Source organism: Arvicola amphibius, chromosome 2 (assembly GCF_903992535.2).
Source record: "Arvicola amphibius chromosome 2, mArvAmp1.2, whole genome shotgun sequence".
NCBI lineage: Eukaryota > Metazoa > Chordata > Mammalia > Rodentia > Cricetidae > Arvicola > Arvicola amphibius.
Genome location: NC_052048.2, coordinates 75,553,476 through 75,697,654, shown reverse-complemented (window position 1 = coordinate 75,697,654; position 144,179 = coordinate 75,553,476). Strand labels below are relative to the sequence as shown.

General features: G+C 45.2%; 1 protein-coding gene, 1 long non-coding RNA gene and 1 pseudogene across 3 annotated transcripts in view; all 3 read left to right on the top strand.

Annotated features, from left to right (window-relative positions):
• LOC119808238 overlaps positions 1-210 on the top strand; it is a 12,457-nt gene extending 12,247 nt beyond the window's left edge. Inside the window, exon 3 of the long non-coding RNA XR_005284406.1 lies at positions 1-210. This exon is cut by the window's left edge and continues 132 nt beyond it. This is a non-coding gene — a long non-coding RNA (uncharacterized LOC119808238).
• A 46,412-nt stretch (positions 211-46,622) lies between these two features.
• On the top strand, positions 46,623-103,957 carry St3gal5 (ST3 beta-galactoside alpha-2,3-sialyltransferase 5). 2 transcript variants are annotated; one of them, XM_038320230.2, is made up of 7 exons: positions 46,623-46,782; positions 78,543-78,666; positions 82,253-82,364; positions 94,188-94,531; positions 98,601-98,787; positions 100,403-100,561; positions 102,680-103,957. In XM_038320230.2, the coding sequence occupies exons 1-7, from the start codon at positions 46,704-46,706 to the stop codon at positions 102,926-102,928; spliced, it is 1,254 nt and encodes a 417-aa protein (XP_038176158.1). In that variant the 5' UTR covers positions 46,623-46,703; the 3' UTR covers positions 102,929-103,957. The 2 variants fall into 2 exon arrangements, with proteins under 2 accessions (XP_038176158.1, XP_038176159.1); XM_038320231.2 differs by lacking the exon at positions 46,623-46,782 and adding an exon at positions 46,812-46,995.
• A 32,010-nt stretch (positions 103,958-135,967) lies between these two features.
• On the top strand, positions 135,968-136,351 carry LOC121677107 (annotated as a pseudogene).
• The last annotated feature ends 7,828 nt before the right edge of the window (positions 136,352-144,179 follow it).

The following is a 144,179-nucleotide window of genomic DNA, read 5'->3' as shown; positions in this document are numbered from 1 at the left end:
TCCTCCACAAGAGCAACCATCTTAGCCTTGAAGCTGTTTCTCCAGCCCATTCCTTTCCCACCCTGAGGATAAAGATACAAGACAGGGGCCAACAGCATTGCTCAGTGAGTAGAGATATTTGCTGCCAACCTGGTTTGCTCCCAAGGATGCACTTGGTGGAAGGAAAAGAACAGACTGCTATGGGCTTTTCTTTGACCTCCACAGGGACACACAAACAAAATAAAATAATAAAATGCAAAACTAAATAAATAAAATATAACTTGCATGAGCCCTGGCCTCCCTGAAGCCTGCTCAGCATCTCCCAGCGGTGCTCGGAGCGTGTGCCTCTAGGACGGATTGCAGGCATAGCTCTCCCCTCTCACTCAGTGGCATGTCCTAATGGTATACTATGGAGAGCCTCAGACTCGCCGAGAGCTTTTCCTTATCTGAGCTCACATGGTCCAGAGTGACTGTCGTCATCTGCTCCCCACACCCACTGGAGTGGTGAGTGGATCCTATAGAGAGACAGCTGCCTCGCTGGGAGTCCCAGCTGCTTCCCTGTGGTAAGACAGGACACTGATCATGGTGGTCTTCTCAAGGAATGACCAGCATGGCTTCAGGACTTCTCTGAAGCTGTTTCCCCATTTCCTACCTGGTCTCTAAAATCCTAGACCCGATTACTTCTTTTCTGTTCTTTTTCTGTTCTGGATGAGGTGGTTTGTCTCTTTCCTCTGGCCTCTGCATGGACCATTCCTTTTCCTCGTTCACATCCCCTCCTCTCTCAAACAACTGTTTTACGGCTTTAGTTCTCAGCTTCCACCTCAGGCCTTCCAGGAAGTGTTTGTGTTTGGGTCTCAAGCAGCTTAGGTTGGCCTTAAACTTGCTTTGCAGCCAGAGGATGGCCTTGAACAGTTTCCTCCTGCGCCACCTCTCACGGATTGGGATGGCAGTCATGCATCCCCTCTATAATGCTGCCATGTTCTGTGTGGCTGGTGCACGGCATGCTCATCCTCTGTTCTGAGGATTGTGCTGATGCTGCTACTGCTGCATCCCAAGCAGTCAGCGCATCATCCATTCAACGCTGCAGGAGGAAGGAGAAGGGCCACTCTGCACTGTTAGCTCACCCTTTCCATCACCACCTTTACTGTGTAATTAACTCCAGTTGCTAGTATCCCGGGAAGGCCCAACAGCAGAGTAGGTGTCCTCCAAGGGGCTTGAGAAGGCAGAGCTTTGTATTTTCTGTTTTTCTTAACAAGTTGGTGTGTTCTGGTGGTGTACATGTTTATTTTCCCAACGACTTTCCTGGCTGGAGATGATAGTCTTGGTGAAATGACACAGAGCCGGAACAGGCTTGATGAAAGGGAAGACAGCTTTGCCACCAGTTGCTGAAAATAGCATCTTTGGCTGGAAATAGCAAATTACTCATGGTGAGATAAGGAGACCGTAGGTTCGCCGCTCTTCCTCTAAAAGTGGCATTTCCCTTTGATCCAAGGTGTAGGAAACATTCTAGGCTGTGTAAGAATATAGTCTGGTACCCATTCTATTCGTGTTCTAAACAATAGTGTGAATAGTGTTTGTGTGTTATTTATGTGTGTGTGGTGATGTAGTGGGGAGTGTATCTGTGATATATGCCACTATGTAGCATGGGGCTGTGTGTGTATAAGTGTGTTTGTTATGAAGGCATTGAGATGGGTATAATGAACAAGACAGAAGAGAAAAGAGTAGAGGGATCCTGCTTGGCCAACTCTTCAACTCTTTGGATGTGGTCATGAACAGCCGACTTTATGGCACCAGCAGTTAGTGGGACCAAGGAGCATCACAGAGGAAGCCAGAGCTGCCAGCCACACTTCCACCAGGCTTAGGTGGCTTCCTGCTTCGCATCATGAGATGGAAGCGTATCCTAAAATTTTATAAACATACAATCTTTATAAAACGGAAGGGTTTGCTGGAAATTTGGCTCAGTGGTTGAGAGCATTTTTTGCTCTGCCAGAGGACCAGCATCGCACTGGTGGCTCACAACTCCATATGACTCCAGTCCCGGGGGGATCCAGCCTCTGTGAGCACTGACACACGTCAGAAACCCATCCCGCCATCACACATAGTTAAAAATCATAAAAATTAAAAGCTTGAAAGACAGAATTTTGACATAAAAGAGAAGGACTCCCCAGCCTCCTTTGAAGCCTCTGAACTGCTTTTGTTTGCTCTGTGCCAAATTAATTTATCCAGCTGAGGATGTTGGGGAAAACCCATGACTTGGGTCAGTCCCAGGCCACATCAAACAAAGCAATCCATGCAGACCAGAGGAACTCCTCACATTTCCTGGCAGAGACAACAGCACAGATTAGGATAGGCAGCTTCCTAACACACACCCTGCTCCAGGGGCCCCTGTCTCAGGATAGACCGGGAGAGCAACAGAGCCTTGTTGGGTGTCACACACCACTGCTCTCTGTGGCCGTTGAGTATTGGCATGACCCCAGAAGGTTGAGTGGTCAGTACTGGTTAATGGAAAGGCAGAATCGCATCCTTGAATTTCTCAGCCCCATTCACATCTGCTAACGGGAGGCCCGTGGTTTTCTTCAGTTCCCTGGTGCCTTTAAATCTCCTGTTTTGCCATTTTCTAACCAGTACATCACAATGTCTTCAGACCTGGGTGTATCCAAGGGTGGCCTTGAACTCCTTATCTTTCTTCCAAGTACTGAGATTATAGATACATGCTACCACATTTAGCTAAAAGTTTTTTTCTTATATTAAAGATAGTTTTCACTATCTTTTATTACTTACGTGTATGCGTGTCTGTCTATCTGTGAAAGTGCAGAGACCTGCTTCAGCCCTAAAGGCTCCTAAAACACCATTTACATTCACTCACCCACGGAGCCATCTCCCGGGTTACACTTTATACACAGTGAAATGCTCAGATCGACTTGACAGATGACAAATCCTTGCACTATACAACCCTGCTCCATGAAGACATAAACTTTTCTGCAAACAACGTAAAAGGTACACGGCTAGGGATGTGGGTAAATGGTAGTGCTGTGAAATTAGTATGCCGCCCCAGTGTGACGTCACTCTGCACACTTAGAGGTAAAGGGCTTTACGCGTCCTTGTCTGGTCCTGCTTCATGCCCAAGGCAGAGCTAGCCTCGGACAGAAGATTTTACTAACTTAAACAGCCATACCTGAGGCTTCTGCATTCCACACACACGGTCATCTTTAAATCTCTTTGGGTCCCTGCCCCAGGTTACACTTGGAAATGTGTTACAAACGGAAGCAGGAGACTGCAAGGCTCGCCACTTGAGCAGATGGGACATTTACACAGACAAGATTTTGCCGGTGTTATTTCCTATGTTCTCCAGTGTTGTTCTTTCCAAACAGCTGTCACCCAGGGTCATCCTGCCCCCTGCAGAATTATGCTTTTCTCACAAGGAGTGCAGGGGGCTTAATGTCAGACCAGGACTCTATGGTAGCTCTGACCCCATACATTCCCACTTGCACTGCCATTAGAGGCATGTCTTTAGTTGTGGGAACAGGCCTAATGACTGGTTGTAAGGGATGGAGCTTAATGGTTAGTCAGTCCTGGTGAACATTTACATCCAAGCATGGTGTGATGACTGTTCTTGACTGTCCGTTTGACTATATCTGGAATAAAATATAATCCAGAAATGCAGGGCACAGCTGGGAAGGATTATTTTTGCTTGGCTTGAAGTGGCTGAATCCACTTCAAGTTGGACCTCTGAGGTAGGAAGACACACATCTTTGGTCCAGATTTTGAGGATGAAGACACATGCCTTTGATCGGGATCTTGAGGCTGGAAAATCCACCTCTACTCTGGACTACACCTTCTGCGAGAAGCCTATGTAAGGACTTGGAAAAAGGAAACTTTGGCTCCTTGCCTGCTTGCCCTCACCTTGCTAGCACATCCATTCCTCCACTGGAGTTGGAGTCTACTTCTTTAAAATTCCAGAAGATACTGAAGATAAACTGAGCCACCCAGCCTTGGGGACCGAATTTTGGACTTTCTGTTCACAGCCAGTCATTGTAGGATTAGCTAGAATGCAGCTGTAAATCATTCCAATAAATGTCTCTCTCCCCCTCTCCCTCTCCCTCTCCCTCTCCCCCCCCCTCCCCCCCCCCCCCCCCCCCCTCCCTCTCCCACCCCCTCCCCTCCCCTCCCCCTCCCCTCCCTCTCCTCCTCTCCCGCTCCCTCTCCCTCTCCCTCTCCCTCTCCCTCTCTCTCCTTCCCCCCTCTGTGTTCATTCTGTTACTCTAGAGAACCCTGACTAATGCAGGAGGAGTCGGCTCTGAATGGTGCTCACTCTGCTCATGTCTACAGGTTCTAACTCATCATTGGTCTGTGTCTGTGACCTGGGCTCAAAGGACATCCGAGCAACTGCAGTGACAGCTTAGGAAAAAGTTTCCAGGACATATTGTAGAAGCCAGGGGAACATTCCAATCATGTCAGCGCCTCTGCTGGGCTTCCATCTCTTCTCCCTGCCCCAGGCCCTTGGGTCAGAGGAAATAGAGCAGACATGGGGCTCAGGTGTGCTCCAAAGGACAAAGGGACTCAGGTCCCGGGGCTGTGCTGCTGACGTTCAGTCCAGTCTGCCAGTGGGAACACTGGGACTCGGACATATTAAAAGGCTTCTTAGAATTCTGTGGGTAACACACAGAGTGAACCAGGTCCTGTGTGCTCTCTGTGCAGGGCTAAGCTCCGGAAATGGGCGTGAGAGGGAAAAGTGACAAAGACCTATCCCTTTGTCCCCACTGTCTAAAAACATGACCCTCAGCATCAGAAAGCAAATAAATCCCAAGTCCTCTGACACCTCTTCTGTCATCTCCTGTTCTCTCTGTTGCTCTTTTCCTCTGATCTAAAACATATCTCCTGGTGGGAGGAGAAAAGCTCCCTCAACTTCCTAGGCATAGAAAACTCGGAACGTTAAAAGACCCACCCACCCCCACTCCGACAATCACTGTGTGAGGAGACTGGCCAGCTGAGCTGCTTGTGAGTTGTGCAGAGAGCTCTGGAATGCAGGCTTCTGGGACCTTCATCCATGCTAGGTGGACTTTGGGGTGATAACGCTGCCTTTGAGTCACCCACACTCCTACAAGGAGGATCGTAGAAAAGGCGGTCTTGGGCAGTGAATCAGGTGAATCTATTTCCAGACATAAGCCAGTTTACAGACCCAGAACCCTTGAATGAAGGGACTTCAGGTTCCCCTGAGGAAGGACTTGATAAAATACCTCAGACTTTAACTGTTCATCTTTCTCCAATTCTTCACCCAGAGGGACCTACAGCCTTTCACAAGGGTAACTGTACCCTGGGGGAAAGGAAACAGTCAGACTTTCTGGGGTCTATTAGACACTGGTTTTGAATTTACACTGATTCTGGGAGACCCCAAGAAACAATGTGGCCCTCCAGTTAGAGTAAGGGCTTATGGGGGTCAGGTGATTAATGGAGTTGTAGCTGATTCACAGTAGGTTCAGAGGGTCCCCAAACTCATCCTGTGGTCTTTCTCCAGTTCCAGAATGTATAATTGGCATAGATACTTAGAAGATGGGGAAAATTCTCACACTGGTTCCCTGACCCATGGGGCGAAGGCTACTCTGGTTAGAAAGGCTAAATGGAAGTCTTTAGAGTTTCCTTTGCCAAGGAAATTAGTGAATCAAAAACAGTATCACATTTCTGGAGGAATTTCAGAAACTAGAGCCACCATCAAGGACTTGAAAGGTGCAGGGGTGGTGGTTCCCACCACATCTCCCTTTAACCCTCCTGTCTGCCAGTGCAGAAGACAGATGGGTCGTGGAGAATGAGAGTTGACTCAGGGAGGCAATGACCCCAACTGCAGCTGCTACACTTAGCAAATTAACACATCTCCTGGGACAGGACTGCAATGACTGGTTTAGCAAGTGCCTTTTTTTCTTGGTACCTATACATAAGGACCCTCAGAAGCAATTTGCTTTCGGTTGTCAAGGCCAGTTTTATACCTTTACAGTTTTACCCCGAGGATATATTAACTCTTCAGCCCTGTGTCATAACTCGGAAGCGATCTTGATTGTCTGACTGTTCCACAAAATATCCCATTGGTTCACTGTATTGACAAGATTATGCTGATTGGACCAAGTGAGTAGGAGGTAGCAACCACTTTTGAACTCATTGGTAACACACAGGGGCATCAGAGGATGCTAAATAAATCCAACCAAACTTCAAGGGCCTCCTACCTCAGTGAAATTCTTAGGAGTCCAGTGGTGTGGGGCATGCATGGATATTCTTTCCAAGGTGAAGGATAAGTTGTATCTGGCCCTTCCCACCACCAAGAAATCAACACAATGTTTTGGGGGGGGCCCATTTAGAGTCTGGAGAGAGCACATTCGCCACTTGGGTGTGTTACTCCATCCCATATACCACATAACTCAGAAAGCTGCTAGTTTTGTGTGGGGCCTGGAATAAGAGAAGACTCTTCAACAGGTCCAGGCTGCTCTATCCTCTGGACCATATGACCCAGCATACCTGATGGCACTTGAGGTATCAATGGCAGATAGGGATGGTGTTTGGAGTCGTTGGCAGGCCCCTATAGGTGAATCACAGAGGAAAATACAGGGATTTGGGGGCAAGGCTCTACCATCATCTGTAGACAACTATTCTCCCTTTGAGAGACAGCTCTTGACCTGCTATTGAACCTCAGTGGAAACTGAGCTTTGACAATGGACCACCAAGTTACCAAGCCTGAGCTGCCCATCACGAGCTGGGTGTTATCTGACCCAAAAAGTCTAAAAGTAGGTTGTGCACAGCAGCAATCTATTGGAATCAAATGGAAGTGGTATATACACATCAGGCACAAGCAGGTTCTGAAGTTGTTCCATTGCCAATGATTTCTACTCATATTACAAAGCTGTCTGCTGCCGAACATGCACCTATAGCCTCATGGGGACTTCCCTATAATCAGTTGACTGGGGAAGAGAAGACTAGGGCCTGGTTTCCTGATGGCTTTGCACATTTTGCAGGCACCACCCAGAAGGGGACAGCTGTAGCATCAGAACCCCTTTCTGGGATAACCCTGAAAGATACTGATGAAGGGAAATCTTTACAGTGGGCAGAACTTTGGGTAGTAAATATGATCACACGGTTGTTTTGGAAGGAGAAATGGCCAGATGTATGATTGTTTACTGATTCGTGGGCTGTAATCAATGGATTAACTGATGGTCAGAGACTTGAAAAGAGCATGATTGGAAAGTGGATGAGAAAGACATTTGGGGAAGAAGTCTGTGGATAGATTTCTCCAAATGAATGAAGGATACGAAAATATCGTGTCCCATGTTCAGCAAAAGGTGAGGAGTTCAACAATCAAGTAGACAGTATGGCCTATTTTATGGACAGTCAGCCTCTTTCCCCAGCCATTTTGTCTTTGCCTGTTACCCCTTATACAAAAAGTCTGGAAAGTAATACCTGGCATCCATCCTTGGAAGCCCCCACCTGCCACAGGAGTTGCCTTGGTCCAGACTCTACCTCCAGGAAAGCCCACCAAGTGCTGACCCTTCCCTAGGGAGAGTCAGGACCACTCTCACAGGCTATTTAGGCTTCGTCCCCCAAAAGAAACATGTGGTCTTTGGAGGTTGTGTGGTCCCCACCTTTTTTTCTTTCGCTTTCCCTCACCAAGCTCCACCCAGGAGCACTACAGTAAATGTGGGCATCTTTTATTCAGTCTAATTTGGTCTGACTGTAATTATTTGTGTTGGCGGAGAGGCTCAGCTTAAGAATATACCTAACGTGTTTGGGTAACTCCTCCAGGAAAGGAGTCAAGACCTGCTGAGGTTCTTGCTGAGAGTGGAGGAAATACTGAATGGGTTGCAGAGGAAGGTAGTCATAGAAGACAGCTAAGGCCACAGGATCAGCTGCAGAAATGAGGGTTAGAGCTGACATGAGTGCTTCTGCTGTATTTTGCTAAGAGTGAGTTTGTACAGATATTTGCGCTTTCCTTCCTCAATTTCTTTATCATATTGTAGTATGGTGCTAAGCAGGCCTGTTTTTCATCCTGCCCGATCTCACATGGTTAGCTTTACACCCGAAATAATTACATGGAAACTGTATTCATTTAAATACTACCTGGCCCATTAGTTTCAGCCTCTTACTGGCTAACTCTCTCTTGCTTTAACCCATATTTACTAATCTGTGTAGCACCACAAGGTGGTGGCTTATCGGGAAAGATTCAGCATGTCTGACCTGGTGGCTGGCTTCATGGCATCTGTCTCCGAGAGGAGAGGCATGGCATCTGCCCGAGGCGTCTGCCTGAGCCATCTGCCCCACTTCCTTCTTCCTGTTCTGTCTACTCCACCCACCTAAATCCTGACCTATCAAAAAGCCAAGGCAATTTCTTTATTAACCAATGAGAGTCCTCCATCATTTCCCCTTTTTCTGTTTAAACAAAAAAGAAAGGCTTTAACTTTAACATAGTAAAATTTCATATAACAAAACAGTTATCAAGTAAGAATTACAGTTACAATATTTATATCTATTTTATCTTTTATCATAACAAAGGAAAACAACTATATCTATCTATTCTTCAACTCTGTCAAAGATTCCAGAAGGATATAATATTACCTAAGTAAATGAGAAGTAAGCAACTTACAAAACTCTAGAAATCACAGAGACATCTCGCTGCCTGGACAGTCACCCAAAGTTCCTCTGTACCGTTGGGGCATCCATCTTCGGCCTACAGGCCCATAGTATCCAGAGACATTTCCATGAAGCAGGAAGTTTCAAAGGCAGTTCAGTCAGTATCTGCTGTGTCCTGCAGAATGTCTCGCAGACTCTTTCATGAATCAGGAACCCTGAAAGATCATCTCACCTTTAGGCAAGTTCAGCAGTCCTCTTTCTGTGGGTTCTTGTGTCCAGTTTATGCAACAGTCCAGGCAAGAGCAGTTTCTTGCCCAAATGGCTACCAAACTCCATAAGGAGCCTCTTCGATGCCCATCCTCCTCTTGAAGTAGCTGGTGCTGCCAGGAGCAGATGTGTCTCATTGTCATGAAAAGCCTTAAGTTATTAAAACATTAAATGTCATATTTTGCAGTCTTTGAAAGATATGAAGAATGTCTATCTAACTGAAATATATCTCTATATATCTAGAAAATCTAACATGACTACAAGCTTGACTATTATTGATGACTATCCATTAACAACCTATATTTCCTAATTATACATTAAATTTTTAAATGAACTACACAATCACAATACCTTAATCAAGAGCAGAAATACATATACATATAATAAAATTGACCTTAAATTTAAATCACTAAAGCAAAATCCATATCAATGCAAATTATTCATATTTATATCATATCCCCCTTTAAATGTAAAAGAACACTTATAAACAGTATTTGGGAATATGGGCGAAGTTATTTCTCTCCAAACTGCTTTGTGCTGAATGGGGGTGCTGTTATTCAGGTCTTTCATGGTGTAACCTGTGTGCTAGGTTCCTCTCAGTCATCAGTTGAGCAAAGTAATTTTTTGAGGGTATTCACAGCAACCTTTCAGAAGGGCGTGGTCTATCATACCATATTGGGATAGAAGCAATCCACAGGGTCTCATCCTCTGTGAAAACAAAAGAAGAATCTCTTTTCCAAAGTATCATATCCTTAGATCCAAATTCTGAAGTCAAGGTATTTTCAAAATATCTATGTTGGATTAGTTCGGCAGCATTTATAAACAAATATCTTTTAGCAGCTGTTGCTTCTTCCTCAGCATTCGAACAATTCAAAGAGAGCATTATAGCATACGTATCAAGATTCTCTGTGTATTTTCCATCTTTGTGCAGCTTTATTTTAACCTCTATTTCATTTATTTTTACTTTTTGAGACAGGTTCTTTGTATATTTTTGTCCTGGAATAACTCTGTAGACTAGGCTGTCCTTGAACTCACAGAGATCCACTTGCCTCTACTTCCCGAGTGCTGGGATTAAAGGTGTATGCTACCACACCTTGAACTCACAGAGATCTGTCTGTCTCTGCCTCTCAGGCATTCGGATTAAAGGTGTGTGCTACCACACCTTGAAGTCACAGAGGTCAATCCACCTCTACCCCTTGAAGTCACAGAGGTTAACCTACCTCTGCCTCTCAAGTGTTGGGATTAAAGGTATGTACTACCACACCCAACTACTCCTTTTTTCTTTTTCACTTTTAAGAACTTTAACCTTTAGCCTACATATATTTTCAACACACTGGAAACCATTTAGAGGTTTTCTTTGTCTTTGAATCTCTCTTTACTGTATATCTCTCTTTTTCTGACCACACGAGTCTTTAATTTACCAAGCAATATTGGTAGGACTAAAGCTGTGGCTTTGGCGGCTGGATCCAGCCCATTCCTTAGCTTTCCAGCCTCATGGCAGAGGTACTGGCTGTAGCCATGTTTATTGCCACAACTCTATGGCGGTTCAATGTCCCTGCCAGCAAGCAAGCTGCAACAGTGTTAAACAGCAATTAAAAGCTCCATAGTTAGGATTGCCTGCTTGAAAGAGTCAGAGTTTGCCCTGGCAGGATGGCCCAGAAGGCTGGCATTTTAAAACAGAGCAGCTTTTTTCCTGCTACGGCTGAAAACCGAAAAGCACAAGGTCAACTTTTTATCAACACTATGTAAATGTTTCATGGCACGACCTCTTAAAAGAGCTGCAAGATTTGCAGCTAAAGCTGAGTCAGGAAGCCTCTCTTAGATGAGAGTGCTTGCTTGCCTCTAGCAAACAGAACAGACAGGAGAAATTACTGCTACCAAGAAAACATGATTTACTCTATTCTTTCCCAAGCTTTCTCAAGCTTTCTGTGGATTCAGTTATCCACGTGGGTGCCATTCTGTAGTAAGGAGCTGTGGGCCATGTTCCCACCCCCTGCCCCGGCTCCAAGCCGCCTGGCTAGCTTATGCCCCAAAATAACAACACACAAACTGTATTCATTTAAATACTGCCTGGCCCATTAGTTTCAGCCTCTTACTGGCTAAGTCTCTCTTGCTTTAACCCATATTTACTAATCTGTGTAGCACCACAAGGTGGTCGCTTACTGGGAAAGATTCAGCATGTCTGACCTGGTGGCTGGCTTCATGGCATCTGTCTCCGAGAGGAGAGGCATGGCATCTGCCCGAGGCGTCTGCCTGAGCCATCTGCCTCATTTCCTTCTTCCTGTTCTGTCTACTCCACCCACCTAAATCCTGACCTATCAAAAAGCCAAGGCAGTTTCTTTATTAACCAATGAGAGTCCTCCATCATCATATGATGATGTAACATCAATTAAGAAAATATCAGTGGTTGTCATATTTAAATTTAGGGTACTAAAAGAATGTTCCTCAAGGGATGTTTCCATCTGTCTTTAATATATAATGCCTTTGCAATTGTACAAGAGATAATTATATTGTGTTAGACACAGTTATGACTTGGTTAAATATGTAATGCATTTACAATTGTCCTTAAGATGGTAATATCATGTTTAGGAATTATTATGACCTGGTAATTGTTTTCATTTGGAAATTAATCATGACTTAAGGAGATATAGTCACGTGCCAAGTTGACAAGGGATGGACTTGTGATGGTTATTCTTGGTTGTCAACTTTATTACATCTGGAGTGAACTACAATCCAGAAATTGAGGGCACATCTATGAGAGGTTATTTTTGCCTAGTTTGATGTGGGTAAATCCACTTCTAGTCCAGACCTTTGAGGTGGAAAACACATGACTTTCTGGATCTTGAGGAGGGAAGACATACCTTTTGCTGGAAGTATAAATAAAGACTGGGAAGAAGGAGCATTTCCTTCTTCTTTGCTGCTTTCCCTCATTTGCTAGCACATTCATTCCTCCTCTGGCACTGGCGTCTACTTCTTTGGGATTCCAGCATATGCTGAAGACCAGCTGAGACATTCCATCTTGTGGACTGAGCAACTACTGGGTTTTTGGACTTTCTGTTCACAACCAGCCATTATTGGATTAGCTGGACTGCAGCCTATAAGTCATTCCAATAAATAAACCCCATATATATACACACACACGTGTGTGTGTGTGTGTGTGAGAGAGAGAGAGAGAGAGAGAGAAAGAGAGAGAGAGAGAGAGAGAGAAAGAGAGAGAGAGAGAGAGAGAGAGAGAGAGAGAGAGAGAGAGAGAGAGAGAGAGAGAGAGAGAGAGAGAGAGAGAGAGAGAGAGATTGGTGTTGCTGTAAACCTTAGGCAAAGCTTCTTTCCGCAATGGCCAGCAGTAACACAGAGACCCTAAAATGTCAAAGTGCTGAGAATAAGGAACTGTTGTATACTGTGCTTATCCCTAAATGGAACATCTATATAAACCCCTAAATCTCTAAGGCTCAGGTAACATCACAGAAGGAGGGGAGGAAAGAATGAAAAAGCCAAAGGATGGGGAGTGGTTCTGATTTCTAAACATGATATGGTCATCACAGTCATGACCTCAGGCCGGCCTGCAGATGATCAAGCCAACCAGAGCAGCCAACATTTCAACAAGCAGCGTTAATTAGACTCAGTGAATGATGAGAAAAAGACAGAGGGTATTGAAGGGGAAGAGAACAAGTTGGGAGTGTCCAGGGGAGTGAGAGGGGGGAGTTGGGAGTAGATATCACCAAGATACATTTTCTACATGTATGAAACTGTCAAAAAAAAATAAGTAATTTACTATTCTTTTTTATTTTTTGAGATTGGGTCTTTATACATAGCCCTAGATGTCCTAGAGCTAACTGCATAGACCAGACTGGCCTGGAACTCATAAAGATCCTCCTGCTTCAATACCCGAGGGCTGGGATTAAAAGTGTTCATCACCATGCCTGGCTGGATGGTTTACTTTTTAAAGAAGAAACCTGTGGCTCCTTTTTTGGGTCACCTTCCTGAAAAGGTATAAGAATCCAGTTTGAACCCCTAAGCTACATGAACACCACCTGAAAGCCCCCTGTTTGGGAAGGGGTGGCTGTAGTACCGCAGACGTGACGTCATGCGAGGATAACCAGTTGCCCAGTCATTTTTATAATTGGCGCTAACTTTGGACTGTAGCCAAAAAGAAGTTTAGGTTTCCAAGTGAATTTTTCTCGGCTTAATCCTCGTCCATTTGCCTGGATCTAGAAGCACCTGGGAAGCAGGTTTCTGGGTGTACCTGTGAGAGTTGTTTACAGAGATTAATTGAGGGAAATCCGCTCTGAATGTCAGTAGCACCATTTCGTGGATATGGGGCAGACTGAATAGTATTGTTTCACAATGAATTGCATAATATTTTTGCCACGGCAATGAACGAAGCCACTAGCACAGAAGTATGCCAAGGCAAATGGCTTTAGTGAGGTACACTGAAGGTTATTTATTTCAAAAACCTTGACCAAAACCTTTCAGCAATTTGCCTGAAGCTCGAGCAATTCCCATTTAGCAGGCAACTTACTGAGAATGTACACTATGAACAGGTCACCCTTTGGGGAAGCCAAGCTATTCACCGAATTCTGAATTTTTATTGTTGTAAAAGCAGTTTTGCTTTGTGTTGGGGTGTGTGCATGCACGTGTGCATGCAGGTGCACGTGTACACCAGACGAAAGCACATCTTCTTCAGCTACTCCCCTTCTTATCTTCTGAGTTCTCACTGCTTGGATGGAGCTCACCAACTTTGCCATCCTAGCTGGCTGGGCAGCAAGTTCCAGGGATATGCCTGTCTCTGCCTCTCTGGTGCTAGAATTATAGCTGTGTACCAGGTCTGCTTTTTAAATTATTATCATTATTATTTTATGTGTTTGAATGCTGTCTCTGCACGTATGTGTGTGCATCATGTGAATGCAATGTCGAGGCAGGGGCTGAAAGGGGGCACGAGAGTCCATGGAGTCGGAGTTAGAGAAGGTCTGATGGAGGAGAGTTATCTGTCTATGTTTCTTTCATTGGTTAATTAATAAAGAAAACTGCCTTGGCCCTTTAAGAGACAGAAAATTAGGTAGGTGGAGTAGACAGAACAGAATTCTTGTGGGAACAAGGAAGTAGAGTTGGGGAGACGCTTCATTCGCCATAGTGAGTCTCCATGCTGCTCCTCTCCGAGATGGACGCAGGTTAAGATCTCTCCTGGTAAGCCACACCTCGTGGTGCTACCCAGATTACTAAATATGGGTTAAAGGAAGATGTGAGAATTAACCAATAAGAGGCTGAAATTATGGGCCAGGCAGTGTTTTAAAAGAATACAGTTTCCGTGTAATTATTTTGGGCAAAGCTAGCCGGGTGGCGGGACACAGCCCGCCGATTCACACTACAAAGGTCGGGTTCCTGTCAGGAATTGAACCTGGATTCTCTGCAAGAGCAGCTAATGCTATTAACTACTGAGTCATCTCTCTGGTCCTCAAATTTGGGCTTTTATGTGGGTGCTGGGATGGGAAATCAGGTCCTCGTGCTTGAACTGAGACCTCTCTACCAATTTACTCATCTGCCTTTATAAACCTGGTCTTAATCCAGCAAAATAAAATCAGATTTTCAGTGTTCAAGGCTCTGATTGTCCAGAATCTCGCTGCCTCACAGAGAATCGTTAAGCTGTGATGTCGCAGAAGGTTATGTGATAAACCTTCTTGTGTTTGGGAGGGATAGAGTCGGGAAAGGGGGTCTGGCCCTTATTAAGCCTTTGGGAACTGAAGCAAAACCAAGTAAGTTCTGGTTGAACTTGAGGAGTCTTAGAAGCTGCAGGTGGCTGGCAGAACAGGAATAAGGACTGTTGATCAACGTGCCTTTGTGGGAGGCAGGACTTAGCTTATTCCTGAAGGGTGGATCATCAAGGGGGTTTAACCCAGAAGTCAGGCCAGGATGGAAATCATAGCAACAGCAAGAGGCAGTTGCTCCTGGGGACCTCAGAGCACAAATAGCTGGTTCCAGGATTACTGGTTCTGGCTTCCTTTCTGGTGCTGTGATAAAACACTCGGCAAAAGCAACTTGGGGGAGGAAAGGACTGTGCAGCTCATCCTTCGGTGTCATTGTCCATCATTGAAGGGAACCAGGGCAAGAACTCAAACAGGAATGAGAAGCCAAGACCATGGAGGACTCACCTAGTGACCATCCCTGCCCAGGGAGCTGTGCCACTCACAATGGACTGGTCCTCCCCTACCAATTGAAGATCAAGAATCCCTCTCTGTAGGCAGAGGCTGCTGTTTGTTTTCCGGCCACCCAGACCTGAAATAATCACACAGAAACTATATTAATTACAGCACTGTTTGACCAATAGCTTATGCATATTTCTAGCTAACTCTTACATCTTAAATTAACCCATTCCTACTATTTTTGTATTTTACCATGAGGCTCGTGGTTTACTGGTTCCATTTTTCTCCTTCGGCAGCTATAAGGCATCTTTCTGACTCTGTCTACTTTCTCTCTATATCTCTTCCAGCATGGCTATATTCTGCCCTGCTATAGGCTGAAGCAGCTTCTTTACTAAGCAATAGTAATAAAACATATTCATAGCGTACAGAGGGGAATCCCTTCCCATCTCCCCCAGACATATGTGATCTGGACAGTTCCTCAGTTGAAACTTCCCTATCAGGTGACTCTGGGTTGTGACCGATTGACAGTCAAAGCTGACCAGGACCCCTGGCGAGCTCGATCTTCTGTATTGCAATGCATTATTGCTCTTCATGCTCAAGCGCTCCCTGTGGGTTTTTTATATATGGACCCTTTGCTGTGTGATTTTGTAATGTTATGTATCAAAGCAAATAGAGTGTTCCTTCTGTCCTTGATATGAACCTGGCCCGCATCACGTGTCTTTGACTTACTTCTTGTGTACCTTCCATCTGCCATGAAGGGAACACACCCTAGTAGTGCTGGTCCTGGGGAAATATGGAGCTGGACAGACAGGGCCCAACCTCAAGCTGAATGTAAGCTTATCAAGCCTGTTGCTGGATTCAAAGCTTCCCAACTAACAATACCTGAGAGCAAGTGGGGGCGGGCTCATTGTTGTATACCAAAGTTACAGGTCTTTTGCTATGCAGTACTATTTGAGTATCTGCTAATGCATACATGCTCCGATGCCTAGTCTCCCTCTATGTGCTAATGTGAGCCACACATTAAAAAGGCTGAATTCCTCAGCCTTCTTTGCAGGCTGGGCAATATGAGTGAGTTCCTGTCAATGGGATGTTAGTAAATGTGTTTCTGAAAGCCACTGAGACGTTTTCCTAGAAATCAATGGTGTGCAGCTTTCACTCTGGAAAGAGGATTTGACGGCCAGAGCTCCAGCTGGCATGTTGGATCCCCAGGAAAAAGTGTTACACTAGACGAGAAGGAGCTACCAGCTGCCTTCAGCTGCCTGCAGGACTGGGTGAGGTAGAAACTCACTGTGCCCCTCTTGCATTCCCCGCTGAGTTTGCCATTGACCGGTTCCCAAGCCACTTTACACTGCACCGGAAAGATTATGGTTCTGTTCTGTATGGTCAGACTATGGGCTGTCATGGAGGAAAGGCCAGCTGTCATGGAGGAATGGCCAGCTGTCATGGAGGAAAGGCCAGCTGTCACTCACGCAGACCAAAATGGGCCCAGTACTGGTTTAAAAGTTAGCACTGGGAAGCAAAATGAAGAGTGGCTTACTTATAAAGTGTGTGGTTTCTTCTTTAAGTTTTACTTTGTGCACATGGGTGTTCATAGAGGCTGGAAAGGGTGCAGGGTCTCTTGAAGCTGGAGTTGCAGGCGTTGTGAGCCATTTGCTGGGATCTGAACTCCAGGGCTCTGACAGAGAAGTAGAAGCCGTTAACCTCTCAGCTGTCTCTCCATGGTGTTCTGAGACTGTGGCAATGGTCACATAATTCTGTGAATATACTAAAAATGATGGAATTATACAATTTGAGAGTGTTTTTACGTTGTGTGTGTTTTCTATCTCAACAAAGCTGTTATTTAAAAGCCAGATTCTGGGCTGGCCAGAGTGCTCAGTGGGTGAAGGGCTTGACTGAGCCGGAGAAACTGAGCTGAGCTCCGGGGTTCATCTGCGTCCTGACAGTGGGTGATGCCTTGTGACCAGCCACCTCAAGCTCCTGCGATCCTGATTTCCCCACTATGATGACCTGGACTGTAGAAATGTGAGAAAACAAGCCCTTTTAAAGTCCTTTTGTCAGGCACTTTTTGAGACAGATAACACAAGAAGGCGGGGCTTGTTCTAGTGCCGCCCATATCTGAGTGGGTCCTCCCCTCTGTTAAAGCGCTCTGGAAAGCCCCTCATGGTCACACTCAGAGGCTTGGTTACTTAGTTGATCTTAATTCTTATTGAGTTGGCAATCAATATTAAACCATCTCATATGTCAAAAAATAAATAAAATCAAGTGCAAATGAAAGAAATACGAAAAGATATTTGAGGGCTGATGAGACAGCTCTTGTCACCAAGACTGAAGATCTGGGCTCCATCGCTGGGACCCACATGGTAGAAGGGGAAAGACCCCCCTCAGGCAAGCTGTCTTCTGACCTCACAGGCATTCTGTGGCACCTGAGTGTTCACAAAGAGTTGTACACACACACTAAACAAATGTTAAAAACAGGCTTCTCGGGCCAGTGGGATGGCTCATAGGGTAAAGTGCCCGCTAAGTCCCATCACAGGGGAGAACACTGATTCTGTCAAATTGTCCGTTGATGTCTACAACATGTCTGCACCCACCCCAAGAAAATAAATAAATGTAACTTTTAAGAATTAAGCCCTTTCTGATGATAGCCTATAATAGGACTGCAAGCAGTTTTTGTTATTCTGGCATGAACCCCAACTCTCAAATGCCCCCTCACCAGTGGGGGGCTTTCAATGCACAGCATCACATATCTGGGGGAGGTCTTCTGTGGACCAGTGCCTTTGTTGGATACTTTGATGTGTTCTTTCCTAAACCTCCCTGCAGCCTGAAGGCTATGAAGCCCATGAAGCCCAATTTACAGGAAAAGAAACCGACCCTGGAGGGAGATGACCTACCTGCAGATTCAAAAACAGAACCAAGTAAGCCAGTGTCAGAGCCAGATCTCCTAATTTGAAGTCACACTTTCTCTCTTCTTACTCTGTGTATGTGTTTATCACCCGCATCCCCAAGGGAACTAAGTCTGCTCGAGGGCAGGAGAGGGCTCAAGAAGCCACTGAAGAGCAAAGAAAGCCAGCCTCAGCCAGCTTGCTTCAGGGCCCTTTTCTCCCTTCAGCAAAATCCATGAATCAGCCCTAAACCAAAGCACATGCATGTAGCAGGGAGCCTCACCAAAGCACATGTGTGTAACAGGGAGCCTCACCAAAGCACATGTGTGTAGCAGGGAGCCTCACCAAAGCACATGTGTGTAACAGGGAGCCTCACCAAAGCACATATGTGTAACAGGGAGCCTCGCCAAAGCACATGTGTGTAAGAGGGAGCCTCACCAAAGCACACGTGTATAGCGGGGAGCCTCACCAAAGCACATGTGTGTAATGGGGAGCCTTACAAAAGCACATGTGTGTAGTAGGGAGCCTCACCAAAGCACACGTGTGTGGCAGGGAGCCTCACAAAAGCACGTGTATGTAGCAGGGAACCTCACCTAAGAATCTATTCAGTTCCAGGAGGCAAGGTCGATTGCCCTGAGCTGGCTTTGTTTGAGCACAAAACAGAAAAAGAAACTAAGAAGCCTCATTTCCATCTTCCTCCTGCCTGGAACTTCGTTTGTACTAATTGTTTATTGAATGCCAGCCGTGTTTCAGGACTGTTACCTCCTGCAGGTAGAGACTGGGGTAGGGAAGAAGGAAAGGGGGCTGGAGAGATGGCTCCGTGGTTGAGAGCACTGGCTGCTCCTTGCTCCTCCAGAGGACTCAGGTTCAGTTCCCAGCACTTGCTTTAAGCACTATCTTTAACTCCAGTTCCAGAGGATCCCCTCCATGGGAATTAGGCACAAACACAATGCACAGACATACAAGTAGGCAAACCAATCATACCAACAATATAAATAAACATTTTAAAAGAAATGCAAGAAAGGTTTGGATTTACCTTCTCTGAGGTAACAAGAGCCACTGACAGGACAGAAACCAAGCTCTTGCGGGAGGTATCACCTGGGGACTGTGAAGTGGATCTCGGTTCACAGAAGCTCCTGGTTTATTAAAAGAAAATGAAAATTGGAGCCGGGTATGGTGGTATCTGCCTAGAAGCCCAGCACTCAGGAGGGAGAAGCAGGAGGATCAGGAGTTTGAGTTATCATCAGCTGCACAGCAAGTGGAGGCTAGCCTGGGCTACATAAAACAGCCTCAAACAAATTGCAAACAGGTTGTCACCAGGTTGAAACTCTTTTAAGTCATGAAATACTACTCACAATGCTTTCTCTTCTTTCAAAATATGTCAGGAAGCTGGTCACCAAGACTTGGTCACTTGGCCCAAGACTCTGGTATGGTTTTGGCTCCAGTGCCACCAAGGCAAGATGCTAGAGATCTTCGTCATCTGCCCACCAGAAGGAATTCATTTCTACAGTTCCCTTTAGATTGGCGGGTTCCAGGTGGAGATATGCTGGGTGTGTCTTCCTACTTCTGGGAATCTTGTCATCTTCCCAGCCCCCAGATGAGACTCCCTTCTCTTCTCCATCACAAGCAGATTCCAGTAATAAAACTGAATAAGAGTCTACTAGAATGGAGGCAGGGCCACCCACTTCTCAGGGTTGCTGGGAGCTGTGAGTAACATTGTGACTTGAGTCAGTCACAAAGCTCCCTCAGGAGACTGAATATCTTCTCTACGTTCTGAACCATGGCAGGCATTCAGTAAATGACAGCATCATCGTAACTAAGGCTCTGACTCGGAAATAAGGGAGCAGAGGGGCCATCTCAGTTTTTTCTAATATTCTGAGAATAGCAACTGAAAGGGGAAGAGTTTATTCCGGCTTACAGTTCACATGTGTAGTCCATCATGGCACACACAGCCTAACATGGTATGTGCAGTCTATCATAGTGTGTGCAGCCTATCATAGTGTGTGCAGCCTATCACGGAATGCACAGCCTATCACAATGTACACAGTCTATCATGGTGTGTACAGTCTATCATGGTGTGTGCAGCCTATCACTGACAATGTCAAGGCCGCTGCAGTCAGGAAGGAGAGAGAAAGGCACATATTGTGAGTACTCAACTTGCTTTCTCCATTTTATACAGCCCAGGATCCTCTGCCCAGGGAATGGTCCCAACCAAAATTAAGATGGGTATTCCTATACCAAGTAATATCATCAAGAAAATCCCCAGGGCACAGGCAGAGGCCCACCCCTGGGTGATCTTAGAGTTTGTGAGGTGATGGCAAACAGCAAGCAGTACAGAGGAACGCTGAGGGGTCCTCTGCTGATCATGCAAATAAACTCTGATCCCCAAACTTCTTACAATCCAATAGGATTGGCTTTAGTAACAAAATCCAAAAATAATTAGCTTAATAGATTTTTTTTCTAGATTCTAAACATTGAGTCAAACATTATACAATGTTTTCTACCCCTAATCCCATGATAACTCTATCAAGTAGATATTATCCTTTAAGACTTATTTATGTGAATGAGTGTTTTACCTGCACATATGTATATTCCCATACCCTATGTTTACTATACCCTGGGTCCTCTCAAAGAGCCACCTTATTTATTTTGTGTGAATGAGTGTTTTACCTACACATATGTATATTCCCATACCCTATGTTTACTATACCCTGGGTCCTCTCAAAGAGCCACCTTATTTATTTTGTGTGAATGAGTGGTTTACCTGCACATATGTAGGTGTACCATATCCTATGTATACCCTACCCTGGATCCTCTGAAAGAGCCACAGTGCTCTTAACCACTGAGCCATCTCTCCATCACCCTGTTATTACTATTAATACTATAGTCTCATGATTTCCCAGATTACAAGGAAAAGCTCAGTGTGATTAAGTAGCTTTTTTCAAGATCATCCCATTACTAATTGGTGGCGGTGGGATTTGAACCCATACTCGTTTGATTCCAGAGCCCAAACTGTGAATCGCCACTCTGTGATTCCATCCAGGGCTAAGCATCTGAGTTGAGGTATGGAGGGCCCAGCCTCACAGCCACAGGCTAGGCCTCAGTGACACTCCAGTAATCCGTTCAGAAAGGCCACGCCAAGTTGCTGGGGTGCTCCTTCAGTTTTTTCCATGTTTTTGTTGGTGGGTGCTGGTTTGCGTTTTAAGCAACTGACTTAAAATTTCCCTTTCTTTTTTCTTCGCAGGAGCAGTGTCAGAAGCAAGTGGAAGTGAGAAGGTGCTGGAGTGGGGCCTGGAGAGCCAAACCAAATGCACCGCATGGGAGGCCTGGAGGACACAGGCCTTCCATTGTCCGGTTTCCATTAATCCTTGGAACCGGAGCCTCCCTGGCACACAGGCAAGACAAGATTGATTTTTATGCTTAAAAACTGGCTTAAGGCTGGTGAAATGCCTCAGTGGGTCAAGGCGGGCACAGGTTCTTGCTATCAAGACTTTGATGTCTGGGACTAAAGGGTGAAAAGGTGGGATTGTACTAAATGTCTTTGGAACCTATGTGCTGTGGCATATTCATGCATGCGCACAAACACACATACTCTCTCTGTCTCAATAAATAATATCTAGTAAAATGAGTTTTAAAATCTTGGGCCTAGGAAAGAACTTTGAATTTTCTCATCTAATTAGTTTCCACAGTTTTAAAAACTGAGAAACATTATTTTTAATTGATCATACATAAGGGACAATTTTATGAGTTTTCTAATAAGATTTTCATACCTGTATGGAATGTATTTTCACGTTCGGTCCTCGATCACCTACTGCTGAGTAACTGTTTCCTCCAGAAGCATCCGTCCTTTTGGAAAGCTCTTTAAGCAGGAAGGTAAACAACTCAAAATAGCTTCAGAAGTCCTTGGAACTGACCCTCCCTCCCTGAACACACTGTAAATGTTGAGAGTCACTCTCGGACAAACCAAGCTGCAGGGAAGACTCTGGGACCAGCCTGGAAGAAGCAGAAACCTGCTGAGCTGCCTAGGAGAGGCTTGGAGCAACTGAGGCACTTGAAGGGACACACACTCTCCAGCCTGGTGAGCTGTTGCAGGCTGGCCAGGGAGCTCCAGGATCCCCGCTTTTGTCAGCTGTCACCCATGCTGGGGTGGACTTTGGTGATGCCGCTGTCTCTGAGTCATTTCTGCTTCTGTAAGTGACCACTCACCCATATGCCTCCTGTGAAGTATCCCTGATAAAACACATGGTACACCAAGTTGGACCTTGGTGGTGTCTATATTTTGGTCTGTCATGGGCTTTCTGTCTGGGATGAGTAGATGCCTGTGTTGACTTCTCGGGGAAAAATTTTGTTATGCAATACCTAGTCTTATCCCCTGACTCCTGTTCCCTTTCCTTTCCCATATACTCACCTTTCTACCTTCCTGTTGTATTTGCATATGTGATATGAAGGTAGAAAGGGAAATGTATACACAAAAAACTAAAATCTTTGTCCTATACATGATAGAAAAGTGTGATATTTATCTTTGAAGTCTGGCTTGCTTCATTTACCGTGATGAGCTCCAGGTCTATCCATTCTCCTGTAGATGCTCTAATTTTGTTCTTCCTTAACACCGAATAGAACTCCCATTATGTATGGATACCCCATTTTCTTTATTCTTTCACCTGTTTATTGACATTTTGAACTTTCTTGGAAGGAGTCTAACTCTTACGTGACAGATAAGGGAAACAAAGTCTAAACAAGAGGGTCAGATCCCTGAATTCAGCTATTTAGTGGCAGACTTAGCACCCACACTCAAGGGCAGTGCCCTGAGCCAGAGCCCCGCTGCTCGGCTCCTGCATTCCTGCTGCTTTGAAAGGCATCTTTAGGCCGATGCACTTGTGGCAGAAAGAACCCAGTGTTCTCACAGAGCGCAACAGAGCAGGAGGTGACAGTCTTACACAGACACAGGGGCATGAAATCCCTGGCTGTGCTCAGTGGGACAGGATAGGGTCACTAGTGATCTGTGGGAGATCTTAGGGTATCTTGGAAATATGTGTCAGCCCAGAATGTTTGAATAGTCAAGGGCAGAAGCAACTGATACCAAGTTAGTATTTGAGGAACTGGCAATGGAGGATGGGGTGTCAATCACTGTGCAGATTCCTGAGAGAAACAGTGTGAGAAAGGTAAGATTTCTTCAGACTCAGGCTTTCAGAAGTTTCCATCCCTGGGGGCTGGCTCTAGAATGTCTGAGCCCCAGGTGGGACAGAACATCAATTTCCTCTAGCTAAACCCTACCTTACAGCTTTTCCACTATCTCCCAACAGCACTACAAATGGGGACCAAGCCTTGAACACACGGGTGTGTAAAAATCATTTCATATTTGAGCCATTGCAGACCATGTAGGAAGTTATGGGCAGGGGCGTAAGAAACTTGTAAGGAGTAGAGGCGTGGAGCATCCCAGGCCAGCACCTGCGGGAAGTTTTCCCCTTCTCTGAACCTGAGAGGCTGAGGTGACCCTCTGCCTAGCCAGGAAGCCAGAGCAAAGGAGCCTGGATGAGGCAGGTCATGAAGGTCAGCATTTCAGGGCACTGAGTGAGGCAGAGACGGGAGGAGGGAGAATTTGTGGGGAGTTGCAGGTCTATTTCATGGCACTAAAATAGAGGACCACAGATAAGGTCATTTCTAACAATAAGAAGTTTTTTTTTAAATAAAAAGTTATTAGTTCCTAATTCCAGAGCCTGGGAAGTTTAAGATTAAGGTACTAACAACTAGTGAAGGCCTCTTGCTACATCATAACATGGTGGATAGAAAGCAAAAATGTAAGAGAAGGAAGGTAAGAAGAGAAGGAGAGGAGTTGGAGACTCAGAGATACACCAAGAGTTAGAGGGTTCAAGGCTCTCATGTGGTCATATTAAAGACCTCTATCCATTCCTGGACAGCTCGTAAAGCACCTCCCCACTCCAGAGACCTCACTGTATAACCTGGGCTAGCCTGAAGCTCCCACTGGGCAGTCAGTGGTCCTCTAGTCTCTGCCTCCCGAATGCTGAGATCACAGTCGTGTACCACCACAAAGGTCCCATCTGTCAACTCAGCTCTCATGGTAAATAAGTCTATTCTGAGTTTTTGAGAGGGCAAACTGTCCAACCATAGCAGGGGTAAGCTGGTCTGTCCAACACAGCGTTATGCAAAGAAAGCCGCAGCACCCAACAGGCCATACAGCTGGCTGTGCTTGTTTATAACATATGAGCCACTTTCTGGACCTTTGACACAGAAACTACTGTGGGAGCCAGTTCAGGAAGGAATTTGCATAAGTCACCTCATCCATACCTATGAATGCCTGGGGAGACACGGCTCACAGCATTCCCAAAGCCCTGCTTCTCTGAGATTAAGTGGAGGGGGGATGTCCTCACTGGAAAGGCGGGTGAGGTCTCAGAGGGACCCTCCATGCCAGCCCTCCTGTTGCTCTGACAGCCTTGGGGGAATGAGGCTGCCTCTCTGACTTTGACATCTGCTGAGCTGAGCTGCAACCCTAACACCAGCTACTCATAGCAGAAGCAGACTCCACAGTTTAAGGACACGGTCCCGCGAAAGACTGTGATTGTTCCTGACGTCAGCTATGATCTTGGGTGTTCCTGGACTGCTACTCAGCTGCCTCTATATTCAGGATTTCGCCTTACCCTCTTTCATTTGGTACTTCTAGAACAACTCTTAGGACTGAAAAACAAAACAAAAACCAAACAAGCAAAAACAAACACTATAGCAACAACCCACATTATAAATGTGATTTCAGTGGGTTTTCAAAAGACATTTATTTATTTATTTATTTATTTATTTATTTGTATTTATGTGTATGCCTGCGAACGGATGCCATATTTGCGTACCTTCCAAAGAGGCCAAAAGAGGGTATTGGGTTTCCCTGGAGTTGGAATTATGGGTGATTGTCAACTACCTGATAGGGGTGCTGGGAAATGAACTCAAGTCCTGTAGAAAAGCAACAAGTGTCCTTTGTATGATTTCAGTTTTATTTTTATTTACTTAATTTTAACTTTTTATTGATTCTTTGTGGCTTTCACACCATGCATCTCAATTACACTGGTCTCTCCATCCCTCACTTCTACCCTCAGCCCTGGCAGCCTCCCCCACAAATAAAATGAAGTAAAATTTAAGAAAAACAAAGAAGAGAAGAAGAGCAACAACAACTTCTCAGCATGGGAGCTGTAGTGACACAGTGTGTCACACAGTTAACTCTTTAGTCCATACATCATTACTTGCTCGTGATCATTGCAGTTAATCACTGGTCTGGTTTGAGGGCTCTGGGTCAATACTGGGTCCTCACTGGGACTCCTCTTGGCTATCTTGTGGAGATCCTGCAGTTTTGGATCTGCAGGACCAGCCTCTTCATGCGCTGTTGAAGGAGCAGCGGAGGGCTGCTTCCCGCCACCCAGATAGCTTTACCCAAAATAATTACACGGAAACTGTATTCTTTTAAACACTGCCTGGCCCATTAGCTCTAGCCTCTTATTGGCTAGCTCTCACATCTCGTTTCAACCCATATTTAGTAATCTGTGTAGCACCACGAGGTGGTCGCTTACCAGGAAGAATCTTAGCCTACATTCGGCTCGGGTCAGAGAATCATGGCGACTGCCTGAAGTGTCTGCCTCACTGCCTTCCTCCCAGCATTCTGTTCTGTTTACTCCGCCTACCTAATTTTCTGTCCTATCAAAGGGCCAAGGCAGTTTCTTTATTAACCAATGAAAGTAACACATAGACACGCCTCCATCAATGAGCTCCAGCAGATCATAGATGGGATGGATATTTAGGGTGGTCCAAATCATAGTTCTGGCTCTGGACCTCCGTGACTACAGGGTTGGTCAGTCCACCAGCTCTCCCCCATCCTCACCACCAGGGTGAGCTCTCCAGCATTGCCCTGGCTAGTTCACCCTTCGCAGCAAGCAGCAAGGGGCTAGGCCAGTTCTGTTTTCACATGCTGGGCTGGCACACCCACACCTATACTACCAGGGTCAGCCAGCTCTACTGTGTTGCCCAGGTGAGTGAGGGGCAGGACCAGCTCTCCCACTCACTCTCATACCCTCAGAGCTCACTCACCCAGGCCCTGGCCAATAGGATCAGTTCTACTGCACTGTCTAGGCAAGGTGCAGGGCCTGCTTTCCCAGTGCTGCAGCCAGTGAGTACAGGGCCACTACTTCTGCTCTCATGACCCAGGGGTGTTGCAGCCAGTGAGGGGCAGGGCCAACTCTGTGCAACCCTATGCTCTCACCATGGCCCAGGGTGCACATAGCTCACCACCTCAGCCCACTCCTCCCCACCTTCACCTCTTCAGATCTGCTACTCTCCACAGGACAGGAACCCCTCTCTCTCTCTCTCTCTCTCTCTCTCTCTCTCTCTCTCTCTCTCTCTCTCTCTCTCTCTCTCTCTCTCTCTCTCTCTCTCTCCATGCTGCCTGAAGCAAGCTGCCCCAGGCAGGCATGTGGGTCTCCTGATTTCAGTTTTATTCTAAAGAACATATCTAAAGAAAGTCAAAGAAGAGATCCTTAGAGCAGTGTTTCTCAATCAAAACGACTCCTTTTGGATTGAACAACCCTTTCACAGAGGTCACATACCTGAATATCCTGTATATCATACATTATGATTCATAGCAATAGCAAAATTACAGTATGAAATAGCAACAAAAATAATTTTATGACTAGGGGTCACCACAACATGAGAAACTTTATTCAATAGTTGCAGCATTAGGACGGTTGAGAACCCCTGCCTTAGAATGAGGACTAAGGGGGTCCCCTGTGCAGTGCTTCTGAGTTTTCCAGGTTCCACCAGGAGGTGTTACCCCACAACATATCACCTGGATCTCGTTGTCCAGAGTTTTTATTGGGGGCTTCATGATTCTGGAGTGATAGATTGGACGACATCTCTGGTTCTCTCTCCTTTTCATTGACATCACGTGACTCGAAGCCCTAATCATCTAACCACATCAGGGACCACACTAGCTTCATCCTGTAGATATGAAGGGGTCACTGTAATGTTCTTTGTACTGGTAAATTACGAATCGCTGTTAAACTGCTTGAGAAGCTATGTCTGGAAGCAGAATTCCCCTTCTAACTTCAGACCCAAGCGTGCTGGTGTCAAATGTCCTATAGAATCTCCATCTGGTAATGGGCTTCCTTCCTAACTCTGAGACAGGGAGGGGACAGCAAAGCAGCCCCAGAGTAAAAACACTATGCCCTTGAAAGCAGCTAGAAGGTAAACGGTTTCCAACAGGTGTTGCTATTGTTTATCTCGTGATATAAAAGTGCCTGCTGCATTGAGAAAGGGAAGCCGGAAGTTCAGCGCTGGGAAACTCATTCATGAGAGAAACTCCAGGCGGCTGCCTTAGCTTCTTTAGCTGGTTTCTGCTGCATGTCTGTGAGCCCCTGATTTGGTGATGTATCTATGTCTGTTGCTATTTGCTCTTTCACTAGGAAGTTTCACCCAAGGGGACACTCTGTTCTGGCCAGGGCTTTCTTTATCGGAACTCCGACTGACTGCCACAATGGGGCTTGGCCAGTCAATTTCTTCTGGGTGTCTGCACCCTTTAGTGGTGGTTCATTTCTGCTGTTGTTTGTTTTGATTAGAAAGTCTCACCAGACACCCCAAACGACTGTCTCAGTGAGGGCTTCCTAGCTGGTTTTTAAAAACTGGATGTTTTGAGCGCCTGATTTGATGCTTGCTGTCTAATGTCTGTCTCTCAGTCTAGCCACCTATCTATCTCTTCTGTTTATTCCTTTACTTTGGCTTGCTTTATGCTTAGTAAACTCACACATTCAAAACTGAAAATATGACAACCGTAGATCATTTTCAAGCCCATGCAGAACAACCACCATTAGTCACCTTGTTAGTGTAAACTTGGGAGTGATCCAGGGCCCACCATGACTACCAAAGACACTCCTACCACTTAGGGCATTCCAAGGATATAGAAGCTCTGCCCTAGGGATCCAAGACAAAAAACAGACAAAGTTTTTTTTGTTTTTTTTTTTTTTTTTAACACAACGTCCCATAGACTGGCTGAAACATTTCAGCTGGAGCAGACAAAAGACTGGTGTTGTCGTGGCTGCAGGCCTGTTTCCATGGTCTTGACCTGCTATGATCTTAGTCACTGCCCAGAATGCTTGGAGATTTACATCTAGGGTCTACCGGAAGGAGTAACATGGCTAAGCATTCATGACAGCCCTGATGCAGGGAGCTGATGGAAGGGACGGGCAGAGCACTCATGTTCTGCACCAGCTGTGCTGGGTTCAGGGGTTATACCTTTATTTTATTACATTTTTGTACTGGTGGGGGGCACATGTATGTCACGGTGAGCATGTGGAGGTCACAGGACACTGCAAGCTCGGTTCTCTCCTTCATCCTAAGGGGGTCAAACAGGGCATCAGGTTCAGCAGCAAGTGTTTTAACCCACTAAACTGTCTTTCAGCCTGGCTTCTTCCTTCCTTCCTTCTTTCCTTCCTTCCTTCCTTCCTTCCCTTCTTTCTTCTTTTTTTCTTCTTTTCTTTTTCTTTTTTTTTTTTTTTTTGCTTTTTGAGACAGGGTTTTTCTGTAGCTTTGGAGCCTGTCTTGGAACTAGCTCTTGTAGACCAGGCTGGCCTCAAACTCACAGAGATCCGCCTGCCTCTGCCTCCCGAGTGCTGGGATTAAAGGCATGTGCCACCACTGCCCAGCAAGCCTGGATTATTTCTTAGCAGAATGAAATCTTATTGTAGAGTCATGAAAGCAGTCACATTCTCTACGGATGAAGGCTTCCACATTGGAATGTGTAACATCTCGTCTATTTCAGCCCTGGTCCTAATGTATAGAACAGATGCCCTGCTTCACTCCCTCCACACAGGGAGCACGGCTCTGCTTTCCTCTTCAAAGTGCAGACGAAGAAGGGGAGGCACAGGCAGAGATGGGGGCATGTAAGTGCCTCACTAACATGGCTCAGATCAGCCCTCTGAACCCTTTTCACTAACCCTAGAAGTCCCTTCTAAGGACTGTCTCGGTGAGTGTGGGCCCCTTCTTGGACTGTCCCATCAAGCCACCCACATGCAGGATAGAGACGCAGCTGGCATGTTCTAGTTACTACCAGCCGTTAAAAGATTGGAATGCTTTATGGCGGTGTTCAGTTCTCTCTGCTCCCACTCTCTAGTGTTCTCCTGTAGGTGAACACAAATAGAGTAGTCCCACACTAGCTCAGAATTGAGTATAAATAAAGGGTTCTTTATTTAGACAGCAGATTCACAGATCACAGTCCTTTGCACAAATAGGGAACAGGAACCGAATCTGGTAGCCAAGGGAGCAAGCAAGAGTGTGTTTTTTGGTACCCAACCTGGTCCAGCTTCTCAAAGGCCATTTACTGAAGGAGTTTCCCCAACATCCTCCTCCCATACTGTTTACTAGGGTAAAACTAGAGGCCTCCTTGTTGAAAACTGAATAAGGGGCAGGGAATGTAGCTAAGTTTGTATGGTGCTTGCCTGGCGTGCAGGTGAAATCCCATGTTCAACCACCAGAGCAATGTGAACCAATCTTAACGGAGCAGGGTTGGAATCTCAACACCCAGGAGGTGAAAGCAGGAATATAAGAAGTTCGAGGTCATCCTTAAGTAGGGGTGAGACCAGCAAGAGCATAGTATTCAACCAACTACAGAGTCTTATTGATTATAAGTGTCTTCTAACTCATAGAACCATGTATGGTGGTCAATCTCAATTGTCAGCTTGATGAGACCTAGAATTATGTCAGAGCGATGGCCCTGGAAATGCCTATGGGAGATTATCTTGACAGGTTAATTGAGAAGATTCACTCATCGAGGAACCACTGTGTAGGCTGACATCATGGGCTGTATAAAAAGGATAAAGCGCCCTTTATCCTCCCTCTGCTTCCTTTGATCTGTAAAACAGCCAGCTGCCCCAGGCTGCTGCCACTCCGACTCCCCTAACATGGACTGTACCATGTGAATAAAAATGAACCCTCACTTCCTCACAGTGGTTTTCTCAGAGTATTTTATCATAGAACCACAAAAGTAACTAAGTCACAGCAAAACTGCTGAAGTCCCAAACCATGAAACTAACCTTACCTGGGACCCCTTCAGTCTTCTTATCTAATGGCAGGGGCCTCCGAGACCCTGGCCAGTTCCAAGGCCAGCATCCTTCTGATTGATAGTAGGTGGCCAAGCACTCCTGTGTTTATGGGCATAGAGGAGTTGAGTAACCAAGAAGTCAGCCTGCCTTAAGATGCTGACGATGTTCACCACAGCATAGTCAGCGTGGGAGGAGGGATACTCACCCATAATCACGGCTGATCTGCCTGTGGTCCTGCCCATGTGGTTATATCCTTGTGGTCCATATGAGACAACCAGAGTCAGTTTCTGGAAGGAACAAGGCTGGAGTCTGTTAGTGGAAACTCTTTCTCAGAATTGTAGAAGGCCAAACAATCTTCATGGACTTTATTTTTAGCAGATGTCCTTCATTGGCATAACAAAACCCGTTGTCGGCCAGTGCTCTAGTAAAATAGTAAAGTGTGTATTTATAAACATGCTCTAATGCGTCACCGCAGAGTAAAAGACTTCTGTTTCCACGGGCTGTCCTTTCATTTTCTAAATGAGTGCCGACTTTGTCTCCCTTCTTAGGGCCCGAGGACGCAGAGAGAGGTGGGAAAGGAATTAAGTAGTGGGTTCCACTTTGATTTTTTTTTTTTTTGGCTGGGCTTCTTTCTTTAGGGGATTAGAGGAGGATAGTTGGCCGCCAAGGAAGGCTTAGCCCCTCTTGCTCCCTTCTCACTTGTACCTGATATATCATCCATTGCTCCGGCAAAGGACCTGACAAGAGGCAACTTCAGAAAGGAGGCGTCTCAGTCAGTGCCTTATTGCTGGAAGAGACACCATGGCCACCGCAACTCTTAGAAAGGAAACCATTTCATTGGGGCTGGCTTACGGTTTCAGAGGTTCAGTCCATCATCATCGTGGTGGGACATGGTGGTGTGCAGACAGTGCTGGAGAAGGAACTGGGAGTCCTACATCTTGATCCACAGGCAGAATAAGGAAGAATTGTGTCACATTGGTCAGACTTGAGCTTATGAGACCTCAAAGCCCACCTGCACAGTGATTCATTTCCTCCAAAGGCCACACCTCCTAATAGTGCCTCTCCCTACAGGCCAAACATCCACACACATTCCTAGTCAAACCGCCATGGGAAGGGTTTATTTTAGCGTGTAATTTGAGGGCCTCCTGTGCAGCAGGGTGGGGAAAGGCATGGCAGCAGGAGACAGGTGACCATGCTGGATCCAGTCAGGAAGGGAGAGAGCCATGTGGGCTGCAGCTCACCTCACATTCCCCTCTTTTCCCCTTTTTATCCAGTATGGGGTCCTGCCCCGCAGAATGGTGCCACCCCAGGGGTGTGTCTCCTCAGTGATTCTAACTAGTCAAGCGGATAATGAAGGCTAATCATCATACTGTTCATCCTACCCTCCACCTCTGTAGAGGGTACTGATGTAGTCAAGGTTGTCAGGGGGCAGAACATTCAGAGTTAAAAAGTTCATAAGGGGCAGGGCAGGGAAGGGAAGCCTAAGTGAGGAAAAGGGTTCTGAGGATGATAAACTATTCTGTGTGATACTGTATGCTGGACACATGGCCTTACATGCTTGTACAACCTATAGAAGGAAACACCAAGACTGAATCCTAATGCAAATCATGGACTTGTAATTGTAAGTACAGGCTCGCAGGCGAGCATTTATGTGTCCTACTAGTTCAAAGCACTAATGGGGAAGTTAGAGGTGGGGATGGGACTATCTGGTATTTTCTGCTCAATTTTTCTGTAAATCTAAAACTTCTCCTCACTAAATCCCATTAGTTCAAAAAAATCAGTATATACTTGAGAAAGCACACTCTCTCTTGCCTCCACTGTCTGCTGGGACTCATCTCATCAAAGCCTCTCCTAACTAAAGAAAGGAAGTAAGGCCAGACTTAGCCTGAGTTCAGCTGAGAGGCAGTAGCTCTGGATCCAAGGCCACCACATGTGCTGCTTGGGTGAAACAGCACAGGGCTCAGACTGAAGAGACACAGTCTCCTTAGGGACATTGGAACTTTCTGTGTCGCAGGAATGCCAAGTATCTTTTCTTATTTTCCTAAAGGCTATAGGTGAACCTGTCTATTCTCTAAGCTTATTCCAAGCTGAGGGGCACAGTTTGGGGATTTGGGGTAAAAATCCTCTGTGAATTTGCCCTACTTCAGGACCTTGAGTGTGACAGGTGGAAGCAAACACCGCACATGAGAAGTTCAGGGAGTGACATAAGTGGAAAACCATGGAGCATGGTCACCATGGTGAACAGAAGAAGAAAGAGGTGTAGATGTAGCTAAACCTTAGCTTCCAAAATGGCAGGATTAAAGTCACACATTAGCAGCAAATCCTCAGACCTACATGGGGTCATTCAGATTTCCAAACTTTCAGCTGCCCATTTGTCTTGAGCTTTTGGTGTAGGAGGGTCTTCTGTTCATGTGTTGCTTTCACTGGGAAAGGAATAAAGAAACTGCTTTGGGCCTGATAGGGCAGAACTTAGGTAGGCGGAGAAGACAAAACTGAATGCTGGGAAGAAGGGCAGAGTGTGAGAAGCCATGGATCTTCTGCCTGAGACAGACTCTGGTTAGAATCTTGCTGGTAAGCCACAGTCACGTGGTGATACACAGATTAATATAAATGGGTTAAATTAAGATGTAAGAATTAACCAATAAAAAAACTAGAGCTAATGGGCCAAGCAGTGTTTTAATGAATACAGTTTCTGTGTGGTTATTTCGGGGGCTAAGCTAGCCGGGCGGCAGGGGTAAACAAGGGGCCTCGCTCCTTGCAACAATCTTTGTCACTTTTTTTCTGCTGCAAGAACAAGTTTGTGTGAGACTGGGCTTGTTAGAGACACAATTCTTGGCATAGCCTGGGGCCCAAGACAGATACGAGTGTAAGCTGAGTTAATACAAACAGATGGCAACCCAGTCTATACACCTCCACGTGCTCACCCACTGTATGGCTTACAGAGATGCTCTGTGGGGAAGATTTTATGGGACGACAATAGCAGTAGCACTTTGGAACCAGGAAAGCAAGCAGATGAGAAGCACCTACCTGACTAAGCAAATCATACAAACCAAACCCTCAGCCACAGGTACCTCAAGGCTAGAAGAGCGGCTTTAGAGATGGCTCAGTCAGTAAAATATTTGTTTGCCTTGCAAATGTTTGCAAGTGTGAGGACCTGAGTTCAATCCCCAGAATGCATGTAAAAAAGCCAGGTGTGGTACCATACACTTGCAATCTCAGCTCTGGGAAGGTAGCGACAGATCTCTGAAACTTGCCAGCCAGCCTAGCCTGCTTGATACATCCCAGACCAATCGAAGACAAAACAACAACAACAACAACAAGGAGACAAAGCAAGAAAACCAAGCAACAAGATGAGTGGCACCTGAGGATCAATATTGCGTTTGTCCTTTGGACACTGCACACAAGCACGAGCATACGCGAAGAGGGGAGGGAACCCCAAGAACTCTGGAACACGGCGAGCAGCTGACAGGGAGTTAAAATGGAGAAGACCAGGAAAGGGTTGCTTGAGCGGCAACTGTGGCTGTGTGGCGAGGTTACTTTGAACCCTTTGGGCCACGATGGAGGGCTGCTGGACTGGTAGTCTGCTCCTCCTTCCGCTGGATGCCTGCCTTGTCTCAACTCCGCAGAAGTCAGCAGTCTACGTCCCGAGGAGGCAGACAGTGTGGGTTTGGACAGGAAGACAATGGATCTAAGTTACAGAGAGGGATCGAAGACAGATATTGATTACCACACTCAGCAGCTTCTAGCCCTTTCTCTGCTAGGGGTGGGAACATGCTGGAAGTCTGATCCTTACTTTCCAGGCAAGAGCCCAGAAGACCTTCTCTCCCTGGGGAGACTGAGTAGCCCCAGAGAAGAAACCTAGAAATCCTGCTTCAGGAGACTGCCTCTAAGATACGATCGGGCTCTATCCTGATTCAGAGGTGACATCTGAACGTGATTTGGGGGTTTGAAAGTAATTAAGGGGTGCTGGGGCTGTGGATATGGCTCACCGGCTATGCTTTTCTCCATGTAAGGATGAGGAGTTCAGATCCTCAGCATTCACGTAAATGCTGGGTGGACTTGGCATCCCAGCCCAACTGTAAGTCTGGCGCTCAGAAGCTGCGCACAGAATTTCCGGAGCAAGCTGGGAAGCTAGTCCAGCTGCATTGGAAAGTTTTGGGTTCAGTGACCACACATATGCCCAGGCACCTGTGCCCACACACATGCAAACACACATGTACATACCACATGCATACACACAATTAGAAAATGATTAAGATAGAAGGGATAGCATGACAAATGTACAGAACCAGAAAGGTGTGGCGCCTGTTGGGTGAGCTGTGGGCAGAGTGTTGGGTCAACGATAAGGGAGGACAAATTGAGAGCAGGAGATGAGGGTGGCAAGACCAAGTGAGATCGATGGGTACCTGATCAAGATATCATACCCAAAGCCCAGTCTCCCTTCTGTTGCCCAAGTCTGCATTTGCCCGCAGAATTATTGAGTGTGGCCCTGGGTCTACTAGTTGCTGCCCTGAGGAACCAAATGGAGAAAGGCTTCTAAGGCTGGGCTCATTGGATGGGAATTAATTCAGGAACCTATCCCGAGCCTGGTGAGACTTTGGAGACGGAGGAGCCATGTTTGGAATTGAGTTCGATTTAAGGACAAATTAATTTATGAGCCAGACGCCGTGAGAGGCGATGCTGGGCTGCAACGAAGCTGATTGAGAAATTCCAATACACTGTTTACTTGGCGTCTGTATTTACAGGAGGAGACGGCAACGGGAGGCTAGGAAACAGGAATCAAGTGCTTTGGTGAGGAAATAAGAACTTGGAAGGGACTCAGAGGTGATGAAAAAACAAGAGAGAGAAAACAGCTGTAACCCATGTGAGCAGAAACAAACACCCAGATACATCAGGGGACTTCAGATGTCACGGAACATGTTGGCAGACTGCTCTCCCTTAACCAGAGGAAGGAATTCTTTCCCTCCTACTGCTGTTGAAGCCTTGAGGAAACACCCACCACCCACGGGCTGATAAGGATGGGTCCCCTGATTAGTGCTTTGTCTTTGGAAACTCCGTCTCCTCGGCTTTCTGCACAGGCTGTCTCTGGTCGGTAACACAGCCCATCCCTTTAAGGATAGAGATGGGAGCACCAGCAAAGCATCCTGGGAAGGAAAGTGAAGCAAGCTCAGGAGTTGTCATCCCCACAGTCAGCCTGGGTCCACACTGTAGGACAGGCTGGCCTTAAACTCATGGCAATCCTCCTGTCTCCCAAGTACTATAGATTACAAGCATCGGCCACCCTATCTAGTGTATCCACTAATCTTTTTTTTTTTTTTAAGAATATTGATTTTTATTTTCTGCGTATGTGTCTGAGTGTGAGTGCACCTTGTACATGCTGGTGCCTACAGAGGCCAGAAGAAGATACCAGATGTCTCAGAACACAGGTTACAGGAGGTGGTACGCTGCCACGTGTGGGCGCTAGAAACCTGACCCAAGTCCTTTGTAAGAGCAGCAAGTGCTCTTAATTACTGGGCCAACTCATGTTCCCCACGTCCTCTATTCTTATCTATGAATCAAGTCTGGTTTTTAGTGCAAACAATTTTCTAGAAAAGAAAGCAAAAGCTCACTGTTGGCTCCCAACACCTATTCATTTCACAGGGAGGACCCGAAGAAAGGTGGGGCTCTTGGATAAGGAATAATCAATCTGAGCCACGCACTGGAGTACATTAAAGACACTTGCACACATTGTTTTGATCTCATGGTATCCTCCCATGAGTCTCATTGGAGTAGTAGCTCCCTCGTATTCCCGAGGGACTCAATACCCAGGGTGGTTTGGGAAGTGACTAGGAGACACTTATTGTGGTAAATGATGCCATGGCTGGTGTCTGGAAGATGTAGCCCTTCGGAACATCTGTCCTAGAGCCTAGAAAGTAAGAATTCATGAAAGTACCTAGCTCCTGCACCAAAACAGCCTTAGCTTTCAGGACCTTGGGGAACTTAGCCATGGGGATGATAATATCGGTGATATAAAGTACCAAGTCTGGCACAGCAATCTTCTCTCTGATGTAGACAGTGCAAGCTCAAGGACTGGGGGGGGGGGGCAGTCAGTGATGTGCTTGCCCACACACACACACACACACACACACACACACACACACACACACACGGGGTGGCGGGGGCGGTAGTGCAGTGGGCTTTGGTGATACAGCTGTTTTTGAGTCACTTCTGCTCCTGTAAGTAACCTCCTTAAGGAACCCCAGAAAACTCACGCATCAGCAAATTGGACTTTGGTGAGATCTGTGCTTTGGTGTGTCATGAGCTCTTTATCTAGGGATGAGTGGATGTGTGTGCATCTCCTCAGGTAAAGTTCTGTAAACAGTGCCACTCTGTCAGCTCTGGGTGAAAGGGGAACTAATTTTGTCCCAGAGACCTGGGAGAGCGAGCTGGAGGTAGCCTCCTCCCACGATTCCTGCTCTGCTCCTGTTTGAGTTCCTGGCTGACTTCCCTCAGTGATGGGCTTATACCTAGAGGTATCAGCCAAATAAGCCCTTTCCCCCACCCCAAGCTGTAAGCATTACAGCTAGGATTGAAAGGTATCCTGGCAGCTGGAAGCCAAGGAATACCACAGTCACACCACATAGCAAATGTCACACGAGAGATTTATTGGGAGAGAAAAAACCAGGAGGGTGGCTTTCTCTGCTCGGGTGAGAAACAGCAGCTAACTGAACAGGACGCAGGGCTTCTATAGAGTTTTCTGGAAAAGGGATGGAACTTTTCAGGGTGGAGCTTTCCAGGGTGGAGATTGGTGGGATTTCATGTCCAGACACTGGGCTTTTTACTCTGTAGGGTGGGGACAGGGTCCAGCAGTTAGGGCAGTTAGAGTGCTCTGTGGGTGGAACCCAGCAGTTGGAGGTCCTCAGGGGAGGGGCCTGGTCACTCGAGTGACTGGAGAAACACAAGTTGCTTTTGATCATGCTGTAGGCAGGTTAACACACTCCCTTAACAGTTTACATGCCATCAGTGGTGGGCACAGAACTGAAGCCGCCCATGTAAGGACCTCAGCTGGAAGAGTCAGACTGCATAACGGCCTCTCTGGAAATCAATGAGAGGCTGGGGAGACCTAGGCCTGCCCTGTCCGGGACTTGGATCACGGCCCCAGCATTTGCTGTAATTAAAAAAAAACAATAATTGGTGCTGGACTAATGCTTCAGCCAGTGCTTACTATAGCAAGCCTGAGGACATGGGTTTCATCACCAGAACCCATGTGAAGAACTTAGGGGTAGTGGCACACATTTGTAATCCCAGAAATTCAGGGCAGAGACAGATCCCTGGGCCTCCCTGCCAAGCCAGCCTAGCCTACCTGGCTAGCTTTAGGCCAGTGAAAGGCCATTCTCAACAGAACTGCAAGGTGAGTGGCTGCTAAGTAACAGTATTTGAGGTTGGTCTCTGGCTTCTCCATGTACACTTGCACATACACTAACGTGTGCAGACACACCATTGAATTGGGGGTGATGGAAAATGACTGTAATCCCAGGATTTGAGAGTCAGAGACAGGAGAATTGCCATAAAATTAAGGCCAGCTTGGTCTACATGGTAAATTTCAGCCCTCCAAAGCTGTATATTGAGGAGCTGTCTCAAAAATCAACAGAAATGAAAACAAAATGACAAGAAGTTGCCGGGATGGGCATTCATCTGTGTGACAGGCTCTCTTTTAGGCCACCAGCCAGTTCCCAAGCATGACAGGGAGACTTATTATTAGTTTTGAATGCTCGGCTTCGTGTTATGTTTGTCCCAGCAGCTCTTCTGACGTAGCCTGCTCCTCTTCGTCTGTGCTTTGCCTCCTGATGTTTTACCTTCCTTTCTGTACACCTTGCTTTCCTGCCATCTCCATGGCTGCCTGGCTTCTGGCCCTGACTGTGTCCCTGTCTCCCTCCCTGTTCTCTTCTCCTCCCCCTCCTAGATTCCTCCCCCTATTTATCCCTCTTCTGCCTAGTTATTGGCCATTCAGCTTTTTATTAGATCAATCAGGTGCCTTAGGTGTGCAAGGTGAAACAAATGTAGCACATCTTTGCCTAGTTAAAGCAATATTCTACAACACATCTGGGCTAATTAGACTATCTTTCACATTCTGATTTGGGGGTTGAGGTGAGGGGTGCAGTACTAGGACCTTGTGTGTATGAGATAGTAGACAGGCACGCTACTACTGACCCCCATTCCCAACCAACCTCATCGTGTACCTTAAATTTTTTATGTCGAGATAGGAAAACACCTTTTAACACCTCAGATAGACCCACACTACAGTTTAAGAGTTGCTGAGTGTGGCAGCAGCAAGATCAGAAGCAAACTGGGCCAGAGCAGCAACCTCACGACACTGAGCCAACACAAGCTTCGTGGTCCCTGCAACCTGCCTCACCGGTCCTTGTCTGGATAGCAGGTCCCAATGGGATACAGACAAACCAATGCGGTTGGCAGGGAGGACGGCTTTATAGACTGTTTCCTAGAAGATCTGTCCATCGGTGAGGGAAGCAAGCGGATATATATAATCAGCCTGTGTTTCTGGGACTGCTGTTTTTCTCCCCTTGTCTATCCAAGTAATGTGGTCACCGAGGATGATGACATTTTCTTCTGAGCCAGAAGAGATCACATGTCTCTGTGTTTGACAGCTTGGTTGTGTTTTTTCATTTCCAACTCCTTTCCTCCACCCTCTCAGCCTCCATTCTTTTTTTCTTTTTCTTTTTTTTTTTTTTTTTTTTTTGGTTTTTTGAGACAGGGTTTCTCTGCAGCTTTTTTAGAGCCTGTCCTGAAACTAGCTCTTGTAGACCAGGCTGGCCTCGAACTCACAGAGATCCACCTGCCTCTGCCTCCCGAGTGCTGGGATTAAAGGCGTGCGCCACCACCGCCCGGCCTCAGCCTCCATTCTTGATGGAGAATTTGCCATCCACGTAGGTCTCACAGATATTCCTATGATGGACATCAGTGGAGTTCTTATTATTAAACACAGTTTGCTCAATATGGGCCTATTCACTTGACTGAATGACTCATGCTAACCTCTTCTCTGGTGCCAGGAAAATAGGCCAAGGGACCCACTCCTTGATTGTAGTTGGTATCTTGGTACTGTTTGCCTTTCCTTCTGGCTCTGGCCAACTACTGTGCCAGGAGTCATGGAGCTGTGCTCGTTATGGGTGTGTTAGCTACTAGCTCTACAAGCTTGCCCACGGGTCCTTTAGTATGCATACAGCTGTAGCATTTAGTACTCAGTACCTGGGCGTGCATGGACTTCCCCAGTATAGGTCTCAGGGGAACTGGGTGTGGGACCCGGTCCCTTCAATACTGCCCCATCCTACTCTACTCCAGTTAAGGGAAACCCAGCTTTTCTGGGGGGTGGAGAGAGGAGCAGTGTATCAGATTCTTTGGGAATTGGGCACAGGTATGAAAGAAAAAGACAACTGACTCCTATCAGCAATATTTATTAAAAGCCAGGAATGTTCTCTGTCTTGGAGAATGATCAAGAAGCATGAAGCTCCTGTCATAAAGATCTACTATCCCAGTTGAGAGAACAAGAGCATCCCCGTGGTTAACACAAACTAACCGAGCCGACCAAAGGATATTGGAGGAGGAATCAGGGACTGGGGCTGGTCTCTGTAATCGAACTTGTCATAGTGTGTCTGCACATCATCATCTTTACCAGTCTGAGGGAAGATTAGGAGACCTCAATCCTGTGACTGCCATAAAATATATTCCTCCAAAACATGTGAACTTGTATGACTGAGCCCGACTTAAGAGTGGAAGCCCTAGCCATCCCCTTGGTTTTTGTTATATGAGATCCTGGGTGGAAATCCAGTTACACCAAAGCCAGACTTAGGCTTTGAGATAGTAAGCTTGTGTTGTTTCATTTTAATGCTTATTTATTTTTATTTTACATGTATGAATGTGTTTGCCTATGTTTATATGTGCACTGAAAATAAGCAGTTCCTGCAGAGGCCGGAAGAGAGCTTCGGATCCCCTGGAGCAACTGTAAGGTTGTACGAACCGAGTCTGGGTCCTCTAGAAGAGCAGCCAGTGCTCGGCCACTAGATCTCCTCAGCCCCGGAGTTTTGTCGTTCCAATGTCAATTTGTGGTCATGTGTTATACAGCAGTAGACAAAACGCCTATCATGTTCCTGAAAACCAGATTCAACTTCACTGGTCCTGATGTAAAAGAAACTAAAAAGCCATAGAGCTGATGTTGTAAGGATTTGTTAACAGATTTGCTTATGACACACTAAACCATAACAAAGTGGAAATCAGCTAAAGGAGCACCGCCTCCAAAATATCCCAAAGATAAGTAGTATGCTCACCAGCTCTGTTGGCGGCAAGCAAAGTTCACCACACTAGGGTGGAAATGTTCACCAGGATTGACCAGCCTCTAACAGGTAGCTCAAGGGGACGGCACAGGGTCACAGCTGTCATTAAGTCCTGGTAAGTCCCTTGTGCACTTATCAGGAAAAGCATAATTCTGCCAGGTGAGCAGGATGTTCTGGCATCATCAGAAAGAACAGCATTGGTGTATTTAAGAAATCTGGCAATATCTCTGCTGTGTAAATGTCCCATCTGCCCAAGTGGCCAAGTGGTCTTCTGTCTGCATATGAATTGTTCAAAATGTAACCTGGGGCAGGGACCCAAAAGAGATTTAAAGATGACAGAGTGTGTGTAATGGAGAAGCCTTAGGCGTACATAAGTTAGTAATGTCTTCTGTCCGAGGCTGGCTCTTCCTTGGGCATTGGGCGGAACTGGTCAAGCGCTAGTGAAGATCTTTCCCTTCATGTCGACCTGTGCAGAGTGGTGTCATGCCGGGATGGCACATTAGTCTATAGCTCAAGAGTTGTCCCTGTGCTCTCAGCCCACCCCCTCAGACCTCAGTGCCATTGTGACTGGCATGTTTGTTCACTTGCTTGAAAATGTCTTTTGTTTTGTTTTGTCTTGTTTTGTTTTGTTTTGTTGTTTGTTAAAACAAGGTTTCTCTAACTACCCTGGCTGTTCTGGAGCTTGCTCTGTAGGCCAGGCAGGCTTTGAATTCCAGAGGCTGGTTTGCCTCTCTGCGTGTAGGGATTAAGCTTGGATCACCATGGTGCGCCATCTTTTGTTTTTCTTTTTTCTTCTGCATTCTCTCATTGTGAACTGGGACTCACCAAACAGGTGAGCTGGCTGAAAAATGAGCCACAGGAACCTGCTTGTCTCTCCTTCCCCAGCAGTGGGATTCCAAGCTTCCTTTTCACATGGGCGCTACTGACTCAGTTCAGCCCCTCGTGCTCCCAGGGCAACACTTCGCCAATTAAGCCAGCTTCTCAGGATGTAAGTTCAAATCTTGACTTTACTACTTCTTCAGCAGGTAAACACCAGCAGTTTCTTCCACTGTCGTAGATTCTTCGAAAGTATGGGGCTAAGAAGGCTGTATCTCAAGAGTCTTGAAGATCGGCTGAACCAAGTTCTGAGCGGACTTGCGTGTTATCTGCCACAGAACTCCAACCCCTGGGGCCCCGGGAAGGGACTGGGATGGCAGTTGGGATTAATTCACACCACAAAGGCTGCTTCAGTAAAAAGAATTTAGCCTCCGAACCCTGGATAAGGTAGAGTCAGAAGATAAGGGAATTCCTTCCACCCCCACATCACACACATCCTCAGTCTGGGCTGAGGCACCTTCTGTCCCCTGTCCCCTTTGCCTTCCTTGGGAACGGTCACACCAGCAGCAGTAGAAACTGCTTTGAAGGCACCAGCCTCTGGGGAAGCCCCGCTTCTGTCCTGGTTGTGGGAAGAGAGCCATTTGGCATGCAAAAAAGAAACAGGCCATCTGGAGAAGCCTGAGACCTCAGTGAATTGTCCCAGTGATCTCCAAGCTTTTATTTATTGTAAAAAACAACATGATAACAACATTAAATAGAATTTTTAAAAAAGAAATAAAAGATGACTCATGATTCAAGAGCCCTGACACCCACAAGTGTTTAATTTTTTTCCAGTCCCTTTTGAGTTTTGGCATGCAATCTGTGTTTGCCTTCTTTCGTTCTTTTTTCTTTTCTTGAGACAAGTGATTCAGTAGACCAGGCTGACCTTGAACTCATTGAGACCTGCCTGCCTCCGAGCCTCAAGTGCTGGGATTAAAGGCCAGGCCGTACCCTGCAGATCCTCTTCATTTACATTTAGGCTGGATACTCTGTACCTCAGGCTGGTCTGAACTCACTAATAGTCAAGATGACCTTCAGTTGTTTCTCAGGTCCTTACCTACTGAAGGCTGATGGGTATGCACCACATGTCCAATTATGTGATGCTGGGGTTGAATTCACAGTTTCCTGCAACCTAGGCAGGTACTCTAGCAACTGAGCTACATCCCCAGTGACGTCCTTTTTAAAAATGTATCATTTAATATACTCCTTAAGTCCTTTTCTAGTATTAATACGCAGTCTTCACTTTGGTCTCCTCCATTGCTTCTGTTTTTGTTTTGTGTTTTATTTTTTTCAACTGCAAATATCCCAGCCAATTTGATTCAAGCATAATTAATGATTCCTTATCCCTGGAGCATTCCTGTTCATGGCTGGAATCTTGACAAAGCTACGCCTGAAAGGGAGTTTGTTTTCTGGTCCCATCTGCACCACAGAGATCTTCTTTCTTCTCTGCTAACAATGTAACTTGAGAGTTGCCTTGTCCTATCCCTACCTAAACTGCCCTCTGAAAATGTGCCTTTGGTCAGGGGCTTCAAAAAAGAAATCCCTATGTTTGATTTGTTCCTCCTAGTAAAAGCAATGCATATATATATATAGATATAGATATAGATATAGATATATAGATATATAGATATATATCTATCTATCTATATATATATATATCAGTTAAAGAGAGTAAAAATGTTCTATGCTGGTTATGGTGGTACAGGCCCTATGATCTAGCACCCAGGGAGTTGGAGGCAGGAGCAGTGCCAAGGGTTTGAGGCACCTCTGTCCCTGCTTTCCCTTGTGTGGGGGCTGCACAGGGAGTCCCAGGCCAGTCAGGGTTACACACAGTACACACAGAGACAACATTGCTATCAGGTTGGCATGCCACTGTTTTGACCCCATTTCTGCTGCAGGTCCCTTTTCTCCCACATTCTGCTACCTTCCCAGTTCACTCCAGCATTGACTTATATCACATGACTAATGGCACAATGAAGGAATTGTAGAATGAGCTGAGGTCTCGGGCACTTGTTTAGTCAAGAACGTGCACCAATAAGCACACACAGAGTCTCACTTGGAGGGCTCGAGGGTGGTTAGTTCAGTCCACAGAGGAGCCCAAAGCCTCATGTAACTGGAAGGGATGGAGGCACGGAGGGAGGGCTTCAGGACTGAGTTAATCCAGCAACTAAAAAATGTCAGAAAGGAAATGTAGTCTTTCTAATCTTTGTACTCAGTGTTCCCACAGCATGGTTTTCTCCTCCCGGCCTCTTCTTCTAGTCCACATGGCTAGCTCTTCCACTTCTTCTGAGGCTACTCACAGCTAGCAGGAAATGAAAGCATTTCCTCTCAGTCCTTCTGGTTCCTGTGGCTTGTGATAGGAATCCTTTCTATTTCTAGAAATTACTGCAGCTGCCAGAGGGAGGGAGAAACAACCTTTTAAATATAGAATTTACCTCAGGTTTGTTGCCCAATCAGACATTAAAACTGAAGTTGTTTAAAAATATTTATTACATCAGGTTTGGTGGCACAAACTTTAAATCCAGGCCTCAGCAGATACAGGCAAGCAGAGGTCTGTGGGTTTAAGCCTGGTTTACTTCGAAGTTCCAGGCCAGCCGTGCTGGAACCCTGTATAGAAACAAGTCTAAAACAGCACTCCCTCCAAAAGCCAATGAAGCTTTACTTCATTAAAGGTGACAAACATAGGCCAGAGGTATAGCTCAGTGGCAGAGCGCTAGTCAGTCAGCATGGTGGTGGTCCAGTCAGCATGGTGGTGGTCCGGTCAGTCAGCATGGTGGTGGTCCAGTCAGTCAGCATGGTGGTGGTCCGGTCAGTCAGCATGGTGGTGGTCCAGTCAGTCAGCATGGTGGTGGTCTGGTCAGTCAGGATGGTGGTGGTCCGGTCAGTCAGCATGGTGGTGGTCCAGTCAGTCAGCATGGTGGTGGTCCGGTCAGTCAGCATGGTGGTGGTCCAGTCAGTCAGCATGGTGGTGGTCCAGTCAGTCAGCATGGTGGTGGTCCAGTCAGTCAGCATGGTGGTGGTCCAGTCAGTCAGCATGGTGGTGGTCCAGTCAGTGTAAGGCCCTGGATTTGGTCTCTAGCACTGAAAAAATAAATATGCAACTGTAGTTTGCTGTTCTTGATTTATTAGTAGTTTTTCGGTATGTTAGTCAGAGGCTGGAAGCTTCTCTCAAAGGCCAGCCAGTAAACCTTTGAGATCTAGTGAGTAGTGAGTCTAATATATTATTTGGGGGCCTTAGGGACCAGATCTTATTTATCTTTTTTTTTTTTTTTTTTTTGGTTTTTCGAGACAGGGTTTCTCTCTGTGGCTTTGGAGACTGTCCTGGAACTAGCTCTTGTAGACCAGGCTGGTCTCGAACTCACAGAGATCCGCCTGCCTCTGCCTCCCGAGTGCTGGGATTAAAGGCGTGCGCCACCACCGCCCGGCCTTATTTATCTTCATGAAGTGTGAACCAGGTGAATGCGCAGAATGCTGAAACAGATGTCCTGTGAGGCTAAGATAGGAGGCAGAGTTCACAGCTTATTCTTCGTTGCCCCCAACTTAGACCTGCCTTGCAAGTCAGGGTACTTCTGGCTCCCAGGGCAATTGTTATTGCACAGGGAGCTGTGGGGGAGAACCGAGGCAGAGATCCCAGGATGTCTGACCAGGCTGGTCTCCAGTAGCGAGGGGACTAGGTGCTCAGCATTCCAGGCAGCTGCTCGGTCTGACCAGCCTTGGCCACCCACTGGCTTTAGACAGTCCCATGTCGAACTTCCTTCCATTTTTTTTTCTTCTAGAATATTCCCAGAATGCTTAAAATCATCCAGATTTCTTTCTTTCTCCTTCCTTCCTTCCTTCTTTCTTTCTTTCTTTCTTTCTTTCTTTCTTTCTTTCTTTCTTTCTTTCTTTCTTTCTTTCTTTTGAGAGCAGAATCCACCCAGACTATTCTTTCCTGTGTTTTTATTCTTGGCATTGACTACCCAGATAGCATCCCCCACCCGGCTCTGCTCTCCACCCTGGAGAAAGAATGAAGATGTGTCCAAACCTGCTGCTCTGTTCGAGCTGCTGAAAAGGAAAAAGTGATAGGACTCTTGGCTCAGGGTCTAGGATCTTGTTCTTTAAAATGAGAGAGGTATTGTTTGGTTTGCGGGAGCTGGGAGAAAGAGGTCCTTTTCGGGTTTCTACTGCCTCACATGCCGTCGTTGTAAAACCCCGGTCCTAGCTTTCACTACAAAGCTTCAGCTTCGTCAGCTGACACACAGCCATGAAACCTATCACGGGACCAGGAAAAACCTCAGAAAGAAGTTTGATATGCAGCAACTAAGAAAACTGAGCTGGATCTTGACGTGTCCCCTCCAGACTGTCAGAATGTCCCTTTGGGGTTAAATGTTCTCGAGACTGAAGGCAAGCTGTTCCAGAGTAACAAAAACTAACCCTCGGGGCACTTCCCCCATACTTGTGCACTAACAAAGGGTCTACATCCTCAGAACTTGGCATCATTCAAATATCATTTACTTTGTGGTTTGGATCTCCTTCTTGTCGGCTTTTCTAGAGGATCATGGGAAGAACTATCCTAAAAGGGAGATCCAGTCCAGTTTTAAGCAATTTTAACGCCCCAAATTTGTGTTTTAAAAATTGTATGGTAGCTCCTTTCCAGAACAAGGTGTGGAAGGCGAGGGGATCAGTAGTTTTTAGATAAATGGATTTGAGTGCTCCAAGCCCAGGTTCTGATCTTGGTTCTGCCACTAAATGCCTTCACTGGTTTAAAAGTTACTCACCCTTACAAGGACCTCAGGACAAGCACTATGACACCAGGTACAATATAAGGCAGTCTTGGCAGGGCCCAAGACACATCCCTCTAGTACAGTGGTTTTCATCCTTCCTAAGGCTACAACTTTTTAAAACAGTTCCCTATGTTGTGGTGACCCCGACCATAAAATGACTTTTGTTGCTACTTCATAACTGTAATTTTGATACTGTTATGAATAGTAAACACCTGTGTTTTCCGATGGTCTCAGGGAACCCCTGGTTGAGAACCGCCAGTCTAGCCGGTCCTGGTGCTTGCCTCGCGGGACTCAGGGACCGAGGACCGGTAACTGTCTAAAGACCAGAGGGCAGCTGGCAAATAAAGCACGTGACGACGTCAAGCCCCTTCTTTCCCTGGCTCCGCGATTCCTAACCGGATGCTCAACCAAAAGCCCACAACCGGTCCAAAGCCACCTTTGGTTCCCAGGGCCGCCTTCCACCATCTAATCGCGAACAAGCCTGGAGAGAGATGGAGAGCACCCCAGGCGCGGGGCACCCCTGTCCCAGGCCTCCTGGCGCCCAAGCTGCGTCCCGGCTGGATGCGCCCTGCTCCCCCTTGATCCACAGGGCGGAGGGGGCTGCCCGCTCGGAGGCGGGGCCGCAGCGGGGCCCCGCGCGCTGTGATTGGCCTCACATGTCCTCGTGACGTGCAGCCTCGCCCCCTCAGCGTCCGCGCCGGGGAGCGGACTGTCCGTGGCTGAATGGGCGCGATCGCGGCGCGGGGGGCGGGCTGGGGCGCGGGGCCTGGGGCTGGCTCCTAGCCAGCGCTCCCTCCCTAGCATGCGCCCGGAGGCGACGGGCGGCGCGGAGCGGCGGCCCCAGAAGCCGCGAAGCCAAGCAGCGGCACCTGCCTGCCGAGGTACGTGGCGCAGCCCCCAGTCGGCATAGCGGACACCCGCAACCCAGGCAGCGGCGATCCGCCTTTGCCCACTCATACCCCGGGCCCTGAGACTCCTCCCCAGCCCTGCGACGCCGGACGCGTCTGCGGGGGGACGCGGGCTGAGGGTCGCGGCCCCGGGCCGCTAATATCGGCGCCCCCGCGGCCGGCACAGGTGTGGAAGCGGCGCATCCGGTAAGGACGACCCGACCCGTGTGGCAGGTCCAGCCGGGGTGGTCCTTTTCCATGAGGTTTGGCTTGGAGTGTTTTAATTCATTGCTGGAACCTTCTGAGCCAGCAGAGCCGAACTGACTCAGTGTCCTCCGTGACTGGCTTGGGGAACCCTCTGCAGGGTCACTAGTGGCTCCCGAACCTTCCCTGTGCTTGCAAGTGGGTAGATTTCTGCTGGTAGAAATTCGCTGGTGACCTTCCCCCCCCCACCCCCCCGTCTCTGCGGCCAGTCCTGCGGAGGAGACACGTTGGGGCGACCTTTTTCATTCCTTGGAAATTTTAAACAGTGGCCTGAGGAGGGGGTGCGTTCTTTGTGTACTGTTTTGTTTGTTTGTTTGTTTCCCAGAGAATATTTGGTAGGACCCCATGAATAGAAGCAAACCCCTATCCCACACCAGCTGATGACCTTGGCATCCACTGATCCTCCTGTGGGGGGGCTTGCTCTCCTGGTCTCTGTACTGGAAAGCTTAACCTGCTGGAGACTGAGGTCGCTTCCAGACCACTGGGTTTGTGGTTCTAACCATTTAAAATAAATATATCATACGAAAACTCTGTAGAATCATTAATTGACTTGAAAATGAAAATTTACCTTTCCGTCATATATATATATATATATATATATATATATATATATATATATATATTCATTTTCTTAAAAGGGTCATTTCCTCCAAAAGTGGTTGTATGTGTTATGCTTTTTCTGGAACAGATGGGTTGCGGGTTCCTGCAGCCAAGGACTGAGCTAGGTTTTAGAGTCACAAAGGAAGGAGACTCGCTCTCATCTTCTGCCCTCTGGTGTCTAGCCAAGCCTTCCCTTGGTTTATGACGGTAAATCCTCTTCTACCTGCAGATGGATGCACATGCTGGAACTGACAGTCTGTTTAACGAAAGGACCAGACAGGACAGATTTGGGTTTCATTTGTGTAATTCTATATCCTGACAGCTCAGAGCAGGGTCTAACATTTCTAGTTGCAGAGCTGGGAATCGTCTACTTCCGAGTGTTTGGACAAGAGAGGATTAATATGAACTTCCAGAGTACTGTGATCAGACTGTCTCTTGACACCCATGTCTGCTATGTGGTTGATGCCGGTTCTTTAAGGTGGAAATTTTGGTTAGTGTTGATAGTGTGTCCTTGAGACTTGAAAAGAAATGAAGGAGATGACTGGGGGGTTTGATGGCTGGTTTTTATTTGTTTGTTTGTTTGGTTGGTTGGTTGGTTGGGGTTTTGGCACTGGGTATATGTAACTCAGGTTGGCTTTGAATTCACTCTGTAGCCCAAGCTGGCTTTGAACACTGATCTCTGACCTCCATCTTCTTAGTGCTAGGATTACAGGCCTGTGCCAATATGCCTCGTTTAAACAGAGTAAGATGGGGAGAGACGAAAGGCAGAGTGCTGGGGGGCTGGCAGGAAATTCTAAAAGCACACAGATTCTAAAAATTCATTCAGTTTGACATACATTGCTAATGCCCATGTCATCAACATAGGTTAAGGGGTGAAAGGTTAGGGAAAAAGGCTACTCTACTACGCTACTTCTTTCTGCTCCCTTACTGGGCTGGCTGGAGCAGTGGAGAGGTAGCTGTCTCTTGGGACATTAATGGTGTGCTGGGTAGTTTTTAAGGTCAACTTGTTACAATCTGGAGTCATTTGGGAAAAAGAACATCAATTGAAAGAGATGCCCCCACCAGATTGTCCTATAGGCAAGCCTGTGAGGAAGCCGGCTGAGCAAGCTCTGAAGAACAAGCCAGTGAGCAGTGTCCCTCCTTGGCCTCTCCATCAGCTCCTGCCTGCAGGTTCCTGTCATGTTCCAGTTCCTGCCCTGATTTCCCTCGCCGTTGACTGTGATATGGAACTGCAAGATGAAATTAAACACTTTCTTTCCTGTTGCTGTTGGTCATGGTGTTACAGCAATAGAAATCCTAACAAAGACTTGTAGGAAGAGTTACCCTCCACACCTCTCTGGCTTCAGAGGAGGTCTGTATTCTGTGTTGCTTTTGGAACCAGGAGGATGGTCGTCATCCTCCAAGGGCGTGCTCTACACAGCTTGTCTAGCTGTGAAGGTTTCGCGTAGAAACCACGAGGCATATACATGGTAGCTGCTGAGGATAAGAAGAAAGGACTTGATCAGTGTGGGTGGCATAAGTTAGCAGAGGCATCCACTGGAGGGGTGTGACTCACGGACCCAGTGTGGGAGGAAGCCATAAATAAGGATGGTGGGCCAAGGGCTCTCCTGAAAGAGAAACCCAGCTCAAGCAGTTCCTAGAGGGAGCAAGTGGGGTGTGCGAAGGAGGAGGTAGAAAATGAACTGAAAGAGCTCATGGTCGAAACTAGTTTACTTGAACACCTGCTGTGGGACAATGGTCTGTACCCTGTCAGTTATATTTTAAATAAATGCTGATTGACCAGTAGCTAGGCAGGACGTATAGGCGGGGCAACCAGGCAGGAAGTGGAGGCGGGGCAACAAGACCAGGAGAATTCTGGGAAGAGGAAAGCTCATTTCCGCCGTCGTGACCCAGCCACAGAAGAAGCAAGATGTGATTGCCGCACCGAATAAGGTACTGAGCCACATGGCTAACACAGACAAGAATAATGGGCTAATATAAGTTGTAAGAGTTAATAAGAAGCCTGAGCCAATCAGTTTATAGTTAATGGAGACCTCTGTGTGATTTTTTTGGACTTAACAACTGCAGGAACCGGGCAGGACAGAAAACTCAGTCAACAGACACCAAACAAGATTTGCTCCTGTTTAAATAAGGTGTAGATACTTGCAGCTGGGTGTGATGTGCTGAGTTATATGAGACCCTGTCTTGATGTATATACACAGTCTTATACTTGCAAGCTTATACCTGCATACATAAAGCCAATGAGATGATTCAGTGCACCGAGTTGCCTGCTGCCCAATGATCTGAGTTAAATCTTCAGAACCTACACAGTGGAATGAGAACTCTTTTCTCTTATGATGACGTTTTAGAAACGTGTAGGTTCAGGGAAAATAGACAAACCTAAAGTGTGTCACCGAGCAAGTTTCCATACTGAACATGTGCCACCTTGAGATCAAGGATCAATTCTGATCTAACCAGGACCCATGCTTTATCTGGTCACTGGCTCTCAGCCTTAACCATGGCCTGCCTGCCTTCTCATAGTGTGTGTAAATGGAAACCTGCAGTGTGTGTCTCCTTTTGTGAGCAAAGAGGCCTCCCGTGCTGCCTGTAGTTAGAGCATGCTCATTCTCGTTGCTGGTGGTGATCACGGGGGAGTTTCATATGTCTTATCTGTGGTCAGTTCTAGTGTTTGTCTGCACTAGATAGTGCTGCTGTAACTAGTGCCTAACTTTGGTAGAATGTGCATGCATTTCTGAGAATCTGTGCTGAGCAGTAGGATCACCGGGTTATGGGTTTATTATGGGTGTATTACTCTCTTGGGGGTCCCCAGGCAAAGCTCTTTTATTCTAGTCTTAGAATTAATGGTGGGAGCTCCTGCAGCCTGAATGATGAAGGTGGCCGTTTCCAGGTGATGTACCGGAGTTGTTTTTACAGGAGGCTAAGTTTCCGCTTGGTCCTGTTTTATACGGCCTCAGGAGGAGCAAGCAGCCCTGAAGGCTCCAGGCTCTCCTCTGGTCCAAGCACAGGGCAGGCTGAGCTTAAGCTCTGAGCTACAGGATCCTCTTGATGTTAAGAGTGTCTCTAGCCTTAGTCTTCACCCGTCTTGCTGCAAACCTCCACCCACCCAACCACTACGTTTCTATTTACCTACAGGAAAGGCCTTTGTCTTACTTGAGGTTTTGAGCGATAGGAAGCATTTTTGTACTTCAGTTACATCAGAGAAAAATACCCAGGAGTAAATTTTTAGGTCATGAACCAACATTTATACTCATGAATTCTCTTTTTCCCCCCTTCAGACTTAATAATATCTGGGATTATAATAATTTAAGATTGTGTGATTGAGTTTGATCAGCTCAACAAAGAGGATTTAACAGGTCTACTTTATGAATGATATTTAAGCTTTTTGAATGTTGTGGCCACTTTTAAAATTCTTTATGTATTTACTTAGGTTTTTAGTTTTTGTTTGTTCGTTTTCAGATAAGGGTTCGTAAAACCCAGTCTGGCCTTGAATTTTGGTTCCTGCCTCGCCTTCCAAGTGCCAGGACTACAGCCATGTGCCCCGCACTTGGTTGGGCTGTTTTTTTTAAATCTGTCATTTTCATAATGGCAGGTTTATATATATTAACTGAGCAGAGACAGTTTTTCTGTTAGGCATTGAGCATGTGTCCTTCCGGCTGTCTTCTCTCCAGCCTCTGCTCCCTCATCCTCTCCCTCCTGTTCTTCACCCCTGTTATGTTCCCCCCTCTCTTTATCTAGACTCCAGCAAGCAGCAAGATCAGAAGGACAGGGTGGCTCCGGTCTTTCCTTCTCTTTGCTTGCCGTATTCTGCAGTCAAGGTCTTAGTCAGCTGGGGCTTGTGCTGGCCCAGGCCGCCACTTACCGTCCTTCTGTTCCCATGCTCTCTAGTGGGAAGAACCTGAGTCATACCTGTAATTTAAAATTTCCTAGTAGCCTACCTTTAAAAAAGTAAAAAGTAGCTGACTGGTACTAGAGAGATGGCTTAGTGGTGAGAACGCTTGCTGTCCTTACAGAGAACTGGGATTCCATCCCCACCACCCATGTCGGGTAGCTCACAGCTGCCTACAATCCTAGCTGCAGGGTATGCAAAGCCCTCTTCCAGCTTCTGTGGGTGTGTGCACATGTGGGCATATGAGCGCACATACCACATGTGCACATATACACAAAATTAAAAAGTAAAAATAAGGGGCTGGCAAGATGGCTCAGCTGGCAAAGGCCACTGCTGCCAGGTCTGACAACCTGAGTTTGATCCCCAGGACCCGTAACCAGGAAGGAGAGAACTCACAATGAAGACTCCGCATGCACTCCATGGCACGTGTGCACTCATACAGATACACACACACACACACACACACACACATACTCACAACCAAAATATAATAAAATGAAGAGTGATAATGTGCACTCATACAGATACACACACACACACACACATACTCACAACCAAAATATAATAAAATGAAGAGTGATAATAAAAATAAATCTTGAAAAATAAGAAGAAATAGGTCGGTTCAAGTTTCCGTTTCTCTTGACGATACTGACGCCTAAACTTGCATTTACCTAGTGACACAGCTCGCAGCCGTGTGTCGTACATTAATGAGTACTTTGTGGTCTGTTAGTCATACTAAGCCTTCAGTCCTGCGCCCTGCTCCCTGTACTGTAAACCATGAGACACAGTTTTCTCCCTCTGTCCTCACCTTTTGTAGAACTGTTACAATGATTCGCTGGTTTTACCATAGCCCTGTTTGGTACCGCTGCTTCTCCCATTTTGCAAAGGAGGGTATTGAGATAAAAAGACATAAGAAGCTCCAGAGTTCAGAGCTAGGACTTAGACCTAGGCCTGGAGATTGTAAATGAGGCCACTGTTCCCATATCTTTGCAGCAAATAATGTATTCCTGTTGGAGGAGGTCCCTTCTTTTGTTCCCAGCTGCTCAGCCCCGAAATAATCACACAGTAACCATATTATTTAAATCTCCACTTGGCCCATTAGCTCTAACTTCTTATTTACTAACTCTTACATCTTAATTTAACCCATCTTCATTAATCTGTGTATCGCCACATGGCTGTGGCTTACCAGGTAAAGTTTTGGTGTCTGTCTCCAGTGGGGCTACATGGCTTCTCCTTGATTCCTCCCCCTTTCTCCCAGCATTCAGTTTAGTTTTCTCCACCTAGCTCTTTATTAACCAATGGTATTCACAGCATACAGAGGGGAATACCATATCATATTCCCATCCTTCAGAAGAGATCCTGTCATAATTCATGACATTGCTTTGAGGTGGCTGAGGTAGTTCTGTTCAGGTTTCTACACCTCCAGGGGCCACATCATTGCTCCCCTGGGTCTCCACGGCAGTCTTCTATCTGGTATTGCCTCATGAGGGGATGGCCAACCTCGAGAGGTTTCTTCAACATCCAGTTCCACTTAGAAAATCCTTTTATTCTTCCAGTATAATTTCAGCAGTCAGGTAGGGCCTGCTCATTTCTGCGTTGGCTCATCGTATCGTCCCTCCTGGGCTGGACCCTTTGACACAGACTTCTCCACCAGCACCTGCTGTCCCTACACTGACATCTGCCTCCCACACCCTGCTCTAGCTCCTAATCAGACAGCGGCAGAGAAGCATTCCTTCTTCGGGAAGCCCCTTTACAGGTTCTCTGCCCCACCTCTCTAAAACTTCCTGTAACACTTCGCCCCAGTGTGCAGCACAGAACACCATGAGATGGAAGACCCTGGAGATAGATGTGCTGGTCTGTTCTCAGCCTTTGTTTTTTGTTGTTTGTATTTTTAGGTGGGATTGTAAGGCCTTCTGAAAGAAAAGGCTGTGTCTGTTGCTTCTTGCTGTATGTCCAGATACATACAGCATGTGTGACTGAAACCCACTATGTCTGTTTGGGAGTTTGCCCAAGTGCTGGCTTAAAGTTTTTGCCAAACAAGATTGGGCCCTCAACATTTTATCCTGGGTGAGGGATAAATTCCCTCCCTGAGGAACTGTTGATAATTAAAGGCTTTTGGAGAAGGGGTGTTATTTTCTTCCGTGGCATAGCTACTGATCAGTTGCCTTTGTTGGGGCAGGAAACACTATTTAAACTCAGTGGATCACACACAAAAGAGGACATGAAGCTAGAAGGGAGATTTGTTGAGAAGAAGAACGTGAGCAGGAGAAGGAGACAGGGAGGGATGGGTATAAAAATGACTAAAGTTCATTTGTATAATTTGTATAAAACTGTAAACTGTGTCTCAGCTAGAGTTTCTATTACTATGAAGAGGCACCATGACCACGGCCAACTCCTAAGGAGAAAAACATTTCATTGAGGCTGGCTTACAGTTTCAGAGGTTTTGTCCATTATCATGACAGGAAGCATGGTGGTACACAGGCAGACATAGAGAAGGAGCTGGGAATTCTATATCTGGGTCAGTAGGGAGAAAGAGAGACACTGGGCCCGACTTGAGCATTTGAAACCTTGAAGCACACCCCCCCACCACCCCCGCGCGCGTGGTGACGCACTTCCTCCAACAAGGCTACACCTCCTAATAGTGCCACTCCCTTGGGCCATTTTCATTCAGACCACCACAGTAAGAAAATTTTGTTTTGTTAAAAAAATAGTTCAAGATAAAAGGGTTCTTGCCAGGCATGGTGATGCACACCTTTAATCCCAGTACTCTGGAGACAGAGGCAGGCAGATCTCTGTGAGTTCAAGGCCAGCCTGGTCTACAAAGTGATTTCCAAGATAGCCAGGGCCATGTAGAGAGACCTGCCTCAGAAAACAAAAAAATAAAATAAAAGGGTGCACGATCAGGGTGTGAATGCGTTCTAGTCATTTCTGTCAGACTTAAATATGCGGTGCTGGCTCCAGAGATAGGAACAGCTTAGCACGATCTGTTTCATGTGGCCCACACTGCTCCTTTGGTCTTTATCTCCTGTCCCTCAGTTGCAAGGTCCTGTCAAACCCTGCACTGTGCCTGTCACTTCATTGCTGCTTCCTGATTTGGGTTTTAGCTGATGTGTTCTGCACCCGTAGGACAAACACAGTTTTTATTGGCATTGGTTAATGCCAGAGCTGCCTAGCAATCCCCCAGCACCCGTCCCCATCAGCCTGGCTCCCTGGGAGGATACCTAGAGCCCTGTTTGGTAGTGTGGTCGTGTTTTACCATCTTAAGAACCTGACTTTTAGCCGGGTGGTGGTGGCGCACGCCTTTAATCCCAGCACTCGGGAGGCAGAGGGAGGCAGAGGCAGGCGGATCTCTGTGAGTTCGAGGCCAGCCTGGTCTAGAAGAGCTAGTTCCAGGACAGGCTCTAAAAAAAAAAAGCTGCAGAGAAACCCTGTCTCGAAAAACCAAAAAAAAAAAAAAAAAAAAAAAAAACCTGACTTTTGCCATTTCTCTCTGGGATGCGGGTTGGTGGCATTATAAGGTGCCTGCCCGTTGTCTCATCTGTTTTCCAATGAATTCGAGCATGCGGGGAAGGTCCCGATAATGAACCTTTATTTGTGCTGGCCTCACAGTTGTTTTTTCGAACTCTCTGTTCTTCTGGCTTCATTTTCTCCTATGAAGTATGATTTGTTCAGCCAAAACTTATCTTTTCCTTTTATAGGGAAATCTTCCATTTAAAACTTCACTTCTGGAGTTTGCTATGTTTAGGACAGGCAGGGATTGCCACAGACTTGTTTTATCGTAGCAGATTCTTTGAGGGTAATGGTGTGGCCATGCCGGGTCCCCCAACCAAGAGCTCTCATATAATGCCCTTGTTAAGGGGACCCACAAGGAAGGAGAAGTCCTATGGATGGATTTCCTCCAGCATCCTGTTTTGCTCACTCTTCCTTTTTCTCTTTGAGAGGTGCCCCCACTTCTGCCACTAAATTGTTTTGAGAGTTAATGCAGGGTTCAGAATCTTCTTGGGTGCTCTCTTAGTTTAAGAACTTGATGGAGGAGTGTCTGTGTTAATTTCATTATTAATAAAGATACTGCCATGGCCCTTTAAGAGAACAGAAAATTAGGTAGGCGGAGTAGACAGAACAGAATGCTGGGTAGCAGGAGTGGGGAGACGCTTCAGGCAGTTGCCATAGTGAGTCTCCATGCTTCTCCTCTCCGAGATGGACGCAGGTTAAGATCTCTCCTGGTAAGCCACACCTCGTGGTGCTACACAGATTACTAAATATGGGTTAAAGGAAGATGTGAGAATTAGCCAATAAGAGGCTGAAACTATGGGCCAGGCAGTGTTTTAAAAGAATACAGTTTCCGTGTAATTATTATGGGCAAAGCTAGCCGGGTGGCGGGACACAGCCCGCCGTTCCTTCAACAAGAACTGCTCCTCCCAGCTCAGTCACCAAGTTCCGGAGGCATCCTACTTCCTGATATCCCCTGCTTGGCTCCCTTCTTCTTTCACCTTTGACTCAGCAGTTCAGTCACCCTCATAGCCATGAGCTCAGTGACCTTTTGACCACCCGGTGCCTTGGCCTTGCCCTTCTGGGGTTGTTCTTAACCACCGTCCTCCTTAGAACTGTTAAATGAATGCCCTGGTGTTCTTAGTTGACTCTTGTGACCACTGTCCCTTAGATCCCCTGGTATCCAGTCTCAGCACATCTCTGGGCTGTCAACATATTCTTCTTTCTGTCTAGAACACGCTCAGAAACCCTTGTCACCCTTTGAACAGCCATTCACTCATCACCCCCCCCCCATTTCCTCTACTGAACATGTGCTCCTTTCCCATCAGCCCCACTATCTCGTTGTTGGTGCTTTGAGTATTTGGGGAGTTCCTGGTCAGCTAGTCATTGAAAGAGAAAAGGGATTATGCCCTATTTATTTTCCTAGTCTCAGTTTCTGGTATGTAACATTTGCTTGTTAAATGTTTATTTAAAGGATTATAAATCTGGACATGGTGGTTCATGATGCCAGGGAACCTGAGGCAGGAGGATCACATTGGATTTAAAACTACTTAGTTAAAAAAAATAATAAACAACTGAAGTGTAGGGAGAACAAAGCAAATCCCATACCCATGCAGACCAGCCCCTCCCAACTGAGGCTCTATGGGAAATGTAAGCCCTAATACCCAAAGGCTGCCTGTGTTATACATTACCTTCTCTCCTGTGCTCTGTAAGCATTCTAGTTGTTGGCCATCCTTGGGGAAACTGGCAACATTCTAGCCCTTGTTATGGGTCTTCATCCCTGGTGGAATTCCAGTCAAAGAAGGCTAATGTAGACAACTCAACCTTGCTCATGAGAGAGAGGCTGAAAGGATATAGACAAGAACGCTAGCAATGGGCACCCCTGGCTTGTAGGTCAACATCATCCTAATCTCCTTTCCACTGTCAAATATTCTCTGACTTTGTAAGAACAAGAGTTCTAGACTGGAGAATTGTCTCAGTGGGGAAAAGAGCTTGCTGTGCAAATGTGAAGGCCTGAGTTCAGATACTGTGCACCTGCCTAAAAACTAGGTGTAGCTAGACTCTGGTAACCTTGGGGCTGTGGTTGCACCCAGGCAGGAACAAAATCAAACAAACAAAATGGAAAGAACAAGACAGGCGGCAATAGAGGGAGACACCTTATGTCCTGGCCTCGTGAGAACATGAGGGGGGTGGAGAATGGGCTGAAATGTCAAATCAGAAGAATAATTTTTTTTAAAGATTTTAAAAGTATTTCCTGAATAAAGCAGATTAGACTCCCTAGCCACCATCGTGCCAGAGGGGGAGGCAGAACCATGGATTGAGCCTCCTTGGCATTGCTCATTAAAATAGACCAGGCATTGGTGTGCCTCTTGGTGTCAACTCTCTGGGTGCCACATCTCTTCTTACTTCTGGACTTTTTAACAGACATGCAGCAATTAGTATAATCCCATGTCCTATCTAAGTGGCATCTAGTCTTCTTTCTTTTTTAACTTTCCATTGATTCTTTGTGGATTTCACACCATACATCCTGATCCCATTCATCTCCCCATTGTTTCGTATCCACCCTGCCCTTGCAACATCCCCACCAAAGTAAAATAAAATTAAAAATCATCGTGGAAGCTGTAGTGTGGCGCAGTGTACCCTTTAGTTCAAGTTTTCTTCCTTTTGTAGATTTTACATTCTGTTGTATGAGCATTTGCCTGCATGTATGTATGTTTGCCATGGGCATGCCTGGTCCTCAGAAGAGGACCTCAGATCTCCTGGAACTGAAGTTAAAGATGGTTGTGAGCCCTCCATGTGGGTGCAGGAAACAAGAGTGCTCTTAATAACTGAGCCATCTCTCCAGCTCCTGCCTAGTTTTCGTACTAGGAGTGAGCATGAGTTGAGGTTCCTTGAAGTAAATCTGGTAGGAGACCCAGATGCTAGTTCATCTTCACCCACTGTGCTCTGACAAGCCTTATCTTTTATTCTGTTATCTACCAGTGGTTACTGAAACAGAAAGATTTGATGAAAAAGCAGGAACTTTACTTAGTTCCTAGGTGTGATAGTTTGAGAATGGCCTCCGCTGGCCTATATGTTTGAATACTTGCTTAGTCCCTAGCGGGTGGAACTGCTTAGAAGGGATTAGGAGGTTGGACCTTATTGGAGATGGTGTGTCACTAGGGAAGTACACTTGGAGATTTCAAAAGCCCATGATAGACCCAGTTTCTTTCTCTCTGCTTTCAGCTTGATGATCAGGATGTGAGCTCTTAGCTACTACTCCCACCCCAAGCCTGCCTGCCTTCTGTCATACTTCCTGCCATGGTGGTCATGGTGTCACCTTCTGAAGTTGTAAACAATAAAATGCTTTTTTAAAAATAAGTTGCCTTGGTCATGGTGCCTCTTCAAAGCAGCAGAAGAATAACTAAGACATTAGGTATCTCCTGTCAATTCACTTATTAATTCATAAAGATAGCAACTTGATAGTGGATTCTGACTTATGACACCTTAACCAACTTCACATGAAATGTCACCAGCGTCAGGCCAGTTCAACACCATGCACCTCTGGAAAAAATACTGAGAGAAAAGTATAGCCTCTCACTGTGCTACTCTGGCCCCAATGCATAACTTGAATCTAATCATGAAGAAATATCTGATGAACCCCAGCTAGGGAACATTCTATAAAATACTTGGCCTGTACTTTAAAAAAAATGTCAAAATCATAAGAGATAATAGAACTGTTTTAGATTAAAGGAAACCAGAGAGACATGACATTGGGCCTCACATGTGATCCTCACTGTGTCCTGGAAAAGGAAAAAAAAAAAACATTTTTTTTGGTTGCTGTTTTTGTTCAAAAACCATCACTACCAGAGAAATCCTCCTTCTTAAAACCTTTATGTTAGAGTCTAGTTTTGAATCAGTTCATGTTCTGACATTGACCATTATTCTGTGCTTGTATAAGGTATGACTTTGTTTCTAGAAAAATAAAATATTCAGGGTGTCATGATGCCTCCAGATTGCTTCCAGGTGTATTATAAATTATGCATATTCTGTGCTAACAGAATGGCGGTGTACATGTTAGCCATGGGGGGATCTGGGTGAAGGATAGATGAGAATTCTTCATATAGGACATCTCTGCAGCCCCACAGTTCAGGGTGCTCTGACACCGTGGCAGCAGAAACGGGCATGTCTGCGTCTTGTGCGGCCACTGCTCTTCAGCATCTTTCTCTCCTGACCTCTGCAGGGAACAGAATGAGGACCTAGTCTCTGCTTCAGAGTTCTTTCCGCCAAGCCTGTTACTGTTCTAAGAGGTTTCCTGGTTTGTGGCTGGCCTCAGGGTCAGCTGGTCAACCAGCTCTGACTGCCTCCACTCCCCCACTTCCTGATTTAAACTGAGCCTACCACAGTCCTATAAGAGAAGTTTCCCATCCAGACTTTGAAATGTGTTTAAGCCCAAACACTGTAAGATGTTGTGGTCCAGCCCTCAATAGCAGATAAGGACCAACCCCAGAGTTTCCCATTAAAGGTGGTCTGCCCACATTGGCATTGTGGCATACTCTTGTAATTCCATCACTCAGGAGGCTGAGCAGGAGGGTTCTGAATTTGCATCTGGACCAATGGGGTGATAACTGCCTCAAAACAAGACCTAAAATGCAAAACGCAGTACCCGCCGTGCTTTGAGAGAACCCTGAGTTGTACCTTTCAGTAGAAATCTCACACTTCTAGAATATTTTTAGTAATTTTTGAGAATTTCCTACATGGAGTGTACTTTGATATACACCCTCAGCTCCTACCCCTAAACTCCTCCCATCTGTCACCCCCTCCAGACGGATTCCAGTTTGTGCTACCCTGCATCCCTGACCCTTTTAAATGCAGTCTGAGGAACCTTTGCTCCAGCTGGGCTTCTAAGTGGAAAGGTAGTTGTGGGGGCCAGTGGATTCTGAGGAGTATTTCCAAGCTGGGGCTTGTAACGGGTTTGTGGGTGGGTGAACTCATGGGTGGGTGGACTCATGGGCCTCTGCAGAGTTCCCCTGAAACTGCTGAGCTCCCGGGTCAGAGGAAGGTTGTGGCATGCATTTTGTTCCTCTTTCCTACCTTTTCTTCCCAGTTCTCACTTGCCAAAGCTTCCCCTCCCCACCCTTCATGTTTAGCTGCTCTCAAGCCCAGCCCATAGTAAGCATTCTATTCTCTCTGTGTGTTTGAACTTTAAAAAAAAAAATCCCACTCTTTCTTCTTGGGAGGGGGGTGGTGTCTTTAGTCTGACTCCTTCCATTTATTCTTGCTTTCATTTTCTCCCTGCATGGCCCCAACATTTTAGTGCCTATCTAACTGTCCAAGCCTATGCTGTTTGAAAGCTAGATGAGTTAGGACTCTAGCATCCCAGGGAGAGGAGCAATAGAAAGTTTGTGCCCAACCCCGTTTCTTTGAAGTAAACTTACTTCAGTGGTTACTTCTTGACCCACATCAAATTGACAGATAGTTGAGCATTTTAATCCTATTTTCTTGGGAAGGTCATGACATCAAAGAAATCCTGTTGCTTTTTCTCCCAGGCATACCCCACTGGTACATGCGTCAGCCATTGATTTGTTTACCTGCCCCTCCCTCAGCTCACGCATTCACGCAGTCATGTTTGTGCATACCTGAGAAGTATCCAGTGAGACTAGAGAACAATACAGTCAGATGGCTAAAGGGGACCCCAAGAAACCGGAGGGTAAGATGGCTGTCAGTGCCCTCTTTGTGTATATGCGCAGGGAAGATCACGAGAGGAGAAGCTCCGAGGTTCCAGTCTATTCTGAGGGTGGGAGGACAGTGTCCAGCAAAGAGAAATCCAAGTTTGATATAATGGCAAATGCAGATAAAGTACACTATGATCAGGAAATGAAAGACTGTGGACCAGCTAAAGGAGGCAAGAAGAAGAAGGACCCTAACACCTGCAAAAGGCCACCTTCTGGATTTTTTTATTCTGCTCTGAATCCCACCCCAAGATCAAATCCACAGATCTTGGCATCTCTGTTGGATGTAGCAGCAAAGCTGTGTGAGATGTGGACTCAGCGGTAGTGAAGTCACCTTAGATCAGCACGGCTGCAGAGCTGAAAGAGAAGTCTGAGAGGGTTGTTGCTGGCTGCAGCTCTGATGGGGCGTTGAGTATGCCAGAGTCCTGCTCAAGTAGGCCGGAAAAGGGGGTGAGAGAAGAGGAATCAAAACTGTCTTCTTGTGAATGCCTTAAGTAACAGTGCTGTGAGTGACACTTCTCTTATTTAAACCATGTCTGTTGCCCTCGGTAGGTTTAATTACAAAACTGATCATGATCATATCATAGTTTCTCAAAGTGTCAGTGGTTCACGTGAAGTAGCTGTGAGTGTCCAGAGCGCCCTGAAACTGTATCAGTGAAGTTGTACATAGCTCCAAATATTTATAAAATAAAAAGGCACTCATGGTCCCCTCGCTCTGCACTTTGAAGATGTCCTGGCTTTTTGTTTCCAACTCATAAGTTAGTGTTAACTGTAGGGCTATTGGCAGGAAATCCTGAGTTGTCAACTGTACGTACCCATAGTTGGTAAAGAGAACAAAACAACCTAGACAGATGTCTTGTTTGGTGTGGAACCCATGAGGGGAAGGTGTGTTTTTGGAGGGGCCGTAGCTCAGGGCGTGTGCTGTGAAGCTGGACCTGTTGATGCTGCAATGGGCGTCCATTAAGCTTCAGGTTGTTTCATTTTTGTATCTAGTGGTATCACATTCTGCTGACATTCTTAGTTGTGGGAAAGAGGGGAGGGTCAGCCGGCATGAGAAGTGTTTGGATTTTTTTTTTCTTTAGTTAAGTGTGGTAGATTTTCAACCATTTTTAAACAAACTATAGAACTCATCCTTGTTAGCAAAGCAAAGAATTACTGTGTCAACAAAGTTCAAGAACCCTCTGTTACCTAAATGCAGTATTCAACATTCTGTTATTTTTTATACTATTTTTATTAAAAATTTCCGCCTCCTCCCCACCTCCCATTTATCTCCCCCTCCCCCCTCCACTCCCCCTGTTATTTTTTTATATGCTTAGAATGCTGAAATGAAGTTAAATAAACAGGATTGCATTTCAAAATGAAAGAAAAGGAAGAAGCACCTAGCTGTGGATTATTTGGACAGGAGATCGCAGGTGAATTTGGGTACACTTCGAGTGTGGGCCCACTTGTAAGCCAGGGGTCAGTGCGCTCTCTCCTGAGTCAGCCCTGCAGCCAGTGAGTGCTTGGTAAGTGCTTTTTGCACAGGGGCTCTATTTCAGGATGCTGAGGTAAAAGAGTAACCCTCACTCCAGGGATCGCCTATGCTGCTGTGGAGAGCAGGCCAGTGGCAGACTCTCCAGTGCGGAGAAGTCAAGCAGGAAAGGGGTGAGCAGGTTAAGGGGTGAAAAGCCGTTTGCCAAGGACCTTAATCAAGGGAGGCACAGGAACCAGGCTCGAGGGAGTAACTGCTTCTTGGTAAAATCTTGGAGAGGCAACATCTGTGCTCATTAGTCGAGTTCTCCTCTTGGAGAATGAATGCTTTAGAGACATTCCAATCATTCAGAAGGCATCGCCTTAATGTGTTCAGACTTGTGAAGAGCAGAGATTTGAGTGATGGTAATGATGCCACCTTCACACCTGGGGAATTCCAGTTGGTGTAGATTAAAAGACATCCCTCGGGATCATGGAGGGTTAATTAGCAGAAAGAGTAGGTACAGATCTCAGAACAGTGATTTTGTTTGTCGTGGGAGACAGACCCTTACAACTTGGCTCACTCTGGAGAAGAATCTTGACACTCTTCGAGCTGAAGCCTGTCATTCATTCCATGTGTTATCGCTGCTGGGAAAAGCTTGCTGAAAAGGGGGTTTGCGTTTTAAGTGCTGTGCCCACATGACATAAGAGAATTCACTTGAAAATGGGCGTCCTCATCTGATTCTGTCAGGTGTTACATTCTGGGCATGAAATGTAGGAATTCACATGTTTTACAACCTCAAGTGGTTCTTCATTAATGTTAATCACAGCACACAGAGGGGACTCCCACATCACCTCCCCTTTTCTGTTTAAATAAAAAAAGTTTTAAATTTAACATAGTAAAATTACATATAACAAAACAGGTATCAAGCAAGAATTGCAGTTATAATATTTCTATTTACCTTATCTTTTATCATAACTAAGGAAAACTATAACTACCTATCTATTCTTCAACTCCATCAAAGACTCCAGAAGGATATATTACCTAAGTAAACAGGAAGTGCATTATAAGCAATTTCTAAAACTCTAGAAATGACAGCGACATCTTGCTGCCTGGACAATCACCCAAAGTTCTTCTGTACCATTGGAGCGTCCATCTTAAGCCCAAGGCCCATAGTATCCAGCAGACATTTCCATGGAGCAGGAAATTCCAAAGACAGTTCAGTCACTTTCTTCTGTATCCTGCAGAATGTCTCGTAGACTCTTTCATGAAGCAGGAACCCTGAGGGATCATCTCACCTTTAGGCAAGTTCAGCAGTTATCTCTCTGTGGATACTGCATGTCCAGTGAAGCAGTCCAGGCAAGAGCAGTTTCTTGCCCAAATGGCTAAGGAGCCTCTTCAATGCCCATCTTCCTCTTGAAGTAATTGGTGTTGCCAGGAGCAGATGTGTCTCACTATCATGAAAAGTCCTAAATTCTTAAAACATTTTAAAAGCCATATTCTGTAGTCTTTGAAAGATATGAAGAATGCCTATCCATCTGAAATATATATCTATGCACATCTAGAAAATCTTACTAACATGACTACAAGCTTGACTGTTACAGATGATTATCTATTAACCTGTATTTCTTAATTATACATTACATTTTTAAATGAGCTACACAATCATGATACCTTAATCAAGATCAGAAATACATATACATATAACAAAATTGACCTTAAATTTGTATCAACAAACCAAGATCCATACCAACGCAAATTATTCATATCTATATCGGGATGGGAGTAAGACGGATGGAGTGCTTAGCATAAGTCATTTGGGTCTGGGAATGGGTGCTGTCTTCCCATAGCAGTGCCCTGACTGTTAGCTGGCTTTGTATCGCCTACATCTGTGTGTGGATTCAGGCCAGTGACAGGTAAGGACCGAACCACTCTCTCCATAAGCCAAGATGCCTTGAACTTGTATATTCCAACCCCAACACAAAGTATTAGATACTCAAATGCAGGTGTCATTTGTTTCTGTTCTTGATGTTAGTCTTGCATTTAAGTCTAATTATCCTTCTTGACTTTCTGATGAGGCAGTGTTGAGACATTACTATGTATAATAACTGTCCCAGCAGTGCCCCAGTGCTTTTGTTCCTCAGGGATATGTTCCTAGGGACATTTTTAAACAATTGCTACGTTTTATTTATTAAGACAGAGTGTGCATATGTGTAGACATGAATGCCGTGGTGGGAGTTTGGAGGCCAGAAGAGAACTTGTTAGAGTCTGGTTTATCCACCATGTGGACCTAGGGACCAAACTCAGGACTTGAGGCCTAGAAGCAAGTGTGAGCTATCCTACTGCCCCAGAGGACATTTTAAATAAAATTACTTACTTATTTTTATGTGTATATGTGTTTGCCTAGGTGAGTTTATGTGCACCATGTTTGTGCAGTGCCCATGAGACCTGGAGACTTCAGGTCCCCTGGAACTGGAGTAACAGGTGGTTGTGAGATGCTGGGAACCAAATCCAGGTCCTCTGCAAGAGTGGTGAGCACACTTAACAGTGGAGTCCAGCTCCATAAGAGATAACATTTATATCGACACACAAGAGAAGCAGAAGGAGGGAAGTTTAGAGATGCTGTTGACCTTCACTGAGGTCAGGATGCTGATGAATGGGGCTGCACAGGTCTTACAATGGTGGAAAACGCCAATTGAATGCCTCGTCTCTGTGTTGTTACAGGCTAGGATTCTAAGTAAGCTCATGTGTACTGCTACAGCTAGCCTCTGTAAGCTTGTGTGTGTGTGTGTGTGTGTGTGTGTGTGTGTGTGTGTGTGTGTGTATTGTGTATTGGGGGTACTGCTATAGCTAGCCTGTGTAAGTTCGTGTGTGTGTGTGTTGTATGGGGTACTGCTATAGCTAGCCTGTATAAGCTTGTGTGTGTATGTGTTGTATGTGGGGTACTGCTATAGCTAGCCTGTATAAGCTTGTGTGTGTGTGTTGTATGTGTGTGGGGGGTACTGCTATAGCTAGCCTGTGTAAGCTTGTGTGTGTGTGTTGTATGTGGGGTACTGCTATAGCTAGCCTGTATAAGCTTGTGTATGTGTGTGTGTTATGTGTGTGGGGGGGGTACTGCTATAGCTAGCCTGTATAAGCTTGTGTGTGTGTTGTATGTGGGGTACTGCTATAGCTAGCCTGTATAAGCTTGTGTGTGTGTGTGTGTTGTATGTGTGTGGGGGGGTACTGCTATAGCTAGCCTGTGTAAGCTTGTGTGTGTGTGTGTGTGTGTTGTATGTGGGGTACTGCTATAGCTAGCCTGTATAAGCTTGTGTGTGTGTGTGTTGTGTGTGGGGGGGTACTGCTATAGCTAGCCTGTATAAGCTTGTGTGTGTGTGTGTGTGTGCATTGTGTGTGGGGTACTGCTAAAGCTAGCCTATGTTAGCTTGTGTGTGTATTGTGTGTGGGGGTACTGCTATAGCTAGCCTGTATAAGCTTGTGTGTGTGTGTGTGTGTGTTGTGTGTGGGGTACTGCTATAGCTAGCCTGTGTTAGCTTGTGTGTGTGGTGTGTGTATTGTGTGTGGGGGTACTGCTATAGCTAGCCTGTATAAGCTTGTGTGTGTGTGTGTGTGTGTGTGTTGTGTGTGGGGGTGTGTGTACTGCTGTAGCTAGCCTGTATAAGCTTGTGTGTGTGTGTTGTGTGTGTGGGGGGGTGTACTGCTGTAGCTAGCCTGTGATTAGCTACCTAGATTGTGTGGGAATGGACATCACTTGGGCAAGGGAGAGGGGATAAGTCGACTTCTAGAATGGGAAGAGAAGTCAAAGGCTTCCTAAGGCATGCATGGGCAAGGCACAAGACTGCTGTGCTCCTGCGTGATTTTACTGTGGCTCTGCGAAGTTCACAACGTGTCCTGTGATACATGAACATGAGATAGTGGCCACCATAGTAAAACAAAGTGACGGACCTGTCAGCTCACAGTCATTCACTGTGTGTGATTAGAGCAGCTCAAACACTCTGACCTAAGGAGTCCCACATATGTATTTATCTCCTTTTTAAAATTGTGTGTTTTGATTTGGGTTTTTTAAGACAAGCCTAGGCTGGCCCTGACCTCTGTTTAGCCTAGGCCTGCCTCATACTCAACAGCAGTCCTTCACAGTACTGGGCTTACAGGTGTGTGCCCCACTCCAGTTAACAGCATTGGCTTTAGCCCTCACATGTTACATTAGATGTCTATACTTGGTCATTCTATATTTTCCATCTGCCTTCTGTTTCCTTCCCCTAACCCAGCCTATGGTAACTGCTGTTGAATTAATTATCTGTATCTGTATTTTTGAGGTTTTTTTTATTGCACATGTAAGATCATGTAGGATTTGTCTTTCTATGCCCAGCTTATTTTACTCAGCATAGTGGCAAATGGGAAATATCTTTGTCCATCATTGCTTCAAGCTGCCTCTCCCTTTGGGATAAGGCTAGAAGAGAGTTTCATTTAGAATTTTCTGGCACCTATTGCAGCCTGGCCCCTTTGTACTAGCTGCCATGCCACTGATTGCAGTGCCTGCCCGTGCCTGCCCACTGTCGGCTCTCAGCCCGTTCTGTGCATCTCACACACCACTGCTGAGCAGCCCCCTCTCCGGCAGCACACCCTGCTTGCTGACCTTGAGATCTTGTTGCTTTCTGCGAAGCAGGCACTCAGCCATTGTTTTGTCTGTGTGTCCTTCCTTTGTGCATGGGCAGGACCATCACATGGGCATCAGGGTGTTTCTGGTAGCCCCTCCTCTTGGGGTAGGCAACTTAAAGAGCATTTTGTCCAAGAACTAGAATTCAGCTTAAATGATGGGACCAGAATTATCTAAAGCCTACAGAGGCACAGATTTTATCTTCCCCCCTCTCTCTTTTGTTGTTTGTGACAGATTCTCACATTGTACCCCAAGCTGATAAACTGCAGTAATTCTCCTATCTCTACCTCTTGATTGCTGGGATTGCAGGTAGGACCTACCACACCCAGCGTAGATTTTCTTTTTCTTAATACTTCTTTTTCCTTCTCTTCCACCCCTTCAAGGTAGATATTTCCAAGTTAAGTCTGAGCATTGCTTGTACACTGGGATTTTATTTTCTCTTATCTTCCTTATCTAAATGACCCTCGGTCCTTATCTGAACTGAATTTACCTGGACAAGCAGCAAGCCCAGTTTATGTAAAACAGCTCTGCTGTTGGGGAGGCCCCCACAGCTCTGATGTTGGGGAGGCCCCCACAGCTCTGATGTTGGGGAGGCTCCCACAGCTCTGATGCTGGGGAGGCTGCGGAAGCTCTGCCATTGGGGAAGCCGCGGAAGCTCTGCTGTTGGGGAGGCCACAGAAGCTCTGCCGTTGGTAGAGGCCATGGCAGCTCTGCTGTTGGTGGAGGCCGTGGCAGCTCTGCTGTTGGTGGAGGCCGTGGCAGCTCTGCTGTTGGTGGAGGCCGTGGCAGCTCTGCTGTTGGTGGAGGCCGTGGCAGCTCTGCTGTTGGTGGAGGCCGTGGCAGCTCTGCTGTTGGTGGAGGCCGTGGCAGCTCTGCTGTTGGTGGAGGCCGTGGCAGCTCTGCTATTGGTGGAGGCCGTGGCAGCTCTGCTGTTGGGGAGGCCGTGGCAGCTCTGCTGTTGGTGAAGGCTGTGGCAGCTCTGCTGTTGCTGGAGGCCATGGCAGCTCTGAAGTTGGGGAGGCCGTGGCAGCTCTGAACAAAGAGATATAAATGGAAGCTGGGAAGGGTCTCAGGTTTGCCTCTCCGGATCCTGGCAGTGCCCTCTCAGAGCTCAGCTTGCTCTTACATGTGAGCCTGCCTTGAGTTGGGGGCTGACTTTGGCTGCAGAAAGAGGGTGGCTCTGCAGGAAAGGGGAGAGCTGCATATTGTATGCAGCCACCATTCCCAGTTTGCAGGGGGACCCTGTCTTAGTCAGGGTCACTATTTCTGGGATGAAACAACATGACCAAAGCAGCCCCGGGAGGACAGTGTCTGTCTTACACGTCCGCATCACTGTCCATCACTGGATTAGTCAGGGGTCTTTAGAATAATGGAACAGAGAGAATGAGTCAGTCCCCCGCCCCCTCCTGGTCTTCAGAGTATGCCAGGGTCCCCCAAATAGTAGGGTCTAGTGACCGTGAAGAATGGATTTGCTGGCAGGGTGAGAGCAAGCAGGCAAAGAGCAAATGCTTCCGTCTTCCACATCCTTACATAGGGTTCCTGCAGAAGGTGTGGCCCAGATTAGAGATGTGTCTCCACCTCAAAAGTTCTGGGATTAAAGGTGTGTCTGTCCACCTCAAAGATCCAGGTTAGAAGTGGATCTTCCCATTTCAAATTAAGCAAAACCCTGTCACAGGTGTGCCACAATTTGGGGTTAATTCCAGATGTAGTCAAGTTGACAACCAAGAAGTCATCAAAGTAAATCAGGACAATCACTAATTAAGAAATTCCCTACAGACTTGCCTACAGCCCAATCTTATGGAGACAGTTTCTCTGTTGTGTCGAGTTGACATAAAACTGCCCAGCACAACTGAACACTTGTAAAGTTGACACACAAACATGATGTGGGAGTTTCCTCTGTGCACTGTGATTACCATTAATGAATAAAGAAACTGCTTTGGATCCATAGCAGAGCAGAACTTAGGTAGGCAGGGAAAGCTAGGCTGAATCCTGGAAGAAAGAAGGGCAGGGTAGGGGAAAGCCATGGATCCACCGCCTGAGACAGAAGCTGGGAACTTTAGCTGGTAAGCCACAGCCACGTGGCATTACACAGATTAATAGAAATAGGTTAAATTAATATGTAAGAGTTAGCCAATAAGAAGCTAGAGCTAATGGGGTCAAGCAGTGATTTAATTAATACAGTTTCTGTGTGATTATCTCAAGTCTAAGCTAGGTGGGTGGCCAGGCCCAACAAGCAGTCCTTCTCCAACACAAACACATTTCTGTTAAGCCATAATCTTTACTTTTGTTCATCCCCAAGATTACACATTAATAAAAAATTACAGTATAAAACATTTTTTATTAGTTTTTTTTTTGAGACAGGGTTTCTCTGAGTAGCTTTGGAGCCTGTCCTGGAACTAGTTCTGTAGATAAGGCTGACCTTGAACTCACAGAGATCCACCTGTGCTGGGATTAAAGGTGTGTACCAGTACTGCCTGGTTTACATTTTACAGACTTAAAAAGTTCCACAGTCTTACAAATTTAAACACTTTAAAAATTCAGTGTCTTTTAAAAAAAAAACTCTGTTTCTTCTTTTAAAACCCAAAGTCTGTCAACTATGAGCTTCTACAAAATAAAACATAAGCTAGGTACTTTTCTTATTTCAAGAGGGAAGAACCAGGGCACAGTCACAATCAGATCAAAACAAATGTGTAAATCACTCAATTTCCAGTATCTGGGATCACTCATGATCTTCGAGGCTCCAGCAAAGGACTTGGGTCACTTCTCCAGTTTGCCCTCTGCAGCACACAGCTTGGTTTCTAGGCTCCAGCTGGCTCCACTCCACTGCTGTTCCTGTTCTTGGTGGTCATCCCATGGTACTGGCCTCTCTAAAACACTGGGGTCTTCTGCTGCAACTGGGCTGTATTTTCACCAATAACCTCTCATAGGCTCTCTTCATGGTGCCAGTTCTCAACTTCTGTGCATGATCCCTTTAATACTGAGTCTTCAACTGCTACTGAGGCTGCACCTTATCAGTGGCCTCTCCTGGCCTCCCATGGTGCCAAGCCTCAGCTGCTCTCCATAGCCCCTTCTTGCCTTCAAAACCAGTACCACCTTGGTGACTTTTATACTACCAAGTTTGGCTATTAATACAAGAAAATGCGCTACATACTTGCCTACAGCCCAGTCCTATGGAGGCATTTTCTCTATTAAGGCCCTCTCCTCTCAGATGGCTCTAAGTTGTGTCATGTTGACATAAAACCAGCCAATACAGACTCTAGCACTGCCATCTTCCTGCCTGCACCCCATCCCAGCACCAATCGCAGTAGCCAGGCCTCTGGGCTGAGCTCATTAGCTTCATGTGCCCAATTCACATGTCAACATCACCACCACACCCTCTTCTACTGGAACTAGATGTACTTGCACAATTTCTGGACCCAGATTGTTGGTGTGTTTTCTTCACCATCCTCCTTTCACCATTCTCAGTCCACCTGCCGCTGCCTCCTCTTCCTCTTTGTCCACCCCAGGTTCCTCATCAATCTGTGCCAACACTGCAGTGAGTACTTAGGTCTTGCCTCAGAGTTGATAAGGGTGTAGCGTTCAGCCAGCTGGACTAATTCCTCACCTGTTGTGAAATCCATTTCTCATAAACCTCCTGCTCCCATGTATGTAACCTCCCTGGGCTAATCGCTCCCCTTTTGTACAATGCATTTCTCATAAACATCCCACCCTGATAGACAGCATCTCCATGACTTGCTCACCTTTCTGGACAGCCCACTCCAGCCATGTTGATTCACCGTTTTCTCAGATTCAGATGTCATTCGAAACAGTATCACCCTAGCAGGCCCTCATGTAAGCCCTTATGTACATGTGTTCCCCCTGCTGTTCCGAACTCTGCTCTTCCCGGGCAGTGGAGGGGAGAAGGATGGGTTGGATTTCACAGGTGTGTCTTTGGGAGACCTAAATCCAGATAGTAATCCAGTGAAGTAGGTGTCTTTGGATTCGGTCATCTCAGATGTAGGCTTACCCTTCCCACTCTGCGGATGCCCGGTCTACTCTCCCGCCAGCAATTATCCATAAGCTCAGTTCTCCATTTCATTGTTTACCGCTCTGAAGCATCCGTTCTACTCTTGTCTCAGTGGCTGATTCTTACTTTCGTGAAAGTTTGAGGGTGCCTGTAACCAGTGTCCGGTCTCCACGGATGTTCCTTTCAGCTACCCTGTAAGATCCTGACGTCTCCTCCTGCTGCTGGTTTTGTATGGCTGTGTCCACTCTTCTGCTGCCCGCAGCCCAGTCACTTACTTCCTCCGTTCCTAAAATTCTCGTTTCCACAGCCGGTGAGGTGGCTCACTTGTCACCATGCTTGGTGACCTCACTTGCCCTCCAGGACCCATGTGATGGAAGGAGGGAACTGATTTCTTCCTTCAAGATCTCTCCTGATGTAATTTCAAAATATATTATATAATTAATTTATAGATTTATAATTTTTATACATAGAATGCTAGGCATGGTGACACACGCCTTTAATCCCAGCGCCCAGGAGGCTGAGGCAGGCGGATCTCTGAGTACAAGACCAGCCAGGTCTACAGAGTTAGTTCTGGGACAGCCAGGGCTTTGTAGAGAGATCCTGTTTCCAAAACCACAGAACAAACAAAATGTATGTACATAATTGGAATTACATAGCATGTAACCTTTAAGTTTCCTGTAACTTGATCGAATAAGATAAGAATAATAATAATGAATTATAGCAATATGGTATTAATATCAATAATAATTTACTTTCACTTATGCATCATTGATTAAGAAAGCTTCACTTTTAGACATTCTCTTTCCATCTAATGGAAGTGTAGACAGTGATAATAATATCACGGCTTCCCTCTGTTTCCAGCTGCCTTTTGTAGTACATGTAATATAATAGCCTTTAGTAAATTCTGACTACATTTCCTTGAAGGTAAAATATCTACAGATGGACTAGAAGCTTACCCTGATACTTTTTTAAAAGATTTTTTATGTCCTCCACTTTCCTCCCTCCCCTTTCCTCCCATCCTCTCTACCCCCTTCAGCATGTGTGTGCACACGTGTGTATCTGTGCATACTTGCATGTAGGTGCCTGAGGTTGGAAGGTGGTGTCAGATTCTCTGGAACTGGAGTTGCAGGCAATTGTGTGCCGTCTGACATGGGTGATGGGAACCAAACTAGAGTCCTGAAGAGCAGCAAGTGCTCGTGATTACATTTCTTCACCAGGGCTTTAGTGAGCATTATTTCCTTCTCAGACATATGGGCTCTTAAAAAATCCATCACACTTTTTATGTATAAGTAGAAAAGTACCTTCAAAGATAAGCTTTTAATAAATGAAGTAGTCATTGAAGCCATGAAGCTGGGGCTGTGACCCAGTAGCCTAAGTAAGGATAGGGTAACATTGATGCCCTGGGGAGCCCAAGTTCTTGGGAGAAGAAGAAAGCCAGGAGAGCCCAGGAGAGACAATAGACTAGTCCTGAAGAAACCATATTCAAGTGAGGGAGACAAGAGTCAAATTATATTTAAAAAAATTAAGTCTGAATAATATAGCCCCGGGTACTAAAGCTAGAGGACAGTGTCTACAGGAGGATTATGGAAGCAGTCTCTGCAGGTAGGGTGGGGATGTAAGCGCCTGTGAGTCTAGCTCAAGTGTTTCCACGGTCCATAAACTAATTACACTGACTACCAGCAGTTGACTGGTTCATGCCATAATTCTGTTTCTGTTGTTGTGATAAATTATTCTGATGGAAGCATCTAAGGAAAGTTTGTTTTATACTTACTTGTTAGGGGTGAGGCATGCATGCTGACACACATAGAGGTCAACTTTGGGGTGTCCGTACTTTCCTTCTACCATATGAGCCCTAGGGATTGAACCCAGGTCATCGGTCTTGACAACAAGAACCTTTACCTACTGAGCCATCTTACCAACCCAGAAAGAAACAGGTTACAGCCTGTCATTTCAGGGAAATCACAATGACTGGAACTCGGGACTGTTGACCACAGTGTATCCATAGTCGAGCAGAGAAAAACACACCCGTGTGTGTTTGTGCCCAGCTAGCGTTCTCCACTTGTGTGTAGTTCAGTAGGTCTTCTCACCTTATTTAACACAATCAAGATAATCCCCATAGACACGCCCACAGGCCCATGAGATCTAGACAATCCCTTATCAGCTTGGCATGAAGCACACATCACTTTTAAGCAATAACCTTCTGTCCTTTGTCCACAGTGTCTCAGTTAATCACCTAAACTACAGTTCAACTTGAACAACTCCCATCACTTTAAGAAATACAAAGTCACCTGAAGCCAGGTGGTGGTGGAGCATGCCTTTAATCCCAGGACTCAGGAGGCAGGAGGAGGATCTCTGTGAATTATAGGCCAGCCATAGAGCGAGTTCCAGGACAGGCTCCAAAGCTACAGAAAAACCCTGTCTTGAAAAACAAACAAACAAAAAAAGCACCTGATAGGGGTGGCATACATCTTTAATCCTAGCACTCAGGAGGCAGAGGCAGGTGGATATCTGTGAGTTCAAGGCCAGCCTAGCTCGTTTCAGGACAGCCAGGGCTACACAGAGAAACCATGTTGGGAGGCGGGGAGAAGAAAAGAAAAAAAGTCTCTTCACTGTTAATTTTATTTATTTTGGTTTTTCGAGACAGCATTTCTCTGTAGCTTTTGGAGCCTGTCCTGGAACTAGCTCTTGTAGACCAGACTGGCCTCGAACTCACAGAGATCTGCCTGTGTCTGCCTCTCAAGTGCTGGGTTTAAAGGCGTGTGCCACCATTGCCCGGTGATGGAGGATTCTCATTGGCTAATAAACAAACTGCCTTGGCTTTTTGATAGGGGAGGATTTAGATAGGTGGAGTAGACAGAACAGGAAGAAGAAAGTGAGGTAGATGGCTCAGACAATTGCCCCGCCTCTCCTCTCTGGGACAGTCACCATGACTCTCCTCAGTGAGCCAGATGCGATGAAGCCAGCCACCAGGTCAGACGTGCTGAATCTTTCCCGGTAAGACACCACTTCGTGGTGCTACACAGATTATTAGATATGGGTTAATCAAGATGTGGGTAAGAGGCTGAAACTAAAAATCCAGGCAGTGTTTAAATGAATACAGTTTGTGTGTTGTTATTTTGGGGCATAAGCTAACCAGGCAGCCGGGAGCAGGGCGGCGGGAATGCGGCCCACAGCTCCTCACTACAGCCCGGCATGACTTTTATAAAACAAAAAACAAGCTATATATTGGTGCAAAAATAAACATTTCAAAATGGAAGAATGGCATGAAACAGTCTCACTTAAACAAAAGCAAAACCCAGCAGGGTAGACAGCAAACCCTGCAGCTCCATGTCCAGCATCTAGAGCCATGATGAAATATTCAATAGACTTGGATATACCCACCCCTCCAGCTCTTCTACCTCTGCTCATACGGGTTCTTCCTGAGGCTGGCTATACTCCGTGCCTGCTGCTCTCCTTGACTGATGAGCACAGTCCTGACATCTTCAGTATCCTGAGGCTTCCTTGAAACAGGTCTCATCTTCACAGCTTCACACAGTGCTATTTCCTGGCCTCTCCAAAGGCACCCTTAGCCTCAGTTACTTTCCATAACATCCTCAGTCTTGGAGTTTTTAGACTTTGGACACCAGTACCATGTGGAGGATGGTATGACACTGTCAAGTTTTGATGCCAGCTTAAGGTGTAGCCAGGCCCTCATCGGACCATAGATGTATCAGCTTCTTGTGTTGATCCTGAGGATGCTCTTGGTTGCTCCTCAGCAGCAGCCAGAATGCACCATTCTGCCTTGAAAGTTCTGCCAGGACAGACCGTTATCTTTAAATTTAACTTATCTCAGATTCTCAGGACATGGGGTAAGTGAAGTCAGATTTTTGACCAAAGCATCACACAAATGGCCACTGTCTCCATTGCTGATGTACCGTTTTCTTCTGCAAGCTCATGAGCCAGGCCTCCACTGTCTGCAAATCCATCAGTGTTTGTGGCTCCTAAACGCCCACAGGAACAGCTGTAAGCGCTGCTCAATAAGATGACTGTAGAGTTTGAAGACTTTCCAGGGTCTTGGTGTTGTGACTTCTCATTTAAGGCTTCAGCATTATTTTAGCTAAGGTTTCCTAATAAGGCTTTGGCACTTTTTTTTTTAATGCACTTCAAGTAGAATGATACAGTATGGTATTAAATATTTTCAGTGTAGAATATCTGCCGAGTTGGAGCTGGAGTTGAGGGAGAGGAGGGAAAAGAAGGAAAATGAAATGACTTGAGAGTCAGTCTACCTATGTTCATCTAAGGAGCCACATGTTTTCACTCAGGTCCTCTGGAAGAGCCCTGTCTCCAGCCTCTAGACACATTCTTAGGTCAGGCCAGGGTGGACCGAATAGACCTCTGGTAAGGAGAGGCATTCTCTGATTCTGTGCCACACTGCTTAGGTCATTATCTTGCTGCATCGTTATATAGGAGTATCCCAGTTTCTGGTACTTACTGTTTGGTGCTCACAGCTATGGCCCTAACTCTTTAGCCTTTTATTTATTTAATTTTTAAAATCACATATTATTAATATAAAACATTTTATAAACTTAACATGTCCCTTATAAATTTAAATGTTTTAAGAGATTTTCCTTTTTTAAAAAAAGGAAAATATCCAGTTTTAGCTGGGTGTGGTGCCGCTAATCTCAGTACTAAGAGGCAGAGGCAGGTGGCTCTCTGTGAGTTCAAGGTCAACCTGGTCTACAAAGTGAGTTCGTTCCAAAATAGTCAGGGCTCTGTTACACAAAGAAACCCTGTCTTGAAAAGCAAAATAAAACAAATAAACTTAAAACTCCAAATTTTCCTCTTAAAGAAGTTTAAAGTCTCTCAACTGTGGGCTCCTACAATATCAAAAACTAAAGTAAAATTTTACTTCAAGAGGGAAGAAGCAGGGCACAGCCACATCTGGACACAGCAGAGCCAAGCTCCAACAGAGCAGAAAGCTTCGTGCTTAACAGCTGGGATTTGCCCACAATCCTTGGGCTTTCCCAGGGTTCAGGTCACCTCTCTGGCCCCAGCTTCAGCAGCACACAAAGCATGCCTTCTAGGTCCCAGCCAGCTCCATTTCATAGCAGGTGCTGTTTCTGGTGGCTGTCATATGGCTCGGACAGCTCCAGAACTGCTAAGGTCCTTTCCTGGGCTCTCTCTAGGAAGTCCAGCACTGCCACACAGTGCCAAGCATCAGCTCTTTTCCGTGGTAGCCAAAGCTTTAAAACCAGCACCACCTGGTTTGGCTGCCAGCGCAGGGTTTTTCCTTGCATATGAATGTGTGAAGCTTTGATACCTCTTAAACAAGTGTTGTTTTAAAATCCTATCTTTCATAAACCTTATTTTCATAGCTTTGTTTTCAGGGCAGGAATTTTTATACCAAAAAAAAAAATCCATCCTAATCCAAAATGTCTTGGAGACCTGTTGCCTCCTTGGTCGGTTTATGCCATGTAGTCACCTTTAATCAAGATGGCAGCGAAGTCACATGACATCCATCCTCTCCAACCCTAGCAAAGATGGCAGCCTACTTCCTGATGGGGTACAACAGCTAAGATGGTGGCAAACCACATGTTGTTTATATCCCAAAGTGGCCCTATGCCACATGGTTAAGATTACCTATGCATAGACTTTTTCACTATCAATCCTGTGTTACGAGTTTTGTTAACTTTTTTCACAGATTTTTACCATGCCCAATAAACTTTTAAGTTTGGAAGTACAAAATGTTCACACAAACCTTTTTTTTTTTTTTTTTTTTTTTTTTTTTGCTATTCTACTTCGCTTTATTCTCCCTATTACAGCATCAGGTTGCTCCCCCGACCCTGGACATAGAGACTTTAAAAGCATGCCTACATCTGAGAGAGGGAAAGCCATAACCCGATTCCAGAGCCAGTTTTTCAATAAAATGGAAGAACATAAAAACAGCTTTAATATTATACACACTCAGAAGATGTTTGATCCCTTCTAAACTGAATCCAGTAGCCAGAAAGCTCGGAGATAAATTCTGAGCCCTGGCCATGAAAGCTGCCATGGTGGCAAGGGTGGCTGGTGGCTGGCGGCAGCAGAGACAGCACAAATATAACCGAGAAACACAGAACACAGAAAGCTCACACCCTCAAAGAAGAACAATCGGAAATGAGGTGTGTAGTCGCCACTCTGCAGCCGAACATTCAATCGATTCGGATCCGTTGCTCTCTCAGTCCCGTGCTTGTAACAAAATTAATGGACACTCCAGAAGCACAGACTCATTGACAGACAGAACTTTCCAACCAACCAGAACCAGGCAGGCTTCACTATTTACCTGATGTCTCACTGTTTTCCCTGAATGGGAGAATATTGGGGTCCCATTGAACCCCTCCAGATCGCAGACCAGGATCTCACAGAACAGAACCAGACTATGACTCCCCAGGAGGCCTCGGTAGATGCTTGCTGATTTTCTCAGCATGGCATCTTACTTAAGTCTGTAAAACCGGTGGCCACCCTGGAGCCTTGAGATGTCTCAAGGCAAGTGCCTCCTGCAGTGACCTCTCAGCCCGAGTTCCAGAGTGAAGGTCTGACTGTGGAATTTGGGTGGGTGGTTTGAATCTCACTGGGCCCTCCAGAAAGTGTTAATCCCAACATTTGAGAATAAGATTACTACCACTATTTTTTACACCAAATTTGAAGCAAGCTTTAAATACTGACCAACTTTATTTTTTCCCTCTTCCTGTTTTATTATTTTGTAAAGAAGCTCTCTCATTTGCGTCATCTCTAAACATTTCTGTATAGATAGCTAAAAGAAAGGCCTTTTGAAGAATTAAATTTTTAATTTTATTATTGTGTGTGAATGTGTGTGTGTCCCTCTTTTGGTCAACAGTATAGAATTAGGAGAAAATATCAATGAGATCCATGTCTCATATGAGAAAAACAGTTGGTCTCTCTGTCTCTGTCTCTCTCTCTCTCTCTCGCTTGCTCTCTCCCTCTCTCTCTCTCTCACACACACACATGTGCATGTGTCACAGTGCATTTGCAGGGGGCAGAGGACAACTTTCAGGTGTTGATTCTCTCCTACTGAGAGGGACCCAGAGATCAAAATCAGGTTGTCAGACTTGCTGGCATCAGACTTGCCCCGACCTATGATCTTGACTGGCCATCCTGCCAGTCCCCTACTCCAAATTAAAATTTTAAATTTTGGAATTGTTATAGATTCATAATGTGACAATCTTTAGATTCTCTGTACCTTTACTCCCCCATGGCATCTTGCAAAACGGTAGTGCTGTGTCTCAACAGTCACGTCAGCAAGGATACATCAAGGCCAGCATTTCCATCACCTCAGAGTCCTTCATGGTGCCACACCCCCACTCTCCCTTCTATTTATTTATTTTTCTTCCTGAAAAGTGTATGTAGCCTTTGTACTCGCCATCCCCCAGCTTCAGCTTCCCAAAGGCTGGGGTTATAGACATGTACTAGCACACCTCCTTTCCCCTAATTCCTGGCATCCAGTGGTCTCTGGTTCTTTGGTTTGGTCATCTGAAGAGCATTAGATCTCGTACGGTGTGTAGCCCTTGAGCGCCAGCTCCTTGTAACTCCCTCTGGTTTCATCCACGTTGTATCATGAGTCCATCCCTTTTATCACCAGGTTTATCACTTTAAAGTCTCTCCAGGTATAATCACCTGACTGACGCTTCTCTCTTTCTTCCCCTCTCTCCCAGCAATGCCAACTGAGTTCCCCTCTGTAAAGCTGAGAAGCGATTGCTCAAGGACCTCCCTGCAATGGTACACCCGAACCCAGAACAAGATGAGAAGACCCAGCTTGTTATTAAAAGACATTCTCAAGTAAGCACAGCCTCCAGGTCAACAGCATTAGATTCGGAGAAGTTTGTACCTGTTATTAGAGGAAACCACTGGGTTCAAGAAGCAGGTTCAGCCACAGCTGAGTGAAACTCAGTGCGTAGAGGAGTGGGTTTATGCGCTGCTTGCATTTAATAGGTGGGTTTGATGGGAGCACCATTCCTAGCAGCTGCTTAGTGTCTGAGCCTGGATGACTGAGAACAGCTTGGATGCCTGTTCTTCATGCCACTGCTTAGCAAAAGAGGCATTCTTAGCTACTGTGAGCTAATGTAAATCCGGCAAAGGGAGGTATCCTCAGGACTCCTAGGTGCCACTAAATATAGAACATTAGAGAAGACAGCAGACGTTGAAGCCAGGTGGCCCTTATATCCTAGCATCTAGGAAAATTAGCAAAGGAAGAACCTGGTGGGTTTCTTTGGTACCAAACCAAGTTGAAACCTTCCTTCTTTCTTTCTTCAAATTAAATCCCATTTTGTGCATGTGTTTTCATACTCAGCAGTATGCTTTTGAAGGGCAGAGGGCAGAGAGGTGGAGTCAGTTCTCTCTGGCTACCTTGATGTGAACTGTGGGCTCAAACTGATTGTCAGGCGTGGTGGCAAGTGTCTTTACCCACCAAGCCGTCTCGTCAGCCCTGTTTTTAAAAATCTATTTATATTTATGGTTTTGTGTGTGTGTGTGTGTGTGTGAGAGAGAGAGAGAGAGAGAGAGAGAGAGAGAGAGAGAGAGAGAGAGAGAGACTAATTTAGGAGGTGGGAAAGAAAGGCAAAAGGTTCTATGAATAAAGACTTTGATCCTGTTCAGTCCCAGTCAGCTGGTGTGTTTATTGAGGCTTACAACACGTCTACCACTAAGTCAGGTGCCTGGTGTAGGACCTCAGACCAGACGGACCTGGGCCCATGCAGAGTGGTGTGTGTGCAGGGCACACCCATGCTAGGAAGTGTACAGCAAAGAGAGGCACATGACGCACATGTGGGGATGTTTTTAAAGCTCTTTCATTAAAAAAAAATCAAATTGGGAATCCAGCTCAGTGGTAGAGCATATACCTAACATGCAAGAAGTCCTGGATTTGAACTCCCGCATTCCATAACCGAGGTGTGGTACTGTAACACTTGGGACGGGGAGGCAGGGGAATCAGGAGCTCAAGGTCTTTTGCACCTCTAGTGATTTTGAGGCCATCCTGAGATACATGAGACTGTCTCAAAAAACCAACAACACAAAAACATGGGCTGCGGTGCAGGTGGGAAAGACGGCAGGAAAACTGGGAGATACTTCAGTCGTTAAAGTCCTGAGGACATAGTTTCAATCCCCAGGACCCAGAATCATATTAAAGAAGCCAGGCAAGGTGGCATGTGCTTATAATCTCAGCTGGGGAAGTCTTAGAGATGGTTGGAGCCTGGAGCTCACTAGCCAGCCAGAATGCTTGGAATGTTCTGGTCAATAAGAAAATAAGGATAGGAGGCAGGAAGTATCTCGGAGGGTAAAGGTACCAGCTAAAAAGTCTGATGACCTGGGACCTGTAGAGTGGAAAGAGAGAACCAGCTCCTACGTACAGTCCTCTGACTTCCACACAAGCTGTGACACATGATATTCCTACATAGATCACACACACACACACACACACACACACACACACACACACACGTATTACATGCACGCCATATACTCATTGAGATTACAATCGGAAAGGTATCAGATGCCCAGTGAGGTGCCTTCTCATTCTCCCCCCTGCTTTCCTTCGGCTCTGGAGAACTCACGTTACCTGGATCTTGTATGTGGAAGATAGATTTTTTTGTATGGAGATTTTCTCTCTCCAGGCACAGCTAAGCCATTTTCATAGGCAATCTCAGATCCTGACCATGTCCTCAATCCCAGGGGAAGGTGACGGTGCAGCATGTGGAAGGGAGAACTCTGGACGTCTCAGACGCTCCCAGCAAGCCCTCCCTCCGTGCATCATCATCCTCAGATCAGCTTCCTTGGTGGTTCGCATCCGTTAGAGCCAGCATAGACTGCTAGGGGCTTTATTTTAAAAACTGTCTCTGCCTTAAGAAAATACATTATTTTTCTCAAAAGCTTATTCCTTACTGTTGTTTTTATAAAAACAGATTGGAGAGTTGGAAGGATGTCTCCCAAGTACTTTGTGAACTTTGAGTGGACATGGGTTTGTTTTCCATCACCCATGTAGTGGCTCATAACCTCCTGTAACCCCAGTTCCAGGAGATCTGACACCTTCATCTGGCCTCCTTGGGGCCCAGGCACACATGTGGTAAACATACATATATGTGGGCAAATACTCACACATATACAATAGAAGCAAATAAGGTTTAAGGATGTAGATATTAAACTGTGGTTAGACATGTTAACCTTTCGTTTATCATTGTTACTGGGGTCTTATTAAAACTGAGATCTTGGCTGGGCATGATGGGTGCACACCCTTAATCCCAGCACTGGGAAGGCAGAGGCGGAGGATCTTTGTGAGGTACGGGTTAGTCTGGTCTAACCTGGCAAGCTGCAGGACAGCTGGGACTACGTAGAGAGACCCTGTCGAGAAAAAAAAAAAAAAACCAAAACATCAAACACTGAAATCTTTAGAACAAAAGCTAGACACTCTTTTTCCTCCTAGGACTGTGTGTCTATTTGTGTGTGTGTGTGTGTGTGTGTGTGTGTGTGTGTGTGTGTGCGCACGCGTGCGATGATAAACTAGTGTGAATTTATGAGAGCTACAGAGAGCTCTTTGATGCACTTAAGTATAACTGTTAATGCCCTCTGATTACTCATTTTGTGGTAGAATTCTCTAGAAATACAAGTAGACTGATTTTTTTAATGTTTTGCCCGCATGTGTGCCCGTGCACAGTGTGTCTAGTGCCAGGAGCCAGGAGAGGGTTCCCTAGAGCTGGAGTTACAGGTGGTGGTTCGCCACCATGTGAGATTGTTTCTTTTTTTAAAACTTTGAGAACTTCATATGTGAGAGTGGCATCTATGGCTTTTCCACTTCTCCCTGCACCTAGATTGTTTCTTTTTTAAAGGCCCGACAGTATTTAAAGAAGCAGAAAAAGAAAACAATTGAAGCAAAGATTCTATAGTTCAGTAGTTCAGATATTACTTGTTCAGTCTAACCCTATCATCAGCACTGTAATTTGGATTTTATTATTTGGATTTTTCTGCCCTTGCAAAAAAAAGTTGGGGGCACGAGAAGATTCTGTATTTGCTTATAACAAACACAATCATAAATGACTAATTTATCTCATCAGGAAATGACACCTTTCTTTAACCCTCTGGTGACCTTTCATCAGTGGTTCTCAACCTCACTAATGCTGTGACCTTTTAATACAACTCCTCATGTTGTGGTGACCCTCATTGCTACTTCATAACTGTTATTTTGCTGCTGTTATGAATCATAATGTAAATGTCTGATGTGCAGGACATGCGACCCCCGTGAAAGGGCTGTTTGACCCCTTGGCTAAGAACCACTGCCTTAGATTCTGCTTTTATTCCACTTGAGTTAGGATTACACTTAGTTTAGGCTTTTCTCTGGGTGTCACAGACTGCATTACTGTACCTGATTCCCTCCTAGGTGTACATTGGTTGTGTTTGGAGTGTGGCTCCTGTACAACCTCAAGCTGAGTTACACTGTTGAAGAATGTGACATGAGAAGAATGCACTATGTGGACCCTGAGCACATAAAGGTGAGCTATTGCATGTGGTTTAAACCCAAACGTTTCCAAACACACACCAGCTGCCATCCCACCTCTACTGTGGGGCACAGACCTGCTAGTGAAAACCTAAACAATGAATATTCTAGTTTCATATCTGTTTCGGTGATTAAAATAACCTGACCAAAAGCAGTTTAGAGTAGGAAAGCTTTATTTCACTTTCCAGGTTACAGTCCATTCCAGGGGCGTCGAGGCAGGGTCTCTTAGGTAGACCTGCTTGCTATTCCATGCGGAATTACCTTCTAACCAGGGGACTCACTCCCAGCCAAGACCGCTATCAGAAGCCATGAAGGAGCACTGCCTGCTGGCTTGCTCCTACTCTACTAATTTCCTTATGCAGGCCAGGACCACCTACCTGCCCAGGGAATGGTACTTCCCACAGTGGGCTGGGCCCTCCCACATCAATTAACAATCAGGACATGTAGACACGCTCATAGGCTAGTCTGATCTGGGCAGTCCTTCAGTTGAGACAGCATTCTCAGGTGACTCGAGGCTGTGTCCAGTTGGCAGTTAAAGCTGACTAGACCAAAGGAAAAACCAGTCTCACCTACCCAGGAGTTCATCTGTCACAATGCTGCCCGTTGTTCTAGCACAGCTGATGAAAACACTCTGTTGCCGTGCTGTGTCCTTCCTGGGCTTCAGTTATTGGAGGTGGGGGAGGTCTCTGCAAACAGCACAGCCAGTGGAGTAGTGATCTGAGGGAGGCAGGCACGAAGGAAGTCTAGTTTAGCATGACTCAGCGGCTGGTGCTGGTTCAAACTTCTGGAGTCTGACACCACACGGTTTATTGTAGTCATATTTAAGTATGGTACAATCTGAAAAGAAGTTTTCTGGTGTAGCACAATCCCATGTACACAGGAGGTGCCATTACATGCGAACTCTCCTCAAGGTACATGTCACTTCATCCATGAAGAAGGGCCTTGTCTCAAGTGCCCAAGGAAAGATCCGGTGCGGTCTTGGGCATTCAGATAGTGCATAGGTCATCCGGGTTATTAGCCACCTTTGGTCCTAGTTGGAGGAGTTTGGGGGTCCTCTGGCCATACTAATAGTGCAGTGATCACCTAAGCTAATAGTACCTCCATTCCCAGCCTTCTGGGCAGAACACAGTTATACAACTCTTCTGTTGAAGAGACAGCATGGCATGTTTAACATTCCTGGTTTCCCTAGTGCTATCTGACCACAAGGACAGGTTTTAAAGACTTTCACGTAGTATTTCAGTTTTTCTTTAATTTTTTATTGATGTTTCTAAGTGGTTTGATACATGAAATACAAAGTTCACTGGTAAACTGAGTGGTTAAATTCGGCAGAAGTGTTCAGCCCAAGGTCAAAGACAAAGTGATTGAGAACAAGGTGGTGTGGCGGAAGTGAGCTCCAGTAGGAACAGGTGTCACATGCAGTGTGACTCACTGTGTCCTTGTCCTGCCTCATCCAGCATGATGTCTCCACAGATGGTGGCCTGAAGGTTTGACGCGCTTGCCCGTGTTCACATCTAACGTAAGATGCTAGTACAGTTAGTCTCGGTTGGTGCTTGGTGTGTGCGGGGATTCATGCGGCCAACCCAGTGAGCCCTCGAGATCACTCTGGATATGTAGCGTGTCACCTCCCTTTGTCACAGCTGAGATGACCGGGGATTGCAGATGAAGCGGTCAGGCCAGGGTCCTGACCACGCTGTGGTTGCAATGCCTAGAAGGCAGAGGCAAGAAGACTGCTTCGAGTTCAAGGCCTTGTCTCACCAGACCAAACCAAACCAAATCCAGTGGTACTGGATCCCTTGGGCCTAAATTTTCCCAATCGGGAAATGTCGGGGGCAGTGTGGTGTATATCCATGTAGATGCTTCCTTTTTTATTTTTATTTGGATTCACCCATTTCTATTTTTAGTCTGTATACTTCAGGTGCTCCAGTTTTTTGTGTCCAGATAGTTAAGCAAGCCTGAGGAGCATAACCCCGTTTAGTTACGGGTTTTTGTCTTCCTGCCGTCCCCCTGTTCTCCGATGTTTGCTGCCTCCTCTTGTTTCCTCAGTATTCCACATCCGCTTTGGGGCCACACGTGTCCAGTGTCCTCTGCCAATCCGTCTGGCCTTGCAGACATTCCCTGAAGCCCGTTCAGTTCCAAGGCTTTTCACAGTGCTCTTGAACCAGGGTTTCTAACATCCTGTCTGTTTTCTGTCTCCTGGGAAAGGCCTAAAATAATGGCATTTGGAGGGGTTTACTGGATCACTGTGGATTCTTCTGTCTGAATCTTTGCTGAGCTTCCCCCACTTTCTCATGCACCTTATTTTCCTGTCCTTTGAATCATGTGTGCCAGTGACTGCCTGCCTGCCAGTTGATGACTCTGGAGTCCATGTAGTAGAGGAGAGACTGGTCTCTCACATGAGGCTGAACACGCTGCACAGGCACAGTGTAGACGTGATGACTCTGGAGTTCATGTAGTAGAGGAGAGACTGGTCTCTCACATGAGGCTGAACACGCTGCGGGCACAGGGTAGATGCTTTCTCATAGCACTGTGCATGGAGTACGCTTGTCATCCCCCGTCTCCAAACTGCATGGTCTACAAGGATGCTCTGCTTGCTTTTTTAGAGGTCAGAAATTATATATATATATATATATATATATATATATATATGTGTGTGTGTGTGTGTGTGTGTGTGTGTGTGTGTGCATTTATGTGTGTGCACACCACGCCTGGTTTTCCCATGGGTCTTCAGACTTGTGCAGCAAGCATTTTGACCCTCAGCCATCACCCCTGCTCCTGCTGATTAATGTAACTATTGCTCTTTTTTGAGTTTTTCTTTAAAAAAATATGTATATAGATGTTTTTCCTGCATATATGCCTTATATCTCAAGTGTGACCAGAAAAGGGCATTGGATCCCTAGAACTAGTATTACAGATGGTTGTGAGCCTCCAGGTGGATGCTGGGAATCAAACCCAGGGCCTCTGGAAGAACAGCGCCAGCCCCATAATCATTGTAGTTTTTGCCATTTAAAGTTCTTCTGGGCCCTAATGACTCTTGATAGAAACCAAAAGAAGACTCAGGACTGCATCTCTGAGACACCACCAAAAGGGAGGGAGCATTTGCCTAGCCTGAAAGATCTGATTTGGGGCAAATGATGAGACCTGCCTATGTGGCCTTAATGATGGAAAGATGTACTGGACCAGTAACCAGACTGCAGGAGAAAGGGCTTGAGATCTTTTGCCATTTGCTATGTTCCCTCCCATATTAATTCATGTAAGTATGTTACAAGTCTGCTGAACTGTAAGTCACTTGAATGGAAATAAGTTCATACAGTTCCCAGTAGTCAAGAAAAGCCCTGCATGCCAAGCTAGCTCTTAGGATTCCTCTGCTCTCTATGTTGTCTGTTTCTGTCTTATCTTTGCCTCAGGCATGCCCTGATTACTGTGATTGCACAGTAGAGTTTCTGAAAAATGAACCTAATGCATCTTGCCCCCACCCCCTCAAGACTCATGGTCTCTCATCTTCAAGAGCACATGGAAGTCCCTGCGTCCATCCTCACCTCCCATCAGCCCAGCACTGCCCCTGTTGTGTGCACTAGGTGGAGCAGCTCTTTCTTGTTACCCCTCAACCTCTTTCTTTCTATCCACTTTATTGAGATGCAATTCAAACATCATAAAGTTCACTGTTTAAAGCGTACGGTGCAGGGTCTTCCACATACTTACTGTGGTGCTGCTTGGTGATGTGTATGGAGCCTTTCTTCCTCCCCCAAAGAAACTCCAGAACCATTAGCAGTTCCTGCTGCTCCAGGCAACTGTGACTCTCTGCCTCTGAGGCTGTCTCCTGTTTCCTGTCAATACAGCCCACCATCTTTTGTTGCTGGCTTTTTGCATTTAGCAAAATGTGTTCATCTTTCCAGTTGAAAACTAACACTGGAGCTGGGCATAGTAGTTCACGATGGTGATCCAGCACTCAAGGCTGAAGCAGGGATTGGTGCCAGCATGCACTGTATAGCAAGACCTGTTTCTAAAACCAGACAACAACAACAAAAATCCTCGAATTTCAAAATATAGGGAAGAATAAAGGAGAAAGTGTGCTAAGGCTTTCCACTGGGGAAGAGAGACTAGGGGAATGTTATGTGCACATAGCCCCTGCAAGCCTGTGACAGCCATGAGAGAACTGAGGTCCAAGTGTTTTACTTGAGACATAGGTCCTTTTTTGTTTTGTTTTGTTCGTTTTGTTTTGTTTGTTTTTGAGCCAGGGTTTCTCTGTGTATCTCTGGCTGTCCTGGAACTTCCACTGTAGACTCATAGAGATCCACCTGCCTCTGCCTCCTTTAGTTCTGGGATTAAAGGCATGTGCCACTACCATCTATCTGGTGCAGGTTCCTTTTTAAAATTATTTATTTATTTATTATTTTACATTTTGAGCACAGTTTCCCCCACTCTCCCAACATTTCATGGGAAGGGCAGGCTTCCCATGGCTATCAACCGAACATGGCATATCAAGTTGCAGTAAGCTCCTCTCATATTAAGACTTGACAAGGTAACCCAGTATGAGGAATAGGGTCCCAGAAGCTGGCAACAGTCAGTGACAACTGCTTACCACCCTTCTTGGTCCTATAAGAAGACTAAGCTACACAACTGTCACATATATGCATAGGGCTTAGGTCAGTCCCATGCAGGCTCCCTGGTTGTTGGTTCAGTCTCTGTGAGTCCCTATGAGCCAAGATTAGTTGATTCTGTGGGGGTTTTATGGTGTCCTTGACCCCTCTGGTTCCTACAATCCTTCATCCCCCCTCTTCTGCAGGCTTCCTTGAGCTCTGCCTAATGTTTGTCTGTGGCTCTGCATCTGTTTCCAGCAGTTGTTGGGTGAAGCTTCTCTGACAACAGTTGGCCTAGGCACCAATCTATGAGTATAGCTGAATAGCATTAGGAATCATTTTATTGATGTTTTGCCATCCATGTTTGGTTCTATCCTGAGTCTCTGGGTCATCCATCCTCTGGGTCCTGGCCCTCCAGGCAGTGTCAGGGGTGGGCTCCCTCTCGTGGCATTGGCATGGGTCTCAGGCTGAACCAGTCATTGGTTGACCACTCCTACAATTTCTGTGACACCTTTACCCCAACACATCTTATACTTTTGGTTGTGAGCCTAGCCTTTAACAGCTGAGCCATCTCTCCAGCCCACCCCAACACATTTTGTAGGCAGGACAAATTGTAGGCCAAAGATTATGTGGCTGGGTTGGTGTCCCAGTCCCTCCTTTGGAAGTCTTGCCTGTTTACAGGAGATGGACAGTTGAGGTGATGTATCTGCTGTTGCTAGGAGTCTTGACTACTTGGGTTATCCTTGTGGATGCCTGGGAGTTTCCTTGCACTAGGTTTCTGTCTCACCCTGAAATGTCACACTTTTCCAGTCATCTCTTCCACTACTCTCCTCCTCCATCCCCCAGCCGGATCCCTCCTGTTCCCATCTCCGTCTCCCCATCTGCTGGTGATGTCTGCTCTTTTTTCCCTTCACAGTGAGATTCATGCATACCCTCCTTGAGCTTTCCTTGTTATTTAGCCTCTCTGGGTCTGTGGATTGCAGCATGATTATCCTTTATCTTATTTCTAATATCCACTTAGAAGTGAGTACATACTATATTTGTCTTTATGGATCTGGGTTACCTCACTCAAGATGATTCTTTTGTAGTTCCATCCATTTGCCTGCAAATTTCCTGACATCATTGTCTTACAACTGAATAATACTCCATTGTGTAAATGTGCCACACTTTCTTTATCCAATCTTCAGTTGAGGGGCATCTAGGTTGTTTCCAGATTCTAGCTATTATGAATAATGCTTCTATGAACATGGTTGAGCAAATGTCCTTGTGGTATGAGTGTGCATCCTTTGAGTATATGCCCAAGAAGGGTATAACTGAGTCTTGAGGTAGATCAATTTCCAATTTTCTGAGAAATTGCCATATTGATTTCCAAAGTAGCTGTACAAGTTTGCACTTCCACTAGCAATAGAGGTGTTTTTCTTGTTCCTCTCTAGCAAAAGCTGTCATTTGTGTTTTTGATTTTAGCCATTCTGACAGGTGTAAGGTGGAATCTCATATGTATTTCCCTGATGGCTAAGGATGTTAAACACTTTTTAAAGTATTTTTCAGCCATTTGAGAGTTCTCTGCTGAGAATTCTGTTTGGATCTGTACCTCATTTTTAAATTGGATTATTTGTTTTTTGATTTCTAGTTTCTTAATATTTTGGATATTAGCACTCTGTCAGATGTGGAGTTGGTGAAAATCTTTTCCCGTTTTGTGGGCTGCTGTTTTGTCTGTTGAATTTCCTTTGCCTTATAGATGCTTTTCAGTTTCATGAGGTCCCATTTATTAATTGTTGATCTTGTTTTCTGTTCAGGAAGTTGTCTCCTGTGCTAATGTGTTCGAGGCTAGTCCCACTTTCTCTTCTATCAGGCTCAGTGTATCTGGTTTTATGTTGATGTCTTTGATCCACTTGAACTTGAGTTTCATGCAGGGTGATAGATACAGATCTATTTGCATTCTTCTACATGCTGACATCCAGTTAGAACAGCACCATTTGAAGCTTTCTTTTTTTTTCATTGTATAATTTTAGCTTCCTTTGTCAAAATTCAGGTGTCCATAGGTATATGGATTTATGTGTGGGTCTTCAGTTGAATTCCATTGATTCACCTATTTCCTGTTATGCCAATGCCATGTGGTAAAGGCAGGCTCTTGTGTGTCTCAGGCTTGCCTTAAACTCTTAGTAGCTCTTTTAACATCTTTTTTAAAAAAGTGTGTGTGTGTGTGTGTGTGTGTGTGTGTGTGTGTGTGTGTGTGTGTTGACACATACATGACACAGCACACACATAGAGGTCATAGGACACTTAGAGGAAGGAGTTGGCTCTTTCTGTCCACCACGCAGGTTCCAGGGATTAAACTCAGGTTCAGGTTGATATTATGGAGCACTTTTCCCTGCTCAGCTGGCTCACTGTTCCCACCTTTCTTGGGGAGAAGGGGACGACATAAAACAACAGCAACATTCAAAAACCAGTTTAACCCTGTCAGGCTGCCCCACTTTTCAGAAAGGTCCAGGCAAGATGTCGCTGATCTTCTGGTATGTGCAGCTTGTCATGGAGGGCTTGAGGTGGGCACAGTAGGAAAAGATATGGGAAATGGGACAGACAGGGGCTCAGAAGCACAGCACATAGCACTGGTTTGTTATGTGTTGTGCAGCACGGACTGGGACCGCAGATGCGCACCGCACCCCTGGCTTTACCCGTGGGCAGATTTGAGAGCTCATGCATGTGTAGTCTCAGAAGAGCGATCCCTGTTAGCGTCGTTGGTTACATCCAGCTTCCAGAAACATGAACAGTACCCTACCTGCCTTGTCAGATACTAGTGTCCCCAGTTTTGCTGGGCTCAAGTGGCATTCATTCTGCAGGTCTGGGAGAGTAGCCGCCCAGTTGTAGAGTTTGTGTGTTCTCACTTAGCGGTGCCCATTGATGTGCCCGTTGTTGACAAGACCAGCAGTCGTCTCTGAAGTGATGTTCAGGCATATCGGGAGTGCTCAGATTGAAATTGTGCTTAAAGGGTATTTGAGGAGAGACTGTCGTGTTATATTAATTTAGGCTTGGTTTGAATGAGTGGTAGAGTGATTTGAACTTGACCCACTCTTTTTTCAGGGAGCCAAAGACCACAGACCCCCATGGGGACAGCATTCCGTGCAGTATGGTTAATGATTGTGGCCCAGTTCCTCAGCTATCTCAGCTCCGCAGACCCCACTAACTGTGTTTGCAGTCTGCAGGCTCATCCTTCCGAGCTGGTCCTAGGCCTGGGGCAGCGACACCCTGCACACATCTCTGTGTAGTGATGAGGCGAGCAGGTCTGCTTTTCGTCCCACCTGGTTTCCGCACGGCTAGCTTAGCCCCGGAAATAACAACACACAAACTGTATTCATTTAAACACTGCCTGGCCCATTAGCTCTAGCCTCTTACTGGCTAACTCTTACATCTTGATTAACACATTTCTATTAATGTGTGTAGCACCACGAGGTGGTGTCTTACCAGGAAGATTCTAACCTGCGTCCATCTTGGAGAGGAGAGCTATGGCGTCTGCCTGACTCAGCTTTCTTCCTCCCAGAATTCTGTTCTGTCTTCCCCGCCTACCTATGTTCTGACCTATCAGGCCAAGCAGTTTTCTTTATTAATTAACCAATGAAATTAACACATAGACAGAAAATCCACCTACATCATCTTTGCTGTCTTTGGTACCACTTCCCTTTCCACAGAACACTCCAAATGAAAAAGCTGAAGTACCTACCCCATGTCTACTGCTTTAACCCAGATGATACTGCTAGTTAAGTAGACCTGAAACTACCCAGCCTTTCTGTCCTAGCAGGTGAGTATGAACACACACAGTAGGACCTACTCCTTTGGGCTAGTCTCTGAATTACACATTTGCACTAAATTCATCTTGGGGTATTCCAACCCTAGTTAGTTCCCTCAGATCCCTTTATAATCAATTCGCACCTAATTCCACACAGAGGTCTCGCTGTGGCGTCCTTCCCTCGAGTTTCTGCCTCCTCACTGAGGTTTCGCTGTGGCGTCCTTCCCTTGAGTTTTCTTAAGTTTTGTCTGCTTATTCACAGCGAGGCTGTAGACAGGTAACTTGTGCCTGAAAACTTGGCTCCTCAATTTTGCCAGACACGAGGCAAAATGCTTTGGTCCTCAAAGGGAGGAAGAAGCCAGTGTGCAATTACAGATATGGAAACAAGCATTTCCATAGTAACCGCCCCCAGGTCCCAAGAGTTGTCTTCCCATATTTAGTTAACCTGAAGTTCTTTGACCTAAATTTCCTCCTCTCGTGAAATTATAGAATCAGTAGGTATGCAGATGGAACTTCATTGTGTACTCACAAGTGTGCCTCTTATTTGTGTTTCTAAGAAACATGGTCCTTAATGCTAAGGACTGGAGATGGCATGGAGATTCTGCTGCGGGAATTAGCTTGACCTTAATTCCCTTCGGTGAACTTCCATGTTGTGTTTCATGGCAAATGTCACATCATTAAACAGCTGGACCTTTAAGGTACCTTTCTTCTCATTGTTGGTACTGAGAAGCTCAACCTGGAGATTTTGAAGAACTAAAGGTTTTATTTCCATCCCTAGATTTGACACAGTATCTTGTATCTTGTAAGAGTAACATCAGCTCTCTGAATCCCAGGGCCTTGTGGATAGTGTCACCCAGGCCAGGGGCTGGGGCTTGCCAGTCAGCCCTCCCTCACTTAGCTGCCGTGCTCCATTCCTTAAAGTAAGCTGTTCCTTCTTTGAATTATTTTTCTGAGCTGTGAACCCCATGTAGGGAAAGGAAGAGAGGTGCCAAAGTACATTCTGGTTTGGAAAAGTTAGCCCCTGTGATTGCAGGCACGTTCAGAGCTCAGCGTGGCTACAAACAAGGGAAACAGAAGTGAGGAGGGACTTGCAGTGGCTGCAGCATCCCCAGTGCCATTTAGCCGTGTATGCTTGCTCGCTCCCTCAGATGTCCTGCCACAGCTGTGAAGCAGGCACAGGGAGAGTTACTGCAGAAGGTAACTGCTGGACCTTGGGCTCTGCTTAATTAAATTTGAAGCCTGAAACTGAATCCTTTGCCAGGACAGGGAATGGAATGAAATTTCACTCCTCTTTGAAGGACACTTCTAAAGGAAAGATTTGGCAGCATAAGAGAGCTGTGCACATGTTTCCGGCTTGCTTGCAACCTCCTTCCAGTCCAGACAGAGAGGCGCTGCCCTGGACCTCTGGCGTGTATCCTAGGGGTTAACTGAGTCTTTGGGGCTTCGAAAATGGCTGTCTATGACCTCCAGACCTGGAGTCTATCGATGTGAATGAAGGCAGAGGCGGCTCTGTGTGCTTTGCTTACTGGTATTTGTGAGGACACAGGGTTATGACAGATTCCTTGCTTGGCTTTCTGACTAATTCCTGGGGAAGATGCTAGTCCCTACCTGCGCCACTCTCCGGAGTGTTGTTCTTTCCTGTGGGTGTAGAAGTCGCTGTTTCAAGCCGTGGCGTGTGAGCAGCCCAGAGAAGTAATTCACTCTACTGGTTATACCACCGTGAAACCACAGGAACCTCACCAGTAACCTTATTGTAGGGTACCCACGAGGAGTATGAGGCTGTGAGATTATCCATCAGTTCCTCTTTTCCAAAATGGAGTCCAGTCCCAAAATGCACGTGCTGTGCCCTTTATAGGTACTTAATAACTTTCCAAGGCTATACTTTTAAAATATTTGAAAGGTTTTCTACTAAAATGAGGGAAATATGTTTCCCTCAAAAATATATTTTACAAAAATTAGATAATGGCTGGTAAGGTGGCTCTGTGTGTTCAGACGCCTCGTTGTTGCCAAGCCTTACAGTCCGGCCATCCCTTAGTCCCACATGGAGGAAGGGGAAAACTGGCTCCCATGAGTTGTCCCCACACCTCCCACATGAACACACATACATGCATGCACACGCGCATGCACACACACACTAAGGCACAGGCACACACATGCACATGTGCACAGAATAAAGTGTAATAAAAATAGAGTAAAATCCTAAGACTCTGAGGAAACCAGCTGAGGTGATGTTTCAGACTGCAGCACTGAGAATCTTTCTGACGTATGGACAGGTTTAAAGACAAGATGAGGTCCTAGAAATAGGTGTCCTGGGGGCACCCTCACATCCACCTGTTCTCCAGTGCACACAGAAGGAAGCTGCACTGGAGCAGGCCTGTGAGGCAGGCGCAGCAGGCCTGTGAGGCAGGCGAGGCTGTTGAGCATGTGGGGCGTCTTTGGGCCTCGCCCTCAATAGCTGTGCTTTGCTGATCGGAGCCATTAGCTCTGGGAACACGCATTTGAGCTAGCAAGTCCTGTGTATCAGGACACTTGTTTCCTGATAACACTGAAGGTCATTTGTCTTTAGACTGTCCAAAGCCAGTTAACCCTACTGATAAACAAGACTGTTTCTTGCCCTGCTAGATAGAAAATGTGAAGCTCTTTATTATTGCTGTGGTAAAAAAAAAATAAGCAAACAGAAAATCATGTAACACAATTTAACCATCTTAACCGCTGGGGTGCAGGATTAACCAAACCAGAGTCTTGCAACATGTCAAGCAAAGATTACCACTAAGCTGCATTACTGGGTCCAATTCAGCATGATGAAGCAGGCCTCTAGAACTTCTCTTTTAGAGAGAGAAGAAGAGAGGACGAGAAGGAGAGAGAGTGTGTGCATCTCTGTGTTTCTGTCTGTGTCTGTGTGTATGTGTGTGTGCATCATAGCATAGAATGGAAGTCAGAGGACCATGTTTGGAAGTCAGCTCTCCTGTCATGTGGGTCCTGGAGATGGAACTCAGATCGTCAGGGTTGGCAGCAGCCACCTTGACCTACTGAGCCATCTTGCTGGCCCTCCAGAACTTTTCAGTGTGCAAAATTGAAACACCATGCCTGTTAGATGCATTGCCTCTTCATCTCCTCGGCCTGTGGTCCCCAAATCAAGCTTCTAGAAACCTGACCACTTCACACACTGCAGGTAAGTGCTGTCTCCTTAGTGCCCGTCTTCATGTGACTGGTTTGTCTCACGGGCATAATGAAATCAGTACCCTTGTGGAGTTTCTATTCTTGCCATGTGATGTGGCCTCCTGGTTCCGTCCTGTTCCTGAGCAAAAGCTAACCCTAAAAGGCGAATGTTCTGTATTAGCAGATGGTAATCAACAAGGGAGTGGCTCCAGGCATCACAGGACCGAGTGTCTGTCTACACAGTGTTATTTCTAATGTTGCCGAGGTTTTAAAGCCCATGTTGGTCATCCCCTTTCAGAGAGCTCAGAGATACGCCCAGCAAGTCTTACAGCAGGAATGCCGGCCCAGGTTCGCGAAGAAAGCTATGGCTCAGTTATTTGAGGACAGGTACAGCATGAATTTGGAACCCTTTGTGCAGAAGGTTCCCGGGGCCAGTGAAGCCGAGCTCAAGTATGACCCTCCTTTTGGATTCCGGAAGTTCTCCAGTAAAGTTCAGAGCCTCTTGGATTTGCTGCCCGAGCATGACTTTCCTGAACACTTGAGAGTCAAGCACTGCCAGCGCTGCGTGGTTATTGGGAATGGCGGCATCCTCCATGGACTAGAGCTGGGCCATGCCCTCAACCAGTTCGATGTGGTGATAAGGTATCTGCACTCAAAACCAGCTTTATCTAAAATTTAGGCTCGTGCTCTGGGCCAGTGCAGCTCTGGGGACAGAGGATCCCTGGAAGCTCTTTCAGCATCTCTGTTTCAACTCCTGGGTTTTTGAAACAGAACCATAAATGGCCAGGTGTCCCAAACTATTTATTGGTTATGCTAGATTCAAGGAGTATGCTGTGGGCTGAAGTCACTTGCTAAGCCTTTCAGAAGAGGGGGATTTGGAAGGATGGGAGGGTTTGGTAAACAGTGTGTTAGCTAGGGAGGGGCTACAGGATGGTGCAGGACAGGAATATGATGGGGGACACCTGGCTTGGGATAGCGAGCCCTACGAGACAGTGCTAGCTAGGATAGAAGGCCCCTCGGGTAGTTAGAACTCAGCACAAGCACTAGGCAGCCATTCTAGAGTTCTCTGACTTCACCTAACTCTTTAAAGGAGATTTTGTTCATTGGCTTATTTGTTTGGTTTTTTGGTTTTGGTCTTTTGAGTCAGGGTTTCTCTAGATAGCTCTGACTGTCCTGGAACTCACTATGTGGACCAGGCTGGCATGAACCTCCCCAGTGCCGGGATTAAGGTGTGCTCCACCACACTGTGCTTAAGTTCTTCCCCTAGGTTAGGGTGTGGTAGAATACTTGCTTCCAGTACTCGAGGCTCTGTATCAGTGACAACGAGGAAAGAAGGGCTTTCCAGTGGAAGATGTAAAGTCTGCCATTATTAGGGAGAGAATGGCAGCTGCCCCTAGCCCGCGCGGCCAGCCACTGCTGGTTTGCTATGGTGCTCACTGTGGCTCTGGACATGTGCTTGCATCTGTGTGTGTGTGTCTCTCTCCCTCCCGAAAGATTGATTTTGTTTATCTGTAAGTGTGTATGTGAACATGCACACATGTGCCCGTAGAGGCCAGAAGAGAGCATCAGAAGTTAGAGGCTCCTGTGAGCCACCCAGTATGAGTGCTCGCACTAAACTGAGGTCCTCTGAAAGAAGAGCAAGTCCTCTGAACCACTGGGCCATCTCTCCAGCCCTGCTTTACAAAGTAGTTTAGCCTTATGATTAGTTTCTAAAGCCATTAATATCTTAGAACTCCTTTAGAAGAAGATAAATTATTGGGTGACTCTCTTGCCAGACGTTAGAATGTTCTCATCTTTTTACTTTTTATTATGAAATTGCTTTGCATGTTTTTATCCACATGTCTTTTTATCTTTTTATCTGATTAGTTCCCTCGACAAGTTGTTTAGAATAGAATCGGTATCTCCAAAGCCTGCATCTGTTTTTTCAACCCTTAGTACACTGCATAAATTAATCACAGGAGCTGGGTCCTAATTCAGTCTGGGCGGATTGAAGACATGAGAATGGGAACAGAGCCTAGGGGGAAGGTGTGACTGGCACACATGGATGGGGGTTACACACAGAAAGGGGGAGCAGTGACAGAGGGCTGAATCTGAGCAACATACTGAAAAGTCACTCAGATTGGCAGCCCCTTTTAACGGTTTGAAAACTGATATCAAATTATACCAAGATTTTGGCTCCAGGCGCCTTTGGCCTTAGAAACCGCTGTTAGACACCCGAAAGTGGAAGGAACAGTTAGTGAGGGACATAATAAAATCCACTCCAGACATTTTGACCTCTAAGTGATGATGCTCACATGGGACCCTTGTGATCTGGACCAGCCACTCCGTGATGCCTCAGTTTCCTCATCTGTACCCTAGAAGCAGTGAGGTTCATCCACGGTGGAGGCAATGTGCTAAGAGCAGTGAGCGACAGGGTTATGTTCAGTGCTCATAAACGCCACGGCTACTTCAGAAGAACGCATAGGAAGCCGAGGGCTACAGCAAGGTACAGTCGGTGAATGATTACGTGTTTAAAGGGGCAAGGAAAAAAAAGTAGGAGGACGCAGAAGGGAGCCGCAGACCACACAGAGCAGGAGCAGAGCGAGCTAGGCTTATGGGGGTCAGTGGCTATGACGTCTGACGCCTGCCGTACACTCAGGCTTTTTGTTGCCTTACAGTGTTAAGTGCTTTCTTCTCTCAGAGTAACCCCAGTGGGTGGTGTTGTCATCCCTAGCAGGTGCCATGAAAGACACAAAGGTGCCGGTCCCTAACTGTTTAAATACAAGCTCTGGAAGCTCCAGACCCTTGCACCTGGTCCCATTGAGCAGATCCATGAATGCCTATGTGCAAGTAGCAGTGTACAGAGCAGGGCCAGGAGCCCCCACCCGTCTGGCGGTGCAGGGCCAGGCTGTGGGAGGTAGGGGGAGAATGGGTGCTGGCAGTGCAGACCTTCAGTTCAGGGCAGAGGTGGCTAGAGAAGGCTGCACCTCAGGCTGGCTCTGAAGGATAGCAGCGTGTCTTCTCAGAAAGGAGTCAGGTGGGGACGGCTGAGTGAGGAGCCCTGCCTGGTGTGAGGAGGGGGCTAACATAGCTGGGAGGGCCAGAAAAGAGGCTTGATGCCCTGGGGTGGCAGGATTGGGGCATGAGGACTTCAAGGGCTCCTTGCACAGAGAGGCCAGGGACAGTGAAGGTGCTTGGAGCCTTTTTAGAAAGACAAAGATTGGCTAAGCAGCATTTTTATTCTCATAATTTTGTGGGAATAGTACAAATCATTTCATTTACCTTCTCTCAGATTCCCTGGTTGACCACACACTTTCCATTTGCTTATTTTCCCTGGCTCTATACAGATGCCCTTGGCTTTTGAGGCTTCCCTCTGTACGTCCAGCATACTTTTCTGTCAGGAATGCATTAAAGGGCAAGGGAAGCAGCTCAGTGCATAAGGCTCTTGCTGCAGGACTGGAGTTCAGGTCTCCAGTGCCTGAGTAAACGCCAGGCAGTCATGACAGCCAACCTGTAGATTCCATGCTTTATAAGTCCAGGTTCAGAAGGCAGAGGCAGGCTGGCTACCTAGACTAGCCATACTGGTGAACTTTGGCTTCAATAGAGAGACCTTGTTTCAGGCGATAAGTTGGAGAGCATTTGAGGAAGACTCCCCATGTCAACCCACTCATGCATGTAAGGGGAGGGGAGAAGTGGGGAGGCACTGACTCCACCTAACCTTCTAGACATCTGAGCTTAGTGTAGACTGCCAATCTCTTCCCCTCGTGATCCACATGGCTTTCACTCTGTGGCATCATAAAACATATCATACCACAGATGTTAGCAGCCCAGGAAAAGAAGAAAATCTGAAGTTCAGAACGGGGTTTCTGTCAGATGCACACTGCTTTGGGCCATCATCAAACTGGAAGATTTTGGTTGAGCTGTTAAAGATTAGATAGCGTCTGTACCGTTCCTCTCTCCTGACCCTGTTTGAAAGTTGCAATAGCAAGCCCTAAGAACTTGAGTATGCTTTTCCTGAGAACAGAGACACCATACTCAGACTCAGAAAGTTAGCATAATGCAATTAATAAGTTGTGTCCATACATTAGTACCTACAGACCTAATCTGCAGACTTTATATCAGCAGTACCTTTCCTTTTCAAAACAGAAAAAGGAAAACCACCTGGCCCAGTGACGTGCTCTGGCATTTAACTGTCCTGTCCAGTAGCCAGTTTTAATGACCAAGGGATTGGGTGTTAAAGATCAGGAAGAGGAAGTAGCATGAGATAGCAAGGTTAGACACAACTATGTGGCTGACATTTTTATGCGATTTCAGAAGACCATTAACTAGCCGGGCACAGTGCGTAGCTCTGTAACCCCAAGTACTCAGGAGACTTTGGAATTCTGGCAAGAACTCTTAATTATCTGAGCAAATGGGAGACTTTCAAAGAAAGTAATATCCAGGAAAGCCCCAAATGTTATGTTTGGATTGGCTTAAAATACCAGGACATGACAGAACTGCCTAAGTTGACAGTCTCGGGTTATGTCCTGGTGCTCCAGCATGGGCTTGGGGCCGTGTTCAGCCAGCCCCCTGAAGGGCAGCGATGTGCAGACCCCTGAGGTCACTGGGAGGGATGCCTGCTCCAACAGTGTCCTGATTCATGAAGGATGTGACATAGGATGCTGGGATGTCACACAGTGTGACAAGATTATTAATGACTTCCTTTGTCAATTGTTCCTCTTTGTTTGACTAGGTTAAACAGTGCACCAGTTGAGGGTTATTCTGAACACGTTGGAAACAAAACCACCATAAGGATGACCTACCCAGAGGGCGCCCCGCTGTCGGAGGTGGAGTACTATGCCAGTGACTTGTTCGTTACTGTTTTATTCAAGAGTGTTGATTTCAAGTGGCTTCAAGCAATGATAAAAAATGAAACCCTGGTAAGCCCTCAGAATTCTTCTGGAAATCCAGCCGTGGTAAAAGTGGGGGCATCTTAGATTGAAATTATGGGCTTTTATTTTTAAATATTCACAGTAGAGTACATTCTTTTGTGTGGTATTTGAAATGATATTCTCCCTCTTTGTAGAAATCCCTCAGAACTCCCCTGCATATTTGCTTCAGAACCTGATTAAGACTTGGCACATGGAACTGAAAATGTAACTCGGTCTGTGGCGTGCTCGCCGAGCGTGCACAAGGCCTGGGTTCATTCCCTGTTGCCACATAAAGCCGGCTAAAGGGGCACACACCTATATTCTCAGTACTTGGGAGGTGGCAGCAGGAGGATAACTCCAGGCCATCCTCAGCTGTGTAGAATTTTAGGCCAGCCTGGACTACACGAGACTCTGTCTCAGAAACAAGCAAATAAATAAGCAAAGCAAAACTACAAAAGAATTTCATGTGAAAATGGTGTTGTCACTAAAAGGCAGCATTAAGACCACGCTCTCTATTCCGAGGCTGATTACTTTGTTCTGCAGACATGGACTGGATGACTTTTAGTTAGTTCCAGAAGTGAGATTTGCTGGATGAATGTAAACTGTGCTGAAGTTTATACAAATAACCATCTCAAAGATGTTCTCTAAGATGCCGTGGGCAGGAGCCTCTCATTGCAGTAAATCCAAAGCATCCTCGAAGGGCAGCAGCGGAGGCCTCCACTGGCTCAGCTTCCTCTTGTTGGTCTGTCCCATAATCAATCAATACTGCTTTGTAGTCCCATGCATTAAAGTGAAATAATTTTCAGAGCTCAATTATCAAGCTGGTAATAAATTACTATCTCCAAAACTAACAGGATAGGGTCCACAGAGATGGCTCAGAGGGTAAAGGTGCCTGCCACCATGCCTGGCACCCCAGGTTCAACCCCCAGGAGGTGCATGGTAGAAAGAGAGAAATGATTCCCAGAGATCATCCTCCGGCCTCCATGCATGTGCCATGACACTACACACACATACACGTACACGTGCATATAATACGTGGTTAAATAGGCATTCTTTTTTTCATTTAGTAGGCCATACCACATGATGGAACAGTTTACATGTCCTGAGCCTGGTTCTCTGCGGATGACCATGACCTTCTGGAGTTTCTATTGCATAGAATTTCTGATGGGAAAATGAAGTGACCTCTAGTCAGTTGCTAAGCAATTTGATGAGACTAGGAAATAAAGTCAGTGGAAAGTGGGTTCGTGGTGAGAATCCATCCAACAAGGCACTCCCCGCACTTAACCACTCCTAAGTCGAGCTGTTGACCTTCCCTGGGAATGCTGTAGACTGTAAAAGAGCCCTGGCTCAGGTCATCCTTGGGGAATTTCTTCCTCAAGCAAGCAAGTTGGTTCTGTCATTTCTGTTCAGGTCTGCACCAGCTTTGTAATTTGCAAGTTTCGGGGTTACATTATTAGGCAGAAGTACTAGATTTCCATGCATTTAGGTAACTATGCTCTAGGGTTCAGGGTACAGGGCCAGCTGGAGTTGTGCTCATGACCTTGGCATAATTAACCTTCTTACCCTCTGCTGACAGAATAACATTAGTAAGTATACCTGACGATTGCTTGTTTTCTTTCCTTAGCCATTTTGGGTTCGGCTCTTCTTTTGGAAGCAGGTGGCAGAAAAAATCCCACTCCAGGCCAAACACTTCAGGATTTTGAACCCAATTATCATCAAAGAAACTGCCTTTGACATCCTTCAGTACTCAGAGCCTCAGCTGAGATTCTGGGGCCAAGACAAGGTATATTTGTTACTGCTCAATTAACTGTTCTCTGTGTACAAGAGAAAATATGTTTAAGTTTTGTGTGGACTCATCTATACCCCTAGAAGCATCTCTAGTAGGGAAACCTACCTACTCATTGACCAGACAGATTCACGCATGATTATCGTTCCGCCCCTTTGTGCCAGGTTTTCTCATGGTTGAATTAGCCTTCTAGTGTACTCTTTAGTACAGTAACACATATGTTACTGAAATGTTAAGTAAGGCATCTTGGCCCCAGGGCCACATTCAGCTGCCAGATATGACAAGGCTCTTTGTTAATCTGAAAAGGTTCCGTATATTGTATCTCTGTAAGATACTAAGACTTGGTAGCTACCAGTGCTTCACAGATGATGATAAATGAAGTCAGCCCTCTAAGACAGTGCTTTTCAGTCTGGCCCCATGCCAGACATTCAGACTTCATTAGATCTGTACATGGTAATATTTTCAGTTATCCAGATAATCTGAGAACCTTTGTGTTCTAGGTTTCTATTGGGTAGGTTGTTAACCTGCAATTAGCATGTGCTGCCAGAAGGTGGTGGTGTGGGAAAATGATTTTATTGTAGCTTGGCCCATTTCTTTAAAACTTTGAAGCCTGCCTGGTCAACAAAGTGAGTTGCAGGGCAGCCAGGACTGCACAGAGAAACTCCATCTTAAAAAAGAAAAAACAAAAAAAAACACTAAATACTTATAAAATTATAGTACATGTATAAGGCATGTGTGTAATACAAAAGAGCATCAGTACATGTGGGTCCTGTGTATGAACAAGTACTCCAGAAATACTTGAAACATTTCTGGGCTCACACATCGCAGATACGGGAAATGGTCTGCAATTGGACCAGCAACAGCCCTCAGGACTGTTAGCCACAAGCTCTCTGGGCTTGTCTTATGGCACTGTTTTTACTCAAAACTTTAGTGAAGATGCAGAAAGCTTGTGCCAGGCTTGAACATCCCAGGAGGCATGACAGGATGCTAGGCAGACAGAGGGTGTGCCAACAGTGAGAAGCTAAAATGGGATGAGCCTTAGGCCTGCTGAGCCAAAGTTAGTTGAATCTATTTTGAAAGGAGTAAATATAGCCAGGCAGAGAGACACATAAAATCCAGCACTCCACAGGCTGAAGTAGGAAGTCATGGTATAGAAGCCAGCATGGGTTACATAGCAAGACCCTATCTTAAACAACAACAACCAGACTGGGATGAGCACGAAGACGCATGCTGCATAACAGGAGTTCAGTCCTGGGCCCACAGGGAGAAGAGAATCAACTCCTGAAAGTTGTCCTCTGACCTCCAGGCATGTAAAGAGACATGTCTGTCCAAGTGCTCATGTGTGCACACGTGCGCGTATGTGCACGCACGTGTGCACACACACACACACACATACATTTATACATCTTAAAAATATAAAAGGATAGTTGAGTTAATTAATTACAATTTAAAAATCAAGGAAGATAATGTCCTTAATTCAGGTCTGGTTTATCTGCTGTGTATATAAAAATGGTCTAGGAACAGCAAATTGTAACATTAGTGGGACACTAGCAGCAACTAGATATATGGGAGAAATGAGATTTTAATAAGGGAGAATGTGTCCCACAGGAGGGATGGGATCCACAAACCATGCCCTGGGAAGGACCACAGAGGGTCCTCTCTGAAGTAGACCTGATAGATCCTTACAGCATATATACAAATAACACAGACCCAGAAGATTATATTTAAGAATATGTGTGTGTGTATGTATATGTGTGTGTATGTATATGTATGTGTGTATATGTATGTGTGTGTGTGTGTGCATGCATGCAATAACAACTAGTGAAAAAAGAGGCTGTGAATTTGCAGGAGAGCAAGAAGAGGTTTGGAGGGAAGAAAGAGAAGGGGTAAATGTAGTTATTATATTTTCAAAAATTTAAAAATAGCCAGGTGTAGTGGTGCACATCTTTAAGCCCAGCACTTGGTGAGCAGAGGCAGGTAGATCTCTGTGAGTTCCAGGACAACCAGAGAGCTACATAATGAAACTCTGTCTGAAAAAAATAAAAATTAAAAATGAGTTAAAGTATTATTTTTTAAAATAAATAAATGGAATAAATTGGTCTGTGTTCTTTTCAGAACATCCCCACGATCGGTGTCATTGCCATCGTCTTAGCCACACATCTGTGTGATGAAGTCAGCTTGGCAGGTTTTGGATATGACCTCAGTCGACCCAGGATTCCTCTGCATTACTTCGACAGTCAGTGCATGGGCGCCATGAACTTTCAAGTCATGCACAATGTGACCACAGAGACCAAGTTCCTCCTAAAGTTGATCAAGGAGGGTGTGGTGAAGGACCTCAGTGGGGGCATCCACTGTGAATTTTGAGCACAACAAACCTCAATTGGAAATGCAGCTGAGGCCAGTGGTGAAGCCTCCACTTCCACTCACCCTGCGGCTGCTTGACGGGCAGCTGCTGTTTTTAAACTTTTCATTAAAAAAGAAAAGAAAAAAAAAGCATCAACAAAGTTTAGCTCTTCCCACATCTTTGCCCTATTTATTTGAAGTCAGTGTTGGGTTTTGCACATTTTTATAAGTTAATTTTAAGAATGGAATTGGAAAGACTTTTCAAAGAGAATCATATCAAATGATCCTTTATTATAATATAAGGAAATAATTTAACTTGTAAACACTGTACACATGTCTTCTGCACAGTGGGCAGCAGGTGATGAGGTGGGAGCAGAGGGCTCTCTGGCCCTTTGATGATGGCCATGGTGCCTGATTCTGAATTCTGCTGCTCTGTTTGGAAGAACTGATGGCAGAGAAACTTACTACTTCTTGAATGAAGGGCTTACTCATGACCACTGGCAGCCGCAGGAGGTCAGGACCACTAGACAGGTTCATAACCCCTTTCTGCCGGTTCTTCTTAGACTCACCAGCAATCAGCCAGAGCAGCTGGCCTGGAGGTTGCTGGCTGGTGAGACGCTGTTTGCTGAGTCCTGTGAAGTTGCCTCAGACTGAAGAAGCCATGTCTCTCCACACCATCAGGATACTTTTAAACTTCTAGAGAATTTTTTTTCTGCCTTCCAAAGCACTTACGTGTTATTTAAGATACTGCTGTTTGTCTGAGGTGGTACAGCATTAAGACAATGCCTCAGTTATCCCAGAGCCATGGGGAATGAACCTTTCCAGGGATGATCACATTTCTGAAGCATTGGAGTGAGATACTCCCATTGTTACAACTTGTTTATTTGAAAGAAAATAGAAAGAAAGAAAGAAAGAAAGAAAGAAAGAAAGAAAGAAAGAAAGAAAGAGAAAGAAAAAATTTTCAAATGCCTGACAGTATATACCAAACAATGTCAAAGAAAGAAAGAAAAAAGAATAAAAGCTTTTGCAGAGCCCCCTGTGATCTAGTTACTTTGAGTGTTTTTGTTCCTTCATTTGTTCACTTTAGGAAAATCTCTTTTCTCTGCTAAGTGGAACCCTCGCCCTGGATGCTGCATGTGAGGACAGAGTTGGGGCACCTCAGTCCCCTAGCTCTTTGATTCAAGTCAGAGGCCCCTCTGGTGATGGGTGTCGTAGTTATTTTTTAATACTGTGACAAAATTCCATGACCAAGGCAACTTATTAAAAGGAAGCACTTAATTTGGGGCTTCAGAGGGTGAGTCCATGACCACCGTGATGAGGAACACGGGAGCAAAGCAGCAAGCATGGTGCTGGAGAGGTCGCTGAGAGCTCCGATCTTGCTTCACAAACATGAGGCAGAAGGAGCCTAACTGGGAATGGGGCCTTTTAAACCTCAAAACCCACCCAAACAGACACAGCTTCTAATCCTTCCCAAACAGTTCCACCAACAGGGGACAAAGCATTCAAATAATCAGCCTGTAGGAACCATTCCCATTCAACCACCTCCGTAGTTACAGGTTGCCTTGCCCTGAAGCTCTAGCTTGCCTTTTAGTGGCCTGGTGTCAGAAGGTGTGGGCAGCTGTTCTGAATCCATCTGCTGTGCCTTTTTTCTGTAGTCTTTCCCTGCCCATGCTCCCTAGCGTCTCCCTAAGTTCACTCCCCTGCCCTGCAGCCCCAAGGAAACCTGTCCCCAGTGCACTCTAACACTTGTCCTATCTCCCTTCTGAGTGTTGGAAAAGGGGACAAGCCATATCAACACAAAACCCATCTCTAGGGCTGCAGGCTACAGCTCAGAGGTACTGCAGAGCAAAATAGTGTAGTATTTCTCTGGGGTTTTTGTCTCTTTTGGCTTCTACTTTGGAAGATACTATTTGCTGATGTGGGTCCCCTCTGTATGCTGTGATTATGTTTTACTACCATTGGTTAATAAAAGAAGCTGCTTTGGCCCATAGCAGGGCAGAATATAGTCAGGCTGGAAAAGCTATAGAGAGAGAATAGACAGAGTCAAGACACCATGTAGCTGCTGAAGGAGACAGAGGCCCCAGAACCTTACTGGTAAGCCACTATCCTCGTGGTAAAATACAAAATAATAGGAATGGGTTAATTTAAGATGTAAGAGTTAGTTAACAAAAATGCCTGAGCTAATAGGCCAAGCAATGTTGCAATTCATATAGTTTCCTTGTGATTATTTCAGGTTTGGGTGGTCAGGAAACAAATGAACAGTCTCTTACTACAATTTGCTTATATGGCAGTGTTTCTAAACTTCTAGTTCTATAACTTATTAGGAAACATTCTAGCTTGAATACCGCACAGCCCCATCCTATGGCAAGAATCACAAAGATACATACATTATATATATATAATGTGTGTGTACATATATATGTATATATATGTATATATATTGAGGAGTGCTGGGGAGAACAGGCTCACGGGATTGAGGGAGCTGGGAACCAGCCACACACTGCTTCACACCACCTGACTCAAGTCTTCACAATCCAAGAGAGTATGCGACTCCTCTCTCTCCTTTTAAGATATCATGTCCACAGACAAGGAGCCATGCCTTTAAGCAGGTACCCCAAAACTACTGGCAGAATAAATCCCTACAACACTTCCCCTCTTGGTCTAAATAAGAAGGTTCTATACCTATACAAAACTATATACAATAAGAACAATGGTCAAGTATTGTCCAGGAGAAAGAGTAATAACATATGTAAAAATAGAACTACAACCAACAAGAATAACATCAAGGAAAAAAAACATATACTACATGCCCAGGCAATAGGTAATGGGCAAATACCAGAGATTATTCTAATAGCTGTCTTATTCTGAAGGTCTAAGTCTTGAACCTAATATGCCTTAGCTAAAGTAAGAGAGGATAGTAACTTATCATCTAGTCTTCAACCCTATCAAAAATTCAAGAAGGAAAATATTACCTGAGTAAGCAGGAAGTGTAAGCACAAAGTGCAAACAAATGTTTTCCAAACGATGCAAGAAATGACAGAAACAGCTGGCTACCTGGACAGTCACCCAACATCTCTCTGTAACATTGGGTCAACCAAGTTTGGCTGTAGACCTAGAATATCTGACAGACCACTTTCAGAAGCAGGATAATTCAAAAGACTGCCCTACCCTGTCTTGTCAAGGTTCAGCAGTCTCTTCTTTGAATCCTGCTTGTCCAAATTGGACAGTGTGCTTACTATCAGCAGTTAAGGTAAGAGCAGTTCTTTGCCTGATAGGCCAGTTTTGCCGAGAAGAAAACAAGCTCCATATGGAGTGTCTTCAGTCACCATCATTCTCTTGGGAGTAGATTGGTACTGCCAGGAGCAGTCATGTCTCACATCAACAGAATTCTAAATTATTAAAGCATTTAAATGTGATATTCTGTAGGATATTCTGTAAGCATTTGAAGTGTTTGAAGATGACCTATCTATGCAGAGTACATCCTTATGCATCTGGAGAACCTGACTAGCATAAGTATGACAAACATGGGTGACTATTAACCTGTCATTCTTCTTTTGTTCTGTTTTGGTTTTGAGACAGGGTTTCTCTGTAGCTTTGGGGCCTTTCCTGGAACTAACTCTTGTAGACCAGACTGGCCTTGAACTCACAGAGATCCACCAGTCTCCCTCCAAAGTGCTGGGATTAAAGATATGCGCCACCACCACCTGGCTTTAACCTGTAATTCTTAATGACCTATGTAGCTTAAAGACTAAGACTTCATATTATAAAAATAAACAATCTTTAAACAGATATGCAGCATGAGAACAATGACCTTGAAATTGTATAAAATATCTTTATCAGAGGTAGAAATATACATGACAAAAATATCCTTAATTTGTATCAATATACAAAATATCATAAGCAGAAGTAAAAATGTACATACAGTATGACAAGAATAATTTTATACTTATATACAAAACATTGTAAACAAATAGAAACTTACACAATATGATAAATATGATTTTGAATTTGTATCAGTATACAAATTATATTAGAAATACAAAAAATATTTTCACATGAATCAGTATACAAGAATCTATACCAATGTAAATTGTCTAAAACTAATAGTTGCTAAAAAATAGTTTACGAGTAGATACACTAATCTACCTTATTATTCTATCCTATTCTACCTATTCCCCTTTTTTCTTATCCAAAAGAGAATCCTGAGTCTAAACTTCATTGTTCCACCCACAACCCTATTGCAACATATAACCAGTTCCCAACAGATGACAATTATCCAAACCCTGAGAAAACAAAATCTGTTTGCTGTGGGATAATGCTTTCATACACTGTAAAGATTTGTCACTCATATTGGATTAATAAAACTCTGATTGGCCAGTAGCCGGGCAGGAAATATAGGAGAGCAACCAGACTAGGAAAATTCTGGGAAGAAGAAAGGCAGAGTCAGTCACCAGCCAAATGCAGAGGAAGCAAGAGGAGAATATCTTACTAAGAAAAGATACCAAGCTACGTGACTAAACATAGACAAGAATTATGGGTTAATTTAAGTTGATAATTATAGTTGATAATAAGCCTGAACTAATAAGCCAGAGAGTTTATATTTATAGTTAATATGAGCCTCTGTGTATTTATTTGAGACTAAATAGCTGCAGGACTGGGCAGGGCAGAAACTTCTGACTACATCTGTTGGGAGAGGGGTTGTTATTTTCTTAGAACTGCTTCCTGCTGTCTAGTGGGCGATGGTATCTCTATGGGATCCTATAAAAAATGGTTAAGTCTCAAGAAAACTAGCTGTAACCTTTGTAATCAGTCTTTGAGTAGTAGGTAAGGCTTATGTGAAGTTCTTATCTGAAGTTCTGGCTAATGTTAGAAGGTGGACCATCTCAGCTAGCCACCTTAGAATTGTCGTTAGCAGTTTGTAGTCCAAAGCCGTTCTCAGAGTGGTGTTTATCGGCTTGATGGCGTCATGAACCAGGTAGAATCGATGCAGGGCCCCATCTTCCTTCTGGAGACTTCAGAGACTGCTGCTAAGAAAATTTATTGTTCACTGTGGAAAACTTAAATATTACTAATATTAAAATTAGTTTAGGTTTTAAGACAGTTATTTATCCAAAGAAAGGTCCTGAGGAGTCACAGCTAAGCACTGGGAGAAGTAGAACTGCGAGGAGACAGCCAAGTTCTGACAACAGACCATCCATCCCACACCAGGGCGAAGGAGCCAGATGTGTGGGCTGCTGCGGTGGCTCAGCCGCTAGAGGTGTGTTGCTAGGCCTGGACCTGAGTTCAATCCCCAGGATCACAAATGGGAGGAGAGAGCCAACTCCTCTGAAGTCAGGAAATAAACGGAGACAAGCAATGCCACCAGCTGTTTGTTTTTTTATGAAGTCCAGGACCTACCGATGGAATTGTTCTACCAACAGATGGGGGGGACTCTTCCACATCAACCCAGCCTAGAGAATCTCCCAGACATGCCCAGTGTTTGTCTGGGAGGTGATTCTAGAGCTTGGCATAGTGATAAATCAGCCACGTGTGTGTGTGTGTGTGTGTGTGTGTGTGTGTGTGTTGTGATTTGAATAAAAATGGTTTCATAGGCCCATAGGGAGTGGCACTATTAAGTGTGGCCTTGTTGGATTAGGTGTGATTTTTGTTGGAGGACATGTGTCACTAGGGGCAAGCTCTGAGGTCTCAGAAGCCCAAGCCTGGCAAGTGTGTCACCGACACTTCCTGCTGCCTGCAGATCCAGATGTAGAACTCTCAGCTTCCTCTCCAGCACATGTCTGCCTGCATGAGGCCATGCTTTCCGCCATGGCAATAATGGACTAAACCTCTGCTAATAAGCCGGCCCCAATTAAATGTTTTACTTTATAATAGTTGCCGTGGTCATGGTGTCTCTTCACCGTAATAGAAACCCTAAGACATAAATACATACATGTATTTTTAATTTTTGAGAATTTTGTATGTAAATACATTCTATTTACATCATTACTTCACTTTCCCCCTCCAATTGTTTCTATGTCCCCTCCATTACCCCTCTCAAATTTATTAGTTCTATAACTATTGTTAAGTGCACACACACACACATATATACATATATGTATTTGTACATACACATATGCACATATATAAGTGCATGGTGTGTTGTGTGTGTATGTTGCCCTATATACATGAACTACTGACCACTTAGGATTGGAAAACCTATCAGAGCTTTTCGTCCCTGTCAACAGCCATTGATTGCTTGTAGTTCTTCATCTAAGGGTGAGGCCTTCTGGAATTTTCCCTGTACACGCTGGCATGTTGACTGGTGTGGTTTTGTACAGGTCTTGTGTAGGCAGCCGTATTGTCAAGGTTTCATGGCGCAGCTTCCCGGCCATGCTTAGAAAATACCATCTTGAAGTGGGTGTCCTAGTCCTCTGGATCTTACAGACTTTCTGCCCCTCTTCTGCGATGTACCTGAGCCTTGCTGAGTATCCCACAGTCACTGAGTCTCCATGTTTTGGTCTGGTGGGAATTTCTATAAAAGCTTTCATAAGCTGCTAAGAAACTTATTTAATGAGAGGTGAGAGCTGCTCTCAGGTGTAAGGGTAAGTTAAGTATTTAGAATACAGCTGGAAGATATTTTGATTGAGCCAAATGGCAGTAGTACGTTCTCGTCTAAGGGTTTGTGAGCGCTCCAGCCATGGATTTTTAGCTAGGATTATGGTAGCGAGCACGAGTTTCTGTTTATTGAGCCTTCCGTCTAATTAGACAGCGGTTGGTGATCCCCCACCATGTAAGCACCACTGGTTAACAACAGGGTATCTTTCTGCGCTGGTCGTCAGGGCTCTTCAGCTTTCCAGGTGGACAGGACTGTTGACTTCCTCCCTTAGCTTAGACGGCACTTCCTTCACGTCCAGGTCAGCACCTACTTGCTTCCTCCAAGTCCTGTGATAGAAGCCTGTGCTGTCTTCAGCAATAAGTCTTTAAATTCTGGGAGGGAGCCAGAGCAACTTGTTACGTAATGGAGGCTTGGAACTTGCTGAGGCAACTTTGTTAAAGTGGCGGAGACCTAGGGACAGGCAAGCCTGCACCTGCTAGTACATCACTTACCTCTCATAACCGTGGCACAGCGTCGGACAGAAGCGACCTAAGGTAAGTGAGGTTCATTCCAGCTCTCGGTTGGTGAGGCACAGCCATCCTGGCAGGGAGGGCATGGCATCTGGAGCAGCTGTCTGGTAATAGGAGCTTGCAGGGCAACCTCTTCACAGATCAGGAAGGACAGAGGACTAAGAAGCAGGGCTTGTCTATAATCATTAAGGTCTGGACCTAGTAGCCTATGTCCACCAACTAGGCGTTACTTCACAGGAGTTCCATGATCCACAAAATGGTGCCACCAGCTGGGGACCATGTATTCACTCGCATGAATATTTGGATATTTTTATATCCAAAGGTTAAAGCTTCCATTAACTTTCGGATCTCGTCTTGTCGCCACCCAGCCTCCCCATTTTCCCTTTTGCATCTCTTTTATCTCTGTTCCTCACAGACTCCCTAGATAAGTAACGAGGCTTGATGGAGTCTGCCAGCTCACAGGCGTTGTGAAAGCATCTTCAAGAATGTTTAATCAGCGTTGTGTGTGTGTGCATGCATGCGTGCATATGTGTGCAAGTGTGAGTGTGCGTGTAGGTGTGTGAGGAGATCAGAAGCCAGCTTCAGAGTGTTTCCTCTAATTTTTGAGACTTGCTAGGCAGGTCAAACAGGCAGGCCAATAAGTCCCTGGAATCTCCCCACCTGATTTAATTAAAATTGAAACACTGACCAAGGCAACTTACAGAAGAAACAGTTTCTTTTCTAGGAGTGTCATGGTGGAGCAGAGGCAGCAGGCAGCAAGTGTGCAGATGGAGCAGCAGCTGAGGGCCCACCTGCAGTTAGTTATACAGTTCCTCCACCAAGGCAGCACCACCTAGACCTACCCCAAGAGCACCAGCATCTGGGGATGAGGCGTTCAGATGCCCAGTGCTACGGTGACATCCCGTTCACAGCACCACTCTGCCTCTGCCTTCCCAGCACTGGGATTCGAAGTGTGCATCACCACACCTGGCTTCTTCACATGGGTTCTTGGGGGCTTAGCTCGATCGTGCTTCAGCGGTAAGAACTTCACTGACGAGCCATCTCCTCAAACACTTCAGCCTCTGAGAGTGGAAATTTTCTGTTTTGCTTTCAAGTCTGCACCTTCCCGAACCCCCACCCGACCCCACACATACTGTCTGTAAGAGAACAGCCCTTCTCCAGAAGCAGGAGTCACACCATCACCTTAAAGCCAGCCTTCAAGGCACACAGGTTGTGCCCCTTCTTACACACATGGAATTGCTGGTGTCTGAGCAGCTTGGGAGGGCCAGATGCGGTCTGTCTATTCATGTGCTTCTGGAATGTTAAGCTATGGGAAAGTTGAGTGGATTTCACTCACTCTGTTTTTACCTACGGAACCTCTACTCCATCTCTAGAAAGAGTACTGGCCTCAGGTCAACGCATTAGGGATGAGGATGAGCGTAGGCTGATGCATGTATTTGGACAAGCTCAGCCAGGACCTTACAAAACCATGTCGTGTGTGCTAGGTCTCTTGCTTTCTTCTTATGCTCCTCTTGTGCCACACACAAGCAAAGCCTGTGTAATTCTATGGATCGAGGTGGGGCAGTGTGTCTTCATTATCTGTTGGGTCCAGACTGGACTACTCTTACTGAATGGTGACTTCTTGGTGAGCAAAGTTTTGAGTGGCAGCTATGACCCTAGTTACTACAACAACAAAAGGCAATTTTTAAAGCCAAGTGTCCCTTTGTTTTAACAACATACCAGCCCTATTGTCCCTTACTAGATATCAAGGGGATTGTAGAATTTGCTCTTTTACTATCTCAAGAGAACATTTTAGACCAGCATTGTAACAAAATTAAGAAACATGACTTGAATCCTCTCCCTTGTCAGAGTCACATCATCCAAATTGGTGTGTGTGTGTGTGTGTGCATACACACACACACACACACACGCACACACATGAGCACACACTCATGCATATGTGCACACACATAGGTGCATTCAGGGGGTGTGAACGCATACAGGCACCCTTTCCTCTGGAGGGTGAGACATCATTATCCAGCCTTCTGACTGTTTATTCATTCCTGTTATTCCATCTAAGGTCACTTTACAGAGCATAAACTTGTGTACATAAAGCAACAAACTCATATAGCTAGAAATAACCCTAATCTGCAGCTAACACTCAATGGAAGATTAAGCAAAACCAGGAAGGAGGACTAGTCATTAAGCATGCATGCACAGGTGGTTTTGGCCATGATCTCCACAGGCAAAGTGCAGGCTTAACTGATTGATTTGCATCATCTGCACAAGATTGTTACTAATTCCCAATATTAAGAAATTGCAATCTCAGGCTGTGGTGGTGCACACCTTTAATCCCAGCACTCAGAGGCAGAGGCAGGCAGATCTCTGAGAGTCAGCTACAAAGTGAGTTCCAGGGTGGCCAGGGCTACACAGAGAAACCCTGTCTTGGAAAATCAAAAAGGAAGGAAGGAAGGATGGAAAGAAGATAGAAAAGAAAGAAAAATAGGAAAGAAAGGAAGGAAGGAAAAAGAAAGAAATCGCAAACTACTGAGCAAAAAGAAAAAATCCTCATTATTTAGTATAATGTGATACAAAGCAATGGGCTTTTAGCTACTTTTCTAAAAAGCAGATTTGGGCCTGGAGATGTCACTCAGTTGGTAGAGTACTTGCCTCGCATGCACGAAATCCTGGGTCCAACCCCTAACATAAACTGGGCATAATGGCCTTTAATTCCACTTGAGGTAGAGGCTAGGGCAGTGGTTCTCAACCTTCCTGATGCTGTGATCCTTTAACACAGTTCCTCCTATTGTGCCGACCCCAATCGTATTTTCATTGCTACTTCTAACTGTAATTTTGCTACTATTATGAATCATAATGTAAATATCTGGCATTCAGGATCTCTGACATGTGGCCCCTGTGAAAGGGTCGTTCTACCCCCAAAGGGGTCGTGACCTACAGATTGAGAACCACTGGGCTAGATGCTCAGGATTTTAAGGTCATCTTTAATTACATAGTAAGTTACAACCAGCCCAGGATATACAAAATCCTGTCTATAAATAAATTAGTTAATTTTTCAGTGGGCTATGTTCAGTACCACATGAAAGAAGACAAGATTATAGATTTTCTTCTGCCTAGAAGTGAGATGTCAAGTGTGCTGGTTTAAATGTGAAATGTCTCCCACACGCTCATGTGTGTGAGCTCTTGGTCCCCAGTTTGGATTTCTGTGTAGGGAGGTTATGGGTAAGTACATCACAAGGTGGGCCTTGATGGGTTATAGTCTTGTCCTCCTGATACCATGTGTTGATGAAAATGTGATCAGGCCACTCCCTGCGCCTTCTAGCATGCCGTGCCTCCCGCCATTACAGACTGCAGCCCTCGGAAACCATAAGCCAAAATGAACTCCCTCTTCCTCAAGTAGCTTTTGGCCACTGTCATATTCTCTGTTCTATTGCTGTGAAGAGACACAGTGAGCACAGCAACTCTTATAAAGGAAACCATTTACCTGGGGCCTTGCTGGCAGCTCCAGAGGCTTAGTTCATTATCATCATGCTGGGAAGCATAGCTGTTGGCATGGCAGACAGGTGCTGAAGAAGCAGCAGAGAGCTACATCCTGATCCAGAGAGAGAGAGAGAGAGAGAGAGAGAGAGAGAGAGAGAGAGAGAGAGAGAGAGAGAGAGAGAGAGAGAGAGAGAGAAAACTGGGCTGTCAATTCCAGCAATTAGGCAGTTTTTCCTAGTGATCAGTGCTTGGCAGTTGAAACAAAGTGTGGCTGGACGTTGTTTTGTGTCCATCTGTCTTCTGTCTTCTGTGGAGGAAGTAGAGTGCTGCTGCTAGGAGCCAACCTGTCTCTTTTTGTTATGATAAGTTTTTTTTAAATAATTAAGCCTTTAAATGCCATATTCCCCAGATCTCTGAGCAGTTGAGGGCTGTTTACTAGGTGTAACTACAGTATGGAATCTGCCTGGAGAGCAGGGTCAGAGCTTGGCTGTCGTGACTCTCAACTTAGCAGGTAAGATTTACACTCGAAAAAAAAAAAACAGAAAGAAGAAAAAATTGCTTGCAATAGATGGTTAATGGCAGAACTGACAATAATCAAGAACAGCTTAATATATTTTAAATCAGGGTTGAATTATATATATGGTGTTTTTGGTAAAAGACTTAAAAGTACACACCAGTTTTAAACATGAGACTTATTGCTTTATAGTCTGGAATGAGATACAATGAATGACAACTATAACATTTAGCAGTAAACATAGGTGTATTTAAGTTACATGTATGCACACACACACACACACACACTGTGAACAGGAATTAGGCAAATTGGATGCTCTTGGTGGGCCCTACCAAAGGCACGCCACTGCAGAAAACACACATGCAACAGAATCAGCACCAGAGGACTTGATCACCTGATCTGGCTCTCAATTAAGATGGCAGTGAAGTCACCTAACCTCAGTTAAGATAGCAATAACGTCACCCATGTAACAGAGTTAACACTGGGGAACCAGGCAGGGAATAGCTCAGTAAAGATGGTGGAACTTGGTCACCTGACCTGGCTCTCAGGTAAGATGTTGGTGAAGTTACCTGACCTCAGTCAAAATGGTGGTAGTCACATGTTGTATGGAGAAGCCACGTTTTTTGAGCCACGGGAGTTTTACCTAGAGGTGTGATCTGCCCTGTTGCCGAGCTGCCATGCTACAAACCATGGTGGGAAGCAAAGGCTGGAATTGAAAACAGCTGCCTCGTGGATCCAATCCATGGCACCAGTGGTAGTGGTGAAAGGGACAGTTTGAGAAAAAACAGAGCTGGCAGGACACTGGCAGAGCATAGTTTGAGGGTTTATACCACAGCTGAAAATGTGAAAACCCACAAAAACCACCACAGGGGCTATAGAAGGGGGTCCTCTCTCTATAGGTGGGGTGTGACATGGCAGTGAACACTGCAGGGCCTGTAGGAGAACATCCTCACTCTACAAGCAGGGTGTTAAAGCCTGACTGGCTCCCGTCTGTATGACTCAGAAGCCAGAGAGGCTAGAGGCCACTCCGAGCAGTCTCTCACAGCAGGGACCCCTTACTAGTGGTCCAAAAGAAAATAAAAGGAAAGGAGAAAGAAAAATCTGAGGGACCCTGGGCCCCCAAATCAAATGCACCTCACAGCGTGTGCAGTGCTAGCGTAGGAGGACCAACCATGGATTGTCCAGTCACATTTTTAGCTACAGAAAGCAATCAGAGATGAATATCAGTGAAGGATCAGCCACAGCCGTGAAGGCTGTGGTTGGGGGCTGGAAGGGGAAAACTCACCACCGAAGCTGCTGGTGTGCATAGAAGTTGGCATTCAGGCAGATAGAACACAGAGGTGTTGTAAAGAAACCTGGTTCCAGAGCCCTGGGTTCCACACATCCTCAGCCAGCCTGCCCGCAAGTGAGAGGGAATGTGGAGAGCTTGGCCGGGTCACAAGCACCAATGTAATGGTTTAAATAAAATGCTACAGGTCCCCAGGTGGCAGCAGTGGGCAGCGGGCCATGAGACTATGCTGCAGGCCACAAAGGCAGCCATCCCAGGCAGGGAGCCCCTGAGTAGCCTGTGGGCTACGAGGGGCAGCGAGTCCCAGACAGGGAGGAACGCCATGCAGAGTGAGGTTGGATATTTATTTAGTGGGTTATGGAAGGGAAGGGGAGAGGGAGAAGGGGGATGAGGAAAGAAACAGAGATGGGGGAAGGGAAGAAAGGAGAGGAGCCACGGCAGCAGCTACCTCTTTGGGAGAGGGATGGAAAGGAAAGGGCTCAGACTGGAAGAGGAAGATTTGCCTGCCTCAACAGTGAACAAGGGAGGGAGTGGGCGTGGCTTGTCTCTTAAAGGGACAGGACAGACCATTATACCAGCCTCAACAAAAATACCACTCACCAGGGTATGGGTGTGGGGACTTAGAAATATTAGTAAAGAATATGAAGATGCAAATAAAAATAATAAAACAGAGAAGCATAGAATAGTATTCAGAGGGACTGCCAGTGAATACTGAAATCGTCCGCATTTAATTTCCAACTGTTTAAAATACCCCGACCTCAAGAGGTTGGAGTAAGATTAAAAAAAAAAAACTGCATTAACATGATACAAGGAAATGAACAGACCAGTTGAAGGTAGCAGGCTACATCCATAATTAAACATTCTGTTGCTAGGACAAAACAAGTCACCAAGTCACACTCCCACCCTAGACCAAAACATCTGTAGGCAAACTACTCCTGGGTGGAATCCAACATTGTCTCCTTAAAGGAACCTCAGTTTGATCCTCAGACTTTTGTTTGAGGTAGAAACATATCTGCTTCACCATTCCTGAAATACAAGGTCTGGCTATTAGCCACACCTGTTGACAATAACCTTGAGAGAGCAGAACTCTCTGACCTGAATCTAGGTGAGACCTTTGTCTGAGGTAGAAACACAATAACCTTGCAGGAATAGTGGGAAGTTCCAACCCTCTGACCTTTGGTCAACATGGAAATAAGCTTACTTTTTGGGGGCCTCCACAGCTAAGGTTCAGTACTATCCAAGAACCTTGGAATGAATGCCTGAAGATGGGTGGGGGCTGGGATGCCACTGTTGGAAGATGGGTGGGGACTGAGAGGTCGCTGTTGGGAGATGGGTGGGGACTGTGGTGCAGCTGTTGGGAGATGGGTGGGGACTGAGAGGTCACTGTTGGGAGATGGGTGGGGGCTGTGGTGCAGCTGTCGGAAGATGGGGTGGCGCACTTAACAAACATGCAGGCAAACACCCATTAACATAAAATACAAATAACTATGTTTTTAAAAAATATTAACTATGATTAATAATAAAATAGAGCAATTATAGTAATACAATACAAAATTACTTAAAACGTATGAATTATTTATTTTCTGGAATTTTCTACTTAATACTTTCTTACCATAGTCATCCACAGGGCTCTGAAAACCACAGAATTGTAATTCTGTATGGAGAGATCTACTGTACACTAAAAACCAGGATGTCCCAAACCAGCAATCTAGTGCTACTTAGTCTTGTTATCTGGGTTGTGTTCAGCGTATTGAAGAAACTCAGTTCCGATAAAAGTTGGCATTAATGACAAGTCCATTTAAAATATTAGCTTCCTGAGTGGAAAGGAGGCATCCTGAATGAACAAACTGTCATATGACCAGACCAATAGGCGAAATCGCTGTGTGCAGGGGGTGGCGGTTAAAGCTGAGTAAGGACAGTGGCCAATGAAAAGGCAGCTTCACACTGCCCGCTACTGAGTGCAAGAGCTCCTATTAGGACCAGCAGGATGGCTCAGCAAGACAAGGTGCTTGCCCCCGAACCCGAAGACCTGATTTTGATTCTCGAATCTCAAATGGCAAAAGCACAGAATCTGCTCCTGCAAGTTGTCCTCTGGCTTCTATGTGTGTGCTGTGTGTGTTTGTGCCTGCAAACAGAAGCAAAAAAGGTATTTAGTTAGGCTGAGCATTTGGAGTGGGAAGAAACTGGCTGTTACCTGTGAGGAGCTGAGACTCCCTGTGCTCATCTGTAACTAAGCCACTCACTCTTTGCTGACTTTTTTTTATTCCTCCAAGGCCTCCGTAATACGGCTTTGCTTATCTCAGGCTTTAGAGACCTGGTCTCCTGTAGCCCAGGCTGGCCTCTATGCAGCCAAGGATGATCTTGAACTTCTGAAGCTCCTACACCGGGCTCCCAAATGCTAGGACAGCAGGTGTGCACCACCCCTGATTTCTGGGGTGCTAGGGTCATGAATGTTAGACAAGCACACCTTCCATCTGAGCTGCATCCCAGCCCCAGTACTTGGCTCCACATCTTTGGTGGAATTTAAGGAGGGGCAGTGATGGTCTAAGATCATACACAATGAAGGGTGCCTGCCTAGAATCCTAGCTCAAGGGGACTGTTATGCTCTGCAAACAATGTGCGTACATGTTCATCTATAATTGTCCTGGTAATGTAAGTATTAGAAGAAGGCATTAAAGCTCAATCGACTCGTTTCAAAGCTGAACACACAGCCATACATTTTGGGGAAACATTATTGCTTAAGTTTGCAAAACAGGCTATGCACCTGGCTTTTCGAGCCCAATAGTTCTTGTAGGCATTGACTTCCCTGTTGTGGACTGTGTGACCTGGGATGCCCGGGGTGTTTACTACAGCAACAGAAACAAAGCCAGCTTCCTGAGCTGGAAGCTGTTTCCTATTCCAGGCAGTTGTAATGAGCTTCCTTCGTGTGTTTGTGTGTGTGTGTGTGTGTGTGTGTGTGTGTGTGTGTGTTTGGTGTGTGTTTTGTTTGTTTGTTTTTGGGTGTTGGTTTTTCAAGACAGGGTTTCTCTGTGTAATCAACCTGGCTTTCCCGGAACTCACTCTGTAGACCAGGCTGGCCTCGAACTTAGAGATGGCCTGCCTCTGCCTCCCACCGCCTGGTTGTTTGCCACCACTGCCTGGCTGTAATAAACTTCTTTTTTTTCTTTCTTTTTTTTTTTTTTTGGTTTTTCGAGTCAGGGTTTCCTGTAATAAACTTCTTAAAGCAGATTTAGAAACTAAAATTTATAACTCAGTTGTAACACGCATCTGTCTACCTATATGGGGAGTATTCCTTGTTTACTCGATGAAACTTGGGAGTATTTAAGACAGGTTTGTCATTTTAAGTCAGGCAGTTGTCTCTACAGTAATGGAGGACACAGCTCTTTCCTGCTCCTCTAGTGTGCGGCTCAATAAAAGGCAAGGTGCAGTTAACACCTGCACGCACTCGCTCCTAGTCTGCTTGGCTCACTGTGGCAAGGGAGACTATTGGGCTTACACACGAAAGAGTCTGAAGGCAAGGTGATAGCAGACTTCCTGGTTATTAGATGGTGTGATCGGCAGCTCTAATTGTCAACTTGGGGCCGGGTGGTGGTGGCGCACGCCTTTAATCACAGCATTTGGGAGGCAGAGGCAGGAGAATCTCTGTGAGTTCAAGGCCAGCCTGGTCTACAAGAACTAGTAACAGGACAGCTAGAGCTATTACACAGAGAAACCCTGTCCAAAAAAAAAAAAGATACTTGTCAACTTGACACAACCTGAGTCACCGGGAAGAGTCTCAGAATGGGCTGTCTGCATGGGGTGGCCTGTGGGTGTAATTGTGTGGTGGGGGAGGGGGAATGTCACTTTTTTATTTTAGTTTATTTTTCAAGACAGGGTTTCTCTGTTTCCCTAGCTGTCCTGGAACTCGCTTTGTAGACCAGGTTGGTGTCGAACTCACAGAAATCTGCCTGCCTCTGTCTCCCAAATGCTGGGATTAAAGGAATGTGCCACCACTGCCCAGCTTATTTTATTTCTTAGTTATGTGTATGGGTGTGTGTCTGTGTGGGGAGAGGGTAAGTGAAGGTGATTGGAGGTCCCCACAGAGGCCAGAGGAAGGCGTTGGATCTCCTGGAGCTGCAGTTACAGACGGCTGTGAAGAGTCCAACAGTGGCGCTGGGAACGGCACTCCAGCCTCTGGAAGAGCAAGAGGCTCCTTCAGCCTTCCCAGCTACGTTGCTTTTGGTCAGGATATTTCATCCCAGCATCAGAAAAGAGGACAATGTTGCTTCAGTACCCAAATACTCCTTCCCCCAACACCTTCAGATGCCATCTACCCCCCACACCATTACCATCACATTTGAAATTATCTCAACACATTTGGGGGAGGCACAGTTCATAGTTTATCTTTCACCAGTCCACATGCGGGGAAACACACGCACGCGCGCAGACACACACACACACACACACACACACACATACACAGATTGAAACCTACATCAAGAGTTTGGACTCACACAGAAGAGTTTTTGTTAGATCAAATATCCTATCAATGGCTTTTCCTTCCCCACTTCTGCCTGTGACCAGTGTATGTCATGTATCGTCGATTGGAGAACGTTATGTAGCCTGTGATCTCAAGAGGTCAGCTGAAGGGAAATCAAGAGGGTCAGAACCTCAGGGCATCCGGCTAACTCCCTGCTCTGCTGATGGGGCCACTGTTCATCACAGGGAGGCTGACAACGACGGAGGGAGCCTCTGACAGACTTCCAGCTTCACAAACCTTCTAAGTCTGTGCAGAGGAGCCTGGCGGGGCTTGTCTGGAAGGTGCAGGCCGTCTGTCCATACATGAGCAGATCGGATGCCTCTGTGGTGCCTCTGGACAACATGACACCATACTCAGTGTATCTGCTTTGTTATTTTTAGGTTATCCCCAGAGTCCCTTGCGGTGGTCTGCTGCTCTTGGGCCATCTCGGTCTGAAACACTTCAAACTGCCTGCGGGACGCTCCCCAGGTTCAGGCCCCGCCCCCACCCCACCGGGCTCCTGGGTTCACTCCCCACCCTCAGATCCCCGTCCCCACCCCACCCCCGCTCCTGGATTCGCTCCCCAACCTCTTCAGGAAGAGACAGGGCTTGAGTGGTGGTTCAGGGGCAGCTGAAATCCCAGCCCTGTCCTGTCTGTCCGCGTCGTGGCTTCCTGCAGACAGAGAGCTGTCCTCTTTGTTGTCCAGTCTTAAACACTGTTAAAAGGTGACCGATTGTAAGTGTCCTTCACTTCAGTGTGAGTTAGAAGACATACTTATTTGGATTTTTTTTAAATTTATTTTTGGGGTCTCTAAGGAAATAATCGGTAACGTCCTTAGTGGAACAACCCTATCTTTCGGGAGCCCAAAGCTGTACCCGCCACCACACACCGGAAAGTCAAAACCTCCCATCAACACATGGATGGAACTGACTGTGGGTGAAGAGAAAAATATTGTTGAAATATTAGTCTCAGAAGCCACAGTGCAAAGTCAGTGTATCCACAGAATTGCCATTTCAGCGGCTTCCAGGGCCTTCCATGCCCATCTGACCCAAGAGTCCATTTCCCTCCAGTTGGCATTGCTCTGGCAGAGGCAGAATACACGCCCTATGTGAGCTGCCCATGGAAAATGCACCCATGTTTTCCAAAACTGGGAACCGAAATTGGACTGATGATGGCTTGGTTTTTGGACTGATGATGGCTTGGTTTTCACAGACCTGGACGGTGGACGTAACACTGGGTGGAGGCCCTGCTGCTGGATCATCTCTTCTATGGCTCTGGCTGTCTCTCCTGACGAGCCAGGCCATTCCATTGTTAATGCCATGTGTGCAAACAAAACACCTGGGGCTCTACCCACCGTTCCAGACAGACTGGCTGTATCTAGTGCCCATAGGGCTCTCAAAGATAGCATCCTGGGCGTCTGCCCTGCTCTGCCAGATGACCACCATCAGTCTTCTCTGAGCGCCAAGTCCTTGTGACAGGCTGCAAACACACGGTTCAGACCCACTGGACCAGAGTTTCCATTGCAAGGGGGGAAGGGCTGTAATGAATTAAAGGTAGTGTAATGAGAGCATTGGCCTCTGGGAAAATTCCATGCAGGTGGTAAAGCTGGACCACCCACAGGAACTCTGACCTCAGAAGACAAACGGCCTGCCTGTGCAGTGCCCAGTTCCTGCCTTGTTTTTTCTTTCCTGTCTCTCTCACATGTAAAGTTACTGTAAGCAACATTAAGGCAGACTGGTGTGTGGGGTGTGTGTATGGGGTGTTCACATGTGTATGAGTGCACATGTGTGTGCTGGTACACGTGTGTATGCATGCACATGTGCACCCAAGATTGATATCAAGAGTCTTCCTTGATCTCTCTCTACCTTAGCCATTGAGGCGGGATCTCTCAGTGGACCCCAGAACTCACCAATACTGGTCAGTACAGCTTGCCAGCTTGCTCTGGGGACCGCACCATCCGGCATTCCATGGGTTCTGGGATCTGAACTCCCAGCCTCACGCTAGCACAGCAACGCTCTGCCAGCTGGGCCCTTCCCCTACCCCTCGTTATTTTTCTCTTAATACAAACTTTTGGACCCAGGATCAGACCCTATGGCTGCTGGAGGTCATTAACCACGGGACAGATTCCCACGCCCAGCAAGTCTGAGCTGAGGCCACGGGGTGGTCAGTAGGAAGCAGAAGGCTGGATGTAAGTTCACGCAGAGTGGGCTTCTCGTGCTGGGAAGAGGAAATGAAACATCAGGACGCAGCCTGACCGCTCACAACAGGATATACTTGATCCACGCATAGCATGGCACGGCTCACGTTATCCTACGGAAACCAAAACGGCAAGAGCAGGCTTCGTATGACCTCGGTGAGGGCTGAAACTTCGCAGGCCAACCTGAGATCAATGTCAGGGTAAAGGACAGCGGAAGTCCCCGGGGAATATTAACGGGGAGTCCCTTAACTCATACTTAAAAATCAATACGTGACTGCAGATGGAAGAAACTGTGAGGGTCGGGGAGCTAAGCGAGGCAGGAGGTGCTGGTGGGAGCTAAGTGTGGGGGAGGTGCTGGTGGGAGCTAAGTGTGGGGGGAGGTGCTGGCGGAGACAAGGGATTTGACTTCACCTTGGACAACACTGAAAACTGGTTGGGGCTGGTGGTCTGCGCCTCACTGTTCTTCAGGCTGCCTCCTGACTCAGGATTCTGTTAGCCATTTATCTAGCTTTACTCAACTTGTGGGTCGGGACCCCTTGGGTGACAAACGACCCTTCCACACCGGTTGCATATCAGATACCCTGCATATTAGATATTTATGTTACGATTCATAGCAGTAGCAAAATTACGATTATGAAATTGCAATGAATTTTATGGTTGGGGGTCACCACAAGGTCTAGATCCTTTGAGAGCAGAGAATGAAAGCCCCAGCCTACCTCTGCTTTAATTCGCAAGTGAAGGTGAGACCGCTCACAGCCCTCCAGCAGTTTCTCCCCTGCTGCGAAGCCTTGGCGGGGAGCCCAGTTCACCTGGACTCCACTTTACTTTTGAAAACCAGTGGGAGTGACTATTACTAATGAGCTGGTGTGCAGCGCCACCTAGTGTCATGAAGCCATATGTACACATGAAGCAAGTTCTTAGCTCTGGCCTGTTTTTTGCAGGGTTCCCGCCCTGGTTCCTTGCCCTCTCCAGCAGCTTCACCTTCCTACCCTATCTATGCCTTCCCTATATGATCATTTAGCTACAGGCTCCTCTTCCCCATCTCCTGTCTTTGTCCCTCTTTCTCTGTCATCTCTTTCTGGAAGAACATCTATCCCCATGGATCAAACCACACACTAGAAAAAAAAAAAAAAAAGACAGCTTCTTAAATGAATGGTGCCGGTCAAACTGGATGTCTACAAGTAGAAGAAGCAATACAGATCCATACTTATCACCCTGCACAAAACTCAACTCCATATGGATCAAAGGCCTCAACATAAAACCAGATACGCTGAACCTGATAGAAGAGAGGGTAGGGGAGCAGCCTTGAAGTCATTGGCACTGGGAAAGACTTTCTGAACAGAGCGCCATTAGCACAGGCACTAAGACCAACAAAGCATAAGAGGGACCTTATTCCGTATGGCAAAGGACACCATCATTCAGACAAAATAGCAACTACAGATACCATAGAGGGCTGATATCTAGAAACATAAAGAACTCAAAAAAACTGGGTATCAAGAAAACAACCCAGTTAAAAACTGGAATACAGATCTAAACAGAATTCTCAAAATACAAAATATAAATGACTGAGAAGTATGTAAAGAAATATTCACCATCCTTAGTTATCAGAGAAATGCAAAACAACTTTGGAAATTCATCTTAGACTACCTTAATTGTCATCATAGAACTTTTATCCAGCAACTTATGTAAGCAAATGTAGAGATTCACAACTAGGCACTGGGCTGATGTCAGGGACAAGCCTCAGCTAAAATACCTCTCGCCAGGGTAGGGGCATAGGGATTTAGAAATATAGTAAAGAATATAAAGATGCGAATGAAAATAATAAAACAGAGAAACATAGGATAGTATGGGGTGTGGAATTCCAGTGCGTACTGAAATTCTCCTGTGTTTAATTTCCAATTGCTTAAAATAACCCTGACCCCAAAATGTGGGAGTAAGGGAAAAAAACTGCATCAACATGATACAAGGAAATGAACAGATCAGGTGAAGGTCGTGGGCTACATCCATAGTTAAACATTCTGTTGCTAGAACAAAACAAGTCACACTCACACTGTAGACCAAAACATCTGTAGGCAAACCACTTCCTGGGTGGGATCCAGTGTTAGCTCCTTAAGGAAACTGGAACCTTAGTTGGATCCTTAGACTTTTGTTTGAGGAAGGAACATATCTACTTTTCTATTTCTGGAGCACAAGGGCTGGCTATTAGCCACACATGTAGACAATAACCTTGAGCAAGCAGAACTCTCTGACCTAAATCTAGGTGGGACCTTTGTTTGAGGTAGACACACAACAACCTTGCAGGAATAGAGGTAAGTTACAACTCTTTGACCTTTGGTCAACATGGAAACAGGCTCACATTTTTGGGCCTCCACAGGCTGAGCTTCTGGAGACTAGTCAAAGAGAAGGAGGAACAACAATATGAGCAAAGGAGTCAAAACCATGTTGAAGATTAGCCACAGAAACAACTGAACTGAGCTATTGGTGAAATTACCTGCTGCGAGTGAGGAAGCACAAAACACGCATCAAACCTGTTTAGGAGTTTATTAGAGGGGGCGTGTACAGGCCTGGGGAATCAATGTGCAGAGAGAGAGAGAGAGAGAGAGAGAGAGGAAGATGGCGCATCCAGCTTTTTTTCTTTTTTCTTTTTTTGGTTTTTCGAGACAGGGTTTCTCTGCAGCTTTTTTTTAGAACCTGTCCTGGAACTAGCTCTTGTAGACCAGGCTGGCCTCGAACTCACAGAGATCTACCTGCCTCTGCCTCCCGAGTGCTGGGATTAAAGGCGTGCGCCACCACCGCCCGGCTCCGCATCCAGCTTTTAAAACCTGCCTAGTGTATGCACACAGGGGGTTGGTGTGACTACATCATACACAGATGACGGGGCTCACACAAGAGTGCAAGGGCTTAGCTGAGTCATACATGGATGTAACCATGCATGCGTGCACGTGGGTCACGCGGGGCTCTTTAACATTCAGGCACTTCTGCCTGAGGGCTTGTCTGCACATCATGGCTCTAGAACCCGGAAGTGCAGCTTTATTTGTGGCTGTATAATTACAATTGGGAACTCACTGACTACGGATTAACAGCAGGGGAACCTGCATAGGACCAAACTAGGCTGTCTGATGGTGGGTGACAGATATATGTTTGGGGCAGTCTTTGTGGTATCTGTCTATGTTACTTTCATTTGTTAATTAATAAAGAAAACTGCCTTGGCCCTTTAAGAGACAGAAAATTAGGTAGGTGGAGTAGACAGAACAGAATTCTGGGAGAGTTGGGGAGACACTTCAGGCAGTCGCCATAGTGAGTCTCCATGCTTCTCCTCTCCGAGATGGATGCAGGTTAAGATCTCTCCTGGTAAGCCACACCTCGTGGTGCTACACAGATTACTAAATATGGGTTAAAGGAAGATGTGAGAATTAGCCAATAAGAGGCTGAAACTATGGGCCAGGCAGTGTCTTAAAAGAATACAGTTTCCGTGTAATTATTTCGGGTGTAAAGCTAGCCAGCGGCCGGGTGGTGGGACGCAGCCCCGCCGCTTGCTCCTTCTACATCAGGATTTATCCCTAGGGCTTGAACTGCCTTTTTGGAGCCCATTCTTTTTGGAGGATACCTTGCTCAACCTAAATATAGAAGGGAGGGCCTTGGTCCTGCCTCAAAGTGATGTGCTGGACTTTGTTGACTCCCCATGGGAAGCCTTACCCTTTCTGAGGAGTGGATGCGGAGGTGGGGCAGGGGTAAGGTGGGGGAACAAGAGGAGGGGAGGAAGTGGGACTGGGATAGGTATGTAAAATAGAGAAGATTATTCAAAAAAATAAATTAGTTAATTTATAAAAAATGAAAAAACAGCTCATCGTATACCAGTCAGAATGGCCAAGATCAATAAAGCAAGTGATAGCTTCTGCTGGTGAGGATAAGAGGAACTCTCATCTGTTGTTGGTGGGAGTGCAAGCTTGCACAGCCATTACAGAAATCAGTGTGGCGGTTGTTATGGTTTTGGTCCCTGTTCCCTTTAAGCCACACCCACTCCCTCCCCCATCTGCTGAGGCAGGCTGATCTTCAGCTTCCGGCCTGAGCTTGCTCTCTTTTCCATCTTCCTCTCGGAGAGGCAGCTTTGCTTCTGCCTCTCTCCCCACTTCTCTGCTTCCCCCCTCTCCTCTCTCCTCTTCTCCTCTCTCTCTCTCTCTCTCTCTCTCTCTCTCTCTCTCTCTCTCTCTCTCTCTCTCTCTGTCTGTCTCTCTTGTCTCTGTCTCTGTCTTTCTCTCTGTCTCTCTTGTCTCTGTCTCTGTCTCTCCCCCTTCTCCCTTCCCTCTTCATAACCCCCTTAATAAATATTTAACCTCACTCTGCAAGTTGTGTCTATCCATGTCTTCTCTGTCTTCTGCCTGCCCGCCATGTGTCTCTCTGCCTGGGACCAGCCACTGCTCAGGGACCAGCAGCCATCTCTGCCTGGGACTGGCTGCTCCCAGAGCCCACTGCCTCCTGCCACATGGCCCGCTACCGCCATTTGGGACCTACATCATTTCTGCCTGCCTACAGCTGCCGCCTGGGACCCATTTTTTAAAAAAAACAACAGCGGTTCCTCAGAAAACTGAGAATAGATCTACCTCACGATCCAACTGTACCACTCTTGGGCATTGTCTTATGCTTTTATCGCTGCAAAGAGACACAATGACCATGCTAACTTTTATAAATGAAAACATTTAATTGAGGGGGCTCCCTTTCAGTTTCAGAGGTTCAGTCCATTATCATCGTGGTGGGAAGCATGGCTGTGTGCAGACAGATCCAGGGGTGCTGGAGCTGAGATTCTTACATCTTGACTCAGAGGCGACAGGAAGTTGATTGACACACTGAGTGGTATTCCCAGCATAGGAATTCTCCAAGACTGCCCCACAGTTACCTTCTTCCTCCGACAAGGTCACACCTCCCAATGATGCCACTCCCTTTAGGAGCCGTTTTTCTTTCAAACTACCACATTCCACTCCCTGACACCCAAAGACTTATAGCCATACCATAATACAAAAATGAATACAGTCTAATTTCCAAACTCCCCATGGTCTATAACAGTCTCAACTTGTTTTAAATTCCAAAGTCTCTTCTGAGATGCATGGCAATCTCTTAACTGTAATCCCTCTGCAAAAATCAAATTAAAAAAGCAGATCACATACTTCCAACATATAATGAATGGCACAGGATAGACATGACCATTCCAAAACTCAGGGAAGGGAGCATAGTGAGGAAATACTGAACAAAAGCAAGACCAAAAACCAGCTTGGCAATCTCCAAACTCCATATTTCTATATCTGATGTCACAACATTCTTCAAATCTCCAACTCAGTTCAGTTTTGCTTGCTGCAACACATGTCTTTCTCTTGGGCTGCTTCCACTTCCTGTTAGCAGCTCTCCTCAACAGGTTTCCCACACCTCTGGCATTTTTAACATCTTCCAAGGCAATCTGGGCTTCACAGCATCATTCAATGGCCTTTCAATTAGGCCTCCATTCAGGGATACCCCTGACGCATGCCTGGCCTCAGTGGCTTTATTACATAACTCTTTTTTTCTATCCTTAACTCTAAAGTCAGAACCACATGACCCGTGCGGCCAAGGTCTGCTACTTGCTAGGGCTAGAACATGCCCCCTCATTCAATTATATCTTCACCAGTTTTCTGTCTTTCACTGCCTTTCAGGCTGACCTGAAACTTGTTCTGTAGACCATACTGGCCTCAGACCCAGAGGTCAGTCAGCCTCTGCCTTCTCAGTGCTGGGATTAAAGGTGTTCCCCACCATACCCAGCTCTAAGCTTTTCTGTTGGAAGGAGGGCTGCTTGTTTGTCCCAGCCGCCTAGCTGCTCAGCCCTGAAATAACCACACAGAAACTGTATTCATTAAATCACTGCTTGGCCCATTAGCTCTAGCTTCTTATTGGCTAACACTTACATCTTAATTTAACCCATTTCTATTAATCTGTGTATTGCCACATGGCTGTGACTTACCAGCTAAAGTTTCAGCATGTCTTACTCTGGTGGCAGCTCCATGGCATTTCTCTGACTCTGCCTTCTTCTTCCCAGCATTCAATCCAGTTTTCCCTGCCTACCTAAGTTCTGCGCTACCAACAGGCCAAGGCAGTTTATTTATTAACCAAAAAGAGCAACACACAGACAGAGGACCTCCCATACCATTTCCTCTTTTCTGTTTAAACAAAAGGAAGGCTTTAACATAGTAAAATTCTAGCAAAATTATAGTTACAATATTTATATCTACTTTATCTTTCTTTTATCATAACTAAGAAAACTACAACTATAACTATTTATTCTTCAACTCCATCAAAGACTCCAGAAGGATATAATATTACCTAAATAAACAGAAAGTACATTGTAAGCAACTTCCAAAACTCTAGAATTGACAGAGACATCTTGCTACCTGGACAATGACCCAAAGTTTTTCTGTACCATTGGGGTATCCATCGTCAGCCTACAGGCCCATAGTATCTGGAAGACTTTTACATGAAGCAGGAAATTTCAAAGACAGTTCTGTCTATATTGGCAGTTTGTCAGTCATTTTATTCTGTGTCCTGAAGAATGTCTGGCAGACTCTTTCATGAAGCAGGAATCCTGAAGGACCATCTCAACTTTAGGCAAGTTCAGCAGCCATTGCTCTGTGGGTCCTGCATGTTCAATTTATGCAACAGGCCAGGCAAGAGCAGTTTTTTGCCCAAATAGCTAACCAACTCCAGAAGGAGCCTCCTCGATACCCTTCATCTTCTTGAAGTTTGGTGCTGCCAGGAACAGATATGTCTCATTGTCATGAAAATTCCTAAGTTATTAAAACATTTTAAATGCCATATTTTGAAGGTCTCTGAAAGATTTGAAGAATACCTATCTAACTGAAATATGTCTCTATACATCTAGAAATATAACATGACTACAAGCTTAACTATTATAGATGATTATCTATTAACTTATATTTCTTAATTATACATTACGTTTTAATTGAGCTACACAAACACAATACCTTAATCAAGAGCAGAAATATACATATAACAAAACTAACCTTAAATTTGTATCAATAGAACAAGATCCATATCAATGCAAAGCATCCTTCTCTATAGCATATCCCCCTTTAAATATAAAGAAACATTTATAAACAATATTTGGAAATATGAGCATAGTTTTGTTCATACTGCTTCCTGATGATTGGAATCACTGTTAATCAGGTCTTTTATGGTATATCCTGTGTGCTAGGTTCATCTCAGTTATCAGTTGGGCAAAGTAATTTTTTGAGGAGTATTCAAGGCCACCTTTCAAGGGGTCTTATTCCATGAAACCACACCAGTCTGGAAGCAATCCACAGGTTCTCGACCTCTGTGGAAACAAAAGAAGAGCCTCTTTTCTAAAGCAAAATATCTTTAGACTCAAATTCTGAAATCAAGATACCTTTATAATATACATGCTGGTTTAGCTTAACAGCCCATACAATGAAATGTCTCTCTGTACTTAGCTCCTTCACAGTCAAAAATATTCAAAGATAACACAATAATATACATAATCCAGGCTCACTGTGTATAGTCCATCTTTACATGGCTTATTTTTCTTTACTCCTTTTAATCTATGACTGTCTGTACTCTGTCTCTTTAAAGACATTTTAAAAAATGATTCACTTTTTTTCCAACTCTCTATACTCTTTTCCTTCTCTCTCCCAAGCCTACATACATTTATTCAACATTGTGACCTATTTAGAGTTCTTTTATGTCTAAATCTGTCCTTATTGCATTATCTGTGATTCTTTACTGTCCTGAAGAGCTTTTAAAATGGTAAACATCTTGGTTGCAGCTACTCTAGATGCTGGCTTTGCCTCTCTCCAGTTTTAAAATGGTGGATGTACTTCCAGGTCTGGTAGGAGTTGCACTCAGCACTTTAACTCTGAGAATGAGCATGCAGCACATAAACCTTTTTTTATCTGAGTAATAGCTAAATCTGCAATGCAGCACACTGCATGGCCTGGAAATATCTCTGTATGGTGGCAGGAATTGGCCATGCTTGTCTGCTTGTGCATGCCTAGTAGACCTGATCCTGTTGCCTGCAAGGAGTATTGAGCTATGGGCATGGTCTCAGCTACTTTCCTCCCAACCCCAAGTGGGCACACAAACATCTAAGCCCACAAATGCCATTCAAATGCTCCATAGCCAGAGTTCACATTGGCAGCATGGCCCAGGAAGCCACGTTTTAAAACCATGTAGCTTTTTTTTCTGCTGTGGCTAAATCAAGAAAACCTCTCTTAACAGAGCTGTGGCAAGCTGCCAGCTGAAAGAAAAATATGGCTAAACTTTGCTTTTTGTGTCTAGAATTCCTTTTCAAGCCCTCTCGGGTTTTGCATGGATATAGTCTACCACATTGGCATCAATTTGTAGTTGGAGAAAGGCTGCTTGTTGTGAGCCGCTTGTTGGCTCCCGACTAACCGGCTAGCTTAGCCCCAAAATAACCACACAGAAACTGTATTCATTAAATCACTGCTTGGCCCATTAGCTCTAGCTTCTTATTGGCTAACTCTTACATCTTAATTTAACCCATTTCTATTAACCTGTGTATTGCCATGTGGTTGTGGTTTACTGGCTAAAGTTTCAGCATGTCTTATTCTGGCAGCTCCATGGTGTCTCTCTGACTCTGCCTTCTTCTTCCCAACATTCAGTCCAGTTTTCCCCACCTACCTAAGTTCTACCCTATCAACAGGCCAAAGCAGTTTATTTATTAACCAAGAAAAGCAACATACAGACAGAAGAACTTCCCACACTACTTTTCTTTAGTTCCTTTTCACAAATTGGAAACTTAGTTGTGTGGGATCTTGCCCTGAGGTCGCCACTCCCTTTATTCCATTTCTTAATCTCTTTATCTCCATAACACAGGATTTAGCTTTATTCCACTTCATAGTGCTCTTTTTCTCCTCAAAATTTACATTTTGTAATTTACCCTGCTCAGCTTTCTCCTTTTAATTATAAATCTTCATTAGAGTTACCACCAAAAACCACATGGCAGAGTCTACACTAGGCTGTTTTGAGATTTCTTCTGCCAATAGAATTAACCCCCAAATTCTTCACTTTAGCCTTGGGCAAACTTTTTGACAAGGGAAAAAGCATCCACTTCTTTCACCAAAATATCACTAAGGCAGTCTATAAGCAACACACTAAAATTCTCCTCTAAAACCTCTTGAGCCAGTTTATCAAATCATTACCAGCACCCCTGTCTCCCATGCTCCTACTAGCATGGCCCATTAAGCAGTGCTTAAAGCAGTCCACTGCTTTCCTAATCTAAACTCTCAAGGTCCATATTACTCCAAACAAAAACACGGTCAGGCCTAGCACAGTAATACTCCAGTCCCTGGTACCATCTTCTGTCTTGGGGTTTTCATTGCTGTGAAGAGACACAATGACCACAGTAACTCCTATAAATGAAAACATAAATATATAATTGAGGGAGCTTGCTTATAGTTTCAGAAGTTCAGTCATTTATCATCATTGTGGGGAGCATGGGGGTTTGCAGGCAGATGTGGTACTGGAGCTGAGCGTTCTACATATTGACTCAGAGACAATAAGAAGTTGACTGCCACACTGGGTAGTATTCCTCAAAGCCTGCCCCCACAGTGGCATATTTCCTCCAACAAGGCCATACCTCCTAATAGTACCATTCCCTTTAGGGGCCATTTTCTTTCAGACCACCACAGACATATACCCAAAGAATATTTCATCCTACTATAGAGACACTTGCTCAGTAATGTTCATTGCATCTCTATTCATAATAGCCAGAAATTGGAAACAGCCTAAATGGCCATAAACAGGTGAATGGATTTTAATAAAAGTGTTCACAATGAAATATTACTTAACCATTTAAAAATGAAATCATGAAATTTACAGATAAACGGATGTAAAATTTAAAATATCATCATGAATGAGGTAACCCAGACCCAGAAAGACAAATATGACATGTATTTGCTTATATGTGGATATTAGCTATTAAATATTTACTAAGCTGGTTACAATCTGTATAACCACAGAAGTTAGGTACAGAGTAAGAAACTAGTGGGGAGGGATGGATCTCCCTAGGAAGGGGAAATAAAATAATTATAGATGAACAGTAAGACAGGGACAGGAAGACAAAATATAAAGTGGAGGAAAGAGGGGGCAAAGGAGGGAATACAGGGAAGGACAGCTAAAACTAAGGGCCATTTATGGGGTCATGTGGAAAACTAATACAATAGAAGCTTTCTAAAAACTATACGTGGATGAAGATTATCTAAACAAAATTGCCTAATAACAGGATATGTAGCCCCAGCTAGACATCTCTTGCCACCAATCAAGTTTCCAGTGCCAGAAATGGGTTATATCTAATGAAGTTGTTGGTCAAAGTTGTTCCGTGGAAACTCCCAAACAACCCAGACTATTGCCAAAGCTATTGGTTGCTCTCCTTGCACTGATAAGAAGACTCTATTGTTGAGGACAGAAACTACACAACTCATTGAACATAGAGAAGTTGAGCTAGTGCCTATTCCAGAGCCTTCACCCCTACTGATGAGTGTTCATGGTACTTGAGTGTTCAGTGCATTACCAAAGGAGGAAGGTAACTACCGATCAAGTTATCAAGTCCTCAGTCTACAACAATGACTTGCTTACAAGCTGTGCTTGTGCAATAGTGGCACAAAGCTTGCGGGATGTCATAACCAATATCTGATTTAAGGTCCACTCTTTAAAATAAAAATTTATGACCAACACTGCTCCAGTGGCCAAGAAATGGAGACAAGATAGGCCAGGGGTCTAGGGGAAAACCAAATACTATGCTCTGCTAAAGGAATGTAGCCATAAGATGACTCCTCCCAACATTCGGCTTTACTCATGGAGCAGTGCTTGCTCAGCAATCATCAGGGAAGCTTCCTCCAGCAGTAGATGAGAACAAACACAGACACCCACAGCTAGGCAATGGGCAGAAAGTGAGAGATCTTGGAACACTCAGTCCTAAATGGGAATTCTCCATGAATTCCTTTCCATCAGGGCTCAGAGAATTCTATGGAAGAAGAGGCAGAAAGATTGTAAAAGATTGAGGGGATGGCAGACACTAAGGAAATGAGGCCTTCTGAAAATAGCAGGACCAGTACACATATGAACTCACAGAGACTGCGGCAGGTATGCACACAGCCTGCATGGGTCAGCACCAGATGGGATCCCAGTGCAGAAAGAAGTGGACACAAGTACCTATCCCTAATCCAGAATCCTTGTCTAATGACTAAGACTCAGAAATGAAAAATCAGTTCTCTCCAATGGAGTTTCACTGGAAATATAAACCACTCTTAAGGCCAGGTCCCATGCCCAACAGTAGATGGCCAACACAAAATGAACTGAATGGCATCTTTGGAGAGTCTTTGTCTCATGAGGTTTGGAAAGGGTTTTGTTTGTTTATTTGTTTTCATCTTACAGGTCCTTTGTGTATATATTATAGCATCAGGTTTTATGGTTTGGGGGGAATCCTGTGTGTATGAATATGTGTGTCTCTGCATCTACATTTGTATTTCATGCTTTTTCTTTGGTTCTTTTTCTTGTTTGCCTGTTTTGTCCTATTCCAGTTTGCTTTTGTTCTTTTTTTTTTATTATTCTTTGGATGTCCAGCAAGAGACCCAAAGGATGTGGATTCCAATGAGAGGGAAGGTGGGGAAAGTCTTGGAGGAGTTGGGGGAGAGAAAATCATAGAATATATTCTATAAAACAATATCTACTTTCAATAAATGAAAGAAAAACCCACACCTTTGATACTGCCTTTTCAACATTCCCAGATCCAGTTGTGCAATGGAGTCTCCCTGTGAAAATTCAAGCCCATCTCAGCATAGCCTGTTCTTCCCTGACTGGAGAGAAAAACCCTAGATCCAAACAATAGAGATCTGCTGCTCATGTGGCTGCTGAACAAGTGTTTGGTTTGCTGTAACTATGTTTTCTCAGACTGATAAAGGGCATCTAGGAAGAGGCCATGGTTAGTAGGTTTTCACTGAAAGAATATGTGCTTGTGCATGTGTGTTGTGCATATGTATGTTGTGTGTGCATGTGTGTGTTGTGCATGTGCATGTGCATGAGTATGTTGTGCATGTGCATGTGCATGTGTTGTGTGTGTGTGTTGTGTGTGTTGTGTGTGTTGTGTGTGTTGTGCATGTGCATGTATGTGTTGTGTGTTGAACATGTGTGTGCTGTGTGCATGTGTGTGTTGTGCATGTGTGTTGTGCGTGTGTGTGTTGTACATGTGCATATGTGTGTTGTGTGTGTGCATGTGTGTTAAGTATGTATGTTTATATGTGTGTTGAGCATGCATGTAGAGGTCAGAGATCAACAGCAGGTATCTTCCTCTGCCACTGACTATTTTTTTGGGGCCAGGGTCTCTCATTGAATCTGAAGCTCATGGGTTCAGCTGCACTGGTTGGCCAACAAGCCGTAGGGATCCTCCGGCATCCACCTCCCCAGCGTTGGGATTAAAGGTATGCACCACCTTGTTTGTTTTGTCCCCTTGTATCCATGTGTTTTTAAGACAAGGTGTCTTAGGTTAGGTTTTCTGTTACTTTAATAAAATACTGACTGCTGTGGGAGCACCTTCCGCTCCTTCAGCCAACAGCCTTTCAGATACCAGCCCACTTGGGCAGGGTCTCTTATGCTATAAATGCAGCTGTAAAGCATGCACTCACTCTCTTGCTTCTGGCTCTCACTTTTGGCTGCTGGACTCTGTTCCTGTTCCCTGTGCAAAGGGCTGTGATCTAGGACAGTGATCTGTAAGTCTCCCCTAGATAAATAACCCTTTATTATTCATGATTCTGAACTAACGTGGGATTATTTTGTGACTTCTGCCATCATCTGGCACCCAAACATGGGGACCAGTCCACACCCTTTGGGGATCAGTCTGCCAGCCCACATGGCACACTGGGCACTGACTCTCCCACTCACAGCTTTAGCCAGATCTCAGATGCTGCTCAGTGCTCCCCAGCTTGCAACCCACATGCCTTCCCGCACACTGCTGCCTGCAGTCCTTGCGGTGCACACAGTCCACAACTCACACTGACAGAAAACTTTGGGTTTCCTCTTTATCCTGGGCCCCAACTCTCAAAAATCATTTGATTGCCTTAATATCTGTTCTTAATTTGTTAAACAAAGCATAATTTTTAATACCTAAGTAAGCAGCATGTGCTGTTCACTGCTCACTGCTGCTGGCATCTCTTGGCCATGTGGCTGCAAGTGCGACACCTGCTGACCAATAACAATTATTACACGCACTCCAATTCATTATAATTGCCTTATGAAAGGTAAGATGTAAAATATTATGAAAAATGACTGATAAAATCCAGGAGTTCAATAATCATTTTGCTTATATTATAGAAGGCATTGTGCAAGACATGCTATTTTCCTTCCTATTACTTGATTCTAGGAATTAGCTTTGTTTTCAATATTATCTCATTAAAAATGGTTCAATACAATGGAGAGGAAATTATCTGAAAGAATTTGTGTTGTTGAATCTAACTTCAGAATTTGTTGAAAAGTTATGATATATCCAAGGATGAGACATTATCTTTCCTGAACAAGTTGGACTCCTTAGTGAGGACATTAGAACAGAACAGTGAATAGGAGATTCAGACTTTTAAAAAGGCAGTAGTAAAAAGAATAGAAAAGATTGAGGAAATTCTTGAAATTGATGAGCAGGGACAGAAGGTGCAAGGACAGGATTTAGCCTCATCACTATGTGCCAGACCCCTGGATGACTTACACAGAGTTTCAACTGCATATTAGGTAATTTCCTCAGAAAGACCATCTGGCACAAAGTACCCTAAGGTAGTCAAAGAATATGCATGGGAACCAATATGTGTGAGTGATCTAAAAGAAATAAAACAAGTTCTGCCCTCCCTCCTGACCCGGAAGGTATACTCGCGACCTGGCTTTTCTTCCCACAATCCCTTGCACCCGTCCTTTCCAGCTTGGGCCCAGCAGAATGGCTCCCACAAAGAAGGGTGATGAGAAGAAGGGCCATTCTGCCATCAATGAGGTGATTACCAGAGAGTATACACCATCCACATTCACAAAGCGCATCCATGGCGTGGGCTTCAAGAAGCGTGCTCCTAGGACACTCAAAGAAATCTGGAAATTTGTCATGAAGGAGATGGGGACTCCAGATGTGCGGATTGTACCAGCTCAATAAAGCCGTCTGGGCCAAAGGAATAAGGAATGTTCCATACCGTATCCGGGTACGTTTGTCCAGAAAACATAATGAGGATGAGGACTCACCAAACAAACTTTACACATTGGTAACTTAGTGCCTGTTACCACATTCAAAAATCTACAGACAGTCAATGTGGATGAGAACTAACCTACTGAATCTCAAATAAAGTTGGAGAACTGCCAAAAAAAGAAATAAAAACAAACAATAGTTTCTTATGGGCTACATTCACCATTTGTCAGGGAAATGGTGAAAATGTGGTCTTCAAGCACCAAAGAAACCCCACATGATTGGCTTCAATTGATCTTGGTGGTGCTAGAAAATGGACCTCAGATGCTTTGGAAGTGTTATTGGAGAGAAGAAGCAAAAAATTTTTAGAACAACAGGGGATTTGAGACTTCTTAAGATCAAATTCTTGGTGAGGGTCATTACTCTGATCCTCAGGAACAGGCTCACTATGTACCTGTCCCTTGTAGTACAGCAGCTTTAAATGCATGGGACAGGATTCAGAAACTAAGAAAGATGACTGAGCATATATTAGGGTTAAACAGGGCCAGAGAGAGCTCTTTACTGACTTCTTACAAAGACTGACTAAGGCTATACAATTAAAAGTGACAGACCCTGAAGCTAGACTTGTACTAATTGAATCCTTGGCTTTTGAAAATGTCAACTTAGAATGTACAAAGGTCCTTGGGCCTTTAAAGGTTAGATCAGCACCCATAGATTAATGGATCCTGCATACAATAAATGTTAAAACATTTGACTATAGTACTGAAGCTTGGGTAGGAGAAGCGATTTCCAATAGTATAAGGAGACACAAAAATGCAAAATGTTTTAATTGTGAAAGAATAAGGCATCTAAGAAGATACTGTAGACAAGGAATTACTAGTAATAATGTCTCCTATAGGAATGGCAAGAATAGGAGGATTCATCCTTCTGGTATATGTAGGAGGTATGGCAAAGGCCGACATTGGACTAACAAATGTAGGTCAACAAGAGACAGACAAGGCAACCCCATACTACCAGGAAACTCCTTGGGGGCCTCTCAGTGTCAAACAAGGTCCAGTCATTCCCAGCAACATGGAGAACATGTCTCACCAGGAAAATTAAACAATCCAATGCCTATTGTAAAAAAAACCATACTATTCTGGATGATGGAATAGACCTGGAGGATGAGTCAAGAACACAAAAGGCACAAATAAGAAGAGACTGATTGTGAACTCTAAATGACTTTCAAAAATTACTAGGAGATATTTTCAGTCTATGACCAGCTGTTGGGATAACACCTGACCTAACAGTTCATTTAAACAAAACCTTAGATGGTGACAAAGACTTAAATAGTCCCAGAGAATTAACAGCTGATGCAGAAAAAGAATCGATGGTTGTTGAAGAGAAATTACAGGAGGCTCATGTAGATAGAGTGAATCCATATCTTAATTATATTCTAGTCATATTGCCTTCCAGAATTTCCCCTACAAGAATTTTAATGCAAAGGGAAAATATTTAGAATGGATCTTTTTACCACATAAACCAAGTAAAAAACTAAAAACTTATGTGAAAAAAGTCTCTAGATTAATTATAAAAGGAAAATTGAGACTTCGTCAATTAGAAGGCATAGACCCAGCAGTGATTATAGTTTCTTTTACTGCTGATGAAATTAAAAAATTGTAGGAAGACAATGAACATTGACAAATAGTTTGTGCTAATTTGGGAGGAGAAACTAATAGCAATTATCCCAAAAGTGATAGAATTAACCTTATAAAGAGAACTACTTGGATTCTTCCCCAAATTGTACATGATATTCCAATAATTGGAGCCTGTACATTTTATACAGATTCAAATAAATGGGAAAGGCAGGTTACAAATCAGAAGAATTAAGTAAGGTGGAACAAAGCCCTTATAATTCTGTCCAAAAGTCAGGATTATATGCTATTCTCATGGTACTAAGGGGATTTTAACAGACCTCTCAATATTGTTACTGATTTGCAATATGCAGAAAGAGTTGTCTTACATATTGAAACTGCTGAATTTATACTAGATGATACAGAATTGACTTTATTATTCATACAGTTTCAAGATATAATCAGGAATAGGTTTTGTCCCATATACATAACACACATCCAATCCCATACAGGTCTGTCAGGTTCTCTAGCACAAGGTAATGAAGAAATTGATTGATTATTGATTGGAAGTGTGCTGAAGGCCTCAGAATTTCATAAGAAACATCATGTCAATAGCAAAGGTTTAAAGAAAGAGTTTTCTATTACATGGAAACAAGCTAAGGAGATTTTAAAGAGCTGTCCTACTTGTTCTTTCTATAACCAAACATCATTACCAGTAGGGAGTAACCCAAAGGTACTCAAAGGAATGAAATCTGGCAGATGGATGTGTTCCACTTTACAGAATTTGGAAAATTAAAATATGTACACCACACCATTTACGCTTATTCATGTTCAGTGGGCAGCTGCCTTGAGCTCAGAAAAGGCTGATTTAGTAATCATGCATTTATTAGAGTTATGGCTATATGTATATACCTGCACAAATAAACACAGACAATGGTCCAGCATATGTGTCTAATAAAATGAAACAGTTTTTTGCTTATTATAATATGAAGTATATTACAAGTATACCAAACAATCCTCCAAGTCAGGCAGTTATAGAAAGATCAAATCAAACTATAAAGGATATATTAAACAAACCAAAAGGGATGGAAAATATCCCTGAAATAGATTACATAATGCTTTATTAACCTTGAATTTTCTTAATGCTAATGAGGAAGGAACAACAGCAGCAGAGAGATATTGGATAATAGAAAGAACTTCTGAATTAAATCAGCCAGTTTACTTTAAGGATGTGCTGACCTCACAATGGAGGAGATATGCTACATTGGGGAAAGAGTTTTGCTCTCATTTCCACAGGAGAAGAAAAGCTATGGATACCACCAAAATTGAAAGATTCGGTATGAAAAAGAGAAACCTCTTGAGAAAGAGAAAAGACAGCTCATCCGCAGGGGTGAAAACTCTACAGGTGGTAAGAAAACCTCATTAGGGTTGGGGCAGGGTTCTGTTCTTGTCTCTGCAAGAAAATATTCATCTTCAAAGAGTGGAGAGACCTTGGACATCTAGATGCCTAAGGATAAAAAGATAGCTATCCAGAAAAAATCAACAAGCAAAGAGAAATCTGCCTTATGATGTTGTATTATCTGCATGGTAAGATTAGATTATTTGGACATGTATATACATCTCTACTTAAAAATATGAGCTGGCTTTGGAGTTGGACAATGGCTATCCTTCTCTAAATACAAGCATGTTGTTAAAAGAAAAATTCAGAATTTCTGTCTCATGTCAGGAGCCATCTGGTATGGGACAGAAAAAATATAGATTTTAAGGAAATATTTTACTTTTCCCCATGTCTATTTTATGTCATATCTTTTGTTGAATATATGTCTACGTGAATAATGCTTAAGTTTTCCACAATGAACAGTGGATTTTCCTGTAGTAAATTTGAAGCTTCCAGGAAGAAGATGGGGCCCCACAACAATGACTCCACCTGGCTGATATGATGTCATGATGCTGATAGCACTACTATGAGACTGGTTTTTGGGTAACAGTTGTGGAAATGGTGCACCTTCTTACAACGTACTGGCCAGAACTCCAAAGAAGAATTTCAAAACAAACAAAAAGACCCTATCAACTACTCAGATACCACTTGTAATTATACAAAACAGCAATCTTGAAACTTAACCATCATTTTACTTTTACGGGATCACATAGAAAAAAACATCACACACACACACACACACACACACACACACACACACACACACACACACACACACCATGACAGCAGGAAGCAATTCTAGAAAGCAACGTTCCCCTCTCCCAACAAAGTTTGACCTCACGGTTAGAGACACCATTTAGGGGTTGATTATTACTCATATAGGGTTGGAGGTTAGGGTGAAAATTATGTAGGCCTAGAAATCTCAAAATAAAAGGGAAGAATGATTGGGCTAATACATAACTTAGTGTGAACTTATCACACTAATAATAGTAATAATAGTGAGTAATATAGTGAATACTTGTGAGGTATTATTTATGGACAATTTATACTGGTATAGTTTCTAGTATATTGATACAAGTTCAAATTATATTTGATATTTCTGTTTACAATATTTGTACACCTAGGCAGATTTATTTTATCATATTGTATGCATGCATATTTCTACCTCTTTTAAAGACATTTTGTATATTGATACAATTTTAGGATATATTTATCATATTGCATTATATATTTCTACCTCTGATTAAAATATTTATACATTGTTTACATTTTGATGTCATTGTCCTCCTTTACAGCACAGTTGTTTAAAGATTGTTTAATATTCTGATATGAAGTCTTAATCTTTAATTTATATAGGTATTAAGCATTATAGGTCAATAGTCATTCATGTTTGTTATACTTTTAGTCAGACTAATTAGGTTCTTTAGATACATATTGATTATATTCTACATAGATAGGTAACCTTCAATAACTTCAAAGATCTGTAGAACATGTCATTTAAATAACTTAGGATACTGTTGACATGAGACATGATTGCTCCTGGCAGAACCGATCTATTCCTGAGATTTGAGCACCAAAGACACTCCAATTGGAGTTTGTCTTCTTCTTGGCATAACTGGCCTTTGGGCAAGAAACTGCCCAAGCTTTGACCACTGACAGAGTGCACGATGTCTGGACTGGACATAAAGGATACAAGAAAAAAGGCTGTAATATCTTGTGAAGACAGGGTAAGACAATTTTGAAAAACTTCCTGCCTTTAGAAATGGTCTGTCAGTTACTCTAGGCCTTAGCCAAAGTTGATTGCTTCAACATTGCAAATAAGACTTTGGGTGGTTGCTCAGGCAGCCAGTTGTCTATGTCATCTACTGCATAGTTTGGAAGCTGCCGGACAGCACTTCCTGCCTACTCAAGTAATATTGTCTCCCTTCTCAGGCCTTTGATGGGGTTGAAGATTAGATAGTCATAGTTACCGTCCTCTTATGATCTAGCCAAGATATTTCCAATACAAGACTTAAACTCCTTAGGATAGTATATTAAGACATTTATCATACATTCCTTGTATAGTATTGTTTATGCTAGTTGTAATTCTAATCTTATACTTGATATCTGTTCCTAGCGTATATAGTTTTGTATTGGGTTTGAAACTCTTATTTAAACAAAAGGGGGAGGTGCTGTGAGAGCTCCTTCTGCTTCTTCAGCCAATAGCCTTTAAGATACCAGTCCACTTAGGTGTGGTCTCTTACGCTAAATGCAGCTATAAAGCATGCACTCCTCTCTCTTGCTTCTGGCTGCTAGACTCTGTTTCTGTTCCCCGTTCATGCTGAGGACTGTTATCTAGGACAGTGATCTGTAAGTCTCCCCTAAATAAATAACCCTTTATTAGTCATAATTTTGAACTGGTGTGGGATTATTTTGTGACTTCTGCCATCAACTGACCAAAAGCATCTTGGGGAGGACAGAGTTTATTTCATCTTATACTTCCAAGTAACAGTCCATCACTGAGGGAAGTCAGGACAGGAATTCAAGGAGGACAGAAACTGAAGCAGAGGTTGTGGAGTAACACTGGTAACACTGCTTACTGGCTTGCTCCATGTATTTGTCAGGGCAGGGTTCTCTAGAGTAACAGAGCTTATAGGATAAATCTCTCTCTCTCTCTCTCTCTCTCTCTCTCTCTATATATATATATATATATATATATATATATATATATATATATATATATGAGATTTATTGGAATAATTTACAGACTATGGTCTAGCTAATCCAAAAATAGCTGGCTATGAGTACAAGTCTAAGAATCCAGTAGTTTCTCAGTCCATAAGGCTTATTGTCTCAAGTGGTCTACATTGGAATCCTGAAGAATTAGGTTCTAATGCCAGTGAAGGAATGGACCTGCTAGAAGGTGAGATCATGCAGACAAACAGCAAAAGCTTCCTTCTTTCATGTCCTTATATAGACTTCCAGTAAAAGGTGTGGTCCAGAATAGATGTGGTTTTTCCCAGCTCAAATGATCTGGGAGAAAGAAGGTGGAGTCAGGGAAATGCCATGGAGCTGCCAGAGACAGGCATGCTGAAACCTTGCCGATAGGCCACGAGCCTCATGGTAAAATATAAAATAACGGAGATGGGTTAATTCTAGATGTAAGAGCTAGCTAGCAATACACTTAAGTAATTGGTCAAGCAGTGATTTAATTAACGCAGTTTCTGTGTGGTTAATTCAGGAGTCTGGGCAGGTGGGAAAACGAACAGTGGAGGGCAGCGGAGAACAAACAAGAGGTTTCCAGACTACAGGCTTCCAAAGAGAAGTCTGATGCAGTTGCCACCCATTTCCTCTAAAGTGTGCCTTTGTGTTCTCTGACACCCTCGCTCCTCAGCCTCTTGAAGGTTTTGTGCTTCTCGTCGGTTGTCTGTACTTATACAACAGACTGAAGCATAGACTCCTCGCAGCCACTGCTGTTGATACCGCTAGTGCCGTGTGAGCTTTCTGCATGTGAGCTGTTCATGTCTGTCCTCAAGTTCTTGAAAATTCTTCACCATGATGACGTCTACGGTTCCTTTCTCTCTGTCCTCTCCCGTATTCTGTCACGCACAGGTCACACTATTTGTCCACAGGAGGAATACGACAATGATTTTTTGGGGGTGGGAGGGGAGAGAATAGAGTCTCATGTAGCCCAGGCTGGCCTCAGAATAGCTGTGTAGTTCAAGAATTGCCTGAACTGATTCTTCCAAATGCTGTGATTTAGACCTACACCACTGTGCCTGGATTTATGAGGTACTGGGGATTCACCCCAAGGCTTTGTGCTGAGGAAGTGCTTTACCGCATCTCCAGCCTGGAAAGCCTGACTTCTAAGCTCTTTCCATGACAAAGCTGAACCAGGAAGTCTCCCTAATGCTGCTACTTTTGAGCTAGGCAGATGAGTGGAAGTACAAGTAGGAAGTGGGAAAGTGTGTATGCCAACACCAGGGACAGCACAGGGCTCCCCGGAGCTTCCAGAAAGAGGGCATACCTCAGAGACACACAGAGGATGAGAGAAATGGGTTCTTGGGATCTGATTCCCTGTGGACAGGTTAGGAACCAAGAAGTCTGAACTCCCATGGCATTTTCAGTGGCTTATGGATCACATGGCAAGAGAGACAGTACAGAAACTATGCTTATGTTGTGCAGCATTTTCTTCAGAGCTGGGAGCCTCATGAAAACCCAGAAAGCATCAGAGAAAGGCTCGTTAAGACTAGAGAAATTTTAAAAAGGGGGTCATTTTAAATGTTTTCCTAATCACCACTTTAGATTTAAATTTTAGAAGAAATTTTAACTCATTAAGAAAGAAAGGAGCATTAAGAAATTCTAATGGGGGGCTGGAGAGATGGCTCGGAGGTTAAGAGCATTGCCTGCTCTTCCAAAAGTCCTGAGTTCAATTCCCAGCAACCACATGGTGGCTCACAGCCATCTGTAATGGGGTCTGGTGCCCTCTTCTGGCCTGCAGGCATACATACAGACAGAATATTGTATACATAATAAATAAATAAATATTTTTTTAAAAAAAAGAAATTCTAATGGAACTTTAGGAAGCAAACTACTCAGAAGTCTCAGGAAGTCCCTGAAACTCACCAGGTGCACAAGGTTTGTGCTGGGGACAGAAATGAGCTGAGCAGTCTAGGAGAGAGGATCTCTGACCCGCTGGCAACTCATACAGTGAGCCCCCAGGTTCCAGCTTTCATGAGTTGTCACTTCTGTGGGGTGTGAACTTTCCGGGATACAGCTGCTTTGAAGCCGCCCCATGGTCCTGTAAGTAGCCCCTCATCTATATTCCTGTTAACAACCCCCAATAAACTCATTAATAAGCCAAATTGGGCTTTTGTTATATCATCATTTTGGTCTGCCATTGTTTTCCTGTTTGAGTGAATAGACATTCGTGCAGTGT

What these genes read in the sequence shown, in the direction of transcription:
- St3gal5 (XM_038320230.2), top strand. Translation starts at nt 46,704, where the DNA reads ATGCGCCCGGAGGCGACGGGCGGCGCGGAGCGGCGGCCCCAGAAGCCG. An exon ending in AGCGGCACCTGCCTGCCGAG is followed by an intron (nt 46,783 to 78,542) that starts GTACGTGGCGCA and finishes CCTCTCTCCCAG; the next exon opens with CAATGCCAACTGAGTTCCCC. An exon ending in TGATAAAAAATGAAACCCTG is followed by an intron (nt 98,788 to 100,402) that starts GTAAGCCCTCAG and finishes TTCTTTCCTTAG; the next exon opens with CCATTTTGGGTTCGGCTCTT.